This window comes from Gigantopelta aegis, chromosome 4, assembly GCF_016097555.1.
Source record: "Gigantopelta aegis isolate Gae_Host chromosome 4, Gae_host_genome, whole genome shotgun sequence".
In the NCBI taxonomy this organism is placed as follows: Eukaryota; Metazoa; Mollusca; class Gastropoda; order Neomphalida; family Peltospiridae; genus Gigantopelta; species Gigantopelta aegis.
In genome coordinates this window covers 24,249,575-24,378,187 of record NC_054702.1, presented here as the reverse complement: position 1 = coordinate 24,378,187, position 128,613 = coordinate 24,249,575, and the positions used below count along the sequence as shown (strand labels likewise).

General features: G+C 38.0%; 2 protein-coding genes and 1 long non-coding RNA gene across 3 annotated transcripts; 1 reads left to right on the top strand and 2 right to left on the bottom strand.

Annotated features, from left to right (window-relative positions):
* The first annotated feature begins 7,073 nt into the window (after positions 1–7,073).
* Positions 7,074–73,028, top strand: LOC121370251 (protein cappuccino-like). The gene is made up of 22 exons (XM_041495376.1): positions 7,074–7,262; positions 7,836–8,016; positions 9,056–11,249; positions 12,144–12,313; positions 27,745–27,886; positions 37,447–37,508; positions 39,962–40,559; positions 42,255–42,348; positions 43,221–43,362; positions 44,895–44,982; positions 45,901–45,962; positions 55,627–55,706; positions 56,221–56,350; positions 57,091–57,163; positions 57,613–57,686; positions 59,657–59,840; positions 61,134–61,229; positions 61,641–61,692; positions 63,333–63,482; positions 65,889–65,979; positions 66,794–66,842; positions 71,756–73,028. The coding sequence occupies exons 3-21, from the start codon at positions 9,170–9,172 to the stop codon at positions 66,830–66,832; spliced, it is 4,407 nt and encodes a 1,468-aa protein (XP_041351310.1). The 5' UTR covers positions 7,074–7,262; positions 7,836–8,016; positions 9,056–9,169; the 3' UTR covers positions 66,833–66,842; positions 71,756–73,028.
* On the bottom strand, positions 12,182–25,020 carry LOC121370252. Its single transcript, XR_005957657.1, has 3 exons — positions 24,829–25,020; positions 19,413–19,459; positions 12,182–12,280 (listed from the first exon to the last, which is right to left on the bottom strand). It is a non-coding gene; the product is annotated as an uncharacterized LOC121370252 (long non-coding RNA).
* Positions 73,029–95,880: 22,852 nt separating the features above from the next.
* On the bottom strand, positions 95,881–100,439 carry LOC121370492 (gremlin-2-like). Its single transcript, XM_041495757.1, has 2 exons — positions 100,134–100,439; positions 95,881–96,460 (listed from the first exon to the last, which is right to left on the bottom strand). Exon 2 carries the CDS (start codon positions 96,457–96,459, stop codon positions 95,881–95,883), a length of 579 nt encoding a protein of 192 aa, XP_041351691.1. The 5' UTR covers position 96,460; positions 100,134–100,439.
* Positions 100,440–128,613: the final 28,174 nt, after the last annotated feature.

Here is a 128,613-nt window from a genome sequence, read left to right as displayed (position 1 = left end):
AGTTCATAAGGTCGAGCACTGACTTTTGCGCATAACGTTAAATGAATCTGATAGGAAAAGATAAGATGGAAACCAGTCAAAAATGTTCAGGATCGCTTCCGTCCTGAATATGCCAAAAGGTCTAGTTACTGTCTCACATGGTGCAATTCCGGGATCTAGTTAGTCGTTAGAGCACCTTGCCTCAGGTGCATGCAGTGTAGGATCGAATCAGATCCCTTGCTGCTAATGGAAAAATGTGGCGGTTTTCCTCTAAGACTACGTGTCAAAAATGACCAAATGTTAAACATCCAATAGGCGATGATTAATACATTTTATCAATGTAGGCCTGCTCTAATGGAGACACCCCACCCCACTGGCATTTCTTTTGATAGTCTGTATATCAGTTTACTGAATTGAATACTGACACTTGAAGGCATACTGTCACAGATTTAAGGACCTTATTTCTCTAAAAATGAATAATAAATCAAAATTACATTAATTTTTACAGACCAAATCTAGCTATTGCATCACTTTAACTACACTATGATGGAATGAAATCCATGTCAACCCTCTCAGCAATGTTAGCTTTTGAATTATGGACCATTGTTATAATTCAATTATTTTTACAAAATAGCATTAATAAGTGGTGTATGGTAGTTACGTAGATGGTTGAATAAAGTATATTTAGGGACAAATCAAATATATATATATATATATATATATATATATATATATATATATATATATATATATATATGTTTAAGTAATACTTAATGGTCTGTGACAATATGCTTTTAAGTGCGAATATGTGCAAAGCTTCACAACATTGGAAACGTTTATTAAAACAAGACGTAAAAGTTACAGTTTGTTTTGTTTAATGACAGCACTAGTACATACTGATTTACTTTCTTCTTTCTTTAGTTTTATTTTTGTGCTTATATCCAATTAAGGTTCAAGCACGCTGTCCTGGGCATACACCTCAGCTATCTGGGCTGTCTGTCCAGGACAGTGGGTTAATTGCTAGTGTTTAGTGAGAGAGAAGAGGGTGTAGTGGTCTTACACCTACCCATTGAATCGTTGGAGCCGGTATCGGGCTGCGAACCATGTACCTACCAGCCTTATGTCCGATGGCTTAACCACGACACCACCGATGTCGGTATTGATTTACTAATCATCGACTCTTGACTGTCAAACATTTGTTAAATTTTACATATAGTCTCAGAGAGGAAACCCGCTATATTTTCTAAAAGTAGTTAGGTATCTTATATATGCACCACCCTACAGACAGGATAGCACATACCACGGCGTTTGATATACCAGTTGTGGTGCACTAGCTGGAACAAGAAATAGCCGAATGGGCCCACAGACGGGGATCGATCCCAGACAAACCGCGCATCAGGTTAGTGCTTTACAACTGGGCTACTTCCCGCTCGCTAAAAAAAGATGTAATAATGAGTTATTTACCAATAAGATATCCTAGCTGTTGTGTAGATATACTGTGTTCTATATTTATTTTCATGGTTGCTCGTCTGAGGTGCGATGGGTCACAGCATAGATCGCCTTTGATTATTTCAGTTTTTCCCGTTCCAGCCAGTGCTACACGACTGGTACACCAACATACCGTAGTATGTACTGTCCTGTTTTATGGAGGGGAGCAAATAAAAGGTATTCGGTTGAAAGAAAGAAGAAATGTTTAATTTAACAACACATTCAACACATTTTTTTTTTTTTTATTACGGTTATATGGCCTCGGACATATGTTTAAGGACAACACATATGAGAGAGGAAACCGGCTGCCGCCACGCAATGGGCTACCCTTTCCGATTCGCAGCAAGGGATCTTTTATATACAGCATCCCACAAACAGGATAGTACATACCACGGCCTTTGTTACATAAGTTGTGGAGCACTGGCTGGAACGACAAATAGTCCAATGGACCCACCAACGGGGATTGATCCTAGACCGACCTCGCATCAGGCGAGCGCTTTACCACTGGGACATTCGGTTGAAGTTACCGTATATATTCCCTTTCATTCTCTCTCGACCTGGTCCATACCTAGACGTAATTTAAAATGTACTATCTAAGGTATCGCAAAAACAATTTAATAAAATAAAATTTAAAAAATCGGTTCCTACCCTTTACTCTTCTGATTTTCTTCTACTGCCGTAAAATATTCCCGACAATTTACAAACAATCAAGGAAGAGCGGTGGTTCAGTCTTTTGTGATGGATCTCACCTGAACTGTTATATTTTTTATTTTGCTTTCAAATGCTGATGATGTTGATAGTATATTAACGAAACTGTTAGCAAATTCAGTGGTTGAAACAGAGATTTTGTTTTCACTCATTTTTTGTACAACATATTCACACGCACGCGCACACACGCACGCGCACATATACATACTCAGTCACACGCATTATATTTACATTACAAAACGTGAACCTTTTTTTTTTTACTGTTTGGGTAACAACGTCATTATATCAGAATGTTATGCCAACTTCATTTTATTTCATCAATCATTATTTTCAATGGGTTTATATTGAGTTTTCAACCATAATTCATTGTAGCATATATTTCAAAATTATTAATTAAAATTTTTAACAACTAAAGTTACATCTTGAATATAAAGTTAAAGTTTATTTTGTTTAACGAGACCACTAGAGCACATTGATTAATTAATCATCGGCTATTGGATGTCAAACGTGTAGTAATTCTGACACGTAGTCATCAGAGTAAACCCGCTACATTTTTACTAATGCGGCAAGGAATTTTTTATATGCATTTTTCCACAGACAGGAAAGCACATACCACGGCCTTTGACTAATTGTAGTGCACTGGTTGGAACGAAAGAAAACCCACCCAGTTGAATGTATCCTTCAAGGTGGTTCGATGCTACGACGCAAGCACCTCAAGCGAGCACTCAACCACTGAGCTAAGTCCCGGCCCTCTCTTGAATACAGTTTATTGTTTACAATATCCATTGGTAGATTCAGAGGGGAGGTTACAAAATACCATGATCATCCACCCGCCCATGTGGAATGCCCCTCATGTGAAATGCCCCCCGCCAATTTTGTTTTTTTAAATCACACATTCACCAACACGTTATATATTTTCCGTAACCCTAATGTGAGTGCTTCCCCCACCCACCCACCCCATATAAATTCCTGTTTCATTTTACATCCTTATATAATTGTGAGTGAGGGTTGTTGTTTGTTTGTTTGTTTGTTGTGTTTGGTTTGGGGGTTTTTTTTGGGGGGGGGGGGGTTGGGGGGGTTTCGTTGTTGTTTTGGGGGGGGGGGGGGGGGGGTCCATCATAGCCTACGTATAATCCTTCCGGTATGAAATTATTTGGAGATACTACAAAGTTTACAATAACAAACACATGGAACATTGTATATACAAACATTGACATTTGAAATAAGAAACTAGGCCTATATATTATAATTATGTGCATTTTGGATAACAATCTCGGGACAGTAGGCTATCTTGGGGTTTTTTTTTTTTTTTTTTTTTTTTTTTTTTTTTGTTTTTTTTTTTAAAGAAGCCAAAAATACCCCCCCCCCCCCCCCAGTCATGTTGATTTCAACCACGTAGGCCACGCTTGATTTTTGAAGAAGAATGTATGCGATTGTTGTTGTTTTTGTTTGTTTTTTTCAATTACATGTATATATTTTTTCATGGGATCATGGGATGGAAACGTACGCCTACTACCCGTGCAACAGACAAATGTGACATGTGAACATGTTGATATCTGGTTGATATCTTTGGGCTATAAAGTATTTAATATTTATTAATTTTCATCTCATTTCTTTGTGTGCAAATGTAAGATTTTAACTTTTATTTGATTTGAATTCAAGTGCGTGTCAAGTCTAAAACTTAAAAGTGGAAACGTGTCCAAGAGAGATAACTCTTACTTTCCAGTGTACCTTCAGGGTCCAAGATGGCGGAAAGTGAGTGGAAGTTTTTGTCCAGTTCTATCAACAGTGACATTCGTTTGCATTGTATCATATATCGAACATAATACATAGTATAACCGTTTTATTACAGATTGATTTACAATTTAAAATGGTTTGCGTGTTTAATATGTACTTTTCCACGACATTTGTCTTTGCCAAACATCCAAAGGCTGCAAAGTTACAGTAAACAAACTTGCAAAGTCGACAAATCATGGACAGATTTAATATTTATCATCAAATACATAATTAACCAAGTATTTTACTAATTGTAGCATAATGATTTCTCCCGAATTAGTATCATGATATCTAGTCCTTTCGTACCTTGGTTATTTTGTACCATGGCTGCTGGCATAGTGTGCACCTGCCTCAGTGGGTACAGCACTAATTGGAGGGACATAGTAAGTGCAGTGTTCCAAATAAGCACTTGCCTGTTTGTCCTGACAAGTGAAAATCTGCTCGGACAAGCAAAATGTACCTTAGTGGTTGCCCAGTGGACAAGTAAAATTTTTCAATGCAGTTTAATTGTGAGAAATAAAAAATACGGTTCTTGTATTTGAATAAAACAAAACATTTATTTGGACAAGTAAAAATATTGCTGGACAAGTAGATTTCTTGATATACTTGTCTAGTGGACAAATGAAAAATTCTGCTTATTTCTATCTCTGAAGTGTTGTTTTTACTACATCTGGATATCCTTAAATACCCTTAATGTAGCTGGTATTCAAAACTTGTGGCACCATGTTTCAATCTTTTCTTAACCAAAATAGTCCAACAAATGGACACACAAACCAAAAATGTATAATCTACCATACTCGCTAAATCCCGATTGAAGAACTTGCATAACAAAATAAAACTGCCAACAACATAAAACATTTCCACGCCATTTTAAATTTGCTACATAGAGTGAAGTAACTCGCCGTACATGTTAAGAAAAGTATTGCCTTAATGTGCCCCGTGTACTAGGTAGAGCACCCACGCGCATTAGGTGCTTGAGTCGAAGGATCTAATATCCTCCATGGACCTATTCTCAGATTGTTTCATTCCCAGTCTGGAGCTTGACGCAGTGTTTGTTTCGCTTGTGCAAACTGCACATGCTTTTGTGTGCTGGGATCCTTCATTTCGTTGTTTTTGCCAGCGAAATGAAGTTTTCTACTGGGATGGATGTGGCCATTGGAACTGATTGAACGCTGGAACGCTTCTCGTTTCGACAGCCTGCACCACCAGGTTGGATTCTTTTTTAGTGAGATTCCTTGCCTGCACGTCATTTCTCCGGCTGACTATGTGGACTTGTTTTTTTGTGACTCGTATGACGACCATTCTGCAGAACGCCACGGTTGTTCACGTTTAATCTCTACATGTCCGACCTGTCCTAGCAGCACTGGAAGATTGACCACCCCACTCTAAGAAGAAATAGGAAGTGGGGTTGGCTCCTACTACTCTTTTTTCTGGACTTTACTTTGCTTTATAATGATACCATCTCATATCTTCTGTAGTCGAGCCCGTCCGCACCACTATACCAACCCATGATGACTGGACTATGCCCTAGTCTGATACTGTCTCTCGTTCAGACGGATACAGCTTCTCGAGATCTGTATTTCAGCACAGCACTACACCTTCAACGTCTAATAACTGTCAATCTAGGGGTTTTCTTGATGGGATGCAACCCATCTTGTCCGTATAAGCTGTGCACTCAAACGGCCTTGATGAGGCCACTCAAATGAACATACAGATCAGACTTTAAACTTTTAGATCTGCGTTCAAAATTTTACGTCAAAATTACTTTCTTTTTTTAATATTATTAAATAGTCCGATCCTCTTTTCTTTCTCTTATTTATTTTTGGACTGTCCTTCTAAAATGCTCCAAATTATTTAAATATTCGGCAGAGCAGTCTATTCTTTTTATTTTTGCTTGTACTTTTTTTCTTCTTTTAAAAAAAATTCTATTAACTTTTTTTTACTAATTGCTATTTTCAAAATTCTGCCCATTTTCAACTCTACCCTCCCCCTCACCCTCCCCCCATCCCAAGTCAGGCCACCGATCTTATCGGAGGTCGGACTCTGGATGGGTGTGTTCAAAACCCTAGTGGTATATGAGCATGTTAAAGTAGTTATCTATATCTATCAGATTGTTTTATTTCCTGTCTAAACCAGTGCTTCACGACTGGCATATTGAAGGTTGTGATATGTGCTGTCCTGTCTGGGAAAAGAAGTTTGTTTTGTTTAACAACACCACTAGAGCACATTGATTTTTATTAATCATCGACTATTGGATGTCATATATCTGGGAAAATGTATGTAAAATATCCCTTTAAAAATGTAGCTGATATAAAAACTACTATCTTAATTTGGGATATTTGAAAACAAAACTATACAGTATTGATAGTTCACATGATAACTCACTTGTGTAGGAGACCTATTTTTAGCAGATAATAAAATACAAGCAGTGTTCAAGATTAAAATTTTGGGGCAGTATCCCAGTTGGATACTAACATTTCAAAATCTGGTATCCCACCTGAGAATTTAGAATTATATGGTATTCCGGTGGGATACTGGGTTCTTGAAGTCTGGTATCCAAAATTAAATTCTGGTATCCCCGGGATATCGGGATACTGTTAATCTCGAACACTGACAGGTGTGTGTGCATATATATATATCAGTCCAACACACTAATTATGAAAGTAGGAATGTATGGCCATCATGGATTAGGCCCAGAGTGAGGTTTCCTAGGTAGCATTTGGATTTCAATATGAGCAATGGTACTTCCGGATAGAGGCCACAACAAAATGGTAAACATTATGCAAACACATGTGCCTACTATCGCCCCCCAAAATGGGTTGTCTCAACACACCCATGTCTGAAATTCTGTATGTTGTGCCCGTGCAATGTGTTCTCACCATGGGTATAAAAGTGTGCATGATTGCCATCCACATATTCACGCATACTTCAGTTGAAAATGCTTACCTTTTCTACCAGGGAAGAGCTAAGATCACCTTAAGAGCAAAGCTACCTTATACACTTAAGGTGATCTTGGCGCTAAGACTGCTTCGTAAAATGGGACTCTAGTTAATAGTGCCAGCTGCCCGGCAATAAATTTATGAAAGTAATATTAATACCTTGTTTTTGTTTTTTAGCTGCCAGACAAAACTGATCACAGACACCTGTATGTATATGTAGGTGTTTACATATATATGGATGGGAAACTGTTCAAACGTTTTAGGAAAGTCAGGTGTAATAGTCGCCTAATTGCTATGACTCCTGTCCACTGTGTAAAATAATGAGGCCTGCTTGATTGTGCCATGGAATCTTTGCTGTTACAAGTATAACAGGTATTTAAATGTTTTAGTGGTGGGATGGAGCTCTCCTTCATATATTTTTGCATTGCATTATTTATTCTATATACTATTATACATCATACATATATACAGTCCACATAAATTTATGATTTGGATAGTGAGTTATGTCCCCTTGATGAATCTGGCATCGCTAAAATATAGTACAACACAATGTCAGACAGTAGGTTCCCTTATATCACATTAGTTACCATTGCTTTATATTAAAACATTTTGTGTGTCTGGATAACACAGATATAAGCAGTGTATCAAGCCAGTCAAGTAGTATACATGTATATGAAAAAAAGTGTCACATACACACTGGTACCTCACATTTAATGCTCTGCAAGTATATGAGGTGTCACATGGTATTTTTATTAAGAAGTTTTAAAAACATTTACCCTTCATTTTTAACAGTGTATTACAATGACCACTTTTGATTTTTGTAAAGTCATTGGACATAAACAGTTGTGCATTATGTACATTGAAATGACATGTGTAATAACGGTAATTTCTTGGTTCACTTTTGGGTTTTTTACTTTGTATTTATCACACATGATTTTCATTTAGATTTGAAGAAACCACCGAGTCATTCTTCTGCTTTGGATCTTCAGGATGTCTTGGAGTCAGTTTTTCTCGCCGCCATCTATCTATACATGACCACCACACTGAACTACAGCTGATCTCAGATTCATTATATATGACAACTGTGAAACCACAAATGGTGTTTTTAACTGCTACTTCTATGTAGGTGGGTGTACATGTGTCTTAACAAAAATTAATTTCCTTTATTTGTTGTGCTAGCGGGGTCCCTGGCTGGCTGCAATAGTGGCTGGTTGGTTCAGTAGATATATAGATGGATAAATGGAACATTCCTTTATTTTTCAGTAGACCTTTAAAAATTGCGCCTTATTTCCTTCATACAAACTGCGCACCATTTCCATTTGACATTAATCCTATGGGACATTCCAAATTCTATAACACCTATAACCACCCTCCGCCTGTTACCAACCCCGGTCGGGCTGCTGGTGCTCCCTTGCCAATGCAGGCGGTCCCTCTCTCCACCCCACCACACCCTTTTCTGTCCTGGGCAGAGGAGCCGGCCGTTAAACACTCTGACCTGATAGTTGGAAGTAAAAGTAAAATAATACTCATATTGAAAGTTTTCAACAAAAGTGGAACGAAATATATAATTAAATGAGAAATAATACAGGATGAAACTGCTAATCAAGATGTAAATTTGTTTATACTCACAGAATATAGAACTTTACCAAGGTAAACATTCTAAGCAGCTACCTATGGTAGAATTAAGAAAGTGACATATTATGATTATCCTTTGGAGAATATATGTCATGGAATGGCCTCATGGGACAGCTGCTTGCTTAACACAGTAGCCACTTGAGCAGGTCATTCTGTTTTAAGGTTTTAAAAATACATGTTTAACAGGGCTTCTAGATTTTGGTAGCCCCACTCCCATGGCTAGTGATGTTCAGTGTTGGGCTAGTAAATACCTACTATTACCATGCACGATGGTTAGTGGAAAAAAAGTTGTCAAATGCTGCATTTAAGTCTATTTTTTAGATATGGATATCCTGGGCCCCATCCTACCTCCCCAATCTTAGTGTTTTTAAGTTCAATCTTGAGGTGACATATCTGATTATTACTATTAGTAAAATTGTATTTACTTGAAAGTAAAGTAGGGCTAGTGGATTTAAAAAAAAATTACTGATCCCATAGCTAGTGGATTTTATAAAATTCTAGAAGCCCTGAATGTTTTTTACTTTTTGTAGGTTGCTGAATATATCAAAGCAGCATCAACAAACAACATGTGATAAGATCTGATACATATCATTCCTGGTTGTGAATCGTATTGTGATACCCGAAACACTACTCATCGTTTTACAATGAGTGAGGTGACAGACACATCAGAAAATCAACAAGACATTCCGTCCAAGTCTCGCGACGTTTCATCAACACCAAGTCTCGATCCTGTGACATCTTCGGCACTTGGCAGTGCTGAAACCTCGTCTGAAAAATCTTCAGACACGAAACCAGTAAAATCTCACCTGCCACGAATTGGCCTGCCTGAAAGTTACCGGCACCGACGCAGGCTTTTGGCAGGACCACAATCTTCTGAACCCAATACAGAAAGTCCAGACAACGCAGATGGATCGTCTGGACCCTCAAAACATTCAACATTCAGTTTATCACAGCCTAGGCTGCTGTCCAGAACCACCTTAACCGAAAGAGCAAAATCTTCATCTGCACGTCTTGCCGATGTCTTGAAAAATCCACCACGATTTCTGTCGCAGGGTTCAAGAATCAGAACATCTGCACAGGACTCTAAAACTACTGTAGATGATGCTTCTAAGTCTGTGAATGGTCAGCCGTATTCTACTGAGACCGATTCCAGCAGCTACAAGAACAGTACTGGACATGATGAGAGTGCTGAATCATTGAAGAATGTTGCCACAGAGCACCAAGTATCTTCAGTATCTTCAGTATCATATGATGCACAGTCTAGTGGTGACTCGGCCAGATTTCGTGTGCCAACTGCACTTTCTGGATCACGTGGTAAAGTAACTTCCTCAGAAGGAACTCTGTTAGAAACTGAACCACCACTAGAAGGAAAGAGGGTTCTGTTTGATTACGATGCTCGGGATGAATCTCCTAGATCTGATATTAAGTATTCAGTGTCTGTTCGGGGTCGGACTGTTTCTGTTGATGATGGGACTGTAGAGGAAAATCAGTCTAAAGACAAGCAGTTTGGATCATCACCAAGAAGTATGTCGCTCGGTGGTGAAGAAATGCCTATTGCAAAGTCCTCATCACCAAGAAATGTATCTGTTGATGGTGACCATATTCCTATGCTAAAGTCCTCTTCACGAAGGAGTAGGACAGCTGTCAGTGGAGAAGTGCCTATTCTAAAGTCATCAGCAAGGAGTAGGTATGTAGATGGTGAGGAACTACCTATTTCAAAGTCCTTATCACCAAGGAATGTGTCTATTGGTAGTAAAGAAATGCCTGTTCGAAGATCCTTTTCTCCAAGAAGTAAACCAGTTGATGAAGAATTGCCTGTTTCAATGTCTTCTTCACCAAGAAGTATGTCTATTGGAAATGAGGAAATGTCTGTTCGGAAGTCCCTTTCACCAAGAAGTATGTCTGTAGGTGGTGAGGAAGAAGTGCTTGTTACAAAGTCCTCTTCACCAAGAAGTAAACCAATAGGTGGTGAGGAAATGCCTGTATCTAAGTCTTCCTCACCAAGAAGTATGTCTATAGGTGGTGAAGAAGTACCTGTTTCTAAGTCACCATCTTCCAGGAGGAGCATGTCTGTCAGTTGTGAGGAAACACCAGTTTCTAAGTCTTCATCAGGAAGGAGCAAGTCTGTGAGCAGTGAGGAAATGCCTGGTCTTAATTCCGCATCACCATCACCGTCTAGCTCCTACAAGTCGGGCCGCATGCTGGATAAGGTTGGTAGCTACCCGTCATGGCGATCACGCAGGCAGGGTGCCACTGATCTCGACCAGGCCATGAAATACAATGATGAAGAGAAGCTGAGACGGTGGTTCGGAGGAACCACTCCAGCGAAGACAGAACAGCCCGTTCCAGAACCAGTGGCAAACGTGTCCGAAGATTCCGTGCAGGAAACAAACTTGGATGATGTTCAGCTGGAGATGCTGTTTTCTAACATGAACTTGAAGGACAAGCAGACAACTCCACTGCTAGTGTACCAGAGCAATGCACCTATCAAGAGTCCACGAAGAGATGAGAAGGATGTCGGTGAAACAAAACTACTTCAGACTGAGGATGCTGCTGCAGCTGGTAAGGAAGATACAGCTCCTGTACAGAAGGATTCTAAAGACACGAGTAGCAGCAGCAGTACTGATCAATCGTACAGACTGAAAGTCAATCTTGAAGATGCTGTCATCTTCCCGGACAACATTCCTGAAAACTTGAAATTCTCAAGCAAATGTGTTTTTGAAGGTAAGAAGATCTCTTATTTGCTTGGGTCATCCATTTTCATCTCGCCTGCCATGAAAATCATTGAGGATAATATAATAAACATGATAATGTTATTTCATGAGTTATATCGCACGTCACAACTTTTGATACTGTGGCGGTTAAATGGTTTTCATCTTTTTTTGTTCTTTGTGGTGAAAGTCATTGTTTGCTAGTTTCACCTGTTAGAAAATAAATTTTGTGACAAAATTGTAAGGGTTTTGTGATGGGTGTGTATAGATGTATTTTTTATATTGGTGTACAGTGTAAAGAAAATTGAAACATAACGATAGTGGAAACATCACTGCTTTAAAAATGGATCAACGTTAACTGGAATATGACTTTAAAATTTGTTTGTTATAAATATAAGTATGGCGATATTTATTTTTATTAAGGTTGAAAAGTAAATGGCCGTTTCAAACCTTGTATATTTAGTTTGAAAAAAAAAAAATTCACAAAGATTTAAAGTGATAGACCCTAGTTTTTAAACACTGGTGTAGTTTTCACTATTAAAGTTGTTTCTGATCATTGAAATCGGACATTACATATATTTTACTGTTTAGATAATTCATTTCCATAAATCTGAAGTGTTTTTGGACATCCTGGTGTTTCTAATACCACTGAATGGATTTTTTTTATTTTTAAAAATGCACATACTTCTGAGAAGTAACAGCTATGAAGACCAGATCTAGTCTATTTTTAAGGGTATTTCATCATTTCAACGTCACAGAATTTTGTTTCACTCCATTGCCACTTTATCCAAATGTGTCACAGGTTTGTAGATTAACCCAATTTAGAGAATTTAGGGTTTAAACTAGGCTCTGTGACTTTAATAGTTATCTAATTTTCTTTGACCTGATCCTTATGACTGTGTTGCAGGTCAGATGCTGGTGTTGTGGTTAAGCTCGTGGTACTGTGAGTCTCACTACCTGCACCTGGTCCTCACCAAACACGACCTGCGGGTCGTCGTCACTCAGTTCTGCACTCACCTGCTGTCGGCCGGGGTCATTGAACACCTGGAGAAACAACAGGAAGGAGATGTATTCAAGGTACGGTTAAATGTATTTAACATTTTTTTTAAATTTAGGTGCCATTCACAACTCTGTGTTCTCACTAGGTGAAAATTAAATGGGGGGATGCTGCATGACCACCCGCTCTGCCATTCAAAAAAAAGAGAAGAGAAAGCTTAGTTATTGTTGTGTGTTGGTCGACTTTGTGGAAAGACCTACCCCATATTTTGCCCGTCTGGTACAAAAATGTTGGTACGATGTACAAGCTGACTCATCTTTTGTGTAGTTGAACTGGAGATATTGTCGGTCTGACATTCACAGGAATTCGGAGTAGAATCTTATTGGGTCAAACACCATTGGGGCACCATAATTTGTTTGACCCATTTGCTGGTTTGCAGGGAATATTTTTTTCAGTATTGTCTCTCAATTTGCTGTGCAAATTTAAGAGATTGCTACACAATTTTAAAACATTAAACAGTAGTTACTAATCAATTTTCGTTTGACTATCAATATCGTTAATCAAGATTTTGAAAACATGTTCCCTGGTTTGGGCCAAGCATTTGGTCACATTTGGAATGCATGTGAACTTTTATAATATCAGTGTATATTTGTTTATGAAATACACCAAAAATTATTGACGTAGTCAGAGGTTTTTTTTGCAACAGGCATGCTGGAATAGTTTTCTGATGGAAGCATGATAAAAATTCCCCATACCCATATTCATACCGATATTAGCATTACATTACAATATATACATTACCAAGCAAAATGATTGTTGGAACTTGCTTTGAATTGATCAAATTCACTATAATTTGCACATGTGTAACACGGTCAAAATTCTTACCCTCGTTTAACAATTATGCCAGGTGCATTTACATCTGTATTATTACCACTACATCCACATTAGGCATTATAAATGGCTTTGCTAAAACAACATAAGTCAATAATTATCATCTGAAATCTTGGTCCATAGGCATTGAATGAATGATTGGTGATTGTCCATCATCATTCTTGTTGTCTTGCTTCTTGCTAGAAGGATCAGAGTTCCAGTAAAATAGAAATTCATCATCATCTGCATTTGTAACTATACCAAACAGCACGAGTATCCTTCTTCAAGTGCTCACACAGGATTCCAACAAGACCTCCAGCAATCTTCCCCATGTGATTCACCTGTTCCAGTCCATGATCATCACAAGTGCCCTCCACAAACCCTTCATGCATACAGTTACCGGGGTACCCAGTGCTCCAACTGGTTCATGTCAGGGAGAAATATTAATCTAGTAAAAAGTATATGATCATAAACTGTGAACCACGGGAACATTTCAACTAAAGACGACACAGATTGATTTCAGCACAAGTATACATGTAGATTGATTTCAGCAAAATAGGACACAGATTGATTTCAGCAAAAGATGACACAGATTGATTTCAGCAAAATATGACAATAATAGTTTCTGGCACGAGTCTTCATGTAGATGTCATGTAGAGGGTTATAAAATTAAAATAAAGAAAGAAAAACACCAAATATTTTTACCAATGATGTGTAGTCACCTGAATCCAATAAGTTGTCTATATCAAAGGCCGTGGTATGTGTTATTCTGTCTGTGGGATTATGCATATAAAAGATCCCTTGCTGCTAATCGAAAAGAGTAGCTCATGAATTGGCGACAGCAGGTTTCCTCTCTCAATATCTGTGTGGTACTTAACCATATGTCCAGCACCATATAACCATAAATAAAATGTGTTGAGTGCATCATTAAATAAAACATTTCCTTCCTTCTAATAACTCAGTATTTAGCTCGGTATTTGTTCCTTTTAACAAATATTTAGTGTCAATATTTGTTTATTTTAAATGGCATATAAGAAGTTATGCCAATTTTAAAAATCTTTTTTTCAACCTCCAGGATTTTGTCACCTATGTTTTTAGGCTCTGATAATCGGCATTATTCTCCACCATTCCTCAAAGGCTATGTCAGGGTTTTGTCACCTATGTTTTTAGGCTCTGATAATCGGCATTATTCTCCACCATTCCTCAAGGCTATGTCAGGGTTTTGTCACCTATGTTTTTAGGCTCTGATAATCGGCATTATTCTCCACCATTCCTCAAAGGCTATGTCAGGGTTTTGTCACCTATGTTTTTAGGCTCTGATAATCGGCATTATTCTCCACCATTCCTCAAAGGCTATGTCAGGGTTTTGTCACCTATGTTTTTAGGCTCTGATAATCGGCATTATTCTCCACCATTCCTCAAGGCTATGTCAGGGTTTTGTCACCTATGTTTTTAGGCTCTGATAATCGGCATTATTCTCCACCATTCCTCAAAGGCTATGTCAGGGTTTTGTCACCTATGTTTTTAGGCTCTGATAATCGGCATTATTCTCCACCATTCCTCAAGGCTATGTCAGGGTTTTGTCACCTATGTTTTTAGGCTCTGATAATCGGCATTATTCTCCACCATTCCTCAAAGGCTATGTCAGGGTTTTGTCACCTATGTTTTTAGGCTCTGATAATCGGCATTATTCTCCACCATTCCTCAAGGCTATGTCAGGGTTTTGTCACCTATGTTTTTAGGCTCTGATAATCGGCATTATTCTCCACCATTCCTCAAAGGCTATGTCAGGGTTTTGTCACCTATGTTTTTAGGCTCTGATAATCGGCATTATTCTCCACCATTCCTCAAAGGCTGTGTCAGGGTTTTGTCACCTATGTTTTTAGGCTCTGATAATCGGCATTATTCTCCACCATTCCTCAAAGGCTATGTCAGGGTTTTCCTCTGATTTTGGACTACGAAATTCCTAGGGCTGGGACTCACTTGATGCGCAGTCACTTTGGGATTGGGCTATTTCTCATTCTAGCCAGTGCACCATGACTGGTATATCAAAGTGCTATCCTATCTGTGGGATGTTGCATATAAAAGATCCCTTGCTACTAATGGAAAAATGTTGCCGATTTCCTCTCTAAGACTGACAAAATTACCAAATGTTTGACATCCAATAGCCAATGATTAATAAATCAATGTGCTCTAGTGATATCGTTAAAAACAAAAAACAAACAAAATTCCTAAACTGAATGTAAATAATTCCTGTTTTTAATATTACATAAAGATATACTTTGAAAACAATATGTAACACTTGACAAATAAACACCCCTTCTCTCACCCATATCATTTCTTAACACAGAATAGACATATTAATTTGAATAAATTAAAGTATAATATACATATTATGTATAGTATTACTCCTTTAAATTCTAACTTGGCTTAATGAGATGTTTTTTAAATGAAACTGAAAATTCCCAATTTTTGGTAATATGATGCTAAAAAGTCAAAACCATGGGCGTTAAGTAAAATTAAAAAAATAAAACCCTGATTTCCACAAATGCTAACAATTTAATATCTTCATACATGTAAAGGTCGATAGATGGTTTATCTAATTTGTGAATGTAATTTATGTCGGCTCCCGCTGTTTGTCCCCGGGGAGAGCATGAAGTTTAATGTAAAAATGCTTTTAAACTATGTAATTGCTTCATATCTACCAAACCATTTCCAAATGAATTTCGTGTGAAAGGTCCTTGACCCACTGAAAAACAAAATTGTGAATTTAGTTGTTCAACCCCCCCCCCCCCCTCCCCCAACAAGGGCAAGAGGCAGGCCTAAAAGGTAAAAACATTAAGCCAGTATTTAGAAATCTTCTTTCTTTTGTAAATACCAAGTCTTGGCACATGGAGAAATACATTTGCGAATTTGGTAATTCCGAACTACACCTCCTGAGTTCCTGAGAGGTGGGGCCCAAAAGGGGAAAATTTAAACTAATTACAAAAATATATATATACTGCCAGAAATGCTATACCAAATAGTTTTCATATATGTAAAGCGGTCATTAGATATTTTTGAAAGTTGTGAATTTTATTAATGTTAGGTCCCCTGTTTGTGCCTTGAGAGGGTTGAAAGTTGAAAGTTAAAGTTTGTTTTGTATTAACGACGCAACTAGAGTACATTGATTTATTAATCATCGGCTGTTGGATGTCAAACATTTGGTAATTTTGACATACAGTCTAAGAGAGGAAACCTGCTACATTTTTTCATTAGTAGCAAGGGATCTTTTATATGCACCATCCCACAGACATGATAGCACATACCACAGCCTTTGATATACCAGTTGTGGTGCACTGGCTGGAATAAGAAATAGCCCAGAGTTGTATAGAGAAATACATGTAAACTGTAAGGATATGTATCTAGGCGTGATCTAATTCATTTGGTAGAATGCTTGCCTGAGGTACTCTGGTTGTAGGATCAAACCACCTCAGTGGACCTATTCTCCGATTGGTTTTTTCTCCGTTCCAACCAGTGTCTCGTGACTAGTATATCAAAGGTCTTGGTATGTTCTGTCCTGTCTGTGGTAAAATTGCTTATAAAAGACACCCTTCTGCATGTTTTCTCCAAGTGAAAATTATCAAATGTTTGACATCCAGTAGCCAATAATGTTTAGAATGATTGGCTGATATGTACATGTATTGTATGTAAATGAAAACGTCGGCCAACCCCTGTTGGGTTTGAACCACTGTCTTTGACTTGAAAATCCAGTGTCCTAGCCACTAGACCATATACATGTAGTTTGTAAGTTAGTGTGGCTTTTTATAAATTCTGAAAAACATTTACCGATTTTACTTTTTCACTGGAGGGGCGGGACGTAGCCCAGTGGTAAAGTCCTCACTTGATGCACAATCAATTTGGGATCGATCAGTCGGTGGGCCCATTGGGCTATTTCTGGTTCCAGCCAGTACATCACGACTAGTGTATTAAAGGCTGTTTTATGTGCTATCCTGTCTGGGTGATGCATATAAAAGACCCCTTGCTACTAATGGAAAAATGTAGTGGGTTTCCTCTCTAAGACTTATTATGTCAAAATTACCGTACGTCTGACATCCAATAGCTGATGATTAATAAATCAGTGTGCTCTAGTGGTGTCGTTAAACAAACCAAACAGGTTTTTTTACTGGAATCAGGAATATTATTATGTATAGGCTGGATGTAGTGATCAGGCAACCATTATCTACCAGTTAAAATGCACATGTGCCTTTGTATACATGTGTACAGGATATGTTTTGGACATGGTTTGATTGGCAGCTGTTGAGTCTTTAAGGTTCATGTATATTGGTTGTGACACTTGAAGGGAGATGTAGTATGACTAGTGGTAGAGGGCATGTCTGAGGTGTTACAGGTTATAGGATCAACCCTCAGTGGTCCCATTGGTTTTTCAATGGTATGTACTGTCCTGTCTGTGAGTGCATATAAAAGTTTGACAGTAAGTGTATCTGAAAAATAAATTAAGCCTAGAGAGCAGATACATGTAAATGTAAAGTCGATATTTCTAAAACAGCACTGGTTTGTTAAGACATGTACACTTGATGCCATTTGTATACAGTATACATACATGTACATATACACACATACAGCCAAACTTCTTTTAAGCAGCTACATATACCAAAGGGAGTTTCAAAAAGTGACCTTTTAAGACAGGTGGCTGCTTAATACAGGTCAGTTTTTACTGTATTAGATAATTTGGTAGAATAAAATAGGGCTCTTAACACAGGCAGCTGCTTAGTACAGGTTACTGCTTAATACAGGTGGCTACTTAATACAGGTGACTGCTGAATACAGGTGACTGCTTAATACAGATGGCTGCTTAATACAGATGGCTGCTTAATACAGATGGCTGCTTAGTACATGCAGCTGCTTAATACAGGTGGCTGCTTAATACAGGTAACTGCTTAATACAGGTGGCTGCTAAATACAGGTGGCTGCTACAGCAGGTTGGACTGTAAATTACAGTGAATACTGGATGAAATATGTGTATACATAAACCTATATTACAATTAATATTGGACATCAAGTAAATACATGTATAGTACTACACACAATGTACTAATGTAGCCATTTTCCTGAAGCTGCATGTAACTGTGACTCCCCGAGGCTGCGTGCTGTCATCTCCTCTGATGGGCCATCACCCGGCCCTGTGTAGGTATTTGAGCTATGTGTTTTAAGTGTGGGGCACCTGATGTCCTTCTACTACACTATAGGACGACCCACAGATCCTGTATGTAGCAGCAGCACTACACTTTGAGTCTTGTGTAGTAGCAGCAGTAGCACCACTGTGATAGGACAGGCAGCTGGTTTCAGAAGTCAGGAGACATGATCGTGTGTCCTGCATGGGAAAACAATAAACATTTGGATCCTTTTTGTTATCAGGGTGGGCCGGTCATGATATGTGGTCAGTCTGCCGACTTCGCGCTCCGTTGTCGGTACACAGAGGCAGAAGATTAATTTGTAAACGCGTGTGTTGTATCTGTAGCCTCCAGGGATTCTGTGATTTACTAATACGGTGAGTGTTTCATTGCTGATGGATATAGATAACATGTACTTTGTACGTGTACATGAATATGTACCCTTCATATCTGTAAAGTATGAGTACACGTATGTACCCTTCATCTCTATATAAAGTATGTGTACATGAATGTACCCTTCATCTCTGTTAACTTCTGGTGCAGTTTATCAGCTAAGGAATATTTAGATTTGGACAGCATTTAAATTTCTGCTTGAGAGTTTTCACCAGCTTGTGTAAGTTCTACATGTACATATGCCGATATTGTGCAAACGTATTAAGAACAAGGTTTTGTCTCAAGAGCAACTTCCTGTATATAATTACGTAGGTATAGCTGTTTGTACATGTACATACAGGAATGCACAAATTAGTTTTGAGCGAATTGAATTACAATTTACACATGTCACAAATTTGCTGTTTTTTTCTGATGTATGTAATATTGACAGTCTTGTAGAGGTGAGTCAGGGAAACAAGTGGAAAGAATGTTGGATCTTATGAATCAAGATTAACACACATTGTTTAATATTCATATTATATTATGTGCATTCAAGTACATAGGATTTGATGGTGATTACATGTCTTTTTTTGAAGAAATATGTTATATTATATAAAATCCTTGGATATGATGAAGAAACCAAATACTGGCAAACTGTTTTTTGACAAATTGGATTTTCTTTAATTGTGTTTGCCATTGATTAACTAGAATTCGAGTCAGATGGGATTACTACATGTAAATATATTTGGAAAGTGTTGCTTACCATACTTGTTCTCCATTGAGGAATCATGCAACAGCAAGACTGCACTGCTGAAATGAATGGATATATAAATATAATTAAAGGTAATTACTTGCGTATAATCATGTCCGTATATATAGTAATAGATTTTTGTTTTTGAAAAAACTTGTGAGAATAAAGAATCACACTCCTCAGAATCTAGGGTGGGTGCATGGGCAGGAGGGTGGTTGGTCAAAAAAGAAAAATACACATGAAACAAAACACATCTGTGTTAGAGGAAAAGTCAGAGAGGATCGAATCACAGTCTAAACATTATTAAATGTATCGAGTGATATTAATTTAAAGCCCACCAGTACTTTATTATTACTGGTACTTGATAGAACCAACTATATTTATAAGTACATGTAATAACAAAGCTCTCTGCATTATGATAATTAAACAATTGTATATTATCTTATTGCAAATTGTCAAAGAAGTTCGCAATTAATTCTGTCATCTTAGATCTATAATCTGGCATAGTTTAAACAATACAGAATTCAATTTATTACAAGAAAGAGAGGATGTTGTTCTTAATCATTGCAGATTGAATTCAGTAAATAATCAATTAAACTGGCAAAATTTATATATATATTTTTTTTAAAATTATGATGAGATCAAGGGCCAAATTTATGAAGCCTGTTTTTCTTAAATCAAATGTTTAAGCATTGTAAATGTGTGTAGTTGGACGTATGTAAGATAAAAACGGGCTTTGTAAATTCAGCCTGCGGTTTTTTGCACCTCACAGACTGAGAGTGACAGGCAGGTATTTTTGTGTTCACACAATCACTCAAAGATGAAAGTCTGTAGTACTTTAAATAATTGATTTAAAAAAAAAAAATGTATTATTATACATGTTCCAAACCAGTTTATGGTAGCTAGATTATATATTTGTTTTTATAGAAGTCTTGCTTCTTCTCCAAACCCCACAAAGTGACTGGATACATTTAATAGCAATTTTCACTCTTAAATTGACCATTAATTCTCAAACTGCCCTGTAAAGTTAATATTTGTAGTGCTGTACCTACGTGTTTTCATTCTCCCTGTTTGATTTGTTTGACTTCACTTGCTTGTTATCTGAAACCTAAAAATGGCACAAATGTGACCAAAGGTCAGCTCATTAATTTTGGGTGATGTTTTTTTTCTCTCTCTTCTTTTAAGGTGTATGTGTGGGTGGTCTGGGTGGGGTCCTTTCTGTTTCATGCTAATTTTCTTAAGAATGCTTGCATTGGCCAATTAACATAAATTTACTGAGATGTCATGACCCCAGTAAGTTCATTATTTTTGTTACATTGTTTCAAGAAATATGTGTTTTATTGCTGGTAAAATCAGACAACGTGACATAGACAATGAGTCATAAATGTGTAGGTGTTTTTTATAGTAGTGATGACATCAAGTTTTGAATTGAGCTCTGTGTTCTAGACTGCAAGTGCAAATTATACATCAATGAAATTTGGTTTGTAGTTGCACCTGTGGTTCTTCATATGAGTACTTGTAGATATTTAATCATGCAGTGTACATCCCTAATCACTGCTCACTCTCCCCATTGTTAAATTGGTCAATTGCTGGTTTTTATACTATATGGCTATATTTAGTCTTTGCCTAATATAATATTCCTTCAGTTAACCACATTTTAAGAAATGTTCATGGTAATACTCTACATATCTGAAAATTGGTTAAAATGTGTTACAAGGTTGTGTGTGTGTGTGGATTACGGTGCATTAAGTTGCATATTTATCATTTATGTCTTATTATTTGTGATTTGTGGGTTATAAGATCTGTTGGGTTAGTCACAAACATTTAAAGTGAAACAAATTTAATAATCATATCAATATACATGTATTCACGACCGGCCTCGGTGTTGTCGTGGTTAGGCTATCGGTCTACAGGCTGGTAGGTACTGGGTTCGGATCCCAGTCAAAGCATGGGATTTTTAATCCAGATACCAACTCCAAACCCTGAGTGAGTGCTCCGCCAGGCTCAATGGGTAGGTGTAAACCACTTGCACCGACCAGTGATCCATAACTGGTCCAACAAAGGCCATGGTTTGTGCTATCCTGCAATTGGGAAGTGCAAATAAAAGATCCCTTGCTGCTAATCGGAAAGAGTAGCCCATGAAGTGGTGACAGCAGGTTTCCTCTCAAAAATCTGTGTGGTCCTTAACCATATGTCTGACGCCATATAACCGTAAATAAAATGTGTTGTGTGCGTCGTTAAATAAAACATTTCTTTCTTTCTTTCAATATATTCACATAATAGTACAGCCAACAACTAAGGATTTAGATATTAATTTATCTTTCATTGTGAGGGGTGAAAACTTATATCTGGATATACCTCATCTGCAGAGTTGTGGTGGAACGGTGTCTTAACCCCCATCTCCCATGTCTGCATCTGAGATTCATCATGTTAGTACCATCCTATACTAGTACAGTGCTCACCTAATGTGCGGCTGGTCTAGGATCGATCCATGTTGGGCTATTTCTTACCAGTGCACCACAACTGGTATATCAAAGGCTGTGGTATGTACTATTCTGTGTGGGATGGTGCATATAAAAGATCCTTTCCTACTAAATTAAAAATGTAGTGAGTTTCCTCTCTAAGATTATATGTAAAAAATACCTGAAAAACATTCAATAGCCGATGATTAATAAATCAGTGTGCTCTAGTGGTTTTGTTAAACAAAACAAACTTTAGCTTTTTATACTACAAGTAGTACCAATTTTAAAATATTAATAGAATCTATCACCGTTGTGAGGTATAGATAAGACTATTCTAACCCGAGGAATAAAATGTTTTTTGTGAGGGCCAAGGTTTACCGAAGCCCTTACAAAAACATTTTATCCCGAGGTTTGGAATTGTCGTATCTTGTAATTTTGTAACTTACTGGTTTTTTTGTTGTAGAACGATTCGTATACATTTCACCTGCAAACTCAATTAATCATACGTGGAAAAATGTAATCCACCTTATGCAACGACATAAATATGTAACAACTTACCAATAAATATAAAGTTAAAAATATTAATTTGTTTAAATATTTTTAAAACAATGATACAACGTGAAATGGCAAACAGAATTCTGAAAACCATGAGTTATGACGTCATGCGCTGTAGAAATCGTCTAGCCCTCATCTCCTAGCCCTCGGGTCGGACAGATTTATCTAGCCCTAGGGTCAGACAGATTTATCTAGCCCTAGGGTCAGACAGATTTATCTAGCACCGTGCAAAAGCTGGATAACCCTGTCCAGTGGGCAAGAAATATATATATGTATATATACACCAGGGTAAGGCAAGAGAAGAAACTGATCCTCTGATGGGGAACATTGTTTGTGTGACAAATTGTTGTAATTACGAAGCTTGAACAAGAAGGGTTCCCCAAGTTCCATTGTAAAAGACCTCACACGAATGCATTAACTGTGAGTCAAATGAGGTAAAAACATGACAAAAGCCAGTTTGAGCTGTATAATGGGTGCTACTGTTAGGAGGGTTGTTAAAGTGCAAATATTTTAATCTCTGTTTGTTTTTTCTGCTGGTGTCACATGTGTTGTACATGTGCGCACTGAGTATCGCATTATTATTATTATAAAATGTACATGTACATGTGGGTCAAGTATACGGTAGGTAAAAACTATTACGGATTTTCTTAAAGATTGAAGTTTGGAAATGATCACATACTCTATCTTTTTGATAGTATAATGAGGTTGGGGTATGTTCAGAACACAATTGGTTCATCTTCCCACAACAAAGTTGAAGGTAAAATGTTGATATTATTATTTATTTATTTTTTGCGGGGGAGGGGGCAGCAACAGTAACCGCCAACATCATTAACTTTTGCATTTATTTTTGCTCAGATATGTCAGAATTGTTTGACATCCAGTAGCTGATGCTTATTAAATCAATGTGCTCTAGTGGTGCCATTAAACAAAACAAACTTTTACTTTTACTTTTGCTTAATGTTAATTTTTCACATATACATTTAACTGACTACTCATAAATTTTTTTTTTAAAAACTTTTTCTTTTTAAAAATGAATTCATTTGAAACTGTTTTTACATGCATTCGTTATAATGAACATCATTGTGTGCAAATACTGTTACAAGTATGAGCTACATATTAAATTCTGTTTCACTAATGACAGATGAGACATTAAATGTTATTTTACTATCTAGTGTCACAACAAAATATATATGTAGAGTGAAACCCATGTAAACCAGACACCCATGGTAAAAAAAACAATAACAGTTTATTTCGATTAATGACACCTCAAGTTTAAAATGTTACAGTTTGTTTTGTTTAACAATACCACTAGAGCACATTGATATATTAATTATCGGCTATTGGATGTCGAACATTTGGTCATTCTGACATGTGGTCTTAGAGGAAACTCACTATATTTTTCCGTTGGTAGCAGAGAAATTTTAAAACATGTTCTTTCCAACAGACGGGACATTACATACCACTGACTTTGGTACAGTCGGTAGAGTGCTCACCTGAGATGCTTGTTGTCGTAGGATCGAAACCCTCTCAGTGGACCCATTCTCTGATTGAAGTTTTTCCTGTCCCATAACTAGTATGTCAAAGGCCATGGTATGTGCTGTCTTGTCTATGAAAAAAGTGCATATAAAGGATCCCTTGTTGCTAATGGACAAATTTAGCGGCTTTCCTCTAAGACTGTGTAAAAAATTACCAAATGTTTGACATCCAATAGCCAATGATTAATATTTATTAAACAAAACAAACTTTAACTTTTAACTTTGGGTCACTAGTTGGAATGGGAAAAAACCCAAATCAGAGAATGGGTTTACCAAGGGGGTTAGACTGATCTAGATACCACCGCCAAGACCAAGTTCAGAGTCCAGTGTTTAGTTGTACTCTATCCAACTGAGAGAATTTCTGTTCTGTCACAAAAGTGACTGAAAAATGTCCAATTTCCAGTTTACTGAATGTCCATTTTCGATTGGTTTCACTGTATTAGACATCAAATAGTTGTATGGGCGGGACGTAATCCAGTGGTAAAGTGCTCGCTCGATGCGCGGTCTGTCTGGGATCGATCCCTGTCGGTGGGCCCATTGGGCTATTTCTCATTCCAGCCAGTGCACCACGACTGGTGTACCAAAGCCGTGGTACATGTATATACTACCCTTTCTGTGGGATGGTGCATATAAAAGATTCTTTGCTGCTAATCGAAAAGAGTAGTCCACGAAGTGGCGACAGCAGGTTTCCTCTCTCAATATCTGTGTGGTCCTTAACCATATGTCTGACACCATATAACCTTTAATAAAATGTGTTGAGTGTGTCGTTAAATAAAACATTTCCTTTCCTTTCAATTTTGATCAAACTGGAATGGCTGAAATCTCGACCCACTTGTTTTACCTTGACATATCTAAACAGACTGCTATAATTTATACCTGTGTCTTGAGAAAGTGGTCCCTGGTAACTGGAGACTGGTAGGTCCATGGAGGTGTCACAGACACACACCTGGATACAGAGTGTGTGCACAGCGGTCTGCCTGTAACACGAACCACTGAGGTAAAGTTGACCGGCCAGAGCACCTGTCTTCTTCGGGCATGTTTACTTTTACAACTGATGACCTGACTGGAATGCTAAGTAATTAATTCTACAGGCTTCACACACATCATGATCTAAATGCCTGGTGTAATTTAAGAGCCAGCACGTTTATTTTGTTAGATGCTGCACTGGCATAGTGAGACTTAAGGCTCATAGGTACTGGGTTCGAATCCATGTACCGACTCAGTGGGTACATGTAGGTGTAAGGCCACTACACTAATTTCTCACTCACTAACCACTATTCCACTAACAACTAGATGATGCACTGGCATAGTGGTTAAGCCATCAAGTCTGGTAGGTACTGGGTTCGAATTCATGTACCGACTCCCACCCAGAGTGAGTTTTAATGACCCAATGAGTAGGTGTAAAGCCACTACACAGATTTCTCTCTCACTAACTACTATTCCGCTAACAACTAATGCACTGAACAAACAGCCCTTAGATGGGTGAAGTGTGTGCCCAGGACACTGTGCTTGAACCTTAATTGGATATAAGCATGAAAATAAATTAATAATGAAATGAAATTGTTAGATGCACTGAATGTTTAAAATTTGTGTTTTCAACATAATAACTTATATTTCACTTAAGGTGGACAGGCAGTGATAGTTTTTGAAAACATCTACAAAAATGCTATTTAAAAACCTTTCATGAATGTCATTGTAGAAAAAATAAGACTTTTTTTTAAAGAATATTTACAGTCATTGAGACAATTAATTGAAAGTTCCACAACAAAATGAATGTCATGGAAAATTGAGAACACCACAGCAATATCAACAGCATGGTTAATTGCCAGGGTTGAATACATACAATGGCCTGTGATATACAGGTCATGGAGCAGTGGGTTTTTTTTAAAATCCACTTATCCTACACTAAGCAGAATATTGCCATTATCAGTGTTTCTGTGAAAAAGAAATTTTGGGGTATGGTGCTATGGAATTGAATGCAACCATGGTCAATTATATGGGGCCTCCCAGAAACCCTGATTATGTTAAATGAAAAATGATGTCATGCTATTGTTAGACAATTGGAAGGACACATGATTACCATGAAAGTAACATCCCTCCACCTCTCACCCAGGGGGTACAAGGGAGTACAGAACATGTCTCTTTACTTTTGCTTCTACATGCACATCCTTTGTGTTCTTATTCAAATGATTTGAGAGAATATTGAGGTGGTCTTATAAACCAGGTTCATGCTTAATAAAGATGTCCTCTGAAACGGGTGAATGTAGCTGAATTGTACCAGTATTTCTGATCCTTTTTAAAAAGTTTTATGTACTTGTACCTTTGTTTGACACCTAATAGTCAATGTGGGGTTTTTTGTGCTGTGATGATGTTCAACATTAATTCATTCATTCATTCATTCATTCATTCATCCATCCGCCCGCCCGCCCATCCATCCATCCATCCATCCATCCATCCATCCATCCATCCATGCATTCATTCATCCATCCACCCACCCACCCATCCATTCATTCATTCATTCATTCATTCATTCTAGTATTTCTCTCTTGAAGTTTCTTTCCTTGGTTTAACTGCTTCGTTGATCCATGGATATCAATTCTGTTTTCATTTATTGCTGTACACACATTACCTTATTGTTCTTTGTGGCATTGAATGGCACATCAATATGTCAAGCTGATACTTAACTGTTGGTTTTTATAACGGGGATTGCATAAAGTTAACTTATAATGGGCAAGGTGTTGACCGCAGGTTAGCTGAGGACAATAGAATGTGGGCAGCATTCATCTGGGCTCTAAATCTAGCTGGCACACTCCACTGATTTCCAGGAATTTCTGATAGTGTATGTACACACACGCTAAGTGTTTGAGATACTCCGGGCTATGAAACCGGTGATCTCTGTATTGTAAGGCATGACCTGGTTAATGGAACAAATAATTGAAATTATGAGAAAGTCATTCAGCCATAAAGGGATGGCATCAATTTCAAATGTAAATAAACAACAGTTGATTTTCATTACAAGAGAAACATTCGCAGTGAATAGTAGGCATTGTCTTTAATATTCAGTTATAGGCATTTTAGAGAAAAGTCATAAATATTTTCCTAGAATTCATGTAACTCAATGAGGTAGATTAAGATAATCACCATTGTGCAAGCAAATCAAAGTAAGTTATCACCAAATGAACCACAATGAAAATTATACAGTTTATATACTATGATGTATATGTGTTATTAAACATAATTTAACTTTGTAATATGGAAAGTACTATTTGATATGAAAAAAAATTGTCAATATAAATTATTTGTTTTAATAAAACTCTTAAAAAAGAAAAAAGCAGTAGTGAAAAACAAATACTGATACATCTCACCTAAAAGACTACCCCCCCCCCCCCCCCGTTTATATTACATGTATTTGTCTTATTATTATTATTATTATTATTATTATTATATATTTTTAAAAATTCTTCAAGAATATTTAACAAACTAAAATTATGTTTTTTGTACTAAAAATAAAACAGAAAGGGCTAAATTTATCAAGACTGTTTTTCTTAAACACAGGTGTTTAAGCATTGTAAATTATTGTCATTACACACGTATAAGACATAAACAGGCTTTGTAACTTAATGTGGACCATAATGTATATAGTGCTACAGTGTCCGTGCACATAGTATTATATCCACACACACACATGTATGAAAATCTAATATTGTATATTTTGTTTGAAAGCTGATTTCTATGTAATAATGAATCTGAATTTTCAATTTAACTTTAAATTTTTTTAATTTTTATTTTTAGGCTCACCTGATGTACTACTGGGCGCGGCCTGAAGCCCTACCCTCAGGCATAGCTGACCTGGCCCCGGGGAAGTTGACTTCCATGTGGCCTCTGCCTCACGAAGAATCAGAACATCGTCCAGGAGATAAATACACTGAAGCAGGTAACAATGGATGGATGGATGGATTGGTGTGTGGGTTGGTATGTGGATGGATGGATGGATTGATGGGTGGGTGGGTGGATGGATGGATTTACTATGATGAATAGATGAGTGAGTGGATGGATGGATTTACTATGATAGATAGATGAGTGGGTGGGTGGGTGGATGGATGAATGGGTGGGTGGGTTGGTGTGTGGATGGATGGATGGATTTACTATGATGGATAGATGAGTGGGTGGATGGATGAATGGATTTACTATGATAGATAGATGAGGGGATGGATTGATTTACTATGATGGATAGATGAATGGATGGATGGATAGATGGATGGGTTGGTGTGTGGATGGATGGATGGATAGATGAATGGATTTACTATGATGAATAGATGAGTGGGTGGATGGATGGATGGATTTACTATGATCAATAGATGAGTGGGTGGATGGATTTACTATGATATAGATGAGTGGGTGGATCGATGGATGGATTTACTATGATATAGATGAGTGGGTGGGTGGATGGATGGATGGATTTACTATGATAGATAGGTGGGTGGATGGATGGATGGATGGATTTACTATGATAGATGAGTGGGTGGGTGAATGGATGGATGGATTTACTATGATAGATGATGGGGTGAATGGATGGATGGATTTACTATGATAGATGAGTGGGTGGGTGAATGGATGGATGGATTTACTATGATAGATGATGGGGTGAATGGATGGATGGATTTACTATGATAGATAGGTGGGTGGGTGGATGGATGGATGGATTTACTATGATAGATAGGTGGGTGGGTGAATGGATGGATGGATTTACTATGATAGATGATGGGGTGAATGGATGGATGGATTTACTATGATATAGATAGATAAGTGGGTGGATGGATGGATTTACTATGATAGATAGATGATTGGGTGGGTGAGTAGAGGGATGAATGGATGTATTTACAATGATGGATAGCAGAGTGCTTGGTTAGATTAATAGATGGATAAATGGATGGACAAGATGGTATATTTGGATGGATAGATTTGAGATAGATACATATGAGAAAAGATGGATAGTGAGTAGGTGAATGTATGAATAGATAAACACGATATGAACATAAGAATAGATATTAGATGGACAATGTATTAAAAAACCAGATGAACAATAAAATGGATGGGTGAATGATTGAATGAATTAATGGAGTACCTCTAACTTTTTTTACACATTAAGATGGATGAGTAAATGGTTGAATGGATTAATGGATTTATGGAGTCACTATAACTTACCCGGTATACACATTAAAATAACATAATCTGAATTATCTGACAGAACATTTTAATATACCTGGATGTAACATGAGTTTGTTGTTTGGATTATTAATTTGTAGGTGCATATCATGACATGGTGGTTTTGGTAGCTCAGAACAGTCCGTACAGAGCTACTGAAACCACCCAAACAGTTTCAGTATGTAATGTAAAGGTTTAGTTGTGTCACTTCCAGGAGTCTATTTTTAGTAAACACAACATAAGGCTTAGTCATTTGTAACACCATGTCATAATTAAAACAAAACAGTGTCACAGTGTTACAAATTAACCTCAGAGCAAATTTCATCCTGTCAAAACCACCCACACACAGAAATAGTTGTTTGACACAATGGGCTGTTTAATACAGATTGCCATTAGTTCATGAAACTGGGTGTGCTGAGGGAGTGGGGAGCTAGTATTGAATATTAATAGTAGTTCATGAAATTGGGTGTGCTGGGGGGGGGGGGGGGGGGGAGCTAGTATTTAATATTGTTAGTTCATGAAACTGGGTGTGCTGAGGGTGTGGGGAGGTAGTATTTAATATTGATAGTAGTTCATGAAGCTGGGTGTGCTGAGGGGGTGGGGAGCTAGTATTTAATGTTGATAGTAGTTCATGCATCTGGGTGTGCTGGGGACGGCAGTTGGGGAGGGGGACTAGGGGGCATGGCCGTACAACTTTTATTCGCCCATAACTTAAAATTATAATAAAGTACATTTGAAATGTCCCAGAATGTGAGATCATCTAAAATCTTTCCATAGCAGCATGTCACAATGATCACTATTTCCAGTAACTTGTTGTTCTTTATGTATGTTAATCCTTGGATTGATTTGGCTTACAGTGTAGTGAAAAATTACTGTGGTTGCTTAATTTGCTACAAGTACTTTATGGAGTCGGATTCCTGTTGTGTATTTATTGAATGCTGAGATGTTAACAGTACTCTATGTTATGGCACTGCATCATAGTACACCCCTCGCTCCAGCCAGTGCACAATGACTGGTACATCAAAGGCTGTGGTATGTGCTGTCCTGTCTATGGGATGATGCATATAAAAGATCCCTTGCTGCTAATTGAAAAGAATAGCTCATGAAGTGGCGACAGTGGGTTTCCTCTATTAATATCTGTGTGGTCCTTTACCATATGTCCAATGCCATATAACCGTAAATAAAATGTGTTGAGTGTGTCCTTAAATAAACCATTTTCTTCCTTCTATAGTACACCCATTGTTTTTTCCTATCCCAACCTGTGCCCACAACTAATATCAAAGGTTGTGGTATGTACTATTCCTGTCTGTTGGTAATGAAAATATGTAGCAGGTTTTTCACAGAATGACCAATTGATTAACATCCGATAGCTGATGGTTAATTAATCAATCTGCTTCAATAATGCCGTTAAGAATAGTGCCTAGACCATGTGTCTCATCTTTTCAAAAAAATATTTCTTTCTCTAAACAACTGCTTTGCTCAGTGGTAAAGCACTTGCCTGATGCACGGTCAGTCTAGGATTGATCTCCATCGTTGGGCCCATTGGGCTATTTCTCGTTTCAGCCAGTGTACCACAACTGGTTTATCAAAGACCATGGTATGTGCTATCCTGTCTAGAATGGTGCATATAAAAGATCCCTTGCTACTAATTGAAAAATGTGGTGGGTTTCCTCTCTAATACTATATGTCAGATTGGCCAAATGTTTGACATCCACTAGCTGATGATTAATAAATCAACGTGCTCTAGTGGTGTCATTAAACAAAACAAACTTTGTAAAATATGTTCAGTTCTCAGCAGTTCACAATGGCTGTCAACTGATCTTGATGAGTTGTATCAATATCCATGTATATGTATGTATAATGAAATACTTACATAATTGGTTTGTCGGTGTGAACCCCCCACATCCACCCCCACCCCCACCCACCATTGTGTTTGTATTTTACCTGTGATATATGCATGTTTTGTGTATGGTTAAAGAGTGTACACACATTGGTATATAGCCAGACCTGTCAACCCTCCCGGATTCCGCGGGAGTCTCCCGGTATTTGATCAAATCTCCTTTCCCCTGTGCGGGAGACAGTTTCTCCTTTTAAATGACATTTTTGTAAGTATAAAAAAAAATCGATCCTCTTTTGTCAAAATAACAGAAGGGAAGTAACTCTGCCTTTTTTTCTCATTCGGCAAATGTCGACTACTTTCGGCTTCTGAGAATGTAACAGGCCGAATTGTCCCGACTGTTTAACCTTTGCCGAAGTGAAAATTGTGGGATAGCCTATTTATATTGTTAAAAAAGCACATGGAGTTTATAAAATGACATGTAATTATAATGTTTGTTGTCATCGTAATGGCTACAAAGCGTGTTGCCGCTAATTCAACAGGCTGTGTATTGACATTCAGTGTTGCCATATAAAAAAAAAAAACTATCCAATTTAGTTCTAATAACACCTCTGAATTGTAAAATGTCTTCCCACTGGATTACATAATGCAACTATGACGAATCTGAACTGCCAGACTCCGAGTTGACAGCGATACACACGATGCATGTTAAAATCACATGTCACAGCAAGACAACGAAAAGACCAATTAACTGTATAAACATACTTGTGTCAGTTAATTTGTATGTTTGTGCAGTAAAATGTTGGTTATAAGGGTACACTTCAAGAAATTATTTTTGTACAATTAAAAAATGTTGTGTTTGACATTGACATAAAGTTACTCACGGAAATGGGTATAATTCCGGTATATTTCACACGATGTCCGTAATGAGGTTTTACTTATGATTAATGAAAATACAATGTTTATTGCATCATTATAATGATTTTAAATAAGTACCACGCCACCGTTCCTCATTATAGTAAAAACTGAATATTAATTTATAAGATTTATATAAATTTGTCTTTGGTACTTAGGTACACTAACCACAAATGATAATGTAACGCAACCTGTAAGGCTGTAAGTGTAATACCGTAAATGTACTAATTAAAATTTTTATTTCTTGTTCATGTTCTTAACATTTTTGGATAATATTTTTTTTTTTTTTAAATATGTATTAAATCATAATAATATTTAAACTTTAAAAAAAAAAAAAAAAAAAAAAAAAAATAATTTTTTTTTTTTTTTTAATGCCAAGATCTAAGGTTAAGAAGTATATATGACATTATAAAGTATTCATATAACTTATTGTAATAATGTTTTTTTTTAAATCTTGCGATTTTGGGTTAAATTGTGTGAATTTAAAAATCTCCTGCTTTTTGACAAAATCTCCTGCTTTTTCAACACACACCTCCTGCTTTCTCTTGTCTAAAGGTTGACAGGTCTGTATAGCATGAAACAATAATTATGAGCAATCACACTAACAGTCTGTAAACATGAGCGTGTGTATACAAGGCTTTTCATATGCTGTTAATAAGGTGCCATAAAATTACCCGACATGTTCACGACTAGGAACTGAGTAAGTGGAAAATTGAGGCTAATTGCGGACAATTTCCCTAATCTCAATTCTTCTCACAGCTATTAAGTAACTTAACAAGTTTTCTGGTTTGGACATGGAGAAAGTGTACATATACACTGATGTTTGCAGGCCAGTTTAGTATGTACTTGTGACCGTAATTTGTAGCTTGTGTATATGGCCCATGACATTCGGTCAAGTGGTGAGCAAATAAGTGAACAACGTACTTCGAAGGTTTTAGTCTTTGAGCTACATGATATGACCCTCTATAAATATTTTTCACATTCACATGTTCATCTACTTGGATATATTATATACGTTTATTATCAGTGTCTTGATACATGTCAGTTAATGGAATATTTTGTGTTCATTGTGTGGCGAAACCTGGATATTATCAGTTTTCACTTTGAAAGTTTTATGGTTTCATGGTAGTCTATAGTCAGTGTACCGACTATAGTTTGAAACAGGGTTATTATCCATTTTTACTTTTAAAGTTTTACGATTTTATGGTAGTCTATAGTCAGTGTACCAACTATAGTTTGAAACTGGGTAATTATCAAAAATTTTCTTTTAAAGTTTTATGGTTTCAAAGTAGTCTATAGTCAGTGTACTATAGTTTGAAACAGGGTTATTGAATGATCCATTTTTACTTTTTAAGTTTTAGTGTTTCCAGATATTCTTGTCTGTGTTCTTATATTATAGTTCATATTTATGTCCATGGATAACATTTAATGGAATCTTTATGAATGTTCCGAGGTGGAATTTGACTTGAACACGGTTTACGATGCTTGATGTCGGGTGCACATCAAACTGTCAAGTGTGTGGAGAGATGACCTTCAACAAATATTGGTTCTCCTGGTGTTACAAACCACCATGCAGGTGCTTGTTGGGATGTTAGTCGTAAAGGTCTCTTACTTGTTTACACTCTGGTCATTCCCTTATCAAAAGGATTTGGTTCCCAGTTTGCATTTATTTCTTCCTTTAAGTAATTTTTATGGCCTCCACTTTATTGCAGTGCTGTTTAACAGACACTGATTAATGTTGCTAAATGCTACGGTAATTTGCCAGTTGACCTTTGAAATGTTGCAGTTTTGTTCAGGCCAATATAGTGATACAGTGAGCCCCGGCTGGAGTATGTGGTGTACGGTACTTGCTGGAGGTCCACATTGTGTGTGTGTGTATAATATAATGTACACTTGTTTACAGACTCAGAAACTGGATACAGTGTATTAATTACTCCAGTCTTCAGGTACATGGGGGTACATGGCACATTAATTCTCAGTTGGATGTAGTAAACTCTTGAACACCCCGTGACCGACCGTTTGTTAATAGCTGGCAGCTAGCTCTATGGGGACAGCTATAGCACTGTGCAGAGTTTGTTTTCTTTGAGCACTTGCTGTGGAGGATTTACTCAATGGATAATTAATACAGTATTCTGCTGGGATTTCAAAATATTTTGATTTGAATGTAGTAAACTTGAACACTCTGTGACAGCCAGTTTGTTTTAATAGCTGGCAGCTAGCTATAGGTTGGACAGCTAGCACTGTGCCGAGTTTGTTTTCCTTGAGCACTTGTTGCAAAGGATTTACTTAACAGTGTTCTGCTGCAATTTCATAATATTGTGATTTGGATGTAAAGTCTTGAGCATCCTGTGAACGGCCATTTGTTAATACTTTGCAGCTAGCTTTAGGGGGACAGCTATCACTGTTCAGAGTCTGTTTTCTTTGAGCACTTGTTGCAAATGATTTACTCAATGAATAATTAATACAGTGTTCTGCTGCAATTTCATAATATTGTGATTTGGATGTAAAGTCTTGAACATCCTGTGAACGACCATTTGTTAATACTTTGCAGCTAGCTGTATGGGGACAGCTATAGCACTGTGTAGAGAGTGTTTTCTTTGAACACTTGTTCCAAAGGATTTACTCAATGGATAATACAGTATTCTGCTGAGGTTTCAAAATATTTTGAATTGGATGTCAACTTGACTATCCTGTGAACAGCCATTTGTGAATAGAGGGACAGCTAACACTGTTCAGAGCCTGGTTTTTTTGAGCACTTGTTGCAAAGGATTTACTGTTGGGATTTCAAATATTTTGATTTGGACGTAAACTCTTGAACATCCTGTGACTGTCTATTTGTTAACAGACAGCTAGCACAGTTCAGAGCCTGTTTTCTATGAGCACGTGTTGCGACGGATTTACTCAATGGACAATGCAGTACTCTGTTGGGATTTCATAATATTTTTTATTTAATAGTGTCACATTTGGAACCTTGTGGACAGGGGATCATTCAGTGGTTTTGATTTAGTAGTATACCGGGAATAAATGGAACTTCTTGAGCTGCTACTGTGTAATGGTTATCTAGAAACCAATTGATTACATGTACAGGCATACAAGTACATGTACAAAATGTGTCTTGGAAGGACATTGTTTATATAGATTAGTTATGTAATTACAGTGTTAGAAATTGCTCATGATTTGTCTATATAGATTATTTACGTAATTACTGAGTGTTAGAAATTGGTATTGATTGCATAAGTTGCTGGATTAACTTTGCAACATTGTAAGTACATTCATTATATGTTGCTTGCATATCAAAATAGCGAATGCATTGTTCGTGTGAGTGTGTGTAAGAAGGATTGGTTCTGTTGTCAAACTCCTGGTGAAAACTATTACATTCAGATACTTGGATGAATAACATTTCAACAACTTCACTATGAAACACAGGAAACCATATATTTTTGGGGAACAAATGAACAGAAACATGAAGAATATTTTTCAGCGAACAAAGATTCTATGGATGTGTTCTTTATAAATGACTGAATCTGTCAACAGTTGTGTAAAGTATCGAGTATTTGATAAATAAACCATAGGCATTTCTGTTTTTCGATTGTGGAAAGTTTCCTTGATCAAAGCCAAAATATCAAGTGATTAAATTTCTTAATATTTGGCTTGTGGTGGAGTACGTAACAATGGGTTATCATAAGAAGAGTCTTTAAGTGTGTGCGTGGGGTTGCTTCAAGGCTAATGATGTACTGAGAATGAGATGGTAATGTTGGAAGGTGTAATGGGATTAACGTGTGACAATGACGAGCCAGTGCATTGAAGTTGAATTGGTCAAGACCATACAGTGGACCACGATAGATCATCGTGCTCTAGGTACGTTAACACAGACCCTCTGGCTTGTACCTTGTGACATACTATGTTGTGGTAAAAGATAAATAGATAAAGATAAAACTTTATTGCATATAAACAGTCGACATACAGATCCAGATATGTGTATCTGCTCTGGCTTTTACCATATAACATATTATGCTAACGTTTATTTTGTGTGGGGGAAAAAAATTCAAAGTTTATTAATTACATTTTTATACTGATATTCTGCACCATTCCTCAAAGATTTTAATGATGTTTATTCTCAATTTTGATGTCAGACTTCCCAATCTGATTGTAAAAATTATGTTTATTATAAAATAAACACATAAATTTACTCAACATTTTCCTTATAAAATGCATTCAAACATGAAAGGGGGTGAGGCGTAGCCTAGTGGTAAAGCCCTTGCTTGATGCCCAGTCAGTTTGGGATTGATCCCTGTCAGTGGGCCCATTGCACTATTTCTCACTCCAGCCAGTGCACCACGACTGGTATATCAAAGGCTGTGGTATGTGCTGTCCTGTCTATGGGATGGTGCATATAAAAGATCCCTTGCTGCTAATCAAAAGAGTAGTCTTTGAAGTGGCGACAGCGGGTTTCCTCCCTCAATATCTGTGTGGCCATTAACCATATGCCCGACACCATATAACTGTAAATAAAATGTGTTGAGTGCATCGTTAAATAAAACATTTCCTTCCATCAAACATGAAACATCCGAATGGTTCTCAAATTTATCATCAAAACCCATTCCTATATGTGACTTCCAACTGTTATTTGCTGTGTGATGAATTCTTTGTTGACTTTATTGTAAAAAACCTAGGATAAATATAGAGCATTTTTTTAAAATAGGTAATGAATAAAGCATAGTAAGACTGTGGTGTAACAGGGCTTGAACTTAATGACGGCACCAATGGCAATTGCCGTCATTGTGACAGAAATTGCAATAGGTAGAGAGCATCACCGACGGCACAGTAGTGCCGTTAGTAAAGCTCCTCAACAATGGCAAAATGTATACACCTGGCTCCGTATTCATAAACATACTTAAGTCAATGTGTGATACCTAAATAGATACTTAAAGTACATAGATAAGTATCATACATTCACTCAAATACGTTTATGAATATGGAGCCTGGTGTATATTATATCTGCATTTAACATTTCCACATTTGAAATATGTCTACATACAGCAAAATAACCTTTCAGTGATGTTTATTTGCTGAAAAGTCACTTTCAAAACCACTGCCATAGGCAGGCTTAAAATTGCCGTCGTTGGGCCGTTTCACCCATTACAATTCTTTTAAAAGTTGCTGTGTGAGACAAATTCTTAAATTTGAGCTCTGGCCCCGTGCTTATAAACCTTAAAGTCTAGACTTTTAATAAAGTCCAGACTTTAACATCATGGCAACGCCATTCAAATAGTATTACATTAAAGTCTAGACTTCAAGTTTTATAAGCACGGGCCCGGGTGTAATTATAATATATAAATAACTAATCGAATTGAAATATTTGGAAAAAATGATACTATTTTGTACAAATACATATCTATATATTCCTTTTTGTTTTTTTTCGTTTTTTTGGTTTTCTTTTTTAGTTCTATAACATGTCCATGCTCTTTGTTGCACCAGTTTGAATAGATGTAACACATGCATTAGACTGAAAGACACATTATTTTTGTATATTACAGAACATCAAGCAGCAATGGTCCAGCTTAGACTTGAATATAAAGAAGATGTAGAAAAACTGAAGGTAATTATCCCAACTGTAGGTCAAGTGAAAACGACATTAGCACATACTGGTCATGGATTTCACTTACTGGATGGAATGGGAAATAATCTGGTGGGTCAAGTTAAAAAGTATTGATGTGATCCATTGCACCACAAGCCCTACCACTGAATTAATATACATTTTGAATAGTCAAAGGTAAAGAGTTGCAGGATATTTACACCCATGTCTAATGTACATGTACCAAGTCATTTTCCATTGGTCTCAATGTGTTATTAGTCCCTCCCTTCTGTTATTTGTTTCATTTCAACATGTGTGCATTCTTTACAACACCACTATTAATTTTGAATCGGAAAAACATGTTATTCATCCGTAGTCCCTCCCTCCCTCCCTCCCTCCCTCCCTCCCTCCCTCTATCCATCCCTCCATCCACCTTCCATCCATCCATCCATCCATCCATCCATCCATCCATTCCTTCATCCCTTCATCCCTTCACCCCTTCATCCCTTCATCCCTTCACCCCTTCATCCCTTCATCCCTTCATCCATCCATCCATCCATCCATCCATCCATCCATCCATTCCTTCTCTGTATGTAGTGTAGTACATTAACAGTATTAATACTGGAAGATTCTTCAGTCATGCAGCTTACGTATATACATGTAATTGTCATGAGTTTGTATTCAGATTGTGCTAGAAACAATTGTCAGTGGCTACAGATGGTGTAGATTGGGTGTGTCATATCAGTGTAAATAGTGTATAATAAGTTTTGTTCTCAATTCGATCATTCGCAATTTGGTGCACCATGATCAAGAGACTACTTTGGAAGTATTGTTTTCAGGTGAGTCAATTTGAGCCGTTTTAAGGACAGAATATGAATTTTTCTTTAATAATTGTTTAATGTTTGTATGTAGCTGATCGTGGTTCTAGCTGGGTGTCCTAGGATATTTTGTCCTTGAACCATATGTATTTTCCATCTCTATTTATTAATGGCAGAACTTTACAAGGGCATTCAGAATGTCTGTGGTTTTTTGGCCATATTCTACAATTTTGTTTTACACTTTCGGGTAATAATCTGGCAGTACAGACTTGACGAGATAATACACTATTACAAATATATTTTTTTATCAGATTTAAAATTATTTTAAAGGAATGTATCACCTTTTTGTTAAATTTAAAAAAAGGATGTTATAGACAGATATGTATATCTGAAGGTACAGGTGGTAGTGATATGTGCACAGGATAGCATACTTGAGCCGTAAATGTATACATTGTATGACAAAAATAAATTGAGAAATCTGTAAAATAACAAAATTCTAAAAGATTCTGTCTAAAACTGACATGTTTCAGTTGCCATCATTGTATATCTGATGTACTGGTACAAGTTTGAATAATGTTACAATTACCTGTATGTACCTGTTGATGAATATTGACTATTTTATCATCTGTCCTGCCTACGGTCATGTGAAGGATATACGTTGCTTTTATACATGTAGATACACATCTGTATGACATGTAACTAAGCCATAATGGACGTATGCAACAGCTTGCCTCCATTGTAATTATAAAAACAGTTTTTCTCATATATGTCTGTATCTACAGTATATATGCCGTGTTGAATACCATGCACATACGTGTACCTAAACAGTGAACTCTGTTGTAATCATGGGGCTTGTGTGTGAGAAACTACCAGTAAGTGAAATTTGCAGATCATATTCTTTGGTTGGCAGAAAGTTGATAAATTTACTTGTTTACTTGATATGCATTTCACTGAATAGTATTATATATATTTACAACTGAGTAAAAGTAAATATAATTCCCCATTATTGTGGTGGACGACTAAGAGAATACAAGTGTCCATTTCTAAAAATTTAGTAAAAGATCAAAAGAATAAAATTTTATTATGTGTATATTACTATATATATATAATATCATAGGTGAGCGGGATATAGCCCTGTGGTTAAGTGATCGCCTGATGTGCTGTCAGTCTGGGATTAATCCCTGTCGATTGACTCATTGGGCTTTTATCTCATTCCAGCCAGTGCACCACAACTTGTATATCAAAGGCTGTGGTTTGTGCTATCCGGTCTGTAGGATGATGTATGTAAAATATCCCTTGCTACTAATTAATGGAAAAATATAGCAGGTTTCCTCTCTAAGACTACATGTCAAAATTACAAAATGACATCCTATGTGCTCTAGTGGTGTCATTAAACAAAACAATTACCACAGTTGGACACCCAATAGCCAATGTATTTTTCATCCTGGGGTGCCATTAAACATTCAGTTATTCACAAAACAAACTTTAACTTTTATATAATGTCATATCTCTGTACACAAGTTCAAAGGATGTTTTTACGAAGCATTATAAAGCTATTAAGTCAGATAAATTGCATTTATAATTGAATAGACTGCAGACTGTCTTTTGAGCTTAGCATACACTTAACATGTTTTAAATTCTTTTTTTAATTATCTGTAGGAGGAGCACAAACAGGAGCTGGAGCAATGTCAGCAGGAGTACATGAGAAAAATCTCCGAATGCACGGAGCGCATCGTGCGTCTCCAACAGGAGGTGCGCAAGTACCAGATGCTGGCGGGGATCGACAAACTCACCCAGAACGCCCTCAATCAGGCCAACGCAGCCGGGGTAGAGGCCGGGTTCGAATCCGAGTGTCGGCCTCTTCTTCCCGGCGGTGGCTTCCAGTCGGCAAACGGCAACACTGGCGAGCGCATCATTGCCCTGACCGGAACCCCGACCAACCAGCACGCGTCTTACAACGCCATGTCATCGTTCACCCCTGAGATTCTGGGCAAAGAGTCGAGTACGAACATGTGTCAGAACGAGTACTCGCCAGAACAGTTTCCATCAATTCATCCACCCTTGGAGCTGATTCCGTCGCCAGAGCAGAAGGGAGGGTGTCAGAATTCACGTGATATTCCCAGTTCTGGTCCTCCTGCTCCTCCAGCTCCACCTCCTCCCCCTCCTCCTCCACCACCACCACCTCCCCCTCCACCTTTCCTCCCTGGAGCACCAGGACCGCCACCTCCTCCTCCAGCTCCAGGACTGGCAAGAAGAGGTTAGTTGTCTTTTAAAACAGTTTTCACTCATGGGGGGGGGGGGGTTCTTTTTTTGTTCTGTTTTTTTTAAAAACGAGTTTTCACTCATGGTATACATGATGTAGGTGCGGGATATAGCCCAGTGTTAAAGCACCTGTCTAATTATCGGTTGATCGAGGATTGATCCTCATTAGTGGGCCAATTGGGCTATTTCTTGTTTCAGCAACTGGTGTAGCAAAGGCCATAGTATGTATTTTCCTGTCATATAAAAGACCCCTTGCTGCTAATCGGAAAGAGTAGCCCAATTCATGGTAGCAGCAGGTTTCCTCTCTCATTATCTGTGGTCCTTAACCATATGTTTGACACTGTATGACTGTAATTAAAATGTGTTAATTGGGTCATTAAATAAAACATTCTTTCCTTCACTCTTGGTCTAGAAATGTTTTAGAGCATAATAGCATCGTCTTTGAAAACAAAAATCTGTCTGAGACAAGTTATGTGGCTATATCTGCAACGTACGTATATATATATATATATATATATATATATATATATATATATATATATATATATATTTATATAAAACGTAATCATGAAAAGTAGGCAGAAGAAACCTACAGCCACCACATAGACTATTCCTGCAAAATAAGCATGTAAGGGATCTTTTATATGCACTTTCCCATAGACAGGACAGTTTGTACTACAGCCTTCGATATACAACTCATGGAGGGGGGCACTGGTTGGGATGAGGAGAAATTGAGTCATTTGAGGACATCAATTCTGCATGTTGCAACCTATTGCACATTGGCTGAAGAAGTAACTCTTTGTATTTGGCTGTTTTATAACAAGTGAACTGTATTACAGTATTAACCATGTTTGTTACATGTTAAATACATTTTAACACTACCAGGGTTCAGGCTAGGCTAGAAAAACAGGGAGAAGTGGCTTCTCCCTCTAGACACATTAAGGAGAAGGGAGGAACATTAGGGAGAAGTGCGGTTTGGTGAAGGAGAAATGGGAAAGTGTTTGACCCGTACCCCTCTATATCAAAGGCTCTTAAGTCACTACACATGTATGTTGGCACTGGTTAAAATATACTGAGTTCCTTTTTACTGACACAAGGACATAAGAATGAAATAGTGTGAAATCTTTAGTTAGTTATTGATGGATATAATACAATACTGCCATTCTGTCAGTAACATATGCTATGCTGGTAAGAAAAAACCTCTTTGTTCATTAAAAAAAATTGCTAAACATTGTATATTAAAAAGTGGTTATATATAGATTATTACTGGAACTCTTATATATTATACATTTAGCTGATGAAGCCTGTTTCATAAGTATTGTAGGCATAAATGAAGAAAAAGTGAATTATTTAATATTAGGTGTATGTAAATTATGAAAAGGAAAAAAAGAAATAAAGATTTTTAATAACACTAATATATTTCACAACAAGGTTGTCAAAGTCATCAGTCCACAAGATAGATGGCAGTCTTATGTAATGTTAAAACCAGTGCCCCACAACTGTAATTATCAAATACCATGGTATGTGCTGTTCTGTCTTTGAAAAAGATGCCTTGTTGCTAAAGGAAAAATATAGTGCTCATTGTTAATCTGAAGGCTATGTATTAGAATGATCAAATGTTTTGTATTGTGTTAAGTATTCATGAAAAGGGGAATCACTCCATGTTGTTTTCACTGTTTATGTTGTGCAGGTCCCAGTAAGCCCATCATCAGCCCCAAGTCTCCGATGAAGCCGCTGTTTTGGCAGAGATTCCACATTCACGAAATCAAGACAAAGGACAAGGAGTAAGTGCTGGCACGTTGTCGCATGCATTGGGTCTTGAATAAATCAAGTTTATTTGTATTTCCTTTTTTTTTATGGCAAAACTTCCTCAAATGCTTACAGGTAGTACTAAACCAAATAACTTCTGGCTAGGTCAAAGTTTGAGGTGCACCCAACTTTTGATAGAGAAGTGAACACCACCAATCCTATGATTGGTGATAAATGTGAGCGTGTTGGTTGTAAATAAAATTAGTTTCATTTGGGCAAAAGATGTATGCAAGTTTATTTCATCTAGTACCACTGTATCAAGTACATGTAGTCTTGTGCTTGCAGCATGTATGGGGTACCTGTAAAAAAATGTACTCAAATTTTGTGCAGAACTAGGGTAGTCATAGACGCTACCCGTTATTTCAGAAATTAGCAGCTTGACCCCTAATGTTTTCTGATTCACCTTAAGGGTGAGGGGTGGTAGTATTTATATCTGTGGCGTTTATGTCGATTGATATGCTGCAGGTAGGAGTTTTTAACTACATATGTTACTATTGTCGTCTATGGGATTTGATTTGGTAGTATACAACATGTATGTGACAATTTAATGTTACCAATAGAGATGTACTTATTACCATTTTGATGAATTTTTATGTTAAATTATAAAATCATCAGATCAGTTTATGCAGGGCTCGAATTTACTGGTGGCCATGCCACAAAGTGCCGCAGTGCCCTAGCCATATGCCCCAATGCCATGAACATTATTTTGCATGTTATTTATTGTCCATCATACTCTAACACGATCAGTCTAAGTCAAATGGCTTTTCCCTCTAATTTGCCAAATTTGAGGCCTTTTTATGGCAGGTGAGACATTTTAATTCTATGGAATTATTTTAACTTTTTGCAGAATTCAGAACCAGCATCTATTCTGGGAGGACATTGAGGAGACGAAGGTCAACCTCGATGAGTTTGATGATCTCTTCTCCAAGGTTCCTGTGGAAACGAAAAAAAAGACTGCAGCTACCAAATTCAAATCCAAAACTAAACAGGTTTCTTATTCATTCATTTAATTTCTTTAATTTGAACTTATTTTTACATGCTTATGTCCAATTAAGGTTCAAGCACGCTGTCATAGGCACACATCTCAGCTACATTAGCTATGTGACCAGTGTGTTAATGGTTAATGGTCAGTGAGAGAGATGTTGATGTAGTGGCCTTTGACCTGTCCACTGAGTCGGGGTGTGATGTAGCTCAGTGGTAGAGCACTCGCTTGAGACACGACCAATAGACCAATGGTTACAGGATCATTACCCTTGATGGACTCGGGTCTTCTGTTTTTTTCCAGTCCCAACCTGTGCCCCACGACTGGTACATCAAAGGATATGGTATGTACTGTCTATGAAAAAGTGCATAAAGATATCCCTTGTTTTATTGATATAAATAGCCTCAACTTCAGCCAGCAAACATTTCGCTAAGGTTCTGCAGACTATTTGACTGGTTCCAGACATGAACATTTGGTTTAGTTTGTAGTACCATAAGCCAGTCTAGCAGATGGAGAAGGCCTAGGAAGTTGTATAACTTGTGCCTCATCCATTTGTTCTTTAAACAGCAATAAAATATGTTTCAATCAAGCAGATGTTTTTCTTCTCAGCTTGGTTGAACTTGGCCCTGTCCTGGTGCTCATAAAACTTTTAGACTCTAAACTTGAGACTAATCGAGTCTGAGACGGTAACGTCATGACAACGCCATACAAACTGCATGCGTGTGACATCATTTGAGATTGAGTTTGGACTCTAAAAGTTTTATAAGCACGGGCCCTGGTTTCCTCTCTCTCTTTATCAAGTGTCGGAGTGATCATATGTTAGATACCAAATAGCCATCGTTTAAAATGTGCTGAGGTGTCATCAAAACTATTCCTTTCGTTTCCTTTCTGCACCTCACCGTATAGGAAGCAGATACCTTCCAGCCATAATAGTGCAATCAACCCACCACCAAGGCTGGTGGTTTTTTACAGGGCTAACTCTGGATCAGCAGAAAATTTCGCCAATTTATCATGAAACTTAATTTTTTTTTAAAGAAATTCAGTTATTTCGTAACAAAATATTAATTAACACTGGAAATTATTTTGCCAAATGAAAATAATATTCGCCAGTAGTTTTTAAAATTTGCAATTGGTGAATTTGGTGAGTGCCAGAGCTAGCCCTGTCTTATAACAAAAAAATATAAAGGGTGTATCATGGATTTATTTGTGGGTAACTTTATAAATTTTAAATCAAATGAAATTGTCATTATGGGTTTTGAATTCTAAGTAAATAATATTTCTGTTTAAAATTTCAGTGTAACACAGTTTTTAGGATAAGTTTGTTCATGTCATATTTAATATTTTTATTGGCATGATCAGTTCTTCATGTATGTATTTAGATCGGTTTTTAATGTTGGGTGAAGAAAAATTCAGTTTTACGGTTTTATTTGTGACTCAGTCTTTGTAGTTAATTTGTTGATATCCTATTTCGATTATTGGGACTTGATTAGTAAAGACTTGTTGCTCTTGTAAAGATTTTATTTCCCCATTTCACTGCAGGGTGCTAAACTGATAGATGCCAAAAGATCTCAAGCTGTTGGTATTATGGTTTCCAGTCTTCGTCTTGACATGGCTGACATAGAAAAAGGTGAGTTTCTTTTCATATTTTTAAAGTTGCAATCTTATGTCAACTTGCTGTAATGCAGTTAACTATTGCAAAACACAAATACAAGTATCAGTTTAATAAACCAGTGAGTTTTTAAATATCATGACCTACCTTCAGTGAGTATATAAATATTTCTATCAATTTCTTTTTAGTTCATTTACATTGTACAACAACGGGGCGAGACGTAGTCCAGTGGTAAAGTGCTCTCTTGATTCATGGTCGGTTTGGGCTATTTCTCGCTCCAGCCAGTGCACCATGACTGGTACATCAAAGGCTGTGGTATGTGCTATCCTTTCTATGGGATGGTGTATATAAAAGATCCCTTGCAGCTAATCAAAAAGAGTAGCCCATCAAGTGGCGACAGCGGGTTTCCTCTCTCAATATCTGTGTGGTCCTTAACCATATGTCCGACACCATATAACCATAAATAAAATGTGTTGAGTGCGTCGTTAAATAATCCATTTCCTTCCTTCCTTGTACAACAATATATTTTAGTACATGTTCATTGTGTAACAACATATTTTTACATGTTCATTGTACAGCAACACATTTTAGTACATTTTCATTGGACAACACATTTTAGTACATTTTCATTTTACAACACATTTTAGTACATTTTCATTTTACAACACATTTTAGTACATTTTCATTTTACAACACATTTTAGTACATTTTCATTGTACAACAAAACGCATAGGATCAGCGATCAGCGCAATGAAATAATTGTATATGGTGTATATGCCGAAAACACAAACTGTAGACCATCAAATGCAGCAGTCGTATCTACACGCACAACTCATCCAGTCTGTACAAACCTTTAGTGACATTTAATAATTGTTACTTGAACAAAACAGGTTGGGGAGTAAACAAATTATTAATTACTTTTTTCTACATTTTCAGCAATACTTAATCTGGATACTTCGGTTCTGGAACAAGAAAAGATAAAAGCAATATATGAAAATGTAAGTTCATAATAAAATACAAATTTCACTATTAAGTCTGCTATCCTTCAGGCTTCATTTCTGTTAATTGCCATATCAAACAAGAAATAAATGGTTACCACAGATTTTTTGAAAGTTATTGGCAAGAATATAATGTCATCAATACTTTGACAGTATACAGTGTTGTTTTTGTGGCAATATCTATTAACAGCTTTAACGTAGTGAATAATCCAGTATCAACCTTAGTTAAGCACTTACTTTAGAAACCACCATACCATTCTATCAGTACAAACATATTTGCAGTAAGCAACCAACTTCTTACATTTGTATTAAGGGGCGGGACCTAGCCCAATAGTAAAGCATTTGCTTGATGCGTGGTCAGTCTAGGATTGATCCCCATCAGTGGTCCCATTGGGCTATTTCTCATTCCAGCCTGTGCTCCACAACTGGTAACAAAGGTCGTGGTATATGCTATTCTGTCTGTGGGATGGTGCATATGAAAGATCCCTTGCTGCTAATCGAAAAGAGTAGCTCATGAAGTGGCGACAGCGGGTTTCCTCTCTCAATATCTTTGTGGTCCTTAACCCTTATCCTGCCGTTGACGTGTATACCTGTCAAATGGCACGTGCTATTGTTTGTTATGGTTTCTTGTTTTTTGGTAGCGGTTTCTTTTATCTCTACAAAATTGTCATAATATACCATTATATATGAACTACATTATCACAGTTGCATTAAAATAGAACAAGTATCACTTTTAATGCCTAAAAAAAGGTACAAACACAATCAAATAGTTGTAATCCGACGGCATAAACAGTCATCGAAAAGCGCCATTTCCCTATTTCTATTTATAAACAACAGGTCATGTGACAGCACATTTCCCACCATACAATTTGAAAGCAGTAGTATACATTGTTTGCATGTGCTGCTAACTGTTTTCATTAATAATTACAACGTGGTTACTTATACTACAGCAGACGATATTCTAACTAGCTACATGTATGTCTGCTTGAACAGTTATGTCGACTATATGATCGAATACCTACATGTGCTCGGTGTTCGTTGTGTTGTGTGTTGTTTTTCTGCCAGTTTTTCCTTTTTCCTTTTCAACATGACATATTACATTCACATTGGTATTAATCACTACTGAGTGGATATATATTTGTTTTCATTTTTTTTAAATGAATTACAAACGATAGGTTAAGAATATCTTCTGAACTAGTCTGGGGAATACCTTGACCTACATTATTTTCAATAACCAATCACAAAACATTCTCGTTCTGTGTCACACATAATTATGTGGCACCACCAGTTTTTTGTTTTATTATTGAAATAGATTAAAGCATGTACTATACTGTACCAGTCGCGGATCAAACGAGTGTGTGTGTGTGGGGAGGGGGGAGGCGCCGTACATGGCTTTTTATGAATAAGTTAGCGTATACAAGCAGTGAATGTTTTGTAATTATGTTTGTATGGTGGATGACAATTTTAAAAAAATCAGGCATGTATGCTGGGATTTTAGGTAGGGGCGTCTGGAGAGCGAAGTTTATAGGGGATATGTATTGAATTTGGTTTTGGTTTTTTAATCTGCTCAAGCAGGGACTGGAAAGGGGGTGGGGGGGGGGGGGGGGGCAGGCGACCCATTCCCTGCACACATCTGCAAATGTTATAGAGATAAATTAATCATCATGAGGTAAACTGTAGTTGTGATGGATCTATTGTATTTTGATAAATTTATTAGTACCAAAATCTAAATTTCGGGCGAATACGACAGAGACATTCGGGCAAATTGAGCTGGCCTGAAACCTTTTCATCATGTACTAGTAGTTCCAACATTTCTCTCACAATACTAGTGTGTAGTGCTTCGTTTGAAACCCTATATTATATATAGCTGGTTGGCAGTAACGCTAAAACTAATAAATGTTGTTTTTTAGTTGGTGGTATGTTCGTTTAATTTGGGCACAAATTAGCCTGCCTTTCTCCCTCTCCCACCCCTACAAAACAAAATGGGATCTCGTACGCTTATGATTAGTACATCATGCCTGTACGGTACCAATTGGTGTGGATGGGTCGGGGGTAGGCCTATACACACCTTCGCCGCGAGGTCCAATTTTGTTTTCCTTGAAACAGTTATCGGCCGTTTTTTAGAACATCGACACGGTCCTTTTTTCGTGTTATGCAACACCCAAAAAAAATCGTGCGGTAACTATATGGACCTATATAAAATATGAAAATTACAGTAGGATAATGGTTTGCAATAGATTCAGAGTAAGTAATCACGTTTTTTATTTTAAAAATATGGTGATAACTGTTTTTGTTTTTTAAATAATTAAAAAGAAAAACATTCCACGTAATTTAGCAGGGCGGATACTGTTGTGTAGGCCATTATAGAAAATTCTCTTCTTAACCGTTTTAGGAGTTTTAGACTATTAACTACTCAGTTGCCCCCTCGCCGCCAAACAAAAAATCCTAGCTACGGCCCTGGGCATAGGCCTAAGCGTATGGGCTCTCATTTTTGTTGGGGTTGCAGGCAGATTTCTGCCAGAGTTGAACGAAAATCCATGAATCTGGATAACACCAATTATTCATATTAGCTTTACTGCCAAACAGCAGGGCCTCTGCTAACGGCTAGAGGCAATGGTGTATGTGTTTTATTTTTTACACCACTAGAGCACACTGATTTATTAATCATCGGCTATTGGATGTCAAACATTTGGTAATTTTGACATACTAGTAGTCTTAGAGAGAAAACCCCCAAAAATTTTCCATTAGTAGCAAGGCATCTTTTATATACACCATCCCAAAGACAGGATAGTACATACCATGGTCTTTGATATACCAGTCATGGAGCACTGGCTGGAACGAGAAATAGCCCAGTGAGCCCACCGATGGGAATCAATCCCAAACCAACTGCGCTTTACCACTGGGCTGCGTCCCGTCCCTGGCGTGGGAGGAATGCATTGGGGGAGGGGGGGTGTTGTTAAAATAATAGAAAAATAGTTTATTGATACTGATGTTTTAAGTATGTAACCTCCCAGAAATGACTGCAAAATGGTGTCTTGCACCTTCCATGCTCATTGGTTCATTGTTTAAATCCTAGTTACAGCCCTGAACAGCTATATATACCCGGTATATATATATATATATATAGGGTTGCAAATGAATCACTACATATTTTTACATGGATTACAACTAATATTGTGTCAGAGTAAAATGATGGAAATACATCGTGAAAAGGTTTTAGGCCAGCTCATTTGCCCGAAATGCTATACCTGGATAGTATTCAAATAATATATAAAGGCAAATAGATGACCAGTGTATATAACTTGTGAATGTCCCCTTGGTGAGGATGGAGTTCACAATAGTTATATAGAAATTGCATATCCGTGACCCATTTCCTTGTGAATTTGGTCATTCTACCCCTCTCCTAAGGGTGGGGCACAGATAGGAGGAAATTAAGCCAATTGTCGTGTCCAGAAATACCATAAAAAAAAAAAAATTGCGAATTTCGTTAATGTTGTGTCCCCTGTCCCCCCTCCCCTCAGGTAGGACACAAATTCATTAAACCATCTATCATATAGACAAATGCATTTAAACTATTATGTCTTCAGAAATACTAGACCAAATTTATTTGGAAAACCCAAAACCATAAATTTGGTCATTTTAATCCCCCAAGGAAAATGGGTGCCCCACACTCCATATGTTTGGTAGTTGTGGTCAGCAATTTACTCAGGTGACCATTTAGATCTATTTTGTATCATGCATAAGTGTTCAACACTTGATACACATTATGTATACGGTACATATTTAATTAGGGCTCACATGTTGATGTTTGTTTCTTGGACATTTTACTTCTTGTTTTTTACAATTGTGACCGTGTGAAGCACTATTGCAAGTATCTTGTGTGACAGTAAATTACTGAAATGCATAAAATACTTTTTACTATTTCTATTATTCTAATATCAGTGTTCAAGGTTTCTGCCAGAGGGTATGAAGGGTAAAATTATGTACCCTAAAAGCTTGGGAATGATACTCTTTAATAATTTTTAGAACGATTATAGTAAGATAGCTGCTGCTTAAAGTTTGTACATGAAATGCAGTGTCCAATTTCAAAAGATTCCAAAACCCATAGCCACCTAGTAGCGGCAGTTATGATCTGGAGTTTTCAAGTACCCTCAAATTATTGATTACTGGTGTCCTTTACTTTTGACCTTATGACCCAAAAGTTGTATGCACACAGCAAATAGTTTCCAGTTTTACACACCTTACCATGGTAACATAGTTTGCATTGGTAACAGTTTCAATCTGGGTACCATGGTAACATATAGTTTTGAACTGGTTACCATGGTAACAGAATTAATAAGCTTCATATATCTTTTCTACAGGCATAGTACAATTATGTCACTATACATTGTTGTTTTTTCTCAGTTCTTGAAAATGATATTTTTTTGAAATTTGTTTTCTGTTATGCATTGGTTACCTTGGTAACATAATTCATAATTTTCACACTTCTCTTGTAAACAGTGGGAGCTTATTATTACATCATTATACAGTGATTTGTATTCAAATAAATTCATTTAAAACATTTCATATGGGAAATGGTTCCTCTTTTTGCATTGGTTACCATGGTAATAGAATTAATAATGTTCATTTGAAAATGACAGGAAGTGAAAGGGCATATACCTTTTTTAAAATCTTGTGTCATTTGAGAAAGCTATATAAAGTAATAGAGATAGTATACATATTTTTAGTGTCTAGGTAATGTTGGACACAGTTTCCACAAGTTACAAAAATGTGTTGATAGTAGTATGTGCATTTGACCCTATTATTCAAAAACAAAATTGGCTGTCTACTTAATTCTTTTTCTAAATCGAGTAGTATGGTTAATAGATCACACCATAGACTTAAATTAAAAGCAAAATATTAATTTTAAATTAAAGTTTTTATAATTATTAATAAAATGGTATATTGAAAGTTGCAGCTGTTGCCATGGTAACATAAATAATATAACTGACTATAAAATGTTAGTGTTATGTAGGTGGATATTCTTAGTATATATGGTATAATTTCATGCTGAAATGTCAACTGATTTTAATAATATTACCAGAAATGTATAATAGTTAATGTTGGAAATTATGTTCATAATTTACAAAAATGTGTCGATAGCCGAATGCGCATCTGACCCTATTTTTCAGAACAAACGCGGTTGTCAACTTAATTTTTTCTTTACATCAAGCAGAATGGTTAATAAATCACAGCATAGACTTAAATTAAAAGAAAAATTTTAAGTTTTTAATTAAAGTTTTCATAATTATTAATGAAAATATGGTACCGTATATCTTCGCCTGTAAGTCGATCTCGGCTATAAGTCGAGTCCCTAATTTCAAGCCCTGAAAACTTATTTTTTTATTGACCCGTTTATAAGTCGACCCATGAAAAACTACTTATAAATATTGAAATATTTCTTATTTTCAGCACATGAGAACAATAATATTTGAACAAAAGAAAATTATTTTACAAACTTCGGTTTTCACGTTTTGTACATCGCAATATGATCAGACTATTCCAATCAAACTATCATTATTACATAGCATCAAAACGAAATATTCCCTTAGTAGAGAGTGAAAGCTGTTTGACTGTTACTGTATAGTACTGTACAGATGGTTTTGTGCACACCAACAACTTTATTTATAAACACTGACAACAGATCACTACGATAAAACTGAAAGTATCACGTTTTGCCGCCATATTAATACATGTAAGGAGGATAACTCTGGAAAGTACACTGGTTTTTGTACCAAATGATGTGTGTCCCTATTGCTCTAGATAAGTGAACTGCAGCGTTAGTTGTCACCGGAGGCACTCTTATATTTACGTGCAACTTTACATGTAACTTACGTTTACGATGTTTCGTGAATAGCTCTTCAGTCGTAGATTTACGTTTACGTGTAAAACTAGACTTACGATTTTTTGTGAATATGGGTCTATTTTAAGGGAAAGCTTAGTAATATTCATGAAGTTAATCACCACCAAAACATTGTTTGAACAACCATTAATGCCAGTGACCAGATTTCAAAATAAACTCAGGCAACAGGTAGTTAGTATTGTTTACATTTTTACTATTAGTTATGACTGTTAATTTAACTAAGTGGACTGTTGTCTTGGCATGTGAGTGAGATCGTACGCCTTTTGAAGCTTTTCGCATAACCAAAACCGTTCTAATGCCCAAAAAAATAGGTTATAAAAAATAAATGTGTCAAATTAACATATTTGAGTATAAATACATGGCATACTTCAACAATAAAACTTGTAAAATAATCCCCAAAACAGTAATATTTTTTGGTGAAATTTGTTTACCCTCTTATAAGTCGACCCCCCAAGTTATAAAATAATTTTTGCGTGAAAAAAATTCGACTTATAGGCCAAGATATACGGTATATTGAAATTTGCAGTTGTTGCCATGGTAACATAAATAACTGACTATAAAATGTTAGCGTTACGTAGATGGATATTCTTAGTATATATACTCTTCAAAAAAAGAAACGCAAAAGGGTACAAATGGGTTATAACTCCGATTTTATGTTTCCTACCGGTTCATGCTTTGTGAATATAAGGTCATTGCATGTCCCAAACACATTCCCACGGTTACATTCGATAAAACGCAGCTACTGTACAATAAAGTTCCAAAATGTGAATATTCGCAAAAACGCAGCCACGTGCAAACCATGTCACCACTGCACGTGCGTTGTCTGCACGTGCAACATGAACACCGACAGTATAAAAGTGCAGGGTGTTCGCTTGCCTGGCCTCTGTATCTGGCCGACAGTTGACAATCCAGGACATGCCACGTCTCAGTGAACCGCAGAGAAACAATGCCATCGGCCAACTAGACGCAGGCGAATCCAGAACGGCCGTTGCCAGGGCATTCCATGTGTCCCCAAGCACCATCTCCAGACTGTGGGACCGTTACCAGCAACATGGATCAACACGTGACCCTCCCTAGATCCGGTCGACCACGGGTCACTACCCCCCGGGCAGGACCGCTACATCCGGGTACGACACCTTCGGGAACGATTGACTACTGGCCACCTCCACAGCCGCAGCAATACCAAGTTTGCGCAGGATATCCGACCAGACCGTACGGAACCGCCTACGTGAGGTAGGAATTCGTGCCAGACGTCCAGTTCGAGGTGTCATCTTAACACCACAACACCGTCGACTCCGACTGCAGTGGTGCCAGATTCATCGACAATGGCCTCAACTGCGATGGAGACAGGTGTGGTTTTTCAGTGACGAGTCCCGATTTCTGCTCCGACGTCATGATGGAAGATGTCGCGTGTATAGGCGTCATGGTGATCGTTATGCGGCAAACTGCGTGCAGGAAGTGGACAGATTTCGGCGGGGGTAGTGTCATGGTGTGGGCAGCCATCTCACACACTGGCAGAACTGACCTGGTCCACGTGCAGGGCAACCTGAATGCACAGGGCTACATTGACCAGATCCTCCGGCCACACATCGTTCCAGTTATGGCCAACGCCAACGCAGTGTTTTCCAACATGACAACGCCAGGCCTCACACAGCACGTCTCACAACGGCTTTCCTACAGAACAACAACATTAATGTCCTTCCTTGGCCATCGACATCACCGGATTTGAACCCAATTGATCATCTATGGGACGAGTTTGACCGACGCCTCCGACAGCGACAACCACAGCCCCAGACCCTGCCCGAGCTGGCAGCAGCCTTGCAGGCCGAGTGGGCCACCATCCCCCGGGACGTCATCCGTACTCTGGTTGCTTCAATGGGCAGGCAGTTGTCAACACACGCGGAGGCCACACCCGGTATTGACTCCAGATGACCTTGACCTTGGTGGTGTGTCCTATCACTTACTCACAATGGACTAGAGTGAATTGTGAACAATCCTGCAACATTTGGTAATTATCGGACTCACCATTCAATAATTAAATCAATTCTCCAAATGTTACGACAATGTGGTTTTGCGTTTCTTCTTTTGAAGAGTATATATGTGTAATTTCATGCTGAAATGTCAACTGATTTTAATAATATTACCAGAAATGTATAATAGTTAATGTTGGAAATTATGTTCATAATTTACAAACATGCGATGATAGCCGAATGCGCATCTGACCCTATTTTTCAGACAAACCGCGGTTGTCGACTTAATTTTTTCTTTACATCAAGCAGTATGGTTAATAAATCACAGCATAGACTTAAAATTTAAAAAAAAAAAAGTTTTTAATTAAAGTTTTCATAATTATTAATGAAAATATGGCATATTGAAATTTGCAGGTGTTGCCATGGTAACATAAATAATATAACTGACTATAAAATGTTAGCGTTACGTAGGTGGATATTCTTAGTATATATATGTGTAATTTCATGCTGAAATGTCAACTGATTTTAATAATATTACCAGAAATGTATAATAGTTAATGTTGGAAATTATGTTCATAATTTACAAAAATGTGTTGATAGCCGAATGCGCATCTGACCCTATTTTTCAGAACAAACGCGGTTGTCAACTTAATTTTTTCTTTACATCAAAACAGTATGGTTTAATAATCACAGCATAGACTTAAATTAAAAGAAAATATTAGTTTTTTTAATTAAAGTTTTCATAATTATTAATGAAATATGGTATATTGAAATTTGCAGTTGTTGCCATGGTAACATAAATAATATAACTGACTATAAAATGTTAGCGTTACGTAGATGGATATTCTTAGTATATATGTGTGTAATTTTCATGCTGAAATGTCAACTGATTTTAATAATATTACTAAAAATGTATAATAGTTAATGTTGGACATTATGTTCATAATTTACAAAAAAGCGTTGATGACAGTATGTGTATTGCACCCTATTATTCGAAAAAAAAAAAAAAATGGCAGTCTGCTTAATTTTTTCTTTAAATCAATCACTATGCTTAATAAATCACAGCATACACTTAAATTAAAAGAAAAATAGTAGTGTTTTATTCATGTTTTCTTAATTATTAATGAAAAAATTGTATATTGAAATTTGCAGCTCTTGCCATGGTAACATAAATAAAATAACCATCTACATAATGCTATCATTACGTAGGTGGATCATTATAGTATATATGGGTGTAATTTCATGTTAAAATGCCCATAAATTTTAATAAAATTACTAGAAATGTAGAACAGGTGAAAATTCTTTAAATTTCACAAAAAGAATGCGGCAGGATAAGGGTTAACCATATATCTGACGCCATGTAACCGTAAATAAAATGTGTTGAATACGTTGTTAAATAAAACATTTCCTTCCTTCATTTGTATTGAAATTTTATTGTCTTTTTTGAGATTTTAGTTTTGGTATGCATTGTTTTTTGGTCTTTCATGAATGTGAATCTTTTGTATAAATGTATATTGATCATCATTTACCTTTATATGTCGCCCAATAGCCAATGTGTTTTTCATGCTGAGGTGTCATTAAATAATCATTTTATTCATTTATTTTCTGTTTATATTTTCCTTCATTTAAGAATTGACCACAATAATTTTTTGGCTTGTGCAAGTATGAACTGAAAAAACGTGCACACTGTATGACTCCGTGTAGAGGGTGTATAAAAGTGTGCACAGCATTTTTTTCACAAGTGTATAGACACAAAGAAAATTTAATTATTTATTCTAAATGTCATTCTCAGAGACCAACGAAAGATGAACTGAAGAAGATTAACAGCTACTTGTCCAAACATTCCGATGGATTGCTCGACAAGCCAGAACAGTGAGTTCAGTTAAAGCTACTGACCCTAGTTTATAAGACAGTGTAAAATATTTTATCCTGCAACCACTGTTTCTATTCTCTGATTACAATGACCAATTAAAGCAAAGTCATAAACATACCATGTGACGTCACACGCATAGCTGCATTACAAAATGGCTCATATGACCTCTAGATACAATGTAGCGGAAATAACAGAAATAATAGCTTTTCCCCTTAATATTTATGGTCTGCACGATAAAAATAATAACTAGTTAATGATGTAGGATATCGGCTTTATCCTGTTCAAGCCGAATGATTGTTTACAACTTCTAGCTTAAATTATCAATTCTAGCAAATTTGATGTTTCTGGTCATCCTAGTGTTTGCAGAGTTCGACAATTCGAATTTCATAGAAATCAAAACTTAAAATGCACTTTCAAAACCTTTATTATTTTATTGGATTATTGTCTTACAGGCAATAAAAACTTAATTTGAAATGTCTCAAAAATAATAAATGTTACTTTTTGCTGTTTCAGATTTTTATATGACTTGAGTGAAATACCTGACTATGAGGACAGAATATTTTGTTTCATATTCCAATCCACCTTCCAGGAAAATATGTCTGCAATTAAATCTAAACTGAATAATATAAAAATGACATGTAAGGTGAGTTGTTATTTAGGGAATTAATTATGTCATAGATAGCGACGAAGTTCACAAAACACGTAAACATAGTTTTACACACAAATATAAATCTACGACTGAAGAAAAATTCTCATAATTGCAAACAGTACAGATAATGTAGATTGAAATATTCAAACATCATTTTTGTTGGTCTTTACAATAATTTGTCTTCAGTAATGACAATACATTTCTATGTGAGATGGATGTAAACACATTTAAGTCTGCAGCAGGCATAAATGCAATGAACTTTGTTCAAACTGGCACCTGTGTAATCCAGATTTCTGTGTAAACTGGCACAAAGCAGAGTCTAGTTCAGTGACACCTGTCTAATCTGGCACTCTGGGGAAATTATTTTGGAAGAAAATTATTTTAACATGATATTTTTAAGCATTAAAGTATAAATGCAATTTAATGTGTCAGGTACTTATTCTGGATCTTTTGCTAGGGTCCTGTGTCTGATGGGATTGGTAAATCATATTTGGGATATTTTTTCAGGCCACCGAATGATGCAGTACACCACTGTTGAATTAATTTATCACAATAGACATAATTAAATGTATATATTGGGAATTTTTAACATAGAAATTGGGAATTTTCAGTGCTAGTCTCCTTTTGGGAAGGGACCTAGGTTCGGACCCACAGAATGGCTGGATAAATCCCAGGATGTGTTTGAATGTGTGGGTTTTTTAAAATTCTTATTCCAACATTTTGAAATGTTTCAGGTACTCACTTCGGGTAATGGTGTGAAAATGATACTTGGTCTCATTCTGACACTGGGCAATTACATGAATGGAGGTAGGTCTGATATTGTCTCTTCATTAGATTTAACTTTTGGTGGATTTTCTAAGTAAATGTATACAATTCAGTCCAGCTGCTTTGAAGAATGACGCTGTACTTTTAGAATGTACAGATTTGTTATGTGGTGAAGTGTTTACAACCTGTTATGTTTGTAAGTAGCAAATTTGTGTGTGGTTGATTGTTTATAACCGGTTATGTTTGTAAGTAGCAAATTTGTGTGTGGTTGATTGTTTATAACCGCTTATGTTTGTAAGTAGCAAATTTGTGTGTGGTGGATTGTTTATAACCGGTTATGTTTATAAGTAGCAAATTTGTATGTGGTGGATTGTTTACAATCGGTTATGTTTGTAAGTAGCAAATTTGTTTGTGGTGGATTGTTTACAATCAGTTATGTTTTCAGGTAGCAGATTTGTTGTTTGATTGTTTACAACTGGTTATGTTTTCAGGTAGCAGAACAAGAGGTCAAGCTGATGGGTTTGGACTCGAGATTCTGCCCAAGCTGAGAGATGTCAAAAGCAAGGTAAGAAATAGGTCTCTTTCTTGGATTGTCGTAAGAATGGCTGGAGTACACAGCAGATAAGTGAGGTCTGTTAGGGATGTTGGCTTTCAAGGTTTCAAAAATAAAAAAGATTAAAATTGTTTTTGGTATAAGAAAGTTTTCACAAAGTAGACTTGATTTAATCATCTTTATTAGTCCAACCAGAGGGGACTATAGGTTCCATTAGGATTGATCCCATTAAGTTATTTCTCGCTCCAGCCAGTGCACCACGACTGGTACATCAACGGTCGTGGTATGTGCTATCCTGTCTATGGGATGGTGCATATAAAAGATCCCTTGCTTCTAATCGAAAAGAGTAGCTCAATATCTGTCCCGTCCGTAACCATATGTCCGACACCATATAACCATAAGTAAAATGTGTTGAGTGGTGCGTCGTTAAATAGAACATTTCCTTCCTTCTATAGGTTTCATCTCCATCCTTCTGTCCGTCTGTTTGTCCAACATCTAGTTGTTTGGATGTTGTTGGGGTTATTTGCAATGCTACAAGATATTTAGCTAAAAGTCTGTAGATAGCTTTATCATGTACTGTTACAGATCAGGTTAGATTTTTATACGGTTTACCCATTTTGGACCAGAGTTAAAGCCAGATCAAGTTTGACTTTGAATGGAATTTATTCAAGGGACATAACTGTTAAAAATGGAATTTATCCACATTACACATAGTTATGGCCCTTGAACTTAGGAGATGTGAACATTTGTGGGGCCCGGTAGAGGACATGTATTGGTTTAGCAGTACTCTCAGAATACCTGTTTGGATATCGTATAGTTTTCAGCTTTTGTAATTTAACATAGAAAACCATGGAATTTGAGATTAAGATTAAGGTCTGTTTACTTCACAGGTTAACATATTTTAACCACTAATTTTCCTGGATAACAATCATTTTAACATAAATAGTTAACCCCTGTGTTTCAAGATAACAATCATTTTAATCACTGCTTTCCCAGAATACAAATTTTAATCACAATTTTTCAAAAATAATGGGCCAAATTTACGAAGCCTGTTTTTCTTAAGACGTAGATGTTTAAGCATTGTAAATGTATGTAGTTACACATGTGTAAAACATAAACAGGTGTTTAAGCATTGTAAATGTGTGTAGTTACACACGTGTAAAACATAAACAGGTGTTTAAGTATTGTAAATGTGTGTAGTTACACACGTGTAAAACATAAACAGGTGTTTAAGCATTGTAAATGTATGTAGTTACACACGTGTAAAACATAAACAGGTGTTTAAGCATTGTAAATGTATGTAGTTACACACGTGTAAAACATAAACAGGTGTTTAAGCATTGTAAATGTGTGTAGTTACACATGTGTAAAACAGAAACAGGCTTTGTAAATTCAGCCCAACGTGTTCAACTATTTCCTAATTCTTTGAATCTTAACTATACTCTTCAAAAAAAGTAGGGGAACCTGAAATATTAATGTTAATATCAACTATTAGACCAAAGATACGTTTTGACCACAGACATCCCAGTAAAGAACGTTCAGGTCTGTTTATCAACACACCGAAACACATTCCATACTTTGCACATGCATCATGCAGTAGCCCCATACACGTGCGTGGGATGTCATTCTTGATTTTGACCATTTCCAGGAACGTCGATTAATCGCTGTGGAATATTATTTCTGTCAATCTTTTTCATTCTGTTGATCATACAGTTGTTATTGTTTTGTTTTTAACGTTAACTTTCAAATTTCACTTTTGACCCCAATTGTCCTTCAAGATCTTTGGTGTTCATAAAACCTACTGTAATACTGAACTACTGGTTGTAATGTTTGCCTAATTAAATTCACTATTGTCATATAACCATTCCCCACAGCTAATATACCTTACAATTTTGGCAACTGTAAATATTTATTAGAGTTCCCCTACTTTTTTTTAAAGAGTATATATAGTAATATTTGTATGTGTAATCTCTATGTTTCAGGACAACAGAACGAGTTTGCTGCAGTACATCACCATGATATACGTGGAGAGGTTCGAGAAGGACGATGCAGGAACAGACTTGGTGAAGTTACCGTTCCCCGATCCTAGCGACATCAAACAGGCATCACTAGTCAGCTTTGATGAAATCGCAAATGAGCTGAGGAAAATAAGGACAGACTTTAACTGTAAGGAACTTCCCAGTCTTGTTTTTAGTCCCCTACCAGTCCCAACTGGAAGGCACCATAGTTGTTATCTTCATCAGTCTGTCCATCCATCCGTCCATCTTTCCTACGTCATTACTTTTTGTTCACAATATGTCAAGATATTGAGCTGAAATTTTGTAAATAGCTTTTATCATGTAGACCTGATGAACTGTTGATCTAGGATTTCCCCTGATGACTATGTGTCAGAATTAACAAATGTTTGACATCCAATAGCCGATGATTAATTAATCCATGTGCTCTAGTGGTATCGTTAAACAAAACAAACTTTAAACTTTAAAAATGTTTGTTACATCCAATTGTTTGTGACTTTTTATTATCCACTGATGGGGAGGGGTTGATAATGGGTCAAGAGTTCCCTATCCCAACCAGTGTAAACAAAAATTAATTTTCAATACCACCAGTGATAGTGCCCACTGCTCATAAAGCAGTCTGAACATTCCAGTGACTGACAGAAAGACAAGAATTTGGCAGGGCTTCAAGAATGTTTGGGGCGGGATGTAGCCCAGTGGTAAAGCATGATGTGCGGTTGGTCTAGGATCGATCCCCGTTGGTGGACCCATTGGGCTATTTCTCGTTCCAGCCAGTGCTCCACAACTGGTGTAACAAAATGTGTGGTATGTATTATCCTGTCTGTGGGATGCTGCATATAAAAGATTCCTTGCTGCTAATCGAAAAGAGTAGCCCATGAAGTGGCGACAGCGGGTTTCCTCTCTCAATATCTGTGTGGTCATTAAACATATGTCTGATGTCATATAACCGTAATGTCAAATGTTAATGATGTCATATAACCATAAATAAAATGTGTTTAGTGCGTCATTAAATCAAACATTTTCTTTTTCTTCTAGAATTTTTATAAAATCCACTAGCCATGGGATCAGTGATTTTAAAAATTTACTAGCCACAATTAAAAATTTACTAGCCCTACTTTACTTTAAGCTAATGCTATTTTACTAAATAATAGTAATAATCAGATATGTCACCTAAAGAGGGAGATATAGAGCTCAGAAACACTTAACATCATTTGAGGGGGGGGGGGGGGTTGAGATGAGGGCAAGATATTCGTATTTACAAAATGGACTTAACTGCAACATTTGACAAATGTTTTTCACTAGCTGTCAGTTATTTACTAGCCCAACACTGAATATCACAAGCCATGGGAGTGAGGCTACCATAATCTAGAAGCCCTGAATGTGGTTATTTTTCAATAAAATAATTTTAAAATCTTGATGTATGCTTCTTTGATTTATTTATCAGCGGCCGAGCTCCGAGCCGACAAAGTGTTAAACTCACCAGCTTCAGCGAAATATCAACAACCGTTCCGTGATCAAATGACGGGATTCTTTTCAACAGGCAAGTTGTGTTTAACCGATGGAACATTTCATCATGTTCCTGAAAATGTTGTTTATTGAAAATGAAGTATGGATTAGGTACAGAGGAGTTATATTAGTTGCAAGCTGAGAAAAGATCATACCCCCACCCATTGAACAACAATTGAATGATAAATTATCTCAAAATTGACAGCCCAGCAATGAAACTGACAACTGAAAATGACAAAAAGTAAAAAACATCAACGTAATGTGACATATTGTTTGTCTTCAAAATATTTCATAATCATTTTTTTTTTTACAAATAATTATATAACTTTCTACTACTTTATTTAAGTTTTAAAAACTGCCCCCTAGTTTCTTTTCTGTATCCGCAAGAAAAAATAAACGTCTTTGTCATTTAGTTGTTATGACATATAGTTATTGTTGTTTACAGGTCGCCAAGAGGTTGAAGAGCAGGAAGATAATCTCAGAGAATGTCAAAACAGGTCAGTGCTTTTGAACTGTGTTATTTCACTTTTAAATAGACCTACATATATCTAGAATAAAATGAAGGCAAGCTAACAATTATTCTCCCTAAATTTTGCTAGGCATGAAGTTTCATATAAAGTGTGTTATTTATTTACATGAAATTTATTTATATAAATTTTTTTTATTGCAATGTGATCAATTTACTGGACTCCTAAAACTTTCCCTTCAAGTGTGGGAGTGATTCTCGCCTTTCCTGTTGAAAACTGCATGTGTTAATAGGGTGGAAGTCAAACCCACTTTATTATTTCATGGGTAGTTAGTCCATGTGGGGAAATTTTACTTTTTAAATAATGTAATTATTGATTTTTATTTTGTGTTATGAGTGACTAAAAAGACCTATCCATCTGTATGTGATAATTTTTAGGAATTTATTTTTAAAATCCCAGAACACCCCCTCCCCTCCCCCCCCCCGCACCCACACCTCAAACAAACTGCAACCTAACACAACATTTTGAAGATATGTTTGATAAATAATGTGGTAAAATTATTTCAGTTCCATCTGCATTTGATTTTAGTGTCTTTAAAAGATGCTGAATTTTATCAGAAATTTTAGATATTCTGATATTTTGTGTTTTTCGTAGGATCAAACCACCTCAGTGGATCCATTCAACTGATAGGGTTTTTGCTCGTTCCAACCAGAGCACCACAACTGCAAAGGCTGTGGTATTTGTTTTCCTGTCCGTGGGAAAATGTATATAAAAAAATCCCTTGCTGCATTAGGGAAAATTTTTCCTCTGATGACTACGTGTCAGAATTACCAAAGGTTTGACATCCAATAGCCAATGATTGTGCTCTAGTGGTGTTGTTAAACAAAACAACATTGTAACTTTTGTGATTTGTAACCTATATGATTTGTTCATACATGCTTTCTTTGACACCCAATTTTTGTGCTGAAGAGCTGTTCATTCGTTCGTTCAATCATTCATTCTAAATCATACAATAAGACAACCTGATGTTAGCCACAGACACTGTTCCAAATTTACTTATTCTTATCACAACTTTTGTTACCAGCCTCGGTGGCGTCATGGTTAAGCAATCAGACATAAGGCTGGTAAGTACTGGGTAAGTTCTGGCTCCCACACAGAGCAAGTTTGATGACTTAATGGGTAGGTGTAAGGCCACTACACCCTCTTCTCTCTCACTAACCACTGACAATTAACCACTAACTCTTTGTCCTGGATAGACATCCCAGATAGCTGAGGTGGCCCGATGTGTGCACAGGACAGTGTGCTTGAGCCTAAATTGGATATAAGCACGAAAATAAGTATAAATGAAATGAACTTATGTTACTTGCAAGAAGAAGAAGAAGTTTATTTTGTTTAATGACACCACTAGAGCACATTGATTTATCAATTATCGGCTATTGGATGTCAGACATTCGGTAATTGAGACATATGTCTTAGAGAGGAAACCCGCTACATTTTTCCTTTAGTGATCTTTTATATGCATTATCCCACAGACAGGATAACACATACCACGGCCTTTGATATACCAGTTGTGGTGCACTGGCTGGAGTTACTTGCAGGAATGCAGCTTTAATGATTATATGTGTGCCGCTGTATACTTATTATTATTTCTTATATTTACTACATTTCAGGTTTGATGAAGCTGCCAAGTGTTTCTATGTGAAGCCGCGGACTGGAGACAAGGTAGTAACCCCGGAATACTTCTTCGGGTTGTGGTACAACTTCTGTGCCGACTTCAAAGACCTGTGGAAAAACGAACAACAAAGAATAGTGAAGCAAAGGTAATTTTCTAATGTGAAATGTAGTCAGTAGTGATTCACGGATGGAGTCATGGACACTTGTTGAGTGCAAGCTGAACAGAAGCCCACAGACTAGAATTATTTATGCTATATGTTTCTATATAGCATAGTGGCTATAGCACTTTTATTTTATCAGTAGGACCATGGAATTTTTTAATGCACCTTTGCCTGCCTGGGGGAAACATACCCTGAAAAGGACAACCCCTGTTATCCAGCTATTTCTTCCAGAATTTGTTTTTAAACAAAGACACCTACTAAACCTGGCCGGAGTACACCCATTTTACACAAAAAACACTACTTTTGCATGGGCCTGAATTACCACAAAAAAGTCTTCAATGTCAGCAAGTTACACATGTGTGCAAACTATATGCATTCCCATCAACTTCAGTCTAATAGTTGCCACTTCAAAGCTGTCTGCCATGAAATAATCACAGTCAAACAGCAGACTACTTGCGTGGATATATTTACGGATATTAGTCAACCAAATGGGGAAAATAACTCTGATTTGTGGCCAGAAAAGGGGTATGGTAAAGAGAATTGTGGATTTGGAGAAGAAAATGAATGTTTGTTTTAATGACACTGACATATTGTCAGTACCTGAATCCAATGGGTTATTTCCCTTTTCCAGACATGTAGAGCTCCATAACTGTGTTTTAAAAAAAACTTTGGATTTTCATTCCTTTTAGTTGGAAAATCTTTCAAAGGACTGTTGTTGATTAGCCTGTGTGATGGCTATAAAATTCTTCTTAAAATGTTAAGTATATTTGCTATCTAATAGCCACCAGTCAAAGTATGTGCCAGGCTGTCATTAAATGAACATTCCTTTCCTTATAAGTTCTAGATCATGGAAAACTAGATGTAGTATGGAGTGTATTGAGATATTTAAAGCAGAACTCAAACCAGACTGAGTTTTGAGTTAACAGTAACATTATATATAAAAAAAAATAATTAAAAAATAATAATCTATAAAAAAATATATATATATTATATAAAAAATTAAAATAATAATAATAAAAAATAAATAAAAAAAGTAATAAAACAAGCTGAGTTACCAATAACTTATATGTGTTCTGGTAATTTTATCTAAAAGAAACAAAGTAACAAAACAGGCTGAATTATCAGTAACCATACACATTTACTAGTAACTTTTAACCAAACGAACCGGCCTTGGTGGCGGCGTGGTAGGCCATCGGTCTACAGGCTGGTAGGTACTGGGTTCGGATCCCAGTCGAGGCATGGGATTTTTAATCCAGATACCGACTCCAAACCCTGAGTGACTGCTCCGCAAGGCTCAATGGGTAGGTGTAAACCACTTGCACTGACCAGTGATCCATAACTGGTTCAACAAAGGCCATGGTTTGTGCTATCCTGTCTGTGGGAAACGCAAATAAAAGATCCCTTGCTGCTAATCAGAAGAGTAGCCCATGTAGTGGCGACAGCGGGTTTCCTCTCAAAATCTGTGTGGTCCTTAACCATATGTCTGATGCCATATAACCGTAAATAAAATGTGTTGAGTGCGTCGTTAAATAAAACATTTCTTTCTTTCTTTAACCAAACAAAGCAAATGATCAAAACAGACTGAGTTACCAATAAGCACTCTATAACCTTTTTAAGAAGAAACGAGAATGTTAAAACAAACTGAGTAGCCAAGTACCTGTTCATGCATCATACTAACAACCAGCTTCTGTGGTGTCGGTGGTGTCGTACTGGGTTTGAACCCAGAGTGAGTTTTAACGACTCAATGGATAGGTGTAAGACAATTACACCAACTTCTCTCTCACTAACAGGGGCGGGAGTTAGCTGAGTCGGTTGAGTGCTCGCTTGAGGTGCTTGAGTCGCAGGATCGAACCACTTCAGTGGATCCATTCAACTGATTGTGTTTTTTCTCATTCCAACCAGTGCACCACAACTGGTCAAAGGCCGTGGTATGTGCTTTCCTGTCTGTGGGAAAGTGCATATAAAAGATCCCTTGCTGAAATAGGAAAAATGTAGCGGGTTTCCTCTGATGACTACTTGTCAGAATTACCAAATGTTTGACATCCAATAGCCGATGATTATCAATGTACTCAAGTGGTGTCATTAAACAAAACAAACTTTAACTCCCACTAACATCACTAACCCTCTGTCCTGGACAGACAGCCCAGATAGCTGAGGAGTGTGCCCAGGACAGCGTGCTTGAACCTTAATTGGATATAAGCATGAAAATAAGTATAAACAAACAAATAAACAACATACTAACAACATGTCTACCAGTAGTAACCCCCCCCCCAGCTCTTATAGAAATTACAAAAAATGTTATTCCATTCATCTTTTTTCTTTTTTATCATGCACAGTATATGTATTTTATTCAAATTACAGTGTGTATATTTTTGTGTTTCTTTGTTTCAGGTTAATAAAGGCCCAGACCCATGTGAAGAAAATCATACAGTCTAAGAAAACAAGCACCATCGCCAGCAGACCCATCAAACCGGGAGGCTTGGTAAGTTAACATACAACACAGGTGAAAATTTAGATTGGGGGAGGGACCAAGGTGTCACCTACTCTCCTTTATTTTGAGTCCCATAGCAGTCCAACCACAAAGAACTGTAGTTTTCATCTCCGTCCTTCTGTCTGTGTCTGTCCATCTGTCCCAATTATGGTTTTCCAGGGGGTTTTTTTCACAATGCCTTGAGATATTGAACTGAAATTTTGTTTTCTTTTCACATCACCTGTCCTTAACAAGTGCACCTCCCCCCCACGCAAGTGGTCTGGTCCGAACATCCTAACAGCCAATGGAATGGCCTAAAATTCTTCACTGTATGCTCCCTGTAGTTCGGTCATGTGACTTCAGCTTCCTTCTTTTCCTTTTGCTGGTCTGGTTTGAACGTGTTTTTTTGGCTCTGCTGTTTGGAGTCAAACTTTGGGGGTTTTCCCATGATAGCTTTATCATGTACTGTTACAGATCAAGTTGGATTTTCATGGCAATTTACCAATTTTTCAGAGAGTTATGGCCCTTGAACTTAGTTAATAAGAAAATTTGTTGGACCCTTTAGGGAACATGTATTCCTTTAGTGGTAATCTCAGAATTCTTGTTGGTTAAGTAATTAATTTAGCTTCTGGATAAGATAAGACATCAACAGTACTGAACAACATTACAGTATGTTACAACCCAATTACGGTATCCAAGATAATAACGTGTTATAAAAAGATATTCCTGTTTGTTTTGTTTTTTTTACCCCATTCAGGTTGTTATTTTAAATTCCAGTTTGACACTATGACAGTTTGATCACTTAACTTGTTTCCTTTCCTTGCAGAAAGAAAAAATGCTGAGAATGGAAGCCTTATATAACTGAGGTGTTAAAGGTAAGGTTACTTTTTTTTAATAAAGTAAAGTTAAGATTCTAAAACGGGCTTCCAGAGGGCAGACAAGCCAAACTCCTGAACAAGACAAGATCTTTACATTTTTACAGGGGATCTAGAGGCATGCTTTGTTTAATGACACCACTAGAGCACATTGATTTATTAATCATCGGTTTTTGGATGTCAAACATTTGGTAATTCTGACATAGTCTTAGAGAGGAAACTCGCTACATTTTTCTGTTAGTAGCAAGGGATCATTTATATACACCTTCTCACAGCCTTTAATATACGAGTTGTGGTGCACTGACTGGAAAGTGATCATTTATATACACCTTCTCACAGCCTTTAATATACGAGTTGTGGTGCACTGACTGGAAAGGGATCATTTATATACACCTTCTCACAGCCTTTAATATACGAGTTGTGGTGCACTGACTGGAAAGAGATCATTTATATACACCTTCTCACAGCCTTTAATATACGAGTTGTGGTGCACTGACTGGAAAGGGATCATTTATATACACCTTCTCACAGCCTTTAATATACGAGTTGTGGTGCACTGGCTGGAAAGGGATCATTTATATACACCTTCTCACAGCCTTTAATATACGAGTTTTGGTGCACTGGCTGGAAACGGATCATTTATATACACCTTCTCACAGCCTTTAATATACGAGTTGTGGTGCACTGGCTGGAAAGGGATCATTTATATACACCTTCTCACAGCCTTTAATATACGAGTTGTGGTGCACTGGCTGGAAAGGGATCATTTATATACACATTCTCACAGCCTTTAATATACGAGTTGTGGTGCACTGGCTGGAAAGGGATCATTTATATACACCTTCTCACAGCCTTTAATATACGAGTTGTGGTGCACTGGCTGGGAAGAGATCATTTATATACACCATCCCACAGCCTTTAATATACGAGTTGTGGTGCACTGGCTGGAAAGAGATCATTTATATACACCATCCCACAGCCTATAATATACGAGTTGTGGTGCACTGGCTGGAAAGAGATCATTTATATACACCTTCCCACAGCCTTTAATATACGAGTTGTGGTGCACTGGCTGGAAAGAGATCATTTATATACACCTTCTCACAGCCTTTAATATACGAGTTGTGGTGCACTGGCTGGAAAGAGATCATTTATATACACCATCCCACAGCCTTTAATATACGAGTTGTGGTGCACTGGCTGGAAAGAGATCATTTATATACACCATCCCACAGCCTTTAATATACGAGTTGTGGTGCACTTGCTGGAAAGAGATCATTTATATACACCATCCCACAGCTTTAATATACGAGTTGTGGTGCACTGGCTGGAAAGAGATCATTTATATACACCATCCCACAGCCTTTAATATACGAGTTGTGGTGCACTGGCTGGAAAGGGATCATTTATATACACCATCCCACAGCCTTTAATATACGAGTTGTGGTGCACTGGCTGGAAAGGGATCATTTGTATACACCTTCTCACAGCCTTTAATATACGAGTTGTGGTGCACTGACTGGAAAGGGATCATTTATATACACCTTCTCACAGCCTTTAATATACGAGTTGTGGTGCACTGACTGGAAAGAGATCATTTATATACACCTTCTCACAGCCTTTAATATACGAGTTGTGGTGCACTGACTGGAAAGGGATCATTTATATACACCTTCTCACAGCCTTTAATATACGAGTTGTGGTGCACTGGCTGGAAAGGGATCATTTATATACACCTTCTCACAGCCTTTAATATACGAGTTGTGGTGCACTGGCTGGAAAGGGATCATTTATATACACCTTCTCACAGCCTTTAATATACGAGTTGTGGTGCACTGGCTGGAAAGGGATCATTTATATACACCTTCTCACAGCCTTTAATATACGAGTTGTGGTGCACTGGCTGGAAAGGGATCATTTATATACACATTCTCACAGCCTTTAATATACGAGTTGTGGTGCACTGGCTGGAAAGGGATCATTTATATACACCTTCTCACAGCCTTTAATATACGAGTTGTGGTGCACTGGCTGGGAAGGGATCATTTATATACACCATCCCACAGCCTTTAATATACGAGTTGTGGTGCACTGGCTGGAAAGAGATCATTTATATACACCATCCCACAGCCTTTAATATACGAGTTGTGGTGCACTGGCTGGAAAGAGATCATTTATATACACCTTCCCACAGCCTTTAATATACGAGTTGTGGTGCACTGGCTGGAAAGAGATCATTTATATACACCTTCTCACAGCCTTTAATATACGAGTTGTGGTGCACTGGCTGGAAAGAGATCATTTATATACACCATCCCACAGCCTTTAATATACGAGTTGTGGTGCACTGGCTGGAAAGAGATCATTTATATACACCATCCCACAGCCTTTAATATACGAGTTGTGGTGCACTTGCTGGAAAGAGATCATTTATATACACCATCCCACAGCCTTTAATATACGAGTTGTGGTGCACTGGCTGGAAAGGGATCATTTATATACACCATCCCACAGCCTTTAATATACGAGTTGTGGTGCACTGGCTGGAAAGGGATCATTTGTATACACCTTCTCACAGCCTTTAATATACGAGTTGTGGTGCACTGGCTGGAAAGGGATCATTTATATACACCTTCTCGCAGCCTTTAATATACGAGTTGTGGTGCACTGGCTGGAAAGAGAATATCCCAACCACACATCATACGAATGCTTTTATAATGTTTCTGCCAGAAAAGTTTTTTGGGGTATGCGCATTATGGAATTGAATGCAACCACAGTCAACAGGGGGTATGGGGGGGCCTTCCCCAGAAAGAAAATGGGTTACGTTTAGGGTTACGGTTAAGAAAATCATACAGTAATGATAAGAGTCATTAATTTTGTCAAAAGGTTAACTTAAACAAATAAAATCTGCAAACATATTTGAGTATGGTGCCATACCTGTTTTACCCTCTGGCAGAAACCCTGTTTAATACTGGGCTATGTCTCGCTCCCGTGAAATAAATATGCTTGGAGACACATTTTCAAGGCAATATAGTGTTGTTTTACTACTGTTCTGTATGGAACATTTTGTGTATGTATACATGTATGCCAGACATTGTCCTATATTTAAGGCATCATTTAAAGGCGCATGCCCTAGTTTGAGCCCATGAAAATGGACAGTAAGTTTGGTTAATCTACAAACCTGTAACACATCTGGATTAAAAATAAAAATTGTTTTGTTTAACGACACCACTGGAGCACATTGATTAATTAATCATCGGCTATTGGATGTCAAACATTTGGTAATTCTGACTCGTAGTTATCAAAGGAAGCCCGCTACATCTTTTCTAATGCACCAAGGGATCTTTTATATGCACTTTCCCATAGACAGGAAAGCACGGCCTTTGTCCAGTTGTGGTGCACTGGTTGGAGTGAGAAAAAAACCAATCAGCTGAATAGATCCACCAAGGCGGTTTGATTGTGCAAAGCAAAAACCTCAAGCGAGCACTCAACCGACTGAGCTAAATCCCGCCCCCACATCTGGATAAAGTGAAACGAGTGTGTGTGACATTGAAATGGGGAAATTACCCTCTAAAAAACAGACCAGAGCTGGTCTCCATACTCATTAATTCTCACTGGTATGTGCGTTTTTAGAATGATGAAAAATACATTTTGTAGTAACACACACACCAGGATGACCAGAAACATGTTGAATGTTTGGAAATGGATAATCTAAACAATAACATACAAGTAATGTTTAATTTTAGTTATCAAAACCAGGTCTAATAGTATAAAAAAATATTCAGCAGCGTTTAAAAACTAAGATCTACGACTTTAAAAAAAGAGAGTTTTATTTGAATAAATATCCAAGCCAGTTGTTCCCTTTGGATTGGAAATTTATGAAAGTGTTTATGTCACTTGATTATACTGACTTGGACAGTATGCATACTTTTTGTGTTTGTGCTAATAGCAGCGTACACTGTGAAGTCACGTCCACAACATAATTAAAGGGCAGGATGTAGCCCAGTGGTAAAGCTCTCGCTTGATGTGCGGTCAGTTTGGGATTGATCCCTGTTGGTGTGCCCACTGGCCTGTTTCTCATTCCAGCCAGTGCACCATGACTGGTATATCAAAGGCAGTCTATGAGTTTGTGCATATAAAAGATCCCTTACTACTTAGAAAAAATATAGAGTGTTTCCTTTCAAGATTATATGTCAAAATTACCAAATGTTTGACATCCCATAACAAACTTTAACAACATAATTAAATTCACCTCATGCTGTCAAAAATCGGCAATGCTGTAAAATGGGAACCACATAATGCGAAGCTTTCAGATGGTCAGTGACTTTTAATATGATCTGAGATGCTGTGATTGGAAAATCACAGTAATAACATTGTCATTAAATCTGTCCCTTTAATATATTTTGTGATAATGATTTTGTTTTTAAATGTCATCAAAAAGGTCTCTTCAAATGGAAAGGGGTCATGGGACAACAAACCCCTTTCTGGATCTGCCAATGATGTGATGTAAATTCTAAAACTAGTAGGGTGGAGAATTGCCATGCCCGACGGCTAGTGAAAACAAATTTGTCAAATGCTGCAGTTAAGTCTATTTTGTAAATATGAATATCCTTCTCCTCCACCACCACCCACTGTTAATGTTTTTAAGCTCTATATCCATCTTTAGGTGACATATCCAATTATTACTATTAATTAGTAAAATTGTTTTAACTTGAAGTAAAGTAGGGCTAGTGAATTTTTAATCGTGGCTAGTAGATTTTAAAAATATCTCATGGTTAGTGGATTTTATAAAAAAAGATCTAGAAGGCCTGGCAGTACACTCAGAATACTTGTTCTTACATTTATGTTGTAATTTGTAGTTTGTAGACATTTATATTATACCACTGGGTTTTTTCACATGTTTTGTTTCACAGAAACAGCCCTGACCTCTGACTGTTTAGTGAACACTAAGTTAACCTTTCGGGTGATGAAAGACTGAAAAGACGAAAAACAGAAGTGGATATATAGCTTGGGAGATGGCAAGTTATTTAATAATGAAATAACACTTGTGTTGCTCCACTAAGCAAAAAAATCCACCATTTTGTGTCCTTCAAGCAACAGTCACACTACATGATATAAACCTTTTATAAAGGTACCTTGTATATAACAACAAACTGTTTATAAAGGACACCAGATATAACCCTTCTGCACAAATGTATTTTGCCTCTGTATAAAGACCACCTGCTATGAAGACCCACATAGGTTGAATGTACATTGGATGGTCTTATTAAGCAAGCCAGACTGTATGCAAAACAAGAGAAGAATATTACTTGAAAAAGCTATGCAAGTTGTAATTCTAATTCTACCTCCATACATGATGCAATACAACATGTATATACATGTATGTACTAACAGAAAATAAGTGAAAACCTCTGAAAAATTTAAATAATACTATAAAAAGAACGACATTATACCACAGTTGGAAGAAAGATCTAATTCTGCTGCGTTGGAACATGGTGTTAATGAGTGCAAAGGAGTGTGAGGTAATTAGTGTGAAACAGTGTGAGGTAATTAGTGTGACACAGAGTGACGTTATCAGCACCAGTCGGGAGTGAGGTCATCGATGAGTGGACTGGGTCATTCATAAGGCTCTGTTACCCAACAACGTGACAGTAATAACAGGGTGACTGTAATAACAGCGTGGGCAACACAACGTTAGCAGGCCAAACAAGACCACGGCCACTGCTTAACTGGCCATGACAGTAATAACAGCATGGGCAACACAACGTTAGCAGGCCAAACAAGACCACGGCCACTGCTTAACTGGCCATGACAGTAATAACAGCGTGGGCAACACAACGTTAGCAGGCCAAACAAGACCACGGCCACTGCTTAACTGGCCATGACAGTAATAACAGCGTGGGCAACACAACGTTAGCAGGCCAAACAAGACCACGGCCACTGCTTAACTGGCCATGACAGTAATAACAGCGTGGGCAACACAACGTTAGCAGGCCAAACAAGACCACGGCCACTGCTTAACTGGCCATGACAGTAATAACAGCGTGGGCAACACAACGTTAGCAGGCCAAACAAGACCACGGCCACTGCTTAACTGGCCATGACAGTAATAACAGCGTGGGCAACACAACGTTAGCAGGCCAAACAAGACCACGGCCACTGCTTAACTGGCCATGACAGTAATAACAGCGTATGTTATCAGGCCAAACAAGACCACGGCCACTGTTTAACTGGCCATGACAGTAATAACAGCATGGGCAACACAACGTTAGCAGGCCAAACAAGACCACGGCCACTGTTTAACTGGCCATGACAGTAATAACAGCATGGGCAACACAACGTTAGCAGGCCAAACAAGACCACGGCCACTGCTTAACTGGCCATGACAGTAATAACAGCATGGGCAACACAACGTTAGCAGGCCAAACAAGACCACGGCCACTGCTTAACTGGCCATGACAGTAATAACAGCATGGGCAACACAACGTTAGCAGGCCAAACAAGACCACGGCCACTGCTTAACTGGCCATGACAGTAATAACAGCATGGGCAACACAACGTTAGCAGGCCAAACAAGACCACGGCCACTGCTTAACTGGCCATGACAGTAATAACAGCATGGGCAACACAAGACCACGGCCACTGCTTAACTGGCCGGGAGATTGGATGGCAGGTCCTTCCAAAACCCTCTGTCTGTCTGCGCTCGTTTGGCCCAGTGTGCGATTAGTGCTGGAAGTGTGAGCTAATTTGACCAATTAGTGTGCTTGTGAGAAGAGCCGTCTAAGATGTGTGGAGCCAGTCCTGTCCACTGCAAACACTGGCTTGTTTGTTCAGGCTGATAAACTTAATAAGTGCAAGTCAAGTTATTGGTGGTGGCCATCACCGAGGCGGATTGCAATTTCATATGGCCAAGTTTTGTTTGAAAAACTTCTGCCAATGAAAGTTTTGTTATTTTATTTCAGAGAATTGTGTCTGATTTAGAAATGAGTATTTATAAGGAATCGTGATTTGAAAATATGTTATGTGTTACAGTGTATATATTGTTACATTGTAAAAAATTGATTTATCAAGATATTGTATGGCAATTTCATATTATGGCTAAGCTGGTTGTTGGCAACTTTTCCAATGGAATTGTTACTTAATTTAGGTGAATACTGTCCGACGAGAAGTGTATATTTGTATGAATTTGTGATTTGAAAAATGTTGTTTTACAGTGATTTAATATTACAAATATTTTTACAAATATTGTAATATTACATTGTAAAATCCTTTCCAAGACATAGTATACCGGTACGTTCATATGACATTGCCACATGCAGTTGTAATGGCAACTTTTTAATGCACATGAACAAGTATATTACATGGTGAAAATCAAACTTAAAGATCCATTCCTTAGTTTTCTGCATTGTAAGATGTTTCTGACTAATACAATATTTCTACGATTAAAATTACATATTAAATATATTTTCTTGTTTAGAATATCAGTGTCTGTACATTCAATATGTTTCTGGTCATCATAATATTTGTAAGTAGCCCAAACTGGATTTGGTATCCCAATAATTTCGTATGTATACGAAAAAAAAAATATCTTAGGGAATCAAATCACTCTTGACCTAGTACCGTACAACTGTTAGGATGATCAGAAACACGTTTAATACATAATCATTAATATTTTATTTAGAAAAATATATTTAACATGTGATTACAGGTATTAAAAAATCTTTGTTGATTGACATCTTAACAATCACCTAAAACTCAGGAATGTCCCTTTAAGACATGTACATGTGGTAAATTCATATCACCAAGTTGTCATTTTTCTTGTGAATTTGTTATTTTATTTTGACAAACATTGTCTGGTATAGAAAAGAGTATTTATACAGAATCATGACTGAAGTATAATATACATGTACTGTATATGGTTTGCAGTGTATATTACATGATAATATAATTGTCATTTTAACAAAGTTCTCGAAACTTAACACAAATAATCTGTCCAATGATATTTCCAGTTATATGTTATCTTTATTCCATGAATATTACTAAACTTGTTAGTCCTAATCTGTAGCTCCTGAGGCCTAATTCACTGCAGCCTTGCTGTGTGATGCAAAAACACTTGCAAGGATGATGCAGTGTTGCTTAAGAGAGTTTAAGAGAGCTTTGTCATTTGGCTTGATATTATACAAACTGATTTTTTAAAGGCGCAAACCTGTAACACATTTGGATAACATTACAAGAGAATGAAACAAGGGTCTCTGACTTAGAAATGGTGAAATATCGTTAAAAATACACTAAAACTCAACTCCATAACTGTTATTTCTCAGACACACGTGCGGTTTTTTTAAAATATGAAAAATGCATTTTGTTGGATTAGAAACACCAGGATGACTAGAAACACTTTGGTTTTATGGAAATGGATAATCTAAACAATAAAATATAAGTAATGTTTGATTTCAGTGATCATAAATGGCTGTAATAGTGAAACATGCTGTAGTGTTTAAAAACTAGGGTCCGTCCCTTTAATGGGTTTTTTTTTTTTAATTATCAGGTATTTTTCCTTTTCCTGCCAGTTTACTGCATTTATCATTCATACTAATCTTTCAACTTACAGTGTTCAGATGTGTATTATGCCTTTGTTTATTTTATGCTGTACTTTGTGTATGTTGTTACTTTTTGTCTCGCTTTTTTTAAGTAAAACATTGAGATATAAGTATTACTATTCTCATGGAGGCAGTGAAAATGTCAACTTTTTACAGTAAAGCTTAATGTTAAAGTTTGGCATTTAGATGAGTTTCTCACAAACTATAAATCAGTAAAACTTGGTTTGTAGATGCGCCTATGGATGTTCAACATAGTGCACCGAATTTTTTTTATGGTAGGCGAGATATTTAATTCCATGGGATTCTTGATTTTTTTGTTTATGTTTTGTTTCAAAGCCTGTTCATTCTAGGAGATGTTAAAACTCCATTTTCGGACTTTGTCCACATTTCATATCAGTGTAATATCGAATATTGTACATCAAAATCTCTGTACATGTAATAAAAAAATTCGCAATTCTGCAAAAAAAAAAAAAAAAATCCAATTCTAACGTGAATTTTTCTTTATGAAGGATGGGAGTGTCTCTCTTTATTCTTTGAATAGACCTGATGGTTCAGTACAAATTTTAATAGTTAATAGTAATATATATTTTTAAGAAACTATTTGCTGTTACTTTGTGATCAGTATATAAATTAAGAGGAAGGGTGTTATCAAGTCACCATGTTTATTGTAACATGATTTCAAATATGTGTTTCCTGTTAATCAGTTATGATTATAAGCCAACTGGTAAGGTTTGTCTGTATTTCTGTAACACTTTTTTGTTAAAATTTTATTTTAAAACATATTTTTAAATTCTATGAATGAAAAATCAAAAATTTTCATGTGCGAAGCATTCCTTCCCTTGCCTACGCTGCTGTGATTAATAAATACACTTGAATCTGTGAATTCATTAGGGCCTCAACTCAACAGATGGCTTATCAAATTGTACTGGAAAACATGTTGTATATTTGTTTGTGGTTTTTTTTGTATTTCTTTAGTGTAACCATCATCTGTATTACAATAATATTAATATTGTAATTCACCTTTACAAAGTGGTGTTGGGCCGTTCTTGCACCCAGTCAGAAAGTTTATTACATAACGATTGTAATGCAAATGTATGAAAGTTTAATGACACTCCAACATGAATAACACATTGACTGTTGGGTGTCAAACATGTCCATTATATGAAGATTATAATACCTGGTACATGCAAAACTTGAAAATCAAAATGATTTGGACTTGAGTCCTTATTGAATTCACTGATTCATTTATATCAAATGTTTGTTATTGGTTATCTTTGCAAGATGGCCGCCTTGGATACAGACAACTGTTACTGACTTCATATTGACTTCAAAGACAGGGTCACATGGCAGCTTAACTAGTAATATGCCTTACTAATGCCTTATTAAATTAATGCATGGTATCACTTGAAATATGCACTGTATGTCCTTTCCTGTTCAGATTATGCCAGTTATCATAAGTCAGTCTTCACCATGAGCAATACCAAGGTGAGCTGAATATCACTCTCCTGAAATTGTGCTAGGTCAGCAATCACATGATGTTTCAGATAAAATTTATTAACATTTTTATTGTAAGATGATCAATTTGCCACTCTCCTAAACTCAAACTTGAGTGTGGAGGAGAGCATGAATGATTTATCATGAATTACCTTTCGTCATGGAGACTGATGGGTTGTTTTGCAAGTACATGTATGTTAAATAAAAATTAACAATCGACTTTTTCCCGTTAATGACATCATAGCCATAATTCATTTATATCAAGCTTGATATAATGACTATGCAGTTGGCTGGGATGCAGGTGAAAAAGTACTTTTCAGGACAAACTAAATGTGTATAAATTACTTTTAGCAGTTTTAGGCAATATTTTGTTTAGTGGTGTTCCGATGTTCAATTATAAATATTAAAAAAAATAATCAGTTGGGCTCAACCAATGTGATGATCAATTATAAAAATTCATAATTGATTGCCATCAAGACTATAAACTGTAATTGTTTCTACAGTTTACATGCTAGGGTTTGGGTTTGTTTTCATGAGTACATAAAGAAAACTAATACTGAGAAGGTATTGAAGATAAACTTACCGGCCTCGGTGGCGTCGTGGTTAGGCCATCGGTCTACAGGCTGGTAGGTACTGGGTTAGGATCCCAGTCGAGGCATGGGATTTTTAATCCAGATACCGACTCCAAACCCTGAGTGAGTGCTCCGCAAGGCTCAATGGGTAGGTGTAAACCACTTACACCGACCAGTGATCCATAACTGGTTCAACAAAGGCCATGGTTTGTGCTATCCTGCCTGTGGGAAGTGCAAATAAAAGATCCCTTGCCAGTGTTTCTGCCAGAAAGAAATTTTTGGGTATGGTATTATGGAATTGAATGCAACCACAGTCAACGGGGTATAGGAGACCACCCCCAGAAACAAAATGGGTTACGTTTAGGGTTGAGATTAAGGAAATCATACAGTAATGATAAGAGTAATTAATTTTGTCCAGAGGTTAACGTAAAACAACCCAAAATCTGCCTGCTTGCTGCTAATCGGAAAGAGTAGCCCATGTAGTGGCGACAGTGGGTTTCCTCTCAAAATCTGTGTGGTCCTTAAACATATGTCTGACGCCATATAACCGTAAATAAAATGTGTTGAGATGCGTCGTTAAATAAAACATTTCTTTCTTTCTTTCTTTGAAGATAAACTTAGTGATATATAGGGTCTACCCTAGGTGAACACAATAGGTGCATGGTCCTGATAATTAAAATCTTTCTTACGTTCATATATTTCTTATTGATTGCATAACTGAAAGCTCATTGGTTGGTGCAAACTGATTATAACCAAGACAGAAAATGTTTTATTTAACGACGCACTCAACACATTTTATTTATGGTTATATTGCGTCGGACATATGGTTAAGGACCACAAAGATATTGAATGAGGAAACCCGCTGTTGCCACTTAATGGGCTACTCTTTTTGATTAGTAGCAAGGGATCTTTTATGTGCACAATCCCACAAACAGCATAGCACATACCACGGCCTTTGATATACCAGTCGTGGTGCACTGGCTGGAGCGACAAATAGCTTAATGGGCCAACCGACGGGGATCGATCTCAGACCGACCGCGCATCTAGCAAATGCTTTACCACTGGGCTACCTCCCACCCGTGATTATAACTAATTATCAATGAGGAAATTCCAACCAATTGCCAACACTGATTTTGTTAACTGCCATGCCACCCTGAGTTTAAAGCATACCACTTCAAGTTTCTGAGCAATAAACAAATTTTTAATTTTGAAATATATTTACAAACTTTGTTTTGCAAATTGTCAAAATGCATTTATTTATACATTCCATGTTGTGGGGTTTTTTGTTTTGTTTTTTAACATGAATTTTTTTTTGTATGTTACAAAGTGTGTACCACATTTCATTCCATTGGATTGTTTGTTCTCATGATTTACAAAGTATGTGTATATTTTGTTGCTATATTGTAAAATAAACTTATTAAGTAGTAAAATGAATCCAATATGACATTGAGCTTCCTGTTACATTTGTACATAACATTGGATTACATTTTGTTTTTACACCTGAATTGCATGGTTTGATATGTGGCAGGCCAATCAAATTGTATACATATTGTTATCCTATTTTATTTTATAAATAAAACGCCCATTTGTACAGATGTTATTTATTATTGCTTTTGAAAAGGTATTGTCGTGAAGCTGCAATATTGCAACTTTAATTAAGAGCAAATTTATGTACATCAAAGTGCTGGTCTCTTTATGAATGCTTTACCACTTATCACAGCTGTCTGTGGGGAAAGAAACACCTATATTTAATGCATTTTTCAATAAAGGTGATCTACCTTTTTGTTTATAACTGTATTTGTGGTTTGTTTTTTGTTCTCTACATTTACAACAAAAAAAAATCCCCAGCAAAAACAAAAATCCACAGAACCCCCCCCCCCCCAACCCCCCCCCCCCCACAAAAAACCCACAAAAAACAAACAACAACAACAAAAACAACAAGCAAACAAACAACAACGAAAAGGTAAACAATAAAAATAAACAACAATACGAACAATCCCCCCTCCCCCCACAAAATCTGTTTTGTGTTGTTGGGTTTCGTTTTTTATTTTATTTTTTATTATTATTATAATCAAATAATCATTTTTACCTTTAGGAAGTTGCTAATAACAAAATGATTTTCTAGACCAACGTTGCTATAACCATGTTGGATGTCCGATATCCATGTACTAAATATGTACTTGGGTGACATTAAAACAAAGCGCCATTTAAAAGAATTATAAAGTGTAGGTTGTCTTGCATATTGCTGATTTAAGAAAAACTACGAGAATAAAGAAATCAGTGTCCTACACGAGCTTATCACTGCATGGTTGATTGCGTGAAGGAAATGTTTATCAAAATTACTTCCTTCCATTTTGTCAGCACTGTCTTCCATTTTGTCATTACTGTCTATTATGTATTGTTAATGTCGCAGGGCGATCCAAACTCTTCGTAAGCAGGGAGTCTGCTGGGGAGGCATTCTACCTCTATACAAATATATAATACTATTAATGTTAAGATAGTTTCTTCTAGAAGTGAAAAAGTTTTCTCTTTTTTAAAGGCAGCTTTCACTCTTATCTTCTGGCAACCACCTTCATCCTCTGTTTTGCTCGCTCGGTGCTACGCCTATGCCCGCCCACACCTTTCCCACACCCACACTCTCCCCCTGCTTCTCTCCTTCATAATACAGGTAATATTTATAAATTGTGTAAAGCGGAACGTTTCCACCTGCCGTGGGATTGTAGTGAGAAATTCAGCAGGTGTTGTGATGGATCGATTTGCTTCTTAAAGTCTTCTTTGTTTTGTTTTAAATCCAGGTGTGAAATCCATGACATTCCCAGCTGCTTGACAATCGCAGTCGTATATTTGATAGGTTTTATTACTAATGCATGCGTAAATCGACAGTACTTTAATATAAATCGGAAGAGTAGAATATTTATATACTTTGTGAACTATGGCTGCCGCCTAAAGCGCTAAAATCCAGTTGCCGCCAAAATTCTTAATAAAACTTGTATAAAATTACTCAAGTAATTAACAACGGCTATTAAGTTAAAGATATTAGAAGCCGTATATTTGAAAGTTCATTTAAAGAGTTAGATGTCCTCGAGCAAGTCCAGTTAATGAAGTACATTTAAGGAAGAGTTATTTAATATTAGTGGTTAAAACGTTACAAGTACACGTGTTTCCCCAACTTGTAGTTTCATTCATTGCAACTTATTTTCGTGCTTACATCCAATTACGATTCAAGCACTCTGCCCTGGTCACACATCAGCTATCTGGGCTGTCTATTCAGGACAGTGAGTTAGTGGTTAGTGAGGAAGAAGGGTGTGTAGTTGTTTTACACCTACCCATTAAGTCGTTAAAACTCGCTCTGGATGGTAGCCGGTACCAGGCTGCGAACCCTGTACCTACCAACCTTAAAATATGTCCGATGGCTTAAATATGACACAACCGAGGCCGGTTCCAAACTTGTAGTGATAATAAAGTTAAAGTTAAATTGTGTTATCTTAAACAACATCACTAGACAACATTGATTTATTAATAATCTGCTATTGGATGTCAAACATTTAGTAATAATGAAGTTAAAGTTAAATTGTGTTATCTTAAACAACATCACTAGACAACATTGATTTATTAATCATCTGCTATTGGATGTCAAACATTTAGTAATTTTCACATATTATCGTCTCAGAGAGAAAACCCACTACATTTTTCCATTAGTAGCAAGGGATTTTTCACATGTACTTTTCCATAAACAGGGCCCAATTTCACAAAACATATACGCCTAGTTTTGCACGTAAACGTAAATCTACGACTAAACCACAGTTCTTATTATTATAGTACAATATACATATTCATTTTCTTTTGTCTTTAAAGTGCTCCATCTTCCGTAATGATGCAATTTTCTGCGTGAAAACGCACGACCGGTGTAACCCCTAGTAGCAGACGTAAACTTACGATGTTTAGTGAAATAGGCCCCTGGACTGCACATACCACGGCCTTTGATATACCAGTTGTGATGCACTGGTTGGAACGGGAAATAGCCCAATGGGCCCACTGACGGGAATCGATCCTAGACCGACCGCGCATCTGGATATTTTTGGCACCGCACAAATGATGGCGCGCATTCGCATGCACATCATTTCACGAACCGTGGAAGGTCAAACTTTGACAAGATTTCCTCCATGTGTGGCCAGTTGAATAGTTCATGGCAGCTGGGGAACTTAAAAAAAAACACCCAAAAAACAAAACAAAAAACCGAAGAAATATTAAAGTGTGGTGAAAAAACCCACAACTCTTTAAGAAGTAATGATTAGCCTGTTATAACAGAAAAAAAAAAAAAAAAAAATGCAGATCGTAACTAAGATAAAGAAGGTGAACCAGTTGATCATTATTTCTAGTACACACAGGGAATATTGCATGAGTGACCGTTAGATAATGGTATCGGACACGGATGTAGTATTTAAACTTCTTTTCCCATCTAAAACTTATCCGCGTTGCTTGCGCTTCCATTTAATTGTATGCGTTACATGCAATGAGTTTTAGGTTAACTTACACATCGCCATGCATTCAATTTCGATTGTGCTTATTTCATTAGACGGGCATGGAAGGAAGGAAATGGTTTATTTAACGACGCACTCAACCCATTTTATTTACGGTTATATGGCGTCTGACATATGGTTAAGGACCACAAAGAAATTGAGGGAAGAAACCCGCTGCCGCCACTTCATAGGCTACTCTTTTCGATTAGCAGCAAGGTATTTTTTATAGGCACCATCCCATAGACAGGATAGCACATACCACGGCCTTTGATGTGCTGGCTGGATCGAGAAATAGCCCAATGAGCCCACTGACGGGGATCGATCTCAAACCGACTGCGCATCATGCGAGCTCTTTACCACTGGGCTACGTCTCGCCACTGGATGTGGCTACCTTGTCATCACCGTTGAGCACCCAATCACATGTTTCAGAAGTAATCTTTAGGGTATGCTGGAGACAAAAATGATCTACAACGGGTGATCTCTAACATGAGTGGGTAATGAAGTGGGTTTTGTGTAGCTTGTCAATGGTACAGAATTCTGTGACAGTATTTTGTATCATGAACAATTTTTAAACGTAGGTAGGTAGGTAACTAGTTTAACGTGCTCATATACCACTAGGGTTTCGAACACTGCATCCCGAGTCCGGTCTGCGATAAGATCAGGGGCCCGACTCGGGACAGGAAATTTTAAACGTAAGCTGATTTTTTTAAATCATAATTAGATAATATAAGAAATTTTTGGGGGCTTTGTTATCATTTTAATTTTTTATTATTATTATTTGTGTGTGTGTGTGTGTGTGCGTGCGTGTGCGTGTGCGTGTGTGTGTGTGTGTGTGTGTGTGTGCAAAATTTCAATCTTCTATGTTGTATACGTTTACGGCTATTCAACTGCAACAAGTGGGACGGATTTAAACAAATATTTTTATAATTCTTTTTTTTTCTTTTTTTTTTAATGAGATTTCCCGATATATTAATGACACACACACATACATAACATACAATAAAGTAATATCTCGATTAAACAACCTATGACTTAATATCAAATACACAAAAGCCTTCGGAACAATAACTCGTCGCCGATTTCGCCAGCCGAGAACACCCCAAGACCTCGTAAACTGCTGTGATATAAAGTGATTATCAACGTGGTATTACCGCAAATCACCGCTATCGGTGAGATATCTCGCCAAATGATAGCCCTGCACGCGAGGCTCAGTGTTCCTCGTGTGTAATGAGACCCTGTAAACCAGCGGTGGGAGAGACGATGGCACGGGACACCTCTTGTGCCAGCGGCGCTCCCCACCGTGGAAAGACATTCGGGTTTCATATCTCTTTGTATTTAAGATTCCCCTGTCACAGTTCCAGTGGTGGCCTTCGGATGCCTCCTGCGTTGACCAAAGCAAAGAAGAAGTGCATTCCTTAAAATTGGTCTGCTTAATGATCTGCAATGCAATTAAATTAAGAGTTTGATATATTGTCAATGGAAAATATATATACTGGTGGAAAGGAATGAAGGGACACATACATATAGTAACAATAACCGGCCTCGGTGGCGTCGTGGTTAAGCCATCGGTCATAAGGCTGGTAGGCAGGCTACAGGGTTCACAGCCCGGTACCGGCTCCCACCCAGAGCGAGTTTTAACGACTCCGTGGGTAGGTGTGAAACCACTACACCCTCTTCTCCCTCACTAACCACTAACAACTAACAACTCCCAGTACTGGACAGACAATCCAGATAACGAAAGCACGCAAATAAGTTGAAATGAAATTAAATTAAATGTAACAGCAAATCAGGTACGGCGGAAGCAAGTAGACATTGGGGGGGGGGGGGGTGGGAGGGGGGGTGGTTGACAGATCGAGGGTGCAAAGCAAAGTTTCTAGGGGGTTCGGGGGTTGGAACTTCCGTAAAATTTTGAAAACTAGATGTCCTGAAATGCAGTTTCCTGCATTCTACCAGAAAAATTCATCTCTGCCTTAAGATTTACTATCAATAATATTTTTGATTCATTTTTTTTTGTTTTTTTGAGGGGGGTCAAATAATAATAAATTGACAGCAACGTCATTCGATTGATTGAGGTTGATGTCGGCTTCGGCATAATAAACAGATTGATTGAGAGATTGATATAATCAGGAAGTTGACCGTGTTATTGCCAGTCAATCCCACAGTAGGCTTCTAACGTTCAAACCCTATATATTACATCTTGTGTATTACATACAGACAGTCGGTGGGCCCATTGAGTTGTTTCTCGCTCCAGCCAGTGCACCACGACTGGTATCTCAAAAGTCGTGGTATGTGCTATCCTGCCTGTTGAATGGTGCATATAAAACTGTAGCGGTTTTCTCTGTAAGACTGTGTCAAAAATTACCAAATGGTTGACATCCAATAGCTGATGATTAATAAATCAATGTGCTCTAGTGGTGTCGTTAAACAAAACAAACTTTAACAAACTGTTATACAGACATGACTACTCTAATAGCGAATTAAGTTTGGCTGTCCTGGGAACACACCTCAGCTATCTGGGCTGTCTGTCCAGGAACGTGAGTTAGTTGTTAGTGGTTAGTGAGAGAGAAGAGAGTGTAGTGGTCTTACACCTACCCATTGAGTCGTTAAAACTCGCTCTAGGTGGGAGTCGATGCTAGGCTGCGAACGCTGTACTTACCAGCCTTATGTCCGATGGCTTAACCACGACACCACCGAGGCCAGGGGGTTAGTTGTTAGCTGTTACTGGTTAGTAAGAGAGAAGTGGGTGTAGTGGTTTTGCATCTACCCTCTGAGTCGTTAAAACTCGCTCTGGGTGGAAGCCGGTATTGGGCTGCGAACGCTGTACTTACCAGCCTTATGTTCGATGGCTTAACCACGACACCACCGAGACCGGTTCATATACCATGCGTTCCTTTATTTCTTTCCATCAGTATATATGTTATAGTATGCGATATCGCGACAAATGTTGCATTGTCTCCATTTGAATGATACATGGAAGTAATAAAGCGGGGCCTTCGAAGTGGGGTGGGGGGTGATGGGGGTACTGGCCATAATGACCACCACCAGACCTGTCGCATGGTTACAATAACAGAAAAACTCATTTAAAATGCATCCTAGAGCATGTGCGATTAATTAATCGTCCTTGGGGGCTCCCCACCCCGGAGGTGTAGGTAGCTGGCAGGCTTTAGGTATTTACCACCGGCCTCGGTGACATAGTGGTTAGTTAGGCCATCAGACGTAAGGCTAGTAGATACTGGGTTCGCATCTCGGTACCGGCTGCCACACTGAGCGAGTTTAACGACTCAATAGGTAGGTGTAAGACCACTACACCGACTTTTCTCTCATCAACCACTAACTAACCCACCGTCCTGGACAGCTAGCCAAGATAGCTGAGGTGTGTGTGTGTGTGTGTGTGTGTGTGTGTGTGTGTGTGTGTGTCTGTGTGTGTGTGTGTGTGTATATGTATATATATGTGTGTGTGTGTGTGTGTGTGTGTGTGTGTGTGCCCAGGACAGTCTGCTTGAACCTTAATTGGATAAAAGCATGAAAATAAGTTGAAATGAATGAATAGTTACCAGTATTAATAATAAGTATCTTCATGTTAGCTGGCGTTTCCTCTAGCATAATTTTGTTTATATTTAGAAATATATAAATAATAGAGTAAAGTTTGTTTCGATTTGTTTAGCGACATCATTGCAGCATAATTATTTATTCATCATATGCTATTGGATGTCAAACATTTGGTAATTCTGACATATATTTATAGAGAGGAAACCCGCAAAAAAATTCCATTAGTAGCAAATGATCTTTTATATGCACCATCGAACAGACATGATAGCACATACCACGGTCTTTAATGTACAAGCCGTGGTGCACTAGCTGGGAAAAGAAATTGCTTAGTGCGCCGGCGACGGGAATCGATCCTAGACCGACAGCGCATCAGGGAAGCGTTTTATCACAGAGTAAGGCTAGAGGACAACAGATCTATTTGATCTAATCGTATATGAAAAGACCGGAGATTTTGTTAATTACACTAAACAGACTTTTTGTGGGTTTTGTGTGGGTTTTTTAAATACATTTAATTACATTTCCTTAATCGTTAAACCTATTTTGCCCTACTATGATGAAAAAGCAAATATTGTTTAAGCAAATAAATGCACATAGGGAAAAACGGAAGATAAAAAGAGCAAACATTTGATTAAAAACACTAACCCCAACTTTGTATACAAATTTAACGGAATATTAAATTTGCACAACTGTTTACCCGTTTGGTACTATTATAATGTATAATGAAAAAGCAATGTTACACAAGTCGTGCGTTCAGTGGCAGCGAGCGATTCTGACGTTCGCGTTCACGTTCCCGTTCCCGGTGTAATTTAGTTTATTAACGAAGGGGCTGGACGTAGCCCATTGGTAAAGCGCTCGCCTGATGCGCAGTCGGTCTAGGATCGATCCTCGTCGGTGTGCTCATTGGGCTATTTCTCGTTTCTCGTGCACCATGTCTGGTATATCAAAGGTCGTGGTATGTGCTATCCTGTCTGTGTGATGGTGCATATAAAAGATCCCTAGCTACTAATGGAAAAATGTAGCTGGTTTCCTCTCTAAGACTGAATGTCAAAATTACCAAATGTTTGACATCCAATAGCCGATGGTTAATAAATCAATGTGCTCTAGTGGTGTCGTTAAACAAAACAAACTTTAACCCATTGGTAAAGCCCTCGCCCGATGCGCGGTCGGTCTTGGATCAATCCTCATCGGTGGGCCCATTGGGCTATTTCTCGTCTCAGCCAATGCACCATGACTGGTTTATCAAAGACCGTGGTATGTATTATCCTGTTTGTGGGATGTTGCTTATAAAAGATCCCTAGCTACTAATGGAAAAATTAAGCTGGTTTCCTCTCTAAGACTGAATGTCAAAATTACCAAATGTTTGACATCCAATAGCCGATGATTAATAAATTAATGTGCTCTATTGGTGTCGTTAAATAAAACAGATTTTTTTTTTAGTTTAACGTGAAGCGCATAAATCTGAAACGATAAAACCGTAACACGTGCACTGTATATTATGAGGGCATTATCTCTGCACAGTGCAGTCCAATAGGCATTTGGCAAAATTGTGGATGATTCCATGGATCTCTATCTAGTGCCTCGTCTATAGGAGGACAGCCACTCCCGGGGAGATCCTTTATTGGGGATTTTATCCCTCTTGCATCGCCACAAAGAGGACTGCCACTCCAATATGAGTTTACTAAATCAAAACTGGCCCTGGTTTAGGTCTGACTCGGTCCACATCAGATATATGCAACTGCAAATCTAAATATAGCCTACAACACGCAGGGTGCACGTCTTACGTGCGGTGGGTCATAGGATTAATCCTTCTCAGCGAACATGTGGGTTGTTTCCCACCCCTACCAGTGCCGCAAGACTAGTACATCAAAGTCCATGGTATGTGTTGTTCTATCTGTAGAAGGGTGTCTATGAAAGACCCCTTGCTGTTATTCTGTAAACCGGCCTCGGTGGTTAAGCCATCGGACAAAAGGCTGGTAGGTATAGGGTTCGCAGCCCGGTACCGGCTCCCACCCAGAGAGAGTTTTAACGACTCAATGGGTAGGTGTAAGGCTACTACACCTCTTCTCTCTCACTAACCACTAACAACTAAACCACTGTCCTGGACAGACAGCCCAGATAGATTAGGTGTGTGTGTCCAAGACAGCTTGCTTGAACCTTAATTGGATATAAGCACGAAAATAAGTTGAAATGAAATTAAATATTCTGTAGGGTTTTCACCTCGTCAGTGTCTGAATAACCATATATGTTAAGCACCAACTAGACGTTGTTTAAAATGAATGCCCGGCATCGGTGGCATCGTGGTTAGGTCATCGGTCTACAGGCTGGTAGGTACTGGGTTCGGATCCCAGTCGAGGCATGGGATTTTTAATCCAGATATCGACTCCAAACCCCGAGTGAGTGCTCCGCACGGCTCACTGGGTAGGTGTAAACCACTTGCACCGACCAGTGATCCATAACTGGTTCAACAAAGGCCATGGCTTGTGCTATCCTGCCTGTGGGAAGCGCAAATAAAAGATCCCTTGCTGCCTGTCGTTTCCTCTAAAAAAAACAGTGTCAGAATAACCTTATGTTTGACGTCCAATAGCCGATAATAAGATAAAAAAATCAATGTGCTCTAGAGGCGTCGTTAAATAAAACAAACTTTACTTTTTGTTTAAAATGTATTTATTGCTACTTCATGGATACGCCAGGTTTCTTCTCTGTACGTTTGACACCTAACAGCTACCAAGAGGGATGTAACTTAGTGCCAAACACATTTTTGCCAGAAGGCTTATAGGATCGCTTCTCATCAAAGATCCCTTTGGGGGTAGTTCCCGGTTCCTCAGTTCTTCAGGTATGTGGAAAGAACACATTATATAAAAGACTCCTTGCGGGTTCTTGGAATGAGTTGCCTTTGTGGCGATATTGGGTTTTATCTGATTAGATCAAGTGTCGAGGTGTTCCAGAGCAAACATTCTTTTCCTTATCTAATTCTTGTTGATCTAAGACTACAAAATACGCCGTTTTAGACAGTGCCAGAGAAAACAGTTTTTCAAGTGTTATAACCCGATCTAAGAGTTTAAAATAACAGTCTTAGACAGGAACCAATTTCACAAAACACAGTAAACACAAATCTACGATTAAACCATAGTTCATATTACTACTAAATGTACTACTCATTAATATAGTTTTCCGTAAAGATGTAAAATAGATGTGAAAGATAATTATGTAAATGTAAAAAAGGTTACAATTTGTTTTGTTTAACGACACTACTAGAGCACATTATTCTATTAGTAGCAAGGAATGTTTTATATGCACCATCGTATAGACAGGATAACACATACCACGGCGTTTGATATACCAGTCGTAGTACACTGGCTGGAACAATAAATAGCCCAATAAGCCCACCGACGGGAATCGATCTCAGACCGACCGCGCATCAAGCTAGCGCTTTACCACTGGGTTACGTCCTGGCATATGTTACGTATGACAGGTACAATTGCTAGTACCAAACGTAAAGTTATGGAGTATTATCAACATTGGCTCCTGATCTCGCTGGTTTGCTTTCTGTAACGATATCGTATGTAATAAATTGATAACAACTAAACGTTTGTATGGCTTAAAATTAGTTCTTTATTTACCTTTTCGCTGTACAGTACACAGATACGAGACAGAACAACATACACTAATATAAATATATTTATCACTGTCTGGAACCGATACCGGATATAGCTGCAATCATGTCTTCTTACATATATTGCTGCTATGACTGAGCAACAGTACAAAAAAATTATAATAATTATAACTTAAAAGTTAGAACTAACAATTGAGTAATTTGTAAAGAAACTAGTTCTTCAAACAGTTAATGAGTAAACAATTTGATTTGAACGGCACACGAGATTCTAAAAAAAAAAAAAAAAAACCAATTTTTTTTATAATACCGTAATTAAAAAAAACACTTGTGTTGCAAGTCGCCATATTTCGCTGCAAGTTACATATGAAAGGTTTTTATACCACATATTTCATACAATGTTGAACGTCAACTTGAAGAAGTTATATGATATTCTATTAATATGGATAATGGTAAGTGACCTAAAAACATTAAGACATTAACAGATAACAATTTTTCAAATCGTCGTTACAAGATTTGTCGGTATGACAGTAGCAATATCCGGTGTCGGTCCCAGGCAGTGTGTATTGTACCCGGTAAAATCATATAAATACTCATCCGCTTCATTAGTACACAGAATCCATGTTTTAAGTACATCAGCATTACCTTAAGGACTGTTTCAAAAATGGTTATGAGGGTAAGGGGTGGAAGAGAGAAAAATAACTGTTTATTGCTGAACAATATAATTTTAAATTTTATTTGTCTTTAAATTTTAAAGAAAAAAAAAGGAAGAAAAAAAAGTACCAATTATTTGGTTCTATTCAAGAGTTTTAACGTGCACATTCAGAAAAAGCTGTTATAGAGCACGCCTGTCCTGGACACAAGTTCTGACCACTGCCAGCACTTAGAACTTAGAGTATTTTTACATGCACCTAATGTTTCAGGCATGTCCATCGCGGGTCCGGTCTCTGGATAGCCAGTGATCTGACCCGGGGCAGAAAAACCACTGCCAGCTTCCTTCGTCTAAAACAGGAGGTTCCATTCCGTGAGTGGTAGGTTTGTACTGGGAATCAATTGTGTTCCACCCCTCACTGTCCATGTTATTTCTGACACAGCCCTCACCTGCCCCGAACGCATATCACAGTACAGTTCTTCCAACCCCCACGACACACTGGTCTCAAATCAAAATCAGTTTGTTCCCAAGGACCAATTTCACCAAACATCGTCAACCTAGTTTTCGACGTGGATGTAAATCTGCAACTAAACACAATTCATATTGCTACGTACAGTATAACTAATATAGTTTGAAGTATACATATTAATTTTCTGCGTAAAAAATAGATGCCAAACACATTTAAACATATGACAGTCGCAAAAGTAAACTTAAAAATGTTTTGTGAAACTGGCTCCAGGTTCGTACCTAGCTAGGGCTGGGTAGGATGTGTGTGGAGGAAACGATGAAAATGTGCCTTTTTAAAATTGCCTTATTTACAAATCAAGATGAAAAAGCCCTATACTACTGTACCCTGACACCCCCCACCCCCCACCCCCCCAAACACACACACTTATTTAGGCTAGATACGACCCTGCTATTGTAGCTGATCCTATAGTTATTTGTAACAACTATACTTTAAATGCCTAATATGTGCCTCATTGACGTCAGACAAAAAGTTAAAGTTTGGTTAGTTTAACAACACCACTAGAGCACATTGATTGATTAATCGTTGTCTATTGGATGTCAAATGTTGGGTAATTCTGAGAGGAAACCTGCTACCTGTTTCCATTATGTGTGTGTGGGTAATTGTTGGCATGATTCCATCAGAGAACTGTTCAATCACGCCTGTCGTGGGCACAACCTCTGACTTCGCCGAAGAGTTCTGTCAATGACAGGGATTTTTCCATTAGTAGCAAGGGATCTTTTACACGCACCTTCCCACAGACAGGATAGCACATACCACGGCCTTTGATATACCAGTTTGACTGACACGACAAATGGTCCAACGGGCTCATTACACCATTAGATGGGACACATGTACAGTCATTTGTTTGCTTGCTTTACATGTTGTCATTCAGAAGACAGGGACGGGATCTAAGTCAGTGGATAGAGCGCTCGTCTGAAGTGCTTGGTTCGGAGGATCGAACCCTCTCGGTGGACCCATTCTCTGGCTATTATTTGTTTCGGTCTCGGATAGTGCACTGCGGGTCAGAATTATCCAATGTTTGACATCCAGTGGCCGATGGTGTCATTAAAGAAAACCAACCTTTTTCTTAAACTAAATCTACTATTCTATAGCGATATATTAAAACATAAAAGATGGTATAAATAAATAAATAAAGTTTGTTTTGTTTAACGACACCATTAGAACACATGATTAATTAATCTTCGCCTATTGGATGTCAAACATGGGAAATTCCGACTCATCGGAGGAAACCCGCTACATTTTTTCTAATGCAGCAAGGAATCTTTTATATACCACGGCATTTGATATACCAATCGTGGAGCACTGGCTGGAACGAGAAATAGCCCAATGGGCTCACCGACGGGAATCGATCCTAAACCGACCGCCATCGTTAAACGAAATGACAAAATCGGGAACATTTAGCATACTGTTATATATTTTTAGTAATGCTTACAAGACCAATGCACTGTCGGTCTAGGATCGATCCCCGTCAGAAGGCCCATTGGGTCATTTCCTGTTCCAGCCAGTGAATGACGACTGGTATATCAAAGGCCATGGTATGTACTATCCTGTCTGTGGAATGGTCATATAAAAGATCCCTTGCTAAGAGTATATGTCAGAATTACCAAATGTTTGACACCCAATAGCCGATGATTAATAAATCAATGTGTTCTAGTGGTGTCGTTCAACAAAGTACTACACAGTCATTTGTGTATAGTTTTATCCATATGACACAGAACAGTAGTTTGATTTAGATTCGTAAAAACAGAGCCAAATGAAATTTTCGTCCAAAACTCGCTGACCACTTGTTTTTAAAACATTGTATGGATTTACTGTATATGATACCACGGCCCAATTTCATTAATCATCGTAAGCCTAGGTTTGCACGTAAACATAAATCTACGACTAAACCACGATTCTTACTACTATTATCAGTACAACAAATATAGTTTTAAAAACACATATTTAATTTTGTTTTGTCCTTAAAATACTCCAGCTTCTGTAATGATGTAATTTTCTGCGTGAAATAGACGCCAAACACGCACGACCGGTATAACTGCTAGTAGCAGACGTAAACTTATGATATTTAGTGAAATGGGCTCCAGACCTGCAATAGGAAAGTAGTGCGTTTCCGCTGTGTGCTTTCCTTTCAATTATTCCTTATGACTCGCAAACTAAGTGTAGCACTTACCACAAAAACAACGTAGAGCTTTGTAATGAATACACTAGTATATATATATATATACCTATCCCCGTAAGAGTGGGGTGACAGAACGGGGTACGTAAGCTAAATTACTGCTTATATGTATGCAGTTTACCAATGCAAACAAATCCGCTCTCCGATATCTGCAGTTCGTTTACTCCAAACGTCCTTCTGTCCCAGACCAGACCACTGGTTATCCAGAGGCCTGGCCTGCGACAGACATGCCTGAAACCTTAGTGGTATAGGGGCATGTTAAAGGTACTCTCTCTCTCTCTCTCTCTCTCTCTCTCTCTCTCTCTCTCTCTCTCTCTCTCTCTCTCTCTCTCTCTCTCTCTCTCTCTCTCTCCCTCTCCCTCTCTCTCTCTCTCTCTCTCTCCAAACGTCCAAGCTGGACGAAGTAAGACACGCCATCCCCCCCCCCCCCCTACAATTAGGTCATGTCTAAAAGCCTCTTTTAGAAACAAATTTCCTTTACAGTACCGCTTAGGTATCGCAATTACTACGGGTATTGTCGTCAATTTGTTTCAGAAACTCATTTCAACTATGTAATTATATACATCTATATACACATTATAATTATAGTTATGCACAAGGTTGTAATTCTATCAATAAATACAAAATTATACAATGGAATCACGATACATTGCAAGAGCACTATCATTTTAAATCAGTGTTAAATACATAACCATCAAGTAATATGTTACAACTTTAGTAGCTACAATAGGTTTATAGTCATTTCGTAAGTCTACCACAATCATTTCGTGCCACTGTCATTTCGTACCCAGGTCATTTCGTACCATAGGGCTTTAGTCATTTTGTTCCATAGTCATTTCGTACAAAAAAATACTTCGTACCATAGTATTTGATCATTATTTTAAATTATACAGACTGTGCTAATTAAAAAACTGTATTTTGTGTTTCCTTTTTTAAATTGTTTTTAAAAATGTATTTTAAATGAAGGTAGGTAACAATTAATGATAAATTATGTTATTTCATTGTAGTTAAAGTAGAGTTGTACCCAAACGGCCTAATCCCAGTCAAATGCATGTTCTTAATTTGATCTATGGTTATGTATTATTTGAATTTGATAATGTTACGAAATGACTATGGTACGAAATGACTATGGTACGAAATGACCAAAGTATTGTAGTGCGACATGACCAGGGTACGAAACGACTAAACGCCCTTTAATCTGTCAATATCAGTTTGGTGAAATAGAATTTAACTTTTTGGACCAACTTTAATTTTTTAAATCTCATATAAACTTTATTTTATGTATTTAAATACCGGAAAGATATGTTCATATTGAATATGATGCCCATTTATCAACAAATTAGTCACACACCCCCCCCCCCCCCCCCCTTCAACCAAACCCACCTCATCTTATCCTTTTATACCCAAAACACTTCACTGAAAACAACCTATCACAATGGCTAGTGTCTTTATCAACAAAGTGATCGAATCACCTCAGTGGATCCATTCAACTGCTTCGGTTTTTTCTCTTTCCAACCAGTGCACCATAACTGGTCAAAGGCCGTGGTATGTGCTTTCCTGTCAGTGGGAAAGTGCATATAAAAGATCCCTTGCTGCATTAGAAAAATGTAGCGGGTTTCCTCTGTTGACTACGAGTCAGAATTATCAAATGTATGACATCCAATAGCCGATGATTAATTAATCAATGTGCTCCAGTGGTGTCGTTAAACAAAACAAACAAACTTATCAACGAAGTATCCATCCAACACCACCACCCACGCCAATAAAAGTACTTTCATACTAAATACATTCAGTTTCCCTTTAACATCATTCATTTCACCCAAAACAACTGTTCACATTAGGTTGTGTCCCTTTAGCATTTGGAATATTTATGTGTGTGAAAAGGTTGATCTTAATCAACCTCTTCACACACATATAAAATATAATAATAATAATAATAATTTACACTAAACTGCGTTCCCTAGCGTAAGATTGTAACATCAAGCTTTTGAAACAAAACGACGTTGACATTGAATAGTACCTGTTTAAAGATACAAAAAGGAAAAAAACCCACAACCATCACCCCACACCCCCCCCCCCCCCCCCCCCAAAAAAAAAAAATCGTACCGTACATCAAAAAGTATCATCCTCTTTATATACAGAAAATACAGAATTACTAATGTAATATTTATGCCACTGGGTGTTTGTGTAATTTGAACAAGGCTTGTCGTCTGCCGATTTGAAGATTTCGCGCTCACTGTGTCAATGGCTTCTGTGTGTGTGGGCAACGAAGATCAACGGAGGACAAAGCAGCTAACGAAATGCAGTTAATCCGCGTCTCCAATTTCAATATAACAGTCCTGAAAATCTCGTATTAAAGAAGGCTATACACGTTGTTCTACCAAGAGCAGGAATTGTCTCCACATAGTTTGATAAGTATGCAGTGATATATCTCATTTCAGCTGTAAGCCACACTTGACTCTGTATTCGGTTTATACCCCATCTGAATGGCGGCGAAGACTCGCTCGAGTCCCTTTTGGCGCCAAACGTTGAACCGGCGTTATTACAACTCTTTATTTATTAGCCACCAAAACGCACGACGAGACATTAAGATGGCGTCGGCTGCTACTACAGGTAGTGGGTCGCAACCGTGGGCGCCAACTCGTGTAATGGGTGTCTTCAAGGTAAACACACTACGTAGATTGACGACCGTGCTAATTGCAATCGCCCGCCAACGTCTACAAGTTTCTGGCAAATATACAAAACAATGTGCGAAACTGCGGCTGGCATACCACCGAGAGAGCTAACTTTTTAAAAGTATCTTCCATATATATATAAATTCAACAAATGAACCCTGAGATTCGTAACATTTCCCTTGTAATGTCTGATATACTTCAACGAGTAACTTTTCAGTTATGTCTGGTATACATCAACAAGTAGCTTTTCCTTCTAGTGTCTGATATGCATCAACAACAAACGTTTCCTTGAATTGTCTGATATTCAACAAGTTACTTTTCCTTGAAATGTCTGATATTCATCAAGTAACCTTTCCTTGAAGTGTCTGATATTCAACAATAACTTTTTCTTGTAGTATTTGATATAAATCAACAAGTAAGTTTTCTTTGAAGTGTCTGATAATATATTCATCAACAAGAAACATTTCCTTAAAATGTCTGATATGCATCAAGAAGTAATTTCCTTGTAATATCCGATATACATCAAGTAACGTTTTCCTTGTAAATTGTAATGTCTGATACACATCAACCAATAACGTTTCCTTATAGTGTCTGATATGCATCGCAACGTTTCCTTCCTTCTGCCTTCTGTAGTTCGTAATTCTTTCTTTTTAATACGCTTTGCTTAAGGATATCCAACATTTTGAGCCATGCACCTGCACTTCTTAATACCTTGAACCCGTTTCCGTTTAAACCGCATTCCTTTCTTGCCCGGACACTTGAGTGTCACCAAAATCCACCGGAAGTGTCGAGGTTTGCAAAATCCACACGACATGAAGGCCGCTGGCCTGTCGTCCTTTTTGTCCGACTTTGGAATAAAGAACGAATTGCATTGGCCGTAGCAGAAGTTGTTGAGGACAGTCGTGCGCAGACATCCCTTCTCCTTGATCACTTGCTTCAGCGGTTGGGTCTTGCACCACTCCTTCCGGAGGTAGGTCTTTTTCGTGATGACCACCGCGTTCCGGCTGCCCCGGATCACCGACCGGTGCCTCCTGCCGCCGAAATTCTGGAGGACAGATTTGCCCGATTTCGCTGCTGACGACGAGGAGGATGATGATGTGGAATTGAGCTGAAGTTTGGGAACGTTGCCGTGTCTGTTGCGATGATGATGACGTCGTCGGCCATCAGTGAGGGCGGGGATAAGAGCCACTAGGACCAGAAGAACCAGCACCCAGTGACCTATCGATCGCCAGGGAATCCTCATACTGAAAACAAAGAAAAGAAAGGAATATTTGATTATTGACAGCGCAAAAATATTTTACTTCATGGCCATTGGAATCAAGGCTGGTTGGTAGCGTACTGAGTTCGCCTTCCGGTACCGTCTCCCATCCAGTTTAATTTTACTGACACAGTCCGTAGGTGTAAGACCACAATGTACACCGATGTTTCTCTCTCACTAATCACTAACAACTATCCACTAATTCACTGTCCTGGACAGACAGTCCAGATAGTTGAGATGTGTGTGCCCAGGACAACCTCCTCCAACCTTATTTAGATATAAGCACGGAAAGGGGCGGGACGTAGCCCAGTGGTAAAGCACCCACTTGATGCGCGGTCGGTTTGGGATCGATTCCCTTCGGTGGGCCCATTGGGCTATTTCTCGTTCCAGCCAGTGCCCCATAACTGGTATATTAAAGGTCGTAGTATGTGCTGTCCTGTCTGTGGGATAGTGCATATAAAAGATCCCTTGCTACTAATGAAAATATGTAGCGGGTTTCCTCTCTATGACTGTGTCAAAACATTACCATATGTTTGACATCGAATAGCCGATGATTACTAAATCAATGTGCTCTAGTGGAACAATGGGTCAGTGGGACAGTCGACAGTCAGTCGAGGTTAATCCATTCTACGAGCACTCAATAACAGCCCCCCCCCCCCCCCCACCCATAAAAAACAAACAAAACAAAACAAAACAAACAATAATAAAAACAACAACAACACCATCCCACCCACCCCCCCCCCCCCCCCCCCCCCAAAAAAAAACAAGACAAAAAACACCATTAAAAAGAAGAAAAAAACAGAACCGACAGTATTATTACAAGTAAAAGTTTGCAACAGTTTTCGTTTACCGTTAAACTTTCGTATACATGTATGTTGCAAACATGAATAAAACGTCTTGTGTATGCTAGTTAAAAGCCAGTCTCATTCAGAGAAGGTGGCCACGTCATTCGTGTTTGAACCATGATCCACGTAGACCGTGTGGTGGCTGCAGGTTTCCTCTTTCTCTCATACCAACCCATTAATCTCTATCCTGAATAGACAGTCCAAGCAGCTGTGTTAAATGTACAATCCCTGGACTCCCCTTAGATCTGCTCCTTACAAATACAAAAACAAACTCCCCATGTAATCGTACTCTTGCCGATTAGCAACACATGATATATTGCATTATCCCACAGACAGGACAGCACATACCAGTCGTGGAGCAATGATTAGAATGGAAAAGAACCCAAATAAACCCAAAGGGTCCACCGGAAGGGATCGACCCTACAACCCATCATATCTGGAGCGAGCGCTCTATCACTGCGTTATGTTCCACTCAATGCGCTGGGTGGAGCTAAAATTATAGTCCTCTGCTACCTGTACAACTTACAAAGCTCATTCACGCTAGCATACATATCAACACGACTACAGCGATAGTTTAGCAATAACAGGTAAAGGCCTACGCCTTCTACGACACGTGTGAAGAGTGCACAGCACCATTCACTACACCGTTACTATGCATTTCAGCTAAATTACTAAACGTTAAAGTTTGTTTTGTTTAACGACACCTCTAGAGCACATTGATTTATTAATCATCGGCTATTGGATGTCAAACATCTGGTAATTTTGACATGTAGTCTTAGAGAGGAAACCCGCTACATTTTTTCATTAGTAGCAAGGGATCTTTTATATACACCAGCCCACAGACAAGATAACACATACTACGCCCTTTAATATACCAGTCGTAGGTGCACTGGCTGGAACGAGAAATCGCCCAATGGGTCTACCGACGGGGATCGATCCTAGACAAACCGCGTATCAAGCGAGCGCTTTACCACAGGGCTACGTCCCGCTCCCAGCTAAATTACTATGTCTGAACGAAGGAAATGTTTTATTTAACGACGCACTCAGCACATTTTATTTACGGTTATATGGCGTCAGACATATGGTTAAGGACCACACAGATATTGAGAGAGGAAACCCGATGTCGCCGCTTCATAGGCTACTCTTTTCGATTAGCAGCAAGGGATCTTTTATATACACCCTCCCACAGACAGGGTAGTACATACCACGGCCTTTGATATACCAGTCGTGGTACACTGGCTGGAACGAGAAATCGCCCAAATGGACCCACCGACGGGGATCGATCCTAGACAAATCGCGCATCAGGCGAGCGCTTTACCACTGGGTTACGTCCCGCCCCCAGCTAAATTACTATGTCTGATTAAGTTCTGTACAAAGCTTCCAACATATCAAGAGAAATATGCCACTACTATTTATATCCAAACGACTATGTCAGAACCCACTGAGAAATGGCAACCTATTTGTAATCATGGAACAGAAATTTGAAAGGTTTATCAGTATTAGTTAAATCTCAGTCTTACTATTAGAAAAAAAAAACCTATTAGGAAAACCTGCCTACTAATGGTATTGCTTTAAATTTACTATCTATATTTTCACATTGGAAACATCACACAATTCGCTTCACTTTAAGTGAATCACTTTTATAAAATTAAAATGTATATTACTGAATATAGTCCGTGTGCCCATGACAAACGTACTTGAATACATTCAATACTAACTATGGGGATTGCCGATGTAGTTCTTGGACTCGGTATAAAGTGGAATCTCTGAGGATATGCCCAAGACAGTCGTACTTGAACCTTCAGTGGATGTAAGCACGAGTCAAACGGTTGATAGATTGATTGGTGTAACGTGTTGTAATATGGCATTATCTGCTTGTTAAAGAAGTAACCCCTTTCTAAAACTTACCACCCACCCGCCGTAAACACAAATAATACCCCTCCTCTACAAGACCATACACCCACAACACCCCCCCCCCCCCAAAAAAAAAAAAAAAAAAAACCCAACCCAAAACAAAAACAAAAACAACAACATACATCATATATTAAACTAACTAGGCCTAATTATAGTTCTGTGGTCTTTAAATGTTATCCAGCCTATTAAAAGTACGTGTTCCGATATTTATAATACGAAAACTGACAATTAAAAATATGTTTGAACAATTCTAAGTTCACCACAAGTCTATGTCAAACTGGTCTTGTATTCAATACAGCATGAAATATATTGATCGTGTTCGATGAAGTCCGAAATAGCGCGCGCATTTTTTTCATGCAGGCATGTCAAAAACAAATGAAAAGAAAGGCATATAATGTACTGCAGTTACTATTCCAAGTCAGTATCATTTACATTTTGTTTTAAAGTTCCATGCTGAATAGGAGAAACTGCAGTGTATTTTTATATAATTCAACACAAAATATGCTAATTGTTTATTAATTTTATTTCTGCAGTTAAAATGATCTTTAAAAAGTTACGGCTCTATACCACATTTGAATAAAGGTAATTTTTGAGATTAAATCTAGTCTACTTTTGTTAAAATTATTTTATGAAAAAAAAAAAAGAGAGATAAAAAAAGAGAAAAAATAAAGAAAGGAAAAAAGTAAGGAAAGAAAAGAAAGAAAAGAAAAGAACAAAAAGGAGAAAAAATGTTGCAATCAGATAAAGCCCCGGAAAATTAAACTGTTACTATACTTATTATTTCCCCCTATTACTAATGTTTGCTTAGCTAGTACACCATACTTTGATTAACTAATAAACATATGCATTTTTTTTTTAAATCAATAATAAAATTGGATACATATATACAAAATATCTTACCTCAAACACGAAATAATTTATGATATCTTCAAATGAAACAAGTTAACGTAAAATCCAACGAGTGTTTGTAAAACTGTGACAAAAAGTTCCGGGTTGAAAAGACGCATGATTCCGCGATGAGCCGCCTGCCACCTTTACACGCTTTGAAATCCATTCTGAATTGGTGCCTCCCACCAGATAGCAGCGACTCGGCACAACGCGCCAATAAATCTATTGCTATTGGTGGAGAAACGAGCGAGAGTATCCAAATAGATTTTACTCCGATCTGTTGGCGCCGAGAGTATAGGTGAGGAGATTCCTACTCCAAGTAGCCGTTACGTCTGGACATCAGCCAAGAGGGGGGATTATTCAAGGACAGACATTTTAGTATTAAAAGTGGGGTGCGTCTATCGGAGGGGTTGAGGGATGGGCGGGCTACTTTGGGTTAGGATCCGTGGGTGGGTGGATGCAGGTAGCTCGAGTTTTTTCTTGTTTTGTCCTTGCTAGTATTTACTTAGTGAAGGGCCAGAAAAAAACCCACAGAATTACATTTAGATTTTTACTAAGTTTTAATTAATATAATCTAATTCAGATTTAAGGGCGAGATTTAGCTCAGTGGGTAGAGCGCTCGCCTGGGGTGCTTGGATCGTAGGATCAAACCTTCTTTGGGGATCCATTGTTTTTTTCCCGTACAAAACTCGTGCCTCACGACTGGTATTACAAAGGCCGTGGTATGTACTGTCCTGTATGTGTCAAAGTGCATATAAAACATTCTTTTCTGCTTATGGAAAAATATGGCGTGTTTCCTCTGAAGACTACGTGTCAGAATGATCAAATATTTGACGTCCAAATAGTCGATAATTAAATAATGAATGTGCTCTAGTGGTGGTGTTAAACAAAACTTTTACTTATCTCTAATAATGTCCAAGTATGCTGTCTTGGACATGCATATCAGCTACTAGATCTGAGGTCAGTGGTTAGTGAGAGAGATGTTTAAAAAGTGGACTTACATCTAACAATTTACTATGTCAGTTCTCTCTCTCTCTCTCTCTCTCTCTCTCTCTCTCTCTCTCTCTCTCTCTCTCTCTCTCTCTCTCTCTCTCTCTCTCTCTCTCTCTCTCTCTCCATTAAAAAACCCACCAACACTGAGTCGTACGTATTCTGCTGTCTGCACGTACGTATCTCCTACCGGGCCTAGTTTTCTGTTAACAAGGTGTTTGAAGTCCCGTAAACAAACCAAACAAACGTTTTATGAAGCCGTATCGGGGAGGTATAAATAATACATCCCAATATATATACTAGTAGGTTTGTTTGCATCAGCCGTATCGAGCGGAATGCCGTCTGTTGAGTGGGAAAACATAACTTGCGGGTTTCGGATATTTCACGCTGGTGTATGACAATGCGGATCACCTGTGTAGAAGTATGTGTCCGCTATCTGCGATAGTTATCCCATGCCGAGAATAACTGATATAGATATATAATCATATTAAGCACGCTTTGATTTATTACACCCCCTCGTAGATAAACGTCACACGAGGCGAACTGTTCATTCCGCTAGGCCCCTGGTTATCAGCCTCGTGCTTTACAGTCCGATTTCTTTCTTTTTTAGTTGTTGTTGTTTTTAATTTGTTTTGTTTTGTCAAATGTGTGGATAGTGTACATGCAGGCGCATGCACGGCCTACACACACGTACGTGCTCACACAAACATAGAGAGAGAGAGAGAGAGAGAGAGAGAGAGAGAGAGAGAGAGAGAGAGAGAGAGAGAGAGAGAGAGAGAGAGAGAGAGAGAGAGAGAGAGAGAGAGGAGGGAGAGAGAGAGAGAGAGAGAGAGAGAGAGAGAGAGAGAGAGAGAGAGAGAGAGAGAGAGGAGAGAGAGAGAGAGAGAGAGAGAGAGAGAGAGAGAGAGAGAGAGAGAGAGAGAGAGAGAGAGAGAGGTGGTGGTGGCGGCGAGATGTGCGTATGTTGGTGTTCTCTCTGTGTATGTGTGCGCATGCGTTTATAGGCATGCGTGTGCTTGTGTGTAAAATATAAAGCAAATAATAATATTAAATGAAACTAAACGAAATTATATTATGGTTTCAGAAGTAACATTTTGTTAAAAAGTCTAGATTTTAGTATTAAAACACCATACCAAAACAGATGTTACGGAATGTTCCGTTTTGTGTGACATACTATAACCTATAAGGTGATGTCATATTAAATATTGTTAACTGCAAATGTCACTAAGTCTCATTACTAAGACTATGACTCAGAAATTCAGATAGCAATTCAGATTTGCTAGTTTCAGGCGCGTGTACAGAAAAATGTGCAGAGGGAGCGGGGTGTAGACTGTGGGGAGCGACATTTTTAGGGGGATCTGGTCATGCTCCCGGGGAAAATACATTAAAAAAGAGGAGGGGTTCCGACATCACCGCCCCCCCCCCCCCCCCCCCCCCCACACACACACACATCTCCGTACCTGCGCCTGGGTTTCTCTGTGTGGTTACTGGAAAAGTAAATCTGTTTATAAGGGCCTACAGAGAATTAAATACACATGTATACGTTGTATTGCAGGAATACGTAAGGTGAGTTAATGACTTTTTTTCTTTTTCTTTTTTTTCACATACTAGTATATAATAAAAATTATATTTGTAAGTTTGTATTATATTCTAATATTGATTTTGGTTGAGATGTGGTAATTTAAAAAGAAACAACAAAATAATATAACCAGATATCAGAGAAATAGTTTCCTGAAATATCAATCTTGAGAATCAAAATCATTTAACTGCTTAGTAAGGAAGGAAGGAATGCTTTATTTAACGACGCACTCAACAAATTTTATTTACGGTTATATGGCGTCGGACATATGGTTAAGAACCACACAGATATTGAGGGAGGAAACCCGCTGTCACCACTTCATGGACTACTCTTTTAATTTTGGCATATAGTCTTAGAGAGGAACCCCGCTACGTTTTTTCATAAGCAGCAAGGGATCTTTTATATGCACCATCCCATATAGCACAGGATAGCACATACCACGGCCGTTGATGTACCGGTCGTGGTGCACTGGCTGGAGCGAGAAATAGCCCAACGGGGATCCCAAACCGACCGCTCATCAAGCGAGCGCTTTACCACTGGGCTCCGTCTCGCCCTCTCAACTGCTTAGTAAAACCGTTACTAGAAGGATAAAAGCTACAAAACTTCTTTTTTTTAAATTCATTACTTACTGTATTTATCTCATCACTAGTAGGGCAAAGAAGTGCCCGGTTTTGGCGACCAAACATTTCTGTGCTCTGGTTATTTTTACTGCCCCCCCCCCCCCCCCCCCCCCCCCCCCAACATCCCCACCCACTCTAGGTACAGCTCTGGTTTATTTCTGTGTCCTTACCTGGATATCACCTGTGATGCACCAGCCGTATCTTCAGAATATATTCCACATTACGAAACACGGGTTGCATCATCGTCTGAGATTGTGTCTACAGTGATGTCCATAATGGAGTCTGTTAATCGCTTCCAGTAGTTGCAAGTCTTTGAAGTACCATCATGGTATTATCCAATTTACAATATTCCAAAATACTGCATTCTGTATCACTAACAAAATGTAATGTGAATAATATAGATATTTCAAGTTTTTTCTCTTTTTTTTTCTTTTTATCTTTTTTCTTTCTTTATCTTTCGTCTTCTGATTTATAAGTGATGAGGTAATGAATAAATTAAAACCAGAAATTAACAAATCGCTTCTGTGGTGGGTCTGTATCGATGTATCACAGACAGTAGGTAAAAACAGGAGAAGAAAGAAAAAAAACGCGCTAGTAACACACCTTGCCGGTGGTCTACCAACGTTTAACAGGTGGGCGTTAACCCGAGGCTTGCTGAGAGAGAGAAACCGACCACAAAAATGATTCTTTTCATCCCCTTCCTTTTAATGGCAAGTACATGTAAGTGTTGAGAAATCAGCCCCAGCGTCACTGACCTCGTCGTACGTGAGGGAACGGAGTATATATTCTAAACTGACTGTCATTTGTAACAGGAAGGCAATTATACCGCGTGCTAAGATCAGCTTTTCAAAACAAACATTGTTCTTCTTTCTTTTTTTTCTCTTGGCTTTCGCGCAGATTTGCTTTGATGAAATTAGAAAGGCTTCTGGAGTTAAACATAAATATGCAAATGGTTATTTATTTATGTTGACTGTCTCTTTCTGTTGGGATCGATCCATGTCGGTGGACCCATATGGTTATTTCTCGTTCCAGTCAGCACACCACGACTGGTATAACGACTGGTATAACGACTGGTACCACGACTGGTATAACGACTGGTATAACGACTGGTACCACGACTGGTATAACGACTGGTATAACGACTGGTATAACGACTGGTATAACGACTGGTACCACGACTGGTATAACGACTGGTATAACGACTGGTACCACGACTGGTATAACGACTGGTATAACGACTGGTATAACGACTGGTATAACGACTGGTACCACGACTGGTATAACGACTGGTATAACGACTGGTACCACGACTGGTATAACGACTGGTACCACGACTGGTATAACGACTGGTATAACGACTGGTACCACGACTGGTATAACGACTGGTACCACGACTGGTATAACGACTGGTACCACGACTGGTATAACGACTGGTATAACGACTGGTATAACGACTGGTATAACGACTGGTATAACGACTGGTACCACGACTGGTATAACGACTGGTACCACGACTGGTATAACGACTGGTATAACGACTGGTATAACGACTGGTATAACGACTGGTATATCAAATGCCTTGCTATGTGCTATCCTGTTTGTGGGATGGTGCATATAAAAGATCCCTTGCTGCTAATGAAAACAAACCACGTAGCGGGTTTCCTCTCTAAGACTGTATGTTAAAATGAACAAATGTTTGACATTCAATAGCCGATGATTAATATATCAATGTGCTCTAATAGTGTGGTTAAACAAAACAAGCTAACTTTTTGATGAAATTAGAAACAAGGCTTCTGAATTCAAAAGAGAAATATACAAATAGGTATTTATTTATGTTAACTGTCTCTTTCGAGCTATGGATTTGTTTGTGCATGGAACTGTTTGGACTGTGTTCTGTTTCCAGGATAATGCTGTGGACTCGATACGCACCTGCTTGACCCCTGTGCTAAGAAGTGTGTGCCATTCAATATCAGGAAAGTGCCAACACGGGGAGAAACCATTTAACACTTGTTTCTCGGTGCAAGTCTTGTCATTTGCAATCCATTTACCAGCTAAATATGTGCCTTGTACGTGCCACCGAGATACGACCACCGATATATAGATAAACAGATAGCCCTACATGGATAGATGGACGTAGATTGATTGGTGGGCGGATGGATGGATGGATGGATGATGGATGGATTGATGTGTGATGGATGGATGGATGGATGGATTGATGTGTGATGGATGGATGGATGGATGGGTGATGGATGGATGGGTGATGGATGGATGGATACATGGATAGATGGATGGATGGATGGATGGATGGATACATGGATGGATGGATGGATGGATGGATGGATGGATACATAGATGGATGTACATGGACGGATGGATACATAGATGGATGTACATGGACGGATGGATACATAGATGGATGTACATGGACGGATGGATACATAGATGGATGTACATGGACGGATGGATACATAGATGGATGGATGGATGGATGGATGGATGGATGGATGGATACATGGATGGATGTACATCGACGGATGGATGCATGGATGGATGTACATGATGGATGGATGGGTGATGGATGGATGGATGGATGGATGGATGGATGGGTGATGGATGGATGGATGGATGGGTGATGGATGGATGATGGATGGGTGATGGATGGATGATGGATGGATACATAGATGGATGGATACATGGACGGATGGATACATAGATGGATGTACATGGACGGATGGATACATAGATGGATGGATGGATAGATACATGGATGGATGTACATCGACGGATGGATGCATGGATGGATGTACATGATGGATGGATGGGTGATGGATGGATGGATGGATGGATGGATGGGTGATGGATGGATGGATGGATGGATGGGTGATGGATGGATGGATGGATGGATGGGTGATGGATGGATGGATGGATGGATGGATGGATGGGTGATGGATGGATGGATGGATGGATGGATGGATGGACGGATGGATGCATGGATGGATGTACATGATGGATGGATGGGTGATGGATGGGTGGATGGATGGATGGATGAGTGATGGATGGATGATGGATGGATGCATAGATGGATGTACATGGACGGATGGATACATAGATGGATGGATGGATGGATGGATGGATACATGGATGGGTGTACATCGACGGATGGATGTACATGATGGATGGATGGGTGATGGATGGATGGATGGATGGATGGATGGATGGATGGGTGGATGTACATGATGGATGGATGGGTGATGGATGGATGGATGGATGGATGGATGGATGGATGGGTGATGGATGGATGATGGATGGATACATAGATGGATGTACATGGACGGATGGATACATAGATGGATGTACATTGACGGATGGATACATAGATGGGTGGATGGACGGATGGATGGATGGATACATGGATGGATGTACATCGACGGATGGATGCATGGATGGATGGATGGATGGATGGATGGATGGATGGGTGGTGGATGGATGGATGGGTGATGGATGGATGGATGGGTGATGGATGGATGGATGGATGGATGGGTGATGGATGGATGGATGGATGGGTGATGGATGGATGATGGATGGGTGATGGATGGATACATGGATGGATGTACATGGACGAATGGATGGACTGATGGGTGGATGGAGGGAGGGAAGAAGGAAGAGAAGGAGGCATAACTGAATAGATGGATGTAGATAGATGGTTAGACGAATGGATTGATTGATAGTTGGATGGATGTACATGGATGGATGGATGAATGAATGAATGAAAATAAATGGATGGATTACATGGATGGATGAATGTAAATTGTTGGATGTAAATGGATGGATGGATGGATGAATGGAGGGAGGGAGGGAGGGAGGGAGGAAAGAAGGAAGGACGGGAGAGATGGAGAGATGGGTGGAAAGGCAGATGAAACAATGTAGATGAATGAATGGAGCAATAATGGATGGATAGATGAACGAATGTATGTGGTCGGCAACATCGGTGTAATGGTTAAACCATCCACATTGTTCTAAACTGATAACCCAGTTAGCCGAGGTGTCTGCCCATGACAGCGAACCTGGACAATAATTGGATATAAGCGCGAAAATTAATCTTAAATCCGAGTTCTCACAAGCGCAAGTGAATATACAAGTCATCATAGATACACATACCTTTTATAAAGGAATATACATGTATTTGCCAAAGGACTTTAGACCTAAGATGTATGTTTATTTTACAGGCCAGTCTATAGAATATGATATGTATGCTTGTATATTCTACTCATAAACTCTTTCAATGATCTGAACCTCTCTGCACTATAAAATGAATGAGACACCGAAGAAACATAGCAGTTCAAGGGTTAAATTCTGTCGGTTCAGACATACATATCTAGCCTATTATATTAACTTTAGAATGAACGAAACATTAAGTGATGGGGCGAGATATAGCTTGGTTTTGATCCTCTCTAGGACGACAACAATCCTAAAACAACACCTGGAACAAGTTCAGCAAAGCCAACACTCGCATATGCTTGCGATTGATTCATTATGCGACGCTTGAACACGAACGTTCAAACTAGGACGACAAGTTGTTAAGAGGGAAGGCCAGGTACGAATACAGGAGTCTTTTTCAGGGGCGGGGTGCAACATTTAAAATGGACATCTTCAATATTCAAAGGTACTCTCTCTGTGGGATGGTGCAAATACAATATCCCTAGCAACTAATGAAAAACATTAGCGGGTTTCATCTCTAACACTATATTACAAAATTGCCAAATGTTTGACATCCAATAGCCGATGATTAATAAATCAATGTCATTTAGTGTTGTGATGTCGTTAATAAAACAAACTAACCTACATTATATTTATGGCAATACTCCGCCAAAACCATATGTCATCGAAGATATTACATGTTCCCTACTGAACACAAATACATTCACTGAATTTATTTAGAAGGAAATGTTTTATTTAACGACGCACTCAACACATTTTATTTACGGTTATATGGCGTCAGACATATGGTTAAGGACCACAGGTATTGAAGGAGGAAACCCGCTGTCGCCACTTCATGGGCTACTCTTTTCGAGTGGCAGTAAGGGATCTTTTATATGCACCATCCCATAGACAGGATAGCACATACCACGTCCTTTGATGTACCACTCGTAGTGCACTGGCTGGAGCGAGAAATAGCCTAATGGACCCACCAACGGGGATCGATCCCAAACCGACCGCGCATCAAGCGAGCGCCTTAACACTGGGCTACGCCTCGTCCCCTGAATTTATTTGCTACATACTGGAGTTTTCAGAAATTCGCGTGCGAATCCCTAACACCTTTCCCTGAATTCACGCGGGATATTTGCACATTTATTATTTTTCGATATTTGCCACATCATAAACTGATGTTTTATATTCACGTTCAGATAGACAGGGCAGTACACACCACAGCCGATAATATTCCATTTGTGGAACACACATTCGACCGCTGGCGCGGGAGGTAGCTCCGTCAGTAGAGCGCTCGCCTGAGTTCCTTCCGTCGTAGGATCGAATCACATCAATGTATCCATTCTCTGTTTCTTATTTTCTCTCTCCCAGGCGGCGGGACGTGACCCAGTGGTAAAGTATTTGCCTAATACTGGGTTGGTGTAGGGTCGATCCCCGTCGATGTGCCCAATTGGGCTATTTCTCATTCCAACCAGTACACTACGACTGGTATATCAAAGGTCGTGGTATGTGCTCTCATATCTGTGGGAAAGTGTATATAAAAGATCCCTTGCTGCTAATGGAAAAATGTAGCGGGTTTTATCTGTGACTGTATATGTCAGAATGGTTGATGTCAGAATGTCAAATGGTTGATATCCAATAGCCGATGATTAAAAAATAAATATGTTCTAGTGGTGTCGTTAAACAAAATAAACTTTTTTTTCAACCGTCGACCACTGAACTACATCCCGCTCATCAAAAGAATAATTTGAAAGCGAGAGAAAGGTAGTAAATAGGAAAGACGATGCTTGACATGTAATAAATAATGGATATTTCATGGGTTTTCTTGTCAAATATTATTTATATCTCTTCGAGTGAAGTTTAGAATCATGTCTCACGAGTTGTGCTTGCGCGACGAGTGTGATATGATTGCAAAGTTCTGGAGATAAAATATAAATCATATTTGACAAAAAACCATTAAATTTTCTATTTATTATATAACTTTTGGCAATTTACCTTTATTTTTAAAATGCCAGCAGAAAAATAGTTCCGGCTTTCTTACAGTGAAGATAACACTTTCTACAGTAACGATAACACATTTTAGAGTGAAATAGTTAAAATTTCATTCTAAAATGTGTTTTAACGCTTTTATTTCACTGATATTTTAAGATATTTCACTAAATGTTATATAATAATTAAAGATGTCAAACACTATATGCATCTAAATTTGTAAATAAAGAAAAAAGTATCAACGCAAAAAGGGTTTCGTTCGCCAATTATAGGCTATATGGAATGGGATTGTTTCATCAGTAACAACACGTCATGAAAGAGGGTAGGAGGTGTTTGTCAAGAGTTTCCAAACCAATATATTATTTTTATTCAGAAAGTAAATGCAGACATGGTTTGTTTTATTAAATTTTATTTTTAAACATAATATTTATTTCCAAAGTAAATTGAAATAAAAAAATAACACAAAATCCAAAGATGTTGATAAAATTAAAAGTTAAAGTTGGATTGGATTGGATACCCTATTAACGTGCCTATATCCAATTAAGGTTCAAGCACGTCTCTCCCGAACACAATCTTTGACTTTGCCAATGACTGGTTCTGGGACAGAAGTGGAGGGGGGTAGAGGTGGAAATGGGGAGAATTTTGAAAATCGCAGTTAGTGAAAAAGTTAATAGAATTTAAAAAATAAAATAAAAGGTTAACAATTCAAGTTAAAGTTTGTTTTGTTTTGACACCACTAGAGCACATTGATTTATTAATCATCGGATATTGGATGTCAAACATTTGGTAATTTTTACATATAATTCTAGAGAGGAAATGCACTGAATGGAATTAGAAAAGGTTGATAAGACTACGTCAAAGTCACACAAAAATTAATATGTGGGAGGAACTGACGCGTGTTAAATATCTTGAGACGAGTGAGTAGGGCTTTATCGTCACAAAATGTTATATTGGAGGAGATTCAAAAAGAAGAAAGCCAGATTTGCGCCACCAACCACCACCAGAAAATAAATAAAATTCAGTTGTAAAAACATCTATCACGTCCTTTGTTTTTATTTAGAAATCAACAGCGAAAAACGCCCTAGAAGATATTTTTATATATGTGATTAGGCCTATATGTGAAACCAAAGCACGCCACCCCCAGCCGTAATGTCTTCGTTTTATGTAATTCCGAGATAACGACGACGATAAAACATTGCCGAGATACTTCGTTATCTGTCGTGAAGTTCCGCTTGTCGGCTTCGGCAGGCCCAGATAGCGTAACGACCCTTTTAGCGAGGTCTGCCAGGAACACACCTATGGGTTGTCGTATACCAAATGAATTCCCATCGGTGATAATGTTAACCTGTTTCTAATAAAACTTGATATAAACGATGCATTAACCTACCGAATAAGTTCAGAGAGTACACGCGTGTCAAAAGAATAGCATCTTCCATTTAATATTCTGCTAAGTGAATGGAGAATGGGTTTACATGGCGTTTGGGCAATTCCACGGTGTCTGACATTTAATTTGCAGTCATTTATTATTTTTAATTAAGTAGCTTACCAGGGCCGTACCTAGCCTAAAATAAGAGGGGTGTTAGTACAAAAAGAATCAGGACACAGTAACAGAAGATCATTTCTAGGTAGAGAAAAAGGATACTTTTAACTCCTGAAATGGCTTCTCCCCCCCCCCCCCCCGTGTTTTCCTGGGGGTGCAATTGCCCCCTTACTCCTCCACTAGGTAGCCTACGGTCATCTGATGTGAATTTGACAGCAAGAAATGCTGTGATACATTAGTGACCAAAATACTCTCAATGTAATTTCAAAAAGTGACTATACTAATTAATTTTACATCAGTCAAAATGGAATTAATTGAAGAGAGTTTAAAAAAAACGTTTATACTAACAACCCGTGTTAAAAGGTACCTAAAGTGATACATTACATATGGTTTTTACACATAATATTTATTACAAAAATAAAACAAAACCAACCACAAACACAAAATCCAATGATGTTGATCAAATTAAAAGTTAAAGTTTGTTTTGTTTAACGACACCACTAGATCATTGATTTATTGATCACGCAGTCGTGAGAGGAAACCCGCTATATTTTTACATTGGCAGCAATGGATATTTTTATACGCACTTTCCCACAGACAGGAAAACACACACCATACATGATATACTAGTTGTGAGGCACTGTCTGGGACGAGCAAAACCCAGTCAGATAATCGATTCACTGAGGGGGTTCGATCCTACGATCAAAGTATCTCAGGCCAGCGCTCTACCAACTAAGCCTTTTAAAAAAAACCTGATCCTAAAATAACAATGTTATTTTCTTAGGTCATGTAAGTTTGATTTCTGAGTGCATAGTCACCTACGGATACATCCAGCATTGCACTTACCAGGCGGGAGGCTCAGTCGATCTAGGATCGATCCCCGTTGGTGCTCCCATTGGACCAGTGCACCACAACTGATATAACAAAGGCCGTGGTATGTACTATCCTGCCTGTTGGGTGATGCATATAAAACATACCTTGGTGCTAATCGAAAAGAAGAGCATAAGAAGTGGACGCAGTGGGTTTCATCTGGCGAGTTTCAATCAGCTCTGCGTTGTTTAATCAAATATAACTATAACTAAGAAAGAAAGAAATGTTTTATTTAACGACGCACTCAAAACATTTTATTTACGGTTATATGCAATCTAATTAAAATTAGCTCCACAATTACATGTGGATCTAACACCAGCCAGTTGGAGCTCATGTCCACCAATCAAAACCTTACTTGCAGAATCCTGCCAGTGATTTAAAACTAACAACACTGCGTAGTCCCCAATGTTCAGGTAACATTTCGTCTGTAAATAATAATTTAAATATTGACCAATCACACTTCGCCTTTTATAACGTTATTTGGGAGCATACAAATTCTAAAAATATCGGGCGAGTCTATTTTAGTGGCCGCAGTACAGCGAACCATACCAATACGTACGGGGTGGGTTATCAGTCTTCAGTTTTACATTACAAATTATTTATTTTATAAAACAAAACATGTTTTAAGGCATTCGTAATTCACACGAAATATGTCGTATACCCTCAGGATAATTCGGAATGTTTTCAAATTATTTTTAAATCACTGGCAGGATTCTGCAAGTAAGGTTTTGATTGGTGGATATGAGCTCCAACTGGCTGGTGTTAGATCCACATGTAATTGTGGAGCTAATTTTAATTAGATTGGGTTATATGGCGTCAGACATATGGTTACGGACCACACAGATATTGAGAAAGGAAACCCGCTGTCGCCACTTCATGGGTTACTCTTTTCGATTAGCAGCAAGGGATCTTTTATATGCACCATCCCACAGACAGGATAATACATACCACGGCCGTTGATATAACAGTCGTGGTGCACTGGCTTCCACTAATGTTTATGTTTATGATGATGGCCATCGCAAACTGCATCCTGCACTGGATTCAACATCGTGTATAGACAGTGCATATCAGCTATCCACCAAATTAAGATCAATAAGTATATTGAACACGGGTATCAGTATTTACATATATTAAAATATCCATATGACTGAGTGGTTCATACTGTAATCTGTAATGTTCTACAGATCCTCAAACTAGAAGCAGGAGCAGACGGTAGAGCGCTCTTCTGAGTTCCTAGGAACACAGGATTCGAAACCCTTCGGCGAAAAAAATTTCATCTGTCCCAATCAATTCTTCGCTAGTGGTATATCAAAGCCCATAATATGGGCTGTCTTGTCAGAATTATCAAAAGTGGAGATAGGGGGGATAGGGTGGTCAGGGTGCATTGCCATCCTCTCCCCCTCCCCATTCAGATGATAATACTTCCCCCCCCCCCCCAATGAGCTGTCATCTTCCGACAGAAATCAATTTAGTATTCACATTATCTGATTGTGTTCCCTATCACAACCAGTTTCCCACGAGTAATGTGTCAAAGGCTGTGGTATGTGCTGTACGGTCTGTGGGCCGGTGCATATAAAATATCCCTTGATGCTAATGGTAAAATGTAGCGGGTATTCTTTGACAATATGTCACAATGACTAATTTTTTGACATTCAGTAGCCGATGATTAATTAATCAATGTGCCCTAGTGGTGTCGTTAAACAAAACAAACTTTAACTAATCAGTGTTCTAGTTTCCTGCACCCACTTAACATCCTCGTCTTCTGCCGCTAATACAGCTGGTCTGACCCACGGCACTAACTAACGACCACTGGTAGCATGGGCGTCATTTGGTGGGGGACAGGGGGGACATGTCCCCCCTCCCACTTTTAGCAGTGGGGGGACAGAATATCTGATGTCCCCCCCCCCCACTTTACTCTAAATAATGTTCTCAGACAGCCACAATGACCTTCATTTTTCAAAATTTTATGGGGGGGGGGATGCCCCCAGACCCCCCTAGAGTCGCTTCACGCCTAGGGCGCTCGCGATTAGTCGCACGAAATATTGTTAGAACCCAATTGTCTCCCCCCCCCCCATCCCCCCCACACACACTTTTTCCTTGCAAATGACGCCCATGACTGGTAGTAGGGGCATTTAGTAGGTGTTTAGAAGTGTCTCTTAACAATGACAGAACTAATTACTGAACACTCTCTGAAGTGATCAGACCAAGTCCACAGCTAAAGCTGATGGAAAATGTGATAGCCACAAGAGACAAGCACATGTCGCGGTTGGAGAGACAAGGACTGGGTTATAGAGGTGGACACAGCGTAAGAAGTTGAACGATAGGAGAAGCTGCCAGATCGGAAATCAATAAGACAGAGTAAAAAGAGAGAAAACAAATAGAAAATAGGAGAGAAGTGGGAAGTAAAATCTGTGTTCTAATGGTAAAACGTTTGAACTAGCATAGGCGTATGGGCTCCCATTATTGGCTTTTGCCAGAATTAAACAGAAATACCCGAATCTGGATAACTTCATTTATTCATATTAGCATTACTGTCAAACATCTATATAGGGTTGCAAACGAAACACTAGGCCTACGCTTTGGATTACAAATAATTTTGATGGTAGAATGATGAAAATACATGATAAAAAGGTGTCAAGTTAGCATAGGTTTTGCTCCATTACTAAGGGGCAGTTGCCCCCCCCCCCCCCCCACGCCCTCGTGTGTCGTACGCTTATGCGAACTAGGCCCTGGAAGCCCCTGATTTGGTGCAGTGCAACCCACGCGTACGAACGTCAGTGTTTGTAAGGTCGTTATCATACCAGGCCGCGGTGATATCTGTCTGTCAAATAGGTGAGCCACGAAGTCAGTCAATCCAGTATGCTATAACGACAAAAAAAATTGGCAAACTGACGTTTAAACAGCAGAATTAAATTTAAACGAGTAAAGGTGGCAGTTCACTTTTATTTACCACTATAAAGAGCAATAAAGTGTGCCATTCACGATGATGGAAGTGGGATGTCGGTCGTGGGTCACAGCTTCCCCCCCCCCCCCCCCCCCCCCTCTCTCTCTCTCTCTCTCTCTCTCTCTCTCTCTCTCTCTCTCTCTCTCTCTCTCTCTCTCTCTCTCTCTCTCTCTGTCTCTCTTTCTCTGTCTCTTTTTCGCTCTTTCTCTCTCTACAACACAACACAATTAAAATAATGGACCACTGTTCTGCAAACTAAAGTCAGTGATCAACTTTTACTGTTCATTTGCTAAAGAAGTCATCTTGCTCAATAGTATATATATATACATTGTGTATATATCGCTTTATATTTATACAAACACACACACACACACAGAGAGAGAGAGAGAGAGAGAGAGAGAGAGAGAGAGAGAGAGAGAGAGAGAGAGAGAGAGAGAGAGGAGAGAGAGAGAGAGAGAGAGAGAGAGAGAGAGAGACATACAGACACACACACACACACACACACACACTAATACACGAATAACCCCTCATAGATTAATTGTTGGTTCCTTGTGCTCGTGAAAGTTAAAGACCTCCTATTTCAAGATACAGCCTACGGCCATGGTGTATAGGTATAACAATTTGTTTTTAAGACAGCTTTATAGTTTATTTTAAAATGACGTTAACTGTGTCTGCATTCCGTTTATTTCGTTCGTTTAGTCTCACAACGCGCAGTTTATCTCGGTAAGGAATAACGCCTTGATGTCATCAAAAGGTGCCATTGTATTCTTTCCATGCTGTATATATACACGTACGTATCTGATGGTAAATAATGATACGCCCTGTTTGACGTGACACGATATCTAAATTGACAAAATGTTTACATGTGCATTGCTTCACTGCAGATCAAATAGTATCTCTGCAGATGACAGAATCAAATGGATGTTTTGACAAGAGCGTCATTATAATATTGTGTCTATAGGAGGACTGCCACTTTCCAGGATGATACACCCTATCTACTATCTTTGTAGGACGACATGTTTGTAACGCAAATAGAAAAATAATGAAGAAAAAAAAAGAAAGGAAAAAAAGAAAAAAAGAAGAAGAATCATATCGAACGTTTTTTCCCCTGCTACATTCTTCTACTCTGAAATATTAAAATATCTTCAAATTCTAGCTCAATCAGCAAAGTGCTCGCCTGAAGTGATTTGATCGTAGTATTGAACCCTCTCAGTGGACTCATTGCCTGAGTGAGTTTTCTCCCTCCCCAACAATAGCTCCACAACTAGTATATCAAAGTGTGTGGTATGTGCTGTCCTGTTTTTAGGAAAATGCATATAAAATATTTTATGCTGCTAATGGAAACATGTAGCGGGTTATACTAGTTGTGGAGCTATTGTTGGGGAGGGAGAACACTCATTGAGACAATTAGTCCACTGAGAGAGTTGTCAAATTACCAAAATGTTTGACATCCGATAGCCGATAATTAATAAACCAATGTGCTCTAGTGGTGTTGTTAAACCAAACAACCTAACTTTTTTCTACTCCGACGTACTAAACTATACTCAAAACTCCATTCAGCTGATTTGGGTTTTTCTCGTTCCAACCAGTGCACCACAACTGAAAAAAGGCCGTGGTATGTGCTTTCCTGTCTGTGGGAAAGTGCATATAAAAGATCCCTTGCTTCATTGGGGAAAATGTAGCGGGTTTCCTCTGATGACTACGAGTCAGAATGAGCAAATATTTGACATCCAATAGCCGATTATTAATTAATCAATGTCCTCCAGTGGAGTTGTTAAGATTTTAATATGAGGTTAAAAATTAGCAATCGCTCCAATGTCCGAGGATACCTTTATCAGCTGGTTGTATCTGAAAACATGGCTAGAGTGCGCTTAATGTTAAAAACGGTCACTTTTCTGACGAAAATACATATACTTTTTTTTTAATCAGGTCCCACAGGTTGATTACTTTAGAGGTTTTTTTGTTTTTTTGTTTGTTTGTTTTTCTATCCGAAACACAGTTTTAATGTTATACGTCAACTCACAAAGGGTCAAATTAAAAGTATGTTGCGTCAGATTTAAGAATATATGTGTATTTAAAACACAGCACTTGGCGACCGTTTGGTTGTCGAAGTTTGAAAATCTTTTACATATACATGTATATCGCATTCTCGCCGTATTCTCGAGGACACTCGAGATATCAAAAACGTGCGCTACTCATCTCTCGAACCTCTACCCCTCCGCTCCCAACTATTTAGCATTCATCCGCCGCAACAGTCGTGTATAGGGTTGATACTACTAAATCAAATCCCATAGACGACAATAGTAACATATGTGGCTAAAATTCCTACCTGCAGCGTATAAACGTCACGGATATAAATACTACCATCCCTCACCCTTAAAGTGAATCAGAAAAAAGGGGGTCAAGCTGCTCACTTTTTAGATAACGGGTAGCGTCTATGACTACTCTAGTTCCGCACGAGTACCTTTTTTTTTTTTACAGGTACCCCATACATGTTTCAAGCACAAGGCTACTTGACACAGTGGTACTAGATGAAATAAAATTGCATACATTGCCCAGATGAAACTTTTTTTTTTTGTACAGCCAACACACATTTATCACAAATCACAGGACTTGTGGTGTTCACTTTTCTAACAAAAGTTACCTCGAACTTTGACCCAACCGGAAGTTATTTGGTTTAGTACTACCTTCAGGGGTACAACTAAAGTGTAGGAGTCTTCAGGGATTCCAGGCAAGTCACAAGAGTGTGCCAATTGTTTCTGGCCTTTTCTTGTTAGCGCATTAGCTTCGTTACAAGCGAGTTGTAGGCGGGTTGCGTGTACGTGTGAAGATCGCACACGACTGGTATTTCGCTGGTTTGTTACCAGCGGATCACGTACACACGTTGGGGAAAACCTAATCTAGACAAGTGTGGATTAACGGTTCTTTGTACACCAGTGCAGTGGATTGATATGTAAAAATGGCCACTTCTCCCCAGACTTCGCATAAAGCGGGAACTTTTAGTTTTTGCATCACACCTGTAGGGGTGATTAATGGGATTGTTATTGATTCAGTTACTAGTCACGTGATGCGAGTATATCCGGTACATGACCAGTGAAAACCAAGTGGACTTCTCTCCATGTTCTTGATATAATCCATTCCATCATAAACCCCCGCAAGTACATGTTTTGAAGAATGGATATGTACATGTAACCGCTTATTAAATAGCCATCTATAAATAACCGTTTATACTTAACATGTTGAGTAGCACGTACATGTTGTATAAATATTAATATTGCACATGTATAGGTCACGGCGTGCTTCTGCATTGACATGGGTTATAGCTCAAATCATTTGATTTCAACTTGATAAAATACATTTTCATGCACCCTGAACCGGGCACACACCTCAGCTATCTGGAGTGTCCGTCTAGAAAAGGAGTTTATGGTTTATTCATAGTGATTTGTGAGGGAAGTGTTGTTTTATTTATTTATTTATTTATTTATTTATTTATTGCATTTTTAAAATATATTTTATTTATTTATTTATTATTATTAATTTTTTTTTTCTTTCTTTCTTTCTTTCTTCTTTCTTTCTTTCTTTCTTTCTTTATTCACTTTTTTATTGAGATCTTCAAGCACATATGTTATACAGTACATAATGAGCGTTACAATTTCTTTTAAAACATACAGTTATTAATTAATACAAAACATTATCTGAAGTATTCGATTGAGATATCCCCAAAACATTATCTGAAGTATTCGATTGAGATATCCCCACCTTTTTCTTATCTTACCGGAGTATAGATAAAGATAATATAATTCAATCTGTTTATAAAAACGTATATGAGCTAAAAATTGAATCTACTTTGGTTGATTTTGTTTCATTTTACAAATACATGTATAATGTTTTATTAACAGGAAACAAAGTTTGAAAATATCAATGTTTGGACTATTAATAAAAAGACGAAAAATATGTCTTTAGATAGTGAGATAGAAGTTGGTGTAATGGCCCTGCACTTTGGATTGGAGCAGATACCAAGATGCGAGCTCAGTAGGCCTATGAAGTGGATGTGGTTAAATTGCTTCAAACTATAGATGTAGCTAATACAACGTACTTTGATGAGTAAGTCAGCAGGCGCGTATCCGAGGGTGTGTATGTGAGTGTGAGAGTGAGTGAGTGTGTGTGTGAGTGAGTGTGAGTGAGTGAGTGAGTGTGTGTGTGTATATGTGTGTGTGTGTTTGTGAGTGAGTGTGTGTGAGTGTGTGTGTGTGTGTGTGAGTATGTATGTGTGAGTGAGTGTGTGTGTGTGAGTGTGTGTATGTGCGTGTGAGTGTGTGTGTGTGTGAATGTTTGTGTGTGTGAGTGTGTGTGTGTGTGTGTGTGTGTGTGTGAGTGAGTGAGTGAGTGTGTGTGTGTGTGTGTGTATTTGTGTGTGTGTATATGTGTGTGTATGTGTTGCGGGGGGATACCATAGAAATCCTCTATATAATGCATGTTAGTTTACTTTGTAATACCATGGGTGACCTGTTTTTGGATGTTTATATTCTGTAAAAGTATTTGAATGCTGGTCATGGTCGTATCTATCGGAATGGCAAGGGGACAATTGCACCCCGAATATTTACGAGAAAGCGTCCTTTTCAATTTGAAAATACTATTTTCTGTCTATATTCATACAGTTTGCGTCTTGTTAAACCTATAAAAAGTCTGAAATATAGTTCACATTATCTGCACTCATTTTGATCAAATTATTTCAGTCTGTTTGGTGGCTTAGTAGAATAAATAAACTGATATGTACGAAATTATTAAAAACAAAAATCATTATTAAACTACCACAAGCATTAGGATGTTCAAAAATGCGTTGAATTTATAGATATTTATATTTTAAAAAACCCAAAACAAACAACAACAACAAACAAACCCCAAACAAACAAACAAAATAAAAATAAAACCAAACAAACAAAAAACAAAAAGAAAAGAATTTAAAAAAAGAAAGAAAGAGAAGAATACTTTGCATATAATATTATATATAAAATTTTTAAAAGCCCGTGTTGGCCGAAAACATTTTACATTGAATACAAACTCAAAATAATCTCTTTCATGTTTACAACTGTTTTTAATACTTTAGAATAAAAAATAAATCATAAAAAAAAAATCGAAAATCTTTAATATCTTTCAACGAACGGAGAACATTTTCTTCATATCGAATTAACCACGGCAATCCTTAATCGTGTCTCTCCCTCTCTATCTGTCTCCCTTTCTCTCTGTCGAATATATTTTTTTTTTGTTTGTTTAGAAACTTCGGTTTAATGGTTCATAAAGATTATAAGACGAACCTTTGGTCTTTTTCACAAACGGACGCCTTCGATTGATGGATTTCAGTGCTTCGGTGCTCAGCGGTTCTAATTGTGTTGATTCGCCCACAAGCAGGATGGCCGCCACACAAGACACTATAATCTAGCGCCTGGTGCCAGACAGGCTGGCAGGGTAATCGGTCGTAATGGTTTACACGGTTGTGGAATGAAATGCAATCAAGGCAATGATGTTGTTCACACTTCATACGGGCCGGATTCTTTCTTATCTATCTCGCAGCTGTGTCGATCAAGTGACGGGAGATTTCCAGAGTTCACCAACGAACCAGAGAGGGAGAGAGAAATAAGATATTCTCGTATTGAATTCTTTTTTCTTTTTTTTTGAAGTGATTATTTGTAGAATGGTCAGTGAGATTGATGCCAATTGATCTTGTTAGAATTTTACCGCAATTTATCCAGTTACGTTCGGAAGATATTATTTCAATCTTAACTGTGGGGCTTTGTAATTTTTTTATAGATATTTTGAAATATATATATATAAAGAGAACAGAAGTAAAAGATAACCTAACCACTAACCTACCGGCCTCGGTGGCGTCGTGGTTAAGCTATCGGACATACGGCTGGTAGGTACAGCCCCCACCCGGAGCGAGTTTTAACGACTCAATGGGTAAGTCACTACACCCTCTTCCTTCTCACTAACCACTAATAATTAACAACTAACCCACTGTCCTGGACTGACAGTCTAGATAGCTGAGGTGTGTGTCCAGGACAGCGTGCTTGAACTTTAATTGGATATAAGCACGAAAATAAGTTGAAATTAATGAAATAACCACTAACTCACTGTCCTGGACAGATAGCCATGATAGCTGAGGTGTGTGCCCAGGATAGTTGAAAATAAGTTAAAATGAAAAAGATAAATTGGTGGAAATGTCATTGTGAGCCATCTTTGAAGTCATTACTTCTTTTCGTTCGCGTGTGGACTACACGTCGAGGCCAGCAGTGACTATGAACGATACTGTTCTCTGTAGATCACTTCTTGTGCCATACAGCTTCTTCTGGAGAGTTGTTGTAGTTGTCCAGGTAGTCTCCCTCAGCTGCTGTAGGTTTATGCAGTCTTGGGTGACAGGTTCGGTCGTTTGAAGTCATTACTAATACATTAATTAACAGGCGCGGATTTGGGTGTGGACCAAAGAAACCCGCCCTGTTATTTTTTTTGTCAAGTATCAATTTTGTTTTTGTACTACAAAATGAGAAGTCGACCACCATCTAACCAAACTAGGCCTACACTATTGTTACCCCTCGCCCCATCTTTACACAGACTGTCCTGGATGTACGGACATCGAACGATTCGTCTGACCAACCGAGCTTTTTCAACAACTAAAATTATGTGTGTGTGTGTGTGTGTGTGTGTGTGTGTGTGTGTGTGTGTGTGTGTGTGTGTGTGTGTGTGTGTGTGTGTGTGTGTAAAATCTAGTATCGGCTAATAGAAACATCTAGGCGATTAGAAACACCTTGTATATTCAGTCACTGATGTTCTAAATGAGAAAATGCATTCCATATATAATTATAGTCATTACAAATGCCGTGTCGATCGGAAACGTCTTACAACAGCGGCAAACTTGGGACAGTCTCTTTAAAGATCCTAAATCAGCACCGGATTACGGTAATGATGACCATTTTACCACAGTTTATAAAATTAAGTACGGAAGATATTATTTTAATCTAAAATAGTGTTGTGGAAGAGTTATCGGAAAACAGAAATGAAAAGAGGTAAAGAAAATCAACGACGATTTTACTGTGAGCCATGCTTATTAATTACGACTATTTCCGAAATTATCGCACTTCAAAGCAATTTATCAAATCACACATAGAAGGTATTGTTTAATCTTAAACTGCTGTTTGAAAAGATTATTATGGGGAAAATGAGAGAACTTTGACGAATTGTCGAAGATTTCATTTTGAGACTATAATTTGAAGTAATTAATAATGGATTTAATTAAGCGAAATTATCACATTAAATGCAAACGATACTAAATTATTCAAATTCATTCTCAGATGTACATTGCAGTCCCTACCTCTCAATGTGATAATGTTTGAACTGTAGTTATAAAAATGGATCAGTAGAAAACTTGATTAACTAGAATAAAAAATGGAAATGTAATGCGATACTCTCTCTCTCTCTCTCTCTCTCTCTCTCTCTCTCTCTCTCTCTCTCTCTCTCTCTCTCTCTCTCTCTCTCTATTAAATAAACAAACTATATAAAGTAATATAACATAATATAATACATTTTTACTGACATACATATGTCATCTAATGTAAGTACCTGACTAATTATTAATGCGAATTGTAATGCTTTGGTGTTTTTTGCTCATAATGTTCTTGTAACTTCAATATTTATTTTCGGCCTTCTGTTTTTTTCTTTCTGGTATGTTACATGGAAAATAAATCAACACTTGAATCTCAGAATCTGTTGTGTATATTGGTATTAGCAAAGCTTTGTACATCTACAACCCTTATCCAAAGCTGTGACCTCTTTGAAATTGAAATGTAGGTGTAAATAGTGACTCGGGAGGGGAGGGAACTACCTATGTCGTCTGCTCGGGCCAGTGGCGCCGGGTATCAAACAACATTCAACTGAAATTAAAGCCTTCATTTGATATCCAGCTACTGGCTTCCGTTTTTCAATGAAATTACCTCTCATAGAAAGACCGGGCGCCTTCGTTTCAAGCACACCGCCGGAGCCAATGCAATCTTGCCCAATTCATTTACAAACAAAGCAGATCCAGCGTAGATCGTTATTGGAGAAATTCACCGCTGTTAGACAAATGAGGCAATCCGCAAAAATGCGAATGTAAATATGCACAAAGTTGGTTTTAACACCAGAGGTGTCGTGGCCGACACTGTTTTTAATCTCGCAGATCTGGTGTAAATAAAGAAGTAAACACCGGCGAATCTTTGCTTGCCACTGTGTCTCGTTTTTGTCAGTTTAGGACTAACCTGGCCGCCACTCCATTAGTCCGCGGCACCTCACAGAGTCCGGCCGGGAAATGTGGCCCAGGGGGCAGAGCGCTTGCATGAGTTGCGATGGTGGTCGCAGGATCGATCGTCTTCGGTGAACTCTGGTTTCCCTTTGTGTTCTCCCCCATTCCAGTTCTTTGTGTTCTCCCTCATATGGTATGTATTGTCCGTTTTTATGGGAAATAGCTTATACATACCACGATACTTATACAAGTAGGTACGCATGTCCGAATATAGAGTACATACAAACGTAGGTATGTGGGTGTGCAACTCCCAAGTTGAGGAAGAAGGCGAAGAAAAATAAAAAATAAAAGAGAAAGTCGAGTAGATAGAGGCTATTTCATGGTTGTTGGTTTTTTCGAATACAATTTTTATGTCTACGAATGATGTGTAAAAATTATATTTTCGTTTCGCAATTCGTAAAAATATGGTTTTCACACCCCACTCACTGACATAAACATCATGTTCGAAAAACACAATGGAATGGTCTATTTATTATAATACATTCATTGTTCCTAAATTTTGGACCAGCTCTTACCAATTATCTTTATATGTGTGTGTGTATATATATATATATATATATATATATATATATATATATATATATATATATATATATATATATATATATATATATACAAAACCCCTCAAGATCGAAAACGCGTGACGCCATGATATAATTATGCAATGTTTCGGTGGAACCAGTTTAACGTTTGCACAATTGACTTGACTATCGACTTTCAAAAAGAAATTCAATCAAAATTAGCCTTTATTTATTGACAGTTAAATTAATAATTATTTAATAACTCGTTCTGTGAAAATGCACATGACAAAGCTATCGTCCAAATACACAACAAGTCGAAGTTAAAGGCAAAGACAGAACATTGTTTTCACCGCTGTTTGACTTCACACACAATCAGTTTCAGATATTTGTCCGTTATTGCACTTCATATTAATTCGATATCAAAGGCCGTGGTATGTGCTATCCTCTCTGTGGGATGATGTATATAAAAGATTCCTTGCTACAATGGAAAAATGTAGCGGGTTTCCTCTCTAAGACTAGACGTCAAAATTACCAAATGTTTGACATCCAATAACCCGTGATTTACAAATCAATGTGCTGATGTCGTAAAACGAAACAAACTTTAACTTAAACCTTTTCATATCCATTTGTGATAGGTATAGTTGTTTAAATTACTTTTTTTTCAAATACACGTACGACCAGATGTATTGGCAATCATCAAACTTCAAAACGATAATGCCACATAACATTGACCTCTACTCAATAATTACACCTTAATAATTTACAAGGGGGGTAATTGAAGGGATATTTAAACTTCCGGTAATAAATATGACCTTTCACCCAATATAATTTTTTTATGGTTTCTGTAGATCTATATAATTATTTCATGGCTAAGATATTCATAATATTAACAATATACTTTTTTTCATGAGGATGTGAAGATGAAAAGATAGGTAGTTTTTTTAAGACGGTATGAATCAGTATTTGAAGGGTCCACGGGAATAACCTGTGATGTCACATTTTTAGTAAGTTGATATTTTTAAATTTGATCGTGTGATCGTTTGATCTGCAATCGTGAACTATTTGTGTAAGAAAACATGATTTACCAACTACTTTTAATGGCTTACCATAATATTATAGGTTTTTAATTTAGTGTGTCATTGTGACCTTGACATACATGACCGTTAACCCGTACTGACTATTTTTTTGGACATCATACGAGTAGACAACAGTACTTTATAGCAATTATTAAAAAGCCATACTGTGAGGTGGATAGGGCCTTATCTGGGTGAGTAGGAGAGGCAGTTACCTCCTAAAAAAATCCCTTTAATTTAAAAGAATCTTTTTTGTCCAGCGGTGCCTTGATTGTTTTTCTTACACAGCACCTATCACCCCTCGCCCACGCACCCGTACCCACCTTCACCTCCGCCAGCACCCCCGACCCCAGCAACAAAAACCCATTTCCGTCCCCGCCCCCAACTCCGCTCCCGCCCCCGCCCACCTAGTTATATTCTGCTAGATACGGCCCTGGTGGGTTATAGGTAAAATTCACCTCAGAAAGGTGATTTGGCAGTAGGCCGGATTGGAAGCAACCTGTGAAGCGATAGTGCGACATTTAACACATTGATGAGGCGTCAATGAGGCGGCATCTGCCGAAAATACGCCTTATCAAAAATTCTACATCAAAAAATGTTATCTCGGTAATTTTTTTTTTACTTCGCCGTACTCTTTCACGCTTTATCTAGCGTGCTTTATCTGCTGTGTACCTCTGTTATGCGCTGAAGACCAGGAACTGTTGACGGAGAAAAAGATCTAATTAGACGCAAAGGTAGGTGGAAGACAACTCTCCGATGGGCCGACCGATCGAGTGTTAACAGTGCCCCGGGTTGTTAAAGCACGATCCCATGCCAAATGGCATTGTAATAACTTTATCTTAATTTGCTCCCAGTAACCAAGTGCTCCGGTTCCAGCCGATATTAACTAACTGTGCTAGGAATTTAGTTTTACTTGTTCTATTAATCTAAATGTTATTATCTAAAAATACAAAACAAAAATGTATATTAGTTAATAATGTGTAATTAGGAACTATATTCGAAACTGGGGCACATGTTTGCTTTGGAGTGCGAGAGACGCGAGTTGTTTAGGATCTAAAAAAAGGAAAGGAAGAAAGACATGTTTTATTTAACGACGCACTCAACACATTTTATTTACGGTTATATGGCGTCAGACATATGGTTAAGGACCACACAGATATCGAGAGAGGAAACCCGCTGTCGCCACTTCATGGGCTACTCTTTTCGATTAGCAGCAAGGGGTCTTTTATATGCACCACCCCACAGACAGGGTAGTACATACCACTGGTTGGAACGAGAAATAGCCCGATGGGCCCATTGACGGGGATCGATCCCACACCGACCGCGCATCGAGCGAGCGCTGTACCACTGGGCTACATCCCACCCCTAGGATCTAAACCCCCCCCCCCCCCCCCCCCCCCCCACATATATCAATGATTTAGATCACAATTTTCCGCTTTTTAAAGATTAGTTTTGTTTTTATATACATGTACATGTATAGCAGAAAAGAAAAGCAGTAAATTGTGGGGTCCTCAAATGGGGGTGCGTTAATGGAGTGGGCGGCGGGGGTGGGTGGGGGGCAATTTAACACATGTTCATTCATTTATTCATTCATTCATTTCAACATATTTTCGTGCTTATATCCAATTAAGGTTCAAACACGCTGTCCTGGGCACACACCTAGTAACTACACCTACGATGTGTAATGTAGACTACCCCTCCTATATGCGCGGTTTTTTGATGCGGCACACTTTGAAAACGGACGCATAAAACGACTTCTATATTGATAACCATTAAGAAATCTGTCTGCAGACTGCATGGCAAAGTTATATATACATGGCTTTGTACTGAAAGACACGATTTTAAAGACAGGTTTTTTTATATTCCTGTCCCAATCAGTGCTTTGCGACTGGTATATTAAAGGCCGTGGTCCTACCCATAGGAAAGTCATTTGATAGTTTTTCGGTTGGCGTGTGGCGGAAGTAGGTTTTCATTCTTTTGATTTCTCGACTAAGTGTCGAAATAACCATATCTTAGACACCAAATAACCATAAGTTAAATATCTACATTCCTTTCCTTTTTTAAAAAGACATGCACCAAGTAACCATGAAAATGTTATATATTTTACAATCAGATGTCAATTCAGGACAAAAAAAAAGATAGAGAGAATATTTTGAGTACTCAGATTATCACTATGTTATTATGTTACGTGGGCAGAAAATTATTTATTGAGTCGCAGTTTAGATTAGGATTCTTTTTCTTCTTCATTTTACTACTAGCCAGACGAAACGCGCTATCAACGTCCTTCCGGCGAAGTGTCTCCCTCAAGGCATAAACTATACTTCAAGGGGGTGCATCCAGGAAGCGCGTGCCAGTGCGCGCCAGCCTCTGACACCCAGATAGTCCAGTCGGCACTCAGTTATCACTGCGTACAGGTTTATCGCGTTACGACCGCCTAGCGATCATCATCTGTATGCCCTGTGACATCATCATATCAGGGCCGTGCCAAGCATAATATGAATATGGGGACAAACTCTCTCTAAACAAAACTCAAAACAACACTCTAAAAAAAACCCCAAACAAAACACCCCACCAAAAAATAGTTTTGGGGAAAAAAGTTTGGTTTGTTTAACGGCACCACTAGAGCACATTGATTAATTAATCATCGGCTATTGGATGTCAAATATTTGGTAATTAAGACACGTAGTCATAAGAAGAAACCCGCTAATTTTTTCTTTCCTGGTGTAACAAGGGAGCCTTTATATACACTTTCCCACAAATAGGAAAGCACATGTCACGGCTGTTGACCAGTTGTGGTGCACTGGTTTTCGATCCTGCGACGCAAGCACCTCAAGCGAGCACTCAACCGACTGAGCTAAACTCCCCCCACCCCCCACCCCCCACCCCCCACACGACCAAGTAAAAAATAAACCAAAAGAAAAAACACAAGAAACCAAACTAAAACAAAGTACCCAACTGGGAACAGCAACATAGTGTTTTTTCCAGCTAAACAAATAGGACAGTTTGAAACTAAAGAGGGCGTTTTCTTTTTTGGGGGGGGGGGTGCGAGGGAGGGACATCTACCCCACGTCCTCGCTTTTCCAGTTACTGTTCTCTCATTATAGCTGCAATAATAAGGTTTCAAAGTTATAACAATTCCCTTATATCAACGTTTATACACTGGCGTACCGGTGTGTGTGTGTGGGGTGGGGTGGCGGTCGTGCTCCCAATCACAACTCTCTACCCTTCACCTTCTATGTTTGTCTATCGGCCCATAGCACGACTCATAAACAGCGTGGGTGTGGGGGTGCCCCTAATATAAACTCCTGGCTACGTTAATGCATATATATTAATTTTGTATCTATTAGTATTTCCGCTGTGGTAATCAGCTTTGACTGCCATCAGTTGCTCCTCATTATGACCGATGTTTCATCTGTTAATTAGCCTTACAGTTATAGTTTTATGTGGGGGCGGGCGACGCTTTTGGCTAAACGCCTTCATGTGATGTATGAATGAAGGTATGTTTCTGTAATACATTATTACTGTATATGTCAAAAATAAAAATCCCATGGTAAAAACTAATTAATTAATCAATTAATTAAATTGTAAAATGGCCGAGTGAATTTGATTTCAGAGCACAGTCATCAGTATACATGTATATATATATATACTACTACTACTACTACTACTACTACTACTACTACTACTACTACTACTACTACTACTACTACTACTACTACTACTACTACTACTACTACTACTACTACTACTACTAATAATAATAATAATAAATAAATAAATAAATAAATTTTAAAATAATCCGAGTAACATCTGAGTGTAAAAAGAACG

Bases quoted from the DNA above. Each gene is read 5' to 3' on its own strand.
- LOC121370251 (XM_041495376.1), top strand. From the start codon at position 9,170: ATGAGTGAGGTGACAGACACATCAGAAAATCAACAAGACATTCCGTCC. The intron at 57,687-59,656 runs GTAAGAAATAGG...TCTATGTTTCAG, and splicing joins TGAGAGATGTCAAAAGCAAG to GACAACAGAACGAGTTTGCT. The intron at 65,980-66,793 runs GTAAGTTAACAT...CTTTCCTTGCAG, and splicing joins CCATCAAACCGGGAGGCTTG to AAAGAAAAAATGCTGAGAAT.
- LOC121370492 (XM_041495757.1), bottom strand. From the start codon at position 96,459: ATGAGGATTCCCTGGCGATCGATAGGTCACTGGGTGCTGGTTCTTCTG.